General features: G+C 45.6%; 8 protein-coding genes across 13 annotated transcripts; 4 read left to right on the top strand and 4 right to left on the bottom strand.

Moving 5' to 3' along the window:
* Positions 1–26,070: 26,070 nt before the first annotated feature.
* Positions 26,071–42,986, bottom strand: REST (RE1 silencing transcription factor). Of its 5 annotated transcripts, none has more exons than XM_082281837.1 (6): positions 42,871–42,986; positions 40,906–41,816; positions 34,896–34,979; positions 30,272–31,891; positions 29,507–29,608; positions 26,071–27,316 (listed from the first exon to the last, which is right to left on the bottom strand). In XM_082281837.1, exons 2-5 carry the CDS (start codon positions 41,804–41,806, stop codon positions 29,517–29,519), a joined length of 2,697 nt encoding a protein of 898 aa, XP_082137963.1. In that variant the 5' UTR covers positions 41,807–41,816; positions 42,871–42,986; the 3' UTR covers positions 26,071–27,316; positions 29,507–29,516. The 5 variants fall into 5 exon arrangements, with proteins under 5 accessions (XP_082137963.1, XP_082137964.1, XP_082137961.1 ...); XM_082281838.1 differs by having other exon boundaries at positions 26,071–27,309; XM_082281835.1 differs by having other exon boundaries at positions 26,071–29,608.
* Positions 42,987–54,100: 11,114 nt separating this feature from the next.
* Positions 54,101–64,191, bottom strand: SARAF (store-operated calcium entry associated regulatory factor). The gene is made up of 6 exons (XM_082281456.1): positions 64,076–64,191; positions 63,245–63,420; positions 61,623–62,016; positions 58,518–58,626; positions 56,883–57,001; positions 54,101–56,397 (listed from the first exon to the last, which is right to left on the bottom strand). Exons 1-6 carry the CDS (start codon positions 64,173–64,175, stop codon positions 56,372–56,374), a joined length of 924 nt encoding a protein of 307 aa, XP_082137582.1. The 5' UTR covers positions 64,176–64,191; the 3' UTR covers positions 54,101–56,371.
* Positions 64,192–64,366: 175 nt separating this feature from the next.
* On the top strand, positions 64,367–68,666 carry LEPROTL1 (leptin receptor overlapping transcript like 1). The gene is made up of 4 exons (XM_082281506.1): positions 64,367–64,494; positions 64,733–64,808; positions 66,186–66,372; positions 67,395–68,666. Exons 1-4 carry the CDS (start codon positions 64,479–64,481, stop codon positions 67,509–67,511), a joined length of 396 nt encoding a protein of 131 aa, XP_082137632.1. The 5' UTR covers positions 64,367–64,478; the 3' UTR covers positions 67,512–68,666.
* Positions 68,667–71,008: 2,342 nt separating this feature from the next.
* On the top strand, positions 71,009–84,916 carry SRP72 (signal recognition particle 72). Its single transcript, XM_082281704.1, has 19 exons — positions 71,009–71,140; positions 72,171–72,291; positions 74,066–74,189; positions 74,993–75,136; positions 75,909–76,020; positions 77,108–77,139; positions 77,713–77,837; positions 77,932–77,989; positions 78,157–78,288; positions 78,656–78,784; positions 79,267–79,339; positions 79,928–79,992; positions 80,986–81,081; positions 81,541–81,644; positions 82,241–82,318; positions 82,934–83,071; positions 83,340–83,377; positions 83,692–83,851; positions 84,673–84,916. The coding sequence occupies exons 1-19, from the start codon at positions 71,032–71,034 to the stop codon at positions 84,845–84,847; spliced, it is 2,013 nt and encodes a 670-aa protein (XP_082137830.1). The 5' UTR covers positions 71,009–71,031; the 3' UTR covers positions 84,848–84,916.
* A 2,126-nt stretch (positions 84,917–87,042) lies between these two features.
* ARL9 (ARF like GTPase 9) lies at positions 87,043–92,919 on the top strand. The gene is made up of 4 exons (XM_082281639.1): positions 87,043–87,213; positions 87,616–87,784; positions 90,512–90,687; positions 91,767–92,919. Exons 1-4 carry the CDS (start codon positions 87,064–87,066, stop codon positions 91,944–91,946), a joined length of 675 nt encoding a protein of 224 aa, XP_082137765.1. The 5' UTR covers positions 87,043–87,063; the 3' UTR covers positions 91,947–92,919.
* A 228-nt stretch (positions 92,920–93,147) lies between these two features.
* SPMAP2L (sperm microtubule associated protein 2 like) lies at positions 93,148–101,942 on the top strand (the record flags this gene model as incomplete). Its single annotated transcript, XM_082281977.1, has 9 exons — positions 93,148–93,172; positions 93,856–93,904; positions 96,033–96,083; positions 97,093–97,215; positions 98,795–98,908; positions 99,205–99,325; positions 100,401–100,532; positions 101,049–101,221; positions 101,803–101,942. The coding sequence occupies 9 exons, from the start codon at positions 93,148–93,150 to the stop codon at positions 101,915–101,917; spliced, it is 903 nt and encodes a 300-aa protein (XP_082138103.1). The 3' UTR covers positions 101,918–101,942.
* A 1,778-nt stretch (positions 101,943–103,720) lies between these two features.
* HOPX (HOP homeobox) lies at positions 103,721–111,210 on the bottom strand. Of its 2 annotated transcripts, none has more exons than XM_082281327.1 (3): positions 111,042–111,210; positions 106,463–106,638; positions 103,721–104,148 (listed from the first exon to the last, which is right to left on the bottom strand). In XM_082281327.1, exons 2-3 carry the CDS (start codon positions 106,604–106,606, stop codon positions 104,071–104,073), a joined length of 222 nt encoding a protein of 73 aa, XP_082137453.1. In that variant the 5' UTR covers positions 106,607–106,638; positions 111,042–111,210; the 3' UTR covers positions 103,721–104,070. The 2 variants fall into 2 exon arrangements, with proteins under 2 accessions (XP_082137453.1, XP_082137452.1); XM_082281326.1 differs by lacking the exon at positions 111,042–111,210 and adding an exon at positions 106,903–106,959.
* An 11,232-nt stretch (positions 111,211–122,442) lies between these two features.
* On the bottom strand, positions 122,443–127,518 carry SPINK2 (serine peptidase inhibitor Kazal type 2; the record flags this gene model as incomplete). Its single annotated transcript, XM_082281971.1, has 4 exons — positions 122,443–122,534; positions 126,349–126,458; positions 126,971–127,011; positions 127,467–127,518. 4 exons carry the CDS (start codon positions 127,516–127,518, stop codon positions 122,489–122,491), a joined length of 249 nt encoding a protein of 82 aa, XP_082138097.1. The 3' UTR covers positions 122,443–122,488.
* Positions 127,519–140,400: the final 12,882 nt, after the last annotated feature.

The following is a 140,400-nucleotide window of genomic DNA, read 5'->3' as shown; positions in this document are numbered from 1 at the left end:
TGGCATCACACCCTGCACCCAAGGCATCTCCTCTGTCCTGTCTGGGCAGCAGGTGCCCAAATCATGCAGTTCCTCTCTCTCTACATGCACAAATGCATAGATGGAGAAGTTCAGGGAACAGTTCTAAAAATGGCACAGTGTCTAAAAGCAGAAGTTGTTGGGCACCTGTCTGGCATTAACACCTGGTTACCTCTGGGAGTCAGTTTTGAATGTTCCCTAGCAGATCATTCCCTTTTTATGTCCTCTGTTTGCTGAAAGCCACTGAGATTATTATTGGGAAATTTACCATTTGAGTCATCTCTCTACCTAACAAAATTGGCTTTATAGTTTCGCAAACAGGAAGATTTATTTTTCCTCAAAATAAATATTGATAAACTTACTTCAGTCAATATTTACTATTTGGTTATGGGAAGAAGCAAAAAGTCTAGCCCAAAGTTTAATAGAGTTTGATGTCTGTTTTTTATCTACACTACAAACATAATATCATACTGCTATCTTGGCAGAAGAAGGAAAATTAGGTTTTATTCATATTACTGAAACGCTGTGGGGCACTTTGTAGTAGGAGAATGATAGGAGCCTGGGGCTCGTGCACCAGTCACATTTTTTACAGCCAGCAGCTTTGTGTTGGTTTCAGTTATTTGGGGGGAATACTGAGCTGTGAGTTAAATGTGACCTGTCACTTCTGTTCTAAAAGGCTGCATCTCCATAACATCTCCATAACACAGAGGCTCTACTTTTATTCTGGAACTAGATGTTTCACAAGCATCCTGAACACCACAGTACTCACTTATGGAGCTCTTCACTGTGCTGTGTGAAAACGTGTGCACTAATTTGACCTGGCATAAATTCATAATTCTTGACACCTAGAAAATGAACATATTACCTTATTAAATGCTGCTCACTCACAAATGCACAGACCAGCTGTTTCCTCCCTCCATTATTGAACTGTAGCAAGCACTTTCTAGAGGAAAATTAAAAGTAATGATTGCAATCAATTAAAAAAATTCAATTTAAATTCTGCTACATGGGGAATGACAACATATTTTTAAATGTTGCCTTGTATTTTTTTTAAAGTTCCTACATGTTACATTGGACCCCCAATAGATAAAACATCCTCCTTCAAAAACACAGGTTTATTTACTTTGGAGAATGTGCATACATCTAAACAGAAATAGAAAAACTGACTGGAGAAATATGGGGGGCTTTGTGAGTGAAACAAAAAATACTCTGGTCTTTGGTGTGGGTGTGTCACACACATGCACACACCCTCCCTTTCCTGTCCCCCAGGGGCAATGTCATCTGTCCTCAGATAAGAACACCAGGTGTGTATTAATTATGTTCACATAATTAATGCTTCCAGAGATGGGGGGAGTCGAGATGTTTGTGACTGACTTGGGTGCACATTGGCCTGCAAAAGTGTATAAAAACCTGATGGGCCAATGGGATAAAGTGGTCTCTCCAGGCTGTGAGTAAAAGCACTAAGAGCTGGTCAAATACAGACATAAAAACCTAAAATAGCTCCATAGGTGCTTTGCTGCTTTTTAACTGTGATTTCTGCAAGGCCAAAGACTGTAAACCTGTAATAGATTAGTTGTTATTTAGATACTGTATTGTCAATATTTAGATACTATGTTAGCAGTACATCTTCTCCTAATCATCCACGTAATCACTGTGTCCTACTGGTCCCACCTGGCTGAGGCCCTTCTCTTGACTACTCTGCTACACATTTCTCTTCCTTAAAATAATCAGAAACTGTGGTGAATTATAAAAACAACCATTTACTCAGACAGTGGATGATGACGAAACTCTCCACAAGATGGCTGAAATTCAGCCATCCCATACACCTATCTGAGGGCTCTGATCAAGTCATAAGAGAATTTGGAATACTCAAACCGTTTCAACCAATATCGAGAAATTACACTCCTTTGCCAGTTCTGGTAATTTTTCACTGTTCAATATGGAGTACTTCCTGCACATGAAATACTGTACCTATGGCTTGCACTGAATTGCACCCAAAGAACATTTTCAATGAAGTCAGGGGATAAAAATTGCTGCTTTGCAGGGTTATTGATGCAGGCAGGCAGCAGGTGTCATTCCTGCCCACACATCCCCTGCTTTTTCTTCTTGTTTTGTAAAGTATGGATTTTTAATGGATACTTTTCCTTTGTATTTTAGCAACTTTGACCGTAGAAAGCAAAAACCATGTCCTGATAAATATGCATTCTGCAAGAGCTCTTTACCTGGCAGAACAAATCACTAGCGTTGGAGCCAGCATGCAAATCTTGATTTACAACCACCATCAATGCTTGCCAAGTGACAGCTCTGATGAAGGCAGCCAGAACTACCTCTGTTTGTTGTTCTCATTTCAACACATCCTTCCTTCTCCTTGCAACTTCCCTTCTGCACGCGCGCGTTTATCAGTGTGCTTTCACTAAGATTTGTGTTCCAGTTACTTACTCGGTTTCTATCACACACTGATTGCTGCTGGTCCAAAAGTGACATCTTTTGCTGGGTACTGTTCTCCCACTCGCTTGATGTTAGGTGACCTTGGCTTCATTGGTATTCAGTCAGTGTCAGAGATGGGCTTGCTTCAGCTGCCTGGGCCGCGGTGAGCAGGTGGAGAAATGACCGGTTGAAAATGAGTTGTTAAGACCACTACAGCAAAAAGATTGATGCAATTAATTTTTCATTACGTACAGTGTCTGTGGATTGTAATCAGCTTGGATTGTTCTTCCTCTGAGGCACAAATAAAATGCAAATGGTTTTTGAGTGAAAGGAAATGTTCTTTACGAGGTACCGTGCAATTCAGAGCTGCAAAATGGCTTGAAATAAATGGGGATTATGAGGAATGTTTTATGAATCCACCTAGGAGAACTTAATATTAGGTTTCGTGTGGAAAAACCACAGGTGAGTTTCCCATCAGATGAACATATTCCTGCTCAAGCAACTGGAAACAAGAAAAAGCCTTATTTAATAATACTAATACCTAGCTCTTTCCAGGAGGAGATGTCAATGCACTTCACAGCGAAAGTACTTGTCTTACAGATGGCTTAAGATTAAGTATCTTTCCCAAGCCCCCCTCTCATCCCTACAGCAAGGAGTAGAAGGCATGTCTGCTGTGCCCTGTCAAGTGCTTTACCCCTTGGTGACACTTTGGATCACGGCAGTAATCAGTGCAGCTCTGAACCAGCCCGTTCTCACTGCAAAGCATTCAGGTGAACAGAACTCTTGTATCATGAAATTCTTTCAGAAGCTTGGCCACAGAATCGTAACAGGAACATGCTTTAGAGAATAGGACGGTAGATCTGGAAACTAAATAAAAATCAGTTCTGCATTTCCCCCAGAACAGAGTGAGAGGGACATCTTGGTAGGAGAAATGGGTCATAGCCTCAAAAGCACATGCAGGATGAAGAGCAAGGAAGTGGGAGGGAATACAATGAGATTTTATTGACTGTGAAACATGAATGGCTTTGCTGTCAAAGGAATTGACACCAATGCCAAGGAAAGGGTTTTGCTAGATTTCCACTGTATTTTATATTTCCGCTATATTTGTCATTCCTTCTGGGTATTGCTATAACATACGCATATTTTAAGACTTTTAAGGCCTCATAAACTACTGGATAAAGGGCTGAAGGGACCACCCACCTATGACAGTCAGTAGAGCTTAGCATTTCTGATTCTCTGGTACAGGAAGCCCTAACAGTGCCACTCTATCTTCAGAAGTATGAAGTGATGGGCTCCCACAAATTCTACACCAGCAAGTGTGTTTAAAATTATCAATCAAATCCTGGTGATACCAGTGAGCCATACAACTTCATTCACAGCTTGGGGACTGTTTTCTTCTGCTGTTACTTTCTAAGAATTAAGCTAGACCGTCAGGCTAAGAGATGAAGACTCTGACAGGTACATGCACCAACTCCTGCTGGAGGAGCCCAAGCTGTGTGTGCCATTGCTCAGGTCGGATGTAAGTGGCAGCACATGCTTGTGTGTGCAGCAGGGGTTGTCACCGTTGGGTGCTAATGGAGAGGTCTGCTCCACTGAAGTCAGTGTTGATTCTGTTCACATGATTCACAGAAGGGCTACACCAAAGATGACTGACTTGGGAAAATCCCAGCGCAATTTTTCCCTTACTATCATTTTAAGGCACTGCTGTTTGGTTTCACAGTGCCTAGCAGTTTAAACCTGATTAATTATGGCAGAGGCTAACCATGTATCTGAAACCTGACGTTTGTGTTTCAGAACAAAAGAAACATTTAAATCCATGAATATGATCCAATACTTTCTTTGTTTGCATTCTCAAGCTGCAACAAAAATGGGTGGATATCAGCTGATACCAGTAGGCACAATTCCACGAGACCTTAATGCTACCCTTGAAAGATCTCTCTCACCAGATGTATCTAGGCTCAGTGTCAGATTTACACAGCTCTTGGTTAAAGTTTAAACACCATCCAGGAGCCGAATTATATCAAGGACATTTTAGCCCAATGAAGCCTTCTTCTGGCTTGGAACCTTTGCAAGTCAACACAGCAAAACACAGACTAAAGCACCTTAACAAAATTTGTGAATGTCTAAGCACCATATTTTCAAATTTCATTTGGCTTACATAGTACACATTTTCTAGCACTCTGAGGAACAACATATTCAACAGCTAAAAACTATTTAATGTCCTGCAAAAAATGTGCATGCCAACGTCAGTTCACTGCTAAAAAAGATGCACCTATTGTGCAGATTAGAAATGGAGATGGACAATCAGAATCTGGATTTCTTGGTGTTTTAAAACAAAATTGCACACAGACTTTTTTATTATGCCACTGCAGGATGTATAGCATTTTTCTAAATAGGAAGAAATGAACACTCAGGAGAGAATAAAGGCAGTATGAACCAAATTAAAACCTTAGTGGTTGGGAAATTTGAAAGAAAGACTGTCAGTCAGCCTAGGTCACGTCAGGGCTGTGAAGTGTAACATAGTCTCACCTCTGCCCCACAAAACCATCAGTCTATCAGCAAGGCCATTGGCCTTTTCTTCATGGTATGATTTTAATGCATTGTTTCTTTTTTTTTCAAAAAATCTCTCACCTCATCTGAAGTCTTTCTCTTCACTCTCTTCATTTTCTTTTATGCTCTCACTTTGCCCTTCAAAATCTCATTTAATTAGTTTCCAGCCTTAGCTGGAGACTCTTGGAATAGTTTTTTTCTTGATCAACATTTTCATAATAGGCTTCTTAAAAATAAGACTCTTTTGTCACAGTCTCTCTTTGCTCGATATCAACCTAGAGCAAACATTCCAACATACATAAGAGTCACAGATCTGAAGAGCTAAAGAGTTGTAGGCTAGAATCCTTTTAGGACAGGGAGAATATTTTGAGTGGAATTTCCTGCAGATGAGAAAATCCTTGTGTCACTGCAATATTTTTTGGATTCACAAGATGTAAAGCAAATATTTCACATTGGTATGTGTTTGATTTTAAAGGAAACAGTATGTTATGTTGAAAGAAATAAATCATCCTGGGCGTGCCACTCAGTAATTTTTGCAGTTTAGATGGAAACTGCCTGACTGACTGTATGTAAAATGATGCTAAATGATGGCATGAGTGTTTGTTTAGTTTTAAGGATCTAACTGCAAAACAAGCATCTGTGAAATTTCTTCCTCTCCATAATGCAAAAAACTCTACTTGTTTTGGGGTTTTTTTGGAGAGTGGCCAGTAGCAGATGTACAAGGATAAGACCAAAGCAAGATCAAAGTAGTATTTCCCAGGTACACTAAAGCTTACAGCAATCCAAGACATAAGGCCCCTTGAATGCAATGTGGTGATGCAATTAGCACTCTACAGTGATTTTTCTATTTTTCTTTAATTTATTCAGTCACTTTTTGAACCTCATAAGCTCTCAGCACCCACACCGTCCAACGGCGACAAGTTCTACAGATTAAGTGCATGTTGTGTTAGAAATCATTTCCTTATATTTGCTTCAAACCTGCTTATCCATTACATTGCTCCTCTTACAAAACCTGTTCTGTTCCACTGATCAGACTGTAGACCTTTTCCTGCCTGCCAGATTTCAGAGGCTGGTATACCATGACCAAAAACCCACAAGCTTCAAGTCAATGCTGAGCTCCTGCTACATGCCTGGGCACTTGATATAAGCTCGTATTAGTGGCATTTCTGAGAGGGGTTGGCAAATTTGTTCTCAGATGACAATTTGCCAACAGATGTTCCTGAAACATACAGAATACATTTAAGTGGCTTACCCTGATCTGAGAGTGTCTGCAGCATAAAGCACAAAGAGAAATGATGCTGTGTGACAGCCAATTGCTGGCAGCTTTAATGGCGAACATCTACATTAATATTTCTCCTTTACTGCTTTGTGTGTATTTGTGGCCCTCCAAAGCAATAAAAGGAAAATTAAGCCCTCAATGTCACAACCCATAAACTAATTTTGCTAACAAAGAACAGAAAAGGAAGGGTTCAAAAGGAGCAGAATTTCTCTTTCCATTCCTAGGAAGCAGCCAAGCAGTCACGTGGTATTGCCCTGACCTTTCTTTAGCCATTTGTTCCTCTCTGCTTCTCCCTGGGATGTGTTTCTGTGTCACTTAGCAGTTGCATAAATAATGTCAAGAGGCTTCATGTGATGGAAAGTTGCAGTGAGCCATGAGACATTCCAGCTTTAATTAGGTACACAAACTAAACCTAGCAATAATATGTCTGGGGTACCATGAATGTCACAAGGTCCTTTCTTGGTGAGGGCAAAACATTGTTAGAAGGCATAACAAAAGCTACTATTTATTATAGAAGCAACTTTTGCTTTCATGTGTTCTGTTTCAATTGGCAGATATCCATTCCGTTGAGCAAAGACCTCAGGGTATTCCTCTCTTCATCCTGCCTTTGCTCACCTGCCAGTTTTTAGGGCTGGGTTTTTCTGGGAGGATATGCTGAGTAATGGTCACAACCACCCAAGGTACTATCTTGAGGCAATCATAACTATCTGGGCGGCTCAGGCAGCATTCCTGAAGCAGGGAATACTTTGGAAGAGTTTCTGGCTTCCTGAATAATTAAGAGCTGGTCCAAGGTTCTTGGAAGCTTGAGGATATTTCAGGCTACACTGTAAGGTGCTTGGCTGGGCCCCACTCTGCTCTCAATGACACAGTGAGCTCGATTCATCCTGTGTTCAGCTATTGCAGATGACAGCTGGTTTTGAAAGCCTGGCTCTACTGCATAGCTTCTAAAGAAGCACATCTTTAAAAGAGCAGGGATTAGGGGTACAAAAATGGATTTTGACTGTCACGTGCCTGGCAGGCCACAGGCCAAGCAGCTCTGAAAACAATCTATCAGAAGGCAATGATGCAAGTGAAGACAATCCAAATGCATTCACAAAATACCCAGTTCTTGAAAGTGTGCCTGTAGAAAAAAATATTTCATAGGTATGGGTAGTACTAGAACAAATCTAACAGTACCCAGTAGAAGCAGTTGAAAAACAATTTCCCTAAGCATTTTCATTATCATTGGTATTTCATAGAAAATTTCTAAGCTACAATATTTTTGGGCTAGTTAAACACATAACATTTGTAGCTTCTATGAAAGTTACAGGCTTATTTTTTTAAAACTTGAAAAACACTGGCTATTTCAGTGTTTATTACAGCTGTTTAAATATCCTGACAGGTTTAGGTGAATTGAATTGAAACCTCATGAGTCACCTTAAATAAATTAATGTTTCTTATCTGCCGGGTTTAATTTAAACTTTTCTTTTGTGGTTTGACCAGTCATTCATTCCTGCAGTTGAGACAGACGGGTAAAGTTACAATTTTTTCCCCTTCATTTTCCTGGTCAATTTGTCTCAGCTGTGTGCACCAAGTTTTCTGTACAGAGAATGTCTGTCCAGGTCTGCCCCTCTGGAACTTGTCAGAGTATTTAGTGCTGCATAAAAAGGAAGCAGGAGAGCCGGGTGCATGAGGTAGGGAAGGAGAATCTACAAATTTCACTGTGGTGTGAATCAGGCCACAGGAGGCTAGGTTATAAAATATGTTTTTCAGAGGGGAAGTTTAGAAATAATCTAAACAGTAGAGCTGCACATATCAGAGGGTTTGAGTGAAACAGGCAGCTAAAGATACACCTGTTTAAACAGTTTGGAGAAGGGAAGGCAAAGGGTTTTTGACAGATGACAAAAGCACTACATGAATTGATTATTCAGTATTTGGAAAGAAATCATCTCTTTAGTAAAGTATCAGAATGTAAACACTTCTTGTTTTCTTCCTTTGCAGAAAGTTCAAAAGTTTAATCTAATTTTGGAATTTTCTCTGAGCTCATTGAACAGATACACAGTATAATAACTTAGCTGTGCCTTCTGTGTTGAAGTATCAACATAATTTATTGTACAGTGTAATCTCAAAAGCTGACCATGTCTCACCCAATTCTGGCAAATTTCCTGCCTCTTCCATGTTTTATATTGAACGATATTCTGATGTAGCAAGTCAATTCAAACATGTGCAACTAAGCATATGCCAAACATTAAGTATTTATCTAGGTCCAATACAATCAGTGCTGTACTTGGGTTTCAGAGTATAATCAAAATCTCTGATTTGACTAGAAAAAATAATAATAAAAAAGTCTTTTCTTTTACAGGGCTTCTTATACTTTAGTATTAGATCTGCTCGAAAATGAATATGGATTTATACACAACGAAGTAACAGGGCCTGCCTGCATCCTAATCTCAGTGAGACAACGGTGTTCGGGATAAAGGCATGCCGAGAGAATTTGCGTGCAGCGCCCGTGGTCTGAGCCGCTTTTCTCAGCTTTGGCTGTGGCAAAGCTGCACTCTAGTGGAACTGAGGCAGAAACACGCCCTGGGCTGACTCCACACCTCAGTCCCTTTGCTTCACTGCAGCTCTGCTGAGGGGTTTCGTGTGTCTGGAGGTCACTTAGGAAGTACTCCAGGCTGAGATGATCCCGAATGGCACAGCTGATGGGTGATTCCGAGGGAAGTTTGCGCTCCATCTGTACCGTGTGGCTGCTCACCTCAGTGCGGTACAGAACAAAGGCATTCACCAGCTACTCTGTGCAGCCCCTGCATCTCCATGGGCAGCACCATCACTAAACCACCAGAACATCTGGGGTTGTCGAGATTATGGACAGGTTATTTTCCCAAAACATCTCATCTCTGCAGACCCCACTGTTTTTAGTGACTACCAGTGTCATATTATTTAAAGTGTTCAGAGAATTTAAGTGCCTTAATAGGACATGAGTTCTTTATAGTATGTCCCAAGAGCACCTGACCTTCAGGCTGCTTAAATCAATGTTGATACACAAAAGTCAAGTAGTAGAGACAAAGCTGGAGTTATTGACAGTGAGTGAGTTAAAGTGAGGCTAAGATCAGTCCCTGTTATTGGAACAATACAAGATGTGCCTTGGAAAATGTCCAAACCTCACCTGACAGGAAAACAGATTTAAACTAAAGGGCTTTTGGTTGCTACATAGCAGTCAATAGCAACCAAAAAGAGCCCTTTGTGTCGTGTTAACTTCACTTGTGTGAACTCTATGTTCTGAACTAAAGCCATAGGTGAAAACAAAAGCATAAGAAAAACCAATTCAACCATATAAATAACACAGGAATTAGTGCTGAGTTATTAAAAAATACAAGAGGGAACACATTTGGTGGCTGAATGTTATATACATTGAAATCAATTTGGCTTCTCAAGTAGAGATACCACTGTAAGTTTTGCTGCCATCTTCTGTTGCAGCATGGACATATCCAGTAGGTCTGGACTCTGGGTTGCTGTGCCTCTGGGAAGAGGTGAGTATGCCAAAAAATCTGCTGTTCATAGATTAAAGAGGAGTTTGTGAACACTTCTTCTCGGTGGAAATTAACTTTGTTTCTTCTTCCAAAACAAATGCAAAATTTCAGTAGAATTTGCCAAATATTCTTGGCATGAGAAGTAGAATTGGGGAAACATTTCTTTTTGGCGTTCTAAAAATGAAGTACTTAAAGACTTTCTGAGGTAAATTTTGGGCTACCCACGATCAATTCTGAAGATTGAAAAAAAAAGTCAGGACAAAATATGTAAATCAGAAATGGACTGTTTGAGCACTTGCTCTACAGAAGTCCTCATTCTAAAGGTTCTGGGGTTTGTGGTGTGTGCTGTGTCTTTGTTGCTGGTAGGCCCTCACCTCTTAGATGAAAGGTGCATCAGGCAGGTCATGATTACATCTCAGATATGCCCTTGCTGTGTGCACAGCAGAGGGCTTTTGAAGCTTTCCTGTTACCTGTGTGTGCAGCACTGTGAATCTGGTTTGATGATCTAGAATTCACACTAGTATTGCCAATAACAAAGAAACATCCTCTCTCTGAGTATCAAGTCCACATTTTGTGCTGAACATTTTAGCCTGAACACCGAATTGCAGGTTTTGTGATAGAGGCAGCTCTTCAAGATGCTAGCTTCAAAAATACAAAGGTAGTTTAAAAGCTGTTCACAGCTGATTAAGGAAAAAAAAGAGACACACAAGGGACTTTATTTCCATGATAGCTGTGCCTTCATCTCGACTGTCAGCAAAGTGATTCTGTCACAGGCTTTCTTTGCAAAACATCAAAATACCTCCCTTTTCAGGGGTAATGTTAGCTATCTCTTTTTGAAATGGCATCAAGGGAATGTGCTTTTCTAACTTCAGTTTCCAAAAAGAGAAGCTAAGGTTTGAGCTCTTCTTCTTGCACTGAAGAACCCAAGAGACTTAATATCTTCTGTTTCAGAGAACACCCTCCTTTTGTGCCTAATATACCATGGTCTCCATCATTACAATATTTCAAAAATAAATTTTAAAAAACCAAACAAACAAACAAACAAGAAAACCACAAAACACACAACAAATTTCTTTTTTTTTTTCCAGTCATCATAAAGCTGTAGCCCATACATCATCAGTCAGGTGCATGAATAAAACATTATGAAGCAATTCTTCTTCTGCCTTGTCCTGTTTAAGCCACTTTTCAAGTTGCTGGCTTCAGGCAATAATTTGTTAATGCAGGTGTGCCATGTTTTCTTGTGACTGCAGAAGCTGAAAAAGTGACTTTGAATAAAGGAGGGTGGAAATTCTAAGGCTGTAACAGAACTGGGCCTAAAGATAGGGCTGTGGACTGACAGGGACCTTCATCTTACAGCCGTACCCATAGAAGGAGATTTCTGCCTTCAGAGAATGGAGGAGAGCTATTTCAGTAACTGATTGAAACACGCTCATGTATTCAGTAAATGCAGTTAAGGTTAAGGGTTAAAGATGTATCTCATGTCTGTCTTATGCTCTTCTAAACATGGGCAATTCCCCTACCCTCTCACACCCCCTTCCCATGGTTAAGTAGTGAGGCAGAGCAAGGATTGGACCTGGCACTATGAAAGCAACACTCTATTCAAATCAATTTGTCTTAACAAGGCCAAAAAATCACAGTCTAAAATGGAAAGCTGTCCATCTTCCCTGAGGTTTCTGGAAGACTGAAACCTCAAGAAGGATATCGGTGGTTCTCCAGGTGCTGACACTCTCCTAAATCTCCCCACTGCTCATTTGCTCCAAAATCTGGCATCAGCACACTTTGAGTCAGGCTCTAAAATTCTACTTTAATGCTTTTGTTGTTAGCTTTGAGCTGGAGATGTTGCAGGAAGGAAAACTGTTGAAATAAAAGAGAAGGAGAAATAGAGGGGGAATATAAAAAGATATTCAGATTTAAATAAAGCCTATTTTGCAGATGCTAGGGTTAAGGTGCTCAACAATCAATACAGCTGACGTTTTACTCTAATTGTCATCCTTGTTGCTCTTTTCTATCAGGCCCACATGCTATGAGAAGCAGTGAAGAGACAATTTCATATCTACTAATTATTATCATGATGTTATTAATTTAGAGTAAGGATAATAATAAGATAGGGTGTGTGTAGAAAGAATTCATTATGAAATTAATTGCACTGATTAGGGTCAACACATAAGATAAGGTTTATAAAGCATTTTAGAAACAATTAGTTTTGATGGCTATTTGGCATCCTAAGACATGTAAATCTAGAGTATGCATTTTACATTTCTCCCCCCTCCCCATTCATATGCTAAGTCCTCTGAAAAACGCAGCTTGTTCAAAAGAAAATTGAAATCAGTGGATTGAAGCAAAGCTGGATAATGAGGTATTATTGATATATTCTGTAAATGCTTCAATTATTTCTGCCTTTGGGTTTGAAATTATTTCAAAGAAACAAAGAAATATATTAAAAATGGCTTTTTACAAAGTCAATTTTAACGTCTCCATTGCATTTGTGGTTGTTGTCTTTTCCCCTTAATAGACATAGAAAGGGCTTGATTATAGTTATCTTTCTGAATATACTGTAGCTTTTTGCAATTCCTTTCTCTTGAGTCTCAAGGGCTCTCTCACAGAATGGTGGCCCTCAGTTATGTGAAGCACCTGTTCCCAATTCATCTCTGTAAATGAAACTTAACATGGCTTTGTCTCCTTGCATCCTAAATGCCCTTTCTTCTTTTCTTTCTTTCCCCTGAATTCTTATAGAAAACAACTGACAGAAGGAGCTAGCAGAAACATCCTTTAAACCAAAGAATGATTGTGCATTCAGGGTGTTCTTTACCATAATGGTCTGCAGTAGTCTACATTCCTCCCTAATGAAGTTGATTTTTGGCACTTGATTTCAACATGACCATACTTGGTCAGTCCTGACAGCTTTCAAAGACCTCCTCCTAAATACAGGCTGTTCACACCAAAAAGACAGTTTAGCTAAACTTAGCTGCTTCTGACCCAACAGAGAGGTCTGATCCCTGTCTGCCACAACACGTGGGCTCTCATGAGGTTCATCAGTGTAGCTGCCCTGAAAGTGGACACATCCATTTAGATCTTGCTCATCTCCCTTTCTCCCTGTCCAGTCACTCAGACTAACGATGGAAGCAGCCAGCTCCTCTATACAACAGAGAAGTCCTCGGGCTTTTTTCTTTTTCTAAGAAGCAACAATCATTATCTATATCTTTGCAGATGGGGAAACTGAGGCCCTGAGGTGCATGACTAATGTACCCAGAAGACCAAAGAGCTGCTGGCATACAGCCCATTTCTCCAGAGCCCTGGCACAGAAAGGACATTAGGGAGCTGTGGGTACATAAGCACAGCATATACAGCTTCCTGGATTCAAATCCCTGAGAAACACAGGAGGGTGCAATTAGGAATGGAACCAGAGCTTACTGAAGTGAGTGGAAATCCTTCCAATTATTTCAACAGGTATCTGGCACTGGCCCCTGATGAATCCTCTGGGGCTGCCTGTTGCCTGCTCTGCGTGGCTCATTAACAACAAAACTCATTGTGAGCATGTAACTCCTCAGCTGGCAGGTTTGCAGGTATCTGTGCTTATCTTTCCACTGCAAGCAGCAGCTAACAGAGACAGGATGGGGAAAAGAATGTAAGAGGGGAGAGATCAGCCACAGCAAGTCACAAGAGGAAGCAGCTTACAGCAGTGGCAGGACCTCTTGTTCACTTTTGCCCGTCCTCCAGGAGCTTGGCAGAAAGCTGACAACTTTGTGGCAGTCAGTAGAGCAAGCACCATTTCTCAGCTTATTTTCTATTGCAAAAGTAGCTTGATACTGTGAGTGATCGATGCTCCTGGAGAGTCAATACCCAGATCACATGCAGTAAATCCCAGGAGCAGTGCCAAAACTGCAGTGAGTGACTATGTCTCAGCACACTGCCAAATTCTCCTTCCCCTCCCACACCAGAAACCCACCAAGCCAATGGAGCTGATGTGAGTGACATCAGCCCACCAGAAGCTAGAATTTGGCTCATTTCAGTCTCAGAGACATCATCATCGGACATATAGCTCCAGGGGAAAGGTCTAGAAAAAGCAGCACGTTCTTTAAAAGTGAAAATAACACAGATAGGAATTTTGGACAGCTGCAGTAATGCAGTACAATACCCCAGGTGATATGCCACTCAAACAATGCCCTGCATCAGGGCAAGCTAGTCTATTTCATTAGTCCAGTAGAAGAAAAAGAAAAAGAAAAAAAAAAAAGAAGAAAAAGAAAAAGAAAAAGAGAAAAAGGAAAAGAAAAAACCAGATTATACAACAGCAGGCAGCCCTGCTGCTCAATACCAAGTAATAAAAATCAATTGTATGATCAATAGGCTTTTCTGTCCACGGGGCTTTGAAGATTCTGCTGTCATGCTCTCTGCTATAATTAGCACTTGATGAACTTAAAATGTTTGATGACTGTGAAATTGCATTCCTATAGAGACAATGCACATCTGGAATAACAGCGTTCAATTCAGGGATCTATGGAGTCTCACACCATTAAACACAGAACTTTAAATAGAGTTTTCACTGTGAAAACGGGGCGGCCTCTTTGACATGCTAACATCAGCTCTGGTCCACTTGGTCCTCAAATCACTGGTGTAGCAGACAATCTTCAAAAAGCTCAGGATACACTTTTACGCAACTATGACATTTGCTTGTTTAGGAATGAATGTATTCTCCCAGGAGAAGATGAAGAGAGGCAGACCACCCTTACTTCAATTTCACCTTCACAGTCAGAATGAGGGCAGAATGGGATATATCACTCTATATACCAGTAAATATAGGGAGAGAGAAAGACTCATTAACAAATTAACCCATTCTAGCTTCAGTACAAAATAAGCTGCTTTGTGATAAGAGATTAGAAAATAGAATCTTTTGTTGGACGAAAAAATTAGAAAATGCATTGCAAACACGATTTACTCCAACTCACAGTTTTGCAAGGCTGAGAATGCAATGGAGATGTACAGGAGAGTTTATGTTTCCTTCTCCAGAACCAGTATTTTTCACCGTAAGCATTTCTGCCTTGCACACTAAACGAAAACAGCCTTCTTTTGCCTGAGCTGGGAACACACACCTGAAAAGGAAAGCTGAACTGGGGCAAGGGCAAGACAAAGGGCAAGGAGAGGCTGATGTTTTCACTCCCAAGAGCAGCAGAACCTTGGCCACAGCCTCAGTTTAGAACTGATTCCTTCATAGTGTCAGGATAACCTGCACTAATGTTTCTAGCTGTGCTACTCATTACTCCTCCTGGAAATAAAAGCCCCGAAAGAAAAGGCCCATTTTATCAGACAGCTATTTCCAAAGGGTGGACACACAAGACAGATCAGGTGGTGTCACCAACCCTGCTTTATGGGTTAATGCCAGTGTGAATGTGACTTTCAGAAGACATTGCTGGTAAGAAGCCGGCCCTCTCAGAATGAGGGCCCACAATATGGGAGCACTGTGTGGCAGCTCAGACTGGCCTAAGCTGCCTTTCACTCTACACTAAAGCCTAAACCCAGAAAAACTTAAAATGAAGGCCTGCAAATGGATCTTGTCCTTCTGGGGGTGTTCAGGGCCAGTGTTCAGAACCAGGACACTGGCTTCTACTATCATGCTGGGCAGATATCTAAAGCAGCTGAGTCCCTATCAGAATTCTCTCTTTTAGTGCTGCCTCCTCAACCATTGTAAAAAATTCTCTTCTGTCTCTTTACATGTCCCACCATTGCCCCCAGAGCCCAAGGAAACAAATGTAAGCCTAAATATTCATAAATATTTTCATGGTTTCACTCTGACTACATGTGTTTCTGCACAGAAATTCAATGTGGATTGCTGCTTTAGATCTCGTGCTTGACCTCTTCAGTTTTTGAAGAGCTATGGAAGGCTTGTCATGAATCAGAATCATGGAATATTTTGAGTTGCAAGGGACCCACAAGGATCATTGAGTCCAACTCCTGGCCTTGCACAGGAACCCCAAGAATCACACCACGTTCCTGAGAGCGTTGTCCAAACACTTTTGGAACTCTGTCAGGCTTGGTGCTGTGGCTCTTCCCTGGGGAGCCTGAATTTATTGTGAAGTAAGAAAGGTAAAACCATCAGCACTCTTCTAACATTCATTATGTGACAAGGTTAGTGCATGGTAAGGTTTGAGGGCTGGATATGAATCTGTAGGGCTGATTTCAGACTTCAAGCTGAACTTTTTAGAGGTTTGTCTATGCTAACACTGCTAGAATTATCCAAGTTGTTCCCATTTTTGATCTGTAAGGTCTGAAAGCCAACAGTTCTCTGCACATAAAAATACAATGAAGATCAGACATTGCTGAAACAGAGCAGCATCTCATATTTAGAGACACCTGCAAAAAATGTGTGAATATGGATCAAAAACCAAGAAAAAATTCCCTTCATATATCACATGAGAAGTACCAGTGTGTACTTTCTGTCTGCTTTTGTAAGGTGCCTATAGAACATTTTAAAGTTAGGGGTTAAACATTCAACCTCTATTTTGAGCTTTCCTGCCCCTGAAGTGTTTCCATAGATACTTAAAATATAAGACAACCTGACCTTTGAAGGATGCTCTATTGAGTTTTCAGGTATTATCTGATTGTAACACTTTACCCCTAACCTATTCTTGGCTTCTGCTTTGTATTACCATGAATCTCTAGTTTGTACCTGTAGGTGCAAGGTCTTAGGGTTTTTTCTTCAAACTTCAGTAGCACGGCACTGGGACCGCTTTTGCTTCACCAATTCTTTGATCACAACAGAACTGCAGCAAAACCATAAAGAGCAGAAAAGCTTTGTTAATTCAAGTCCCTACTGCTCTTAAACTCTTCCCCATACTCCTCTTTATTTCTTTTTCCAGAAGGTGGAGGTGTAATTAGCTGATATTTGCCACTTCAGCCACAACAGGCAGCAGGACAATCTGAAGACGTGGCACATCTTTGCTTGGCTGTTTCACAACCTGTTACACGGGTAGCAAAGGCTGTGCCAAATTCCTGTGTTGTCCTAAGGGCACATCCCAGCAGGCAGCCTGGAACATCAGTTACTGATCTAATGCACCTGCCTTGTCACACTCATCTAAACTGACTGGATCACAGTTTATATTTAGGGAAATATCCCAAGTTATGAGAGCTGGAGGAGCTGGGCCATTGACCTCAATGAAGACATGATAATTTACATCAGCCAGAGTAGCAGCTTTGTGGAAATTTGCTCATTTAAATCAGTGAAGGATTTCCCCCATCGTCCCTGGAAAGGTTCCACCAAAATACAATGTTGCCTCTAGTCTCTGTTGCCATTGTCTTAAGCAACTACTGCTCCATATTCCCCAGAAAAATGTGCAGCAGTATGTATTTTAGTCTCAAGGTGACTTACTGCCTGTTTTTCTGTAACAAGAGATGGGTGCTTTACTTCAATAGCTTTTATTAGTGGTGAAAAAAGAAAAGGCAGTGATCAGATTTTGTAATTGAATAGAGAAGGTAATTTGCACTCCAGTCTTCTTGGAAATGAGGCTTTTTATTAGAAAAAGGAAAAGGTCTGAAAGGAATAACTGTCTTTCATGCATTGTGGCACATAAGAAAAAGGCTGGAGAATAGTAGGGGCTGTCCCTTTCTTCCAATGTGTAGTTTTTTCCTGGAGACAAAACCAGAGCTAAATCTTAGCCAGATCTCTGTGGCACTGACCAGTTAGTTGGCTCTCAGGGATCCTGAACGTGGGCAGCCCTTGTAAGCACAGGCCTTGTCTTGCACCGACAACACAAGAAACAGCACAGAGAAAAAGAGGGATTGGGTTCTGAAGAGTGTGTGAAGACAGTGTGAAAACCTGTATCATATTCCAGGCTGTACCTAAGGAGAATTTCCCTGCTGCCACAAGGCCACAGGAGCCAGTGCTGTGGAAACAATAGAAATAGACAGCAAATGGATCCTTCACTGCTGACATATTTGAGGTAGGGGTACTGCTCCTGCAAAATCAGGTGTCGTGAAAAATCAGCACTGTGTACTTCGAAGAAGTAGAAAGCCTCAATTGTAAATAAAAGGCTTGCAATTAAAAATGGTGTCAATAATTTCATGAATGAGACTGAAATCAGTGGCTCAGAGAGTTATGATTCCACTTAAGTAATCTGGAACATGGTTGGAAGCCCAAAGACTTTTGTTTTACATAATACAAAGTAACATTTTTGACGATCTTTGGTAAAGTTTTCAGGTAAAGCAAAAAAGCCTGCTTACAAGTTGAATTTACATTTCCATTTCATTACAAAATAGCAATTTCTTTTCATTTGCTTATTAAAATCCAGCATGAAACACAAACAGAAGGTGAAAATGCCAGCTTTACTTTGGATTTCTTCAAGAAAAAGAAATTAATAGTCAAACTGCAGAAGCAGTTGATGATAAAGACTCCACTGTCAGAAAAAAAAAAAAAAAAAAAAACCACCCTGGTCATTTCCTGATTAAGGAACAAAAGTAAGAACAGTGATATTTTTCAAAGACTTAAAAAAAAACCCTAAACCAACTGAAATACTGTTTCCTGACTGCATTTTATACAATGGAATGGATTTTCTCACTGTTTTCATCTCAGACTTTTCTCTGTCTGCAGGCTATTCCCCATGCCTGCAAAAACCAGATAATGATGCTGATACATAAGTAAAGAGGAACTCACTGGAGCAGGGAGGTGTGAATGGTTGAGCCAGCCTTGACAGGAGCTCAGAAGATTATTTGTTGCTCAGAGAGGCACTAGATGGTTTTGTAAGATGGGGATGGCAAGATCAGCTGCGATTAGAGTCTGTCCTGAGACTGGAACAATCAGCTGTATGACAGCAGCAGAAGGAAAAAAAAAACATAAACAAAAACTTTCCTTTTAGAAATATTGACTAACATCCTCTGCCAAGACAATCAGCTTCTCAAGATGAACAGAGCCAAGGACTGGGCCATCTTCACTTTGAGTTTATGTTTTCAGAGCATGGGAAATGCAGCAACAACCACCACCATCAACAGGTGCAGCTGAAGAAGAACATTTTAAGTACCATATATGAAGTTTTACACTTCCGAATTACTGGGGGCATCTTCAAGATGGGACACAAATATGAACTGTAGATTTTAATTAACTGGTGTGGTTTTGGTTGCTGCCTCTATTTGCTTGCTGAGTATATGGTATGAATAAATGAAGAGAGAGAACCCAGGGGGGAAAAAACCCCACATTGCAAACACAGTTCAGCCAAGCTTTACTTTTCAACTGGTTAAAGAAGAAGCTTCTTAAACTTAATATGACCTAGAAACTGCACATTCCCCAGCAGCCCTAATTAGTTGAAGAAACTAAGCGTTTTACCACATAACCTTCAAATAATCTCTTTGAATTCACTGGTTTCCCAAGTGCTTCTTCCTTGTCCCATTTCATACAGTTAATGAAACATCTCAATCAAGGAGCAGGTTTTTATATGTGAGCAGTTTCTGTCTGCATTCTAAAGGGCTGAGATTTGAAACAAATCACCACTCTTTGCTTTGTTCCTTAGGGTAAAAATGAGTGTCAGCACCATATCCTCTTTCTGACCCAGAAATGATTTCTCAGGTACCTCACCTCCATTTTTAGTCTCAGAAGAATACTTTCACATCTCAGGAGGAAAAGAGTATGGGCATAGGAATCCAAAAATGCTTTGCTTCTCATGTACAGCTGCTAATTGGAAGGTCCAGCCCCTCTCCAGCTTTACATTTGAGGTGGGGTATTTGGTCTGTGCCCTGGGAAAGTTCTTGTGAACAGAACACGGTTCATACTTGTCAAGGCACTGATGTTGCCACATCTGGCACATATGTATGTAAATAAAATTTAATCAATCCAGGGCAGAGGGTGACAGGGACATCCTGTTCATGGAAGGCCTGTCTTCCTTTTTTTTTTATCCAGCAGCTGTCCAGAAATTGCTTGTCAGCGACCTTTAGTCCAGTCTTCCAGGAACAGATCTCTAACATAAGATACCTAAGCTAAACTGACCAAAGCAGGGTCATCCCATTCCAAAGTCTGGGAAATTCACCCACACAGAGAAAGTCTGGAATTTGTGCAGCATTTCTAGAGCTTCTTCTGCCTTTCTCCTTGTGTTCCTCCACTCACTTATTTCCACTATGACTAAGTAGGACAAATACAGTTGAAATTCCTATTGGAATTATTGCTATTGGCAAATCCTCTACTAAGGGAAAAATCTGTTGAAGTTTAATCTATATGGAGTCACATAATTCAGATGGTTAAAGTGTTCATGTAATATAGGTACTTGATGACCTTCAAAACTTGGGGTCTGGTTGGCTCAGTGAGCTACCCCAGAATCCTTAACATGGTCACTGTTTGCCTCTTTCTCACTTTGAACTGCACTTAGCTAAAAACTTAGTGAAAAGGTTTATAAGCTCATCAGTTTTGAGGACAGCTGGTAAGCAAAAGAAGATGAAGTTAACTAATCTGTAAAATAATTGTTAACACTCTTTTACTCTATTTTTTTTCTAAAAATGCTCAACTAAATGATCATTTAAAATATGAAAAATTATTGCTGGATTTCCACTAAAAATCCCAATTCTGCTCCTGCTAAAGTTGTAGGGGTTTTAGAATAACTGAAGAACATTGTGTGTGTGAAAGTGTTCCAGTGAAAACATTTGGCCAGCCCCAACAGACTCCTAGAAAACTTCTTCTTTTGTCTTACTGTTACAAATGTAGGTATAAGTACATAATGGGGTAAAGAAATTACTGATTGACCAAGGCTTTTATCTATTTGCTTTCTGAAATAAGCACACATTGCAGTTTTGAAGGCTATAAAAACTACAATGCAAATGCAAGCTCACGATCTGCAGCATTATAACCCGTTAATGACTAGGCACAAGGAAGAGAACAAAGACCAGAAGGGAAGAGGTGAAAGAAAGCATGGCATACAAATCTAACCTTAAGAACCAGCTGGAAATTATCCATCAGAGGGTTCCCTAATTGAAAACAACTTCAACAAAACTGCAAATTGCATTTTTTGCAGTAATTATTTCAACTCCACAGTGGGAGAAATTGCAATGAAGTTATTTCAACAGTTTTCAACATTTTCAAATCCTACTTCGGGTCATAGACAAATGCTCAAAGGTTGAAATATCCCTTAGGAGGGGAAAAAAAAAGTTGTCCAGACTTGCTGCTTCACTTTGATCTTCCTGAGTAAGATACTCTTTTGACAAACAAATTCTCATCAGGTGGAAGCAAACCCAATGGTTCAGAACCCACTGAGTTGTCATTTGGCCCACAGCTCTTGACAGCCTCTTTTTTCCTGGATGCTCTTGGAAGAATGCTGTTCAGAGAACGTGTTTGCTTCTGGTGCCAGGTGCATTTCCTTTTCAGAGTATCTGGGGCACACAGAAACCAGCTCCATCAATGTTCAGCACCATGTTCTGACTTCTCACAATGGGGTAACAGAGAAGGTTAGTATCGGTTCAGTATCACATAAACCTGTGATACACCTGTTCTGCTGCAACTGTTACACCTTTCCTAAGAACGGCTCGTTCTTTTCCTGTGTAAAATTTTACAGCTGCTTGAAAACGTGCTCGTGTTTCTGGCACTATTTTTGCCTAGAAGAGATTCGCTAACTTAGAACTTTGTGAAAAATGCGGTTGATTCTTTTTTTCAGCTTCGGAAAAATAAACCGGGCTTGTCGTCCTCAGCCGAGTGTCCAGCCCACAGCAGGGACATAGCAGCTGGAAGCTGGTGTTCCTTCCGCCTGGAAGAGCAGTGCTGGAGCTGGCGGGCTGCTGGCACCATCTAGTGATGCCTGCGGGCTTGCACAGCTCCCTCCTGCCTGAAGCACGAGGGAATGTTGGCTCAGGGTGCCAGAGATCCCTGGAAGGAAAAACAACTCTTAAACCACAAACACTGTTACAAGGACTAGAGTTCTATCCTTGGCATCACCATTTTTAACTGGCTTTTCCCGTGACAGACCATGTAACACTAAGTACGTTTGCATCACATTTGAATGGATATCAAATGAACTGCAGAGGGTTTACAGGGCACAACAAAGTGGTACTTACTGGAGAAAGCAAGATGCAATGGGAAGGGTCAAACACATTTCCAAATGCATTTTTCTGTAAATCCAAAGTTTTCAGTCAAAAAAAAAAAAAATCTAGACCAACCCCCAGGTTTTCTCTCCTCCCTGCTGAAGCTGACAGCTCTCTCAGGCTCTGCTCATATGGCAACAAGGAGAACTTCCACTGGTCCTCTTTTGGAAACTTTTGAAAGGCCTTCACCTCAAGGCACTGAGGACACTGGCCTTTCTCTCGGTCTCCTCATCAGGTGTGAGACTGGACTTGGGTTCCTGTTGCAGAAACCAAGGTGGAAGCTGCTGCCACCTGTCACCTACCATGAAGGTGGGCTGCAGCGGAGAGGAGACCTGTGTTGATCTCCCACCTTAGTAACAAGAAGTCCATGCTCCATTGTGAATTTGACTGTAAGTTCCTCCTCTCATCCCAGTCAGGTCCCTTAGTGGTCCCTTGCCTTTCCTGCCTGCTCTTCTGCACAAACCAGAAGGGAAACAGTGCAGTGCTCAGCTCTCTGAGGACTGACATCACCTGTAAAGCTGGACACATCTTTTCTTTCCTGCTTCCCGTCTTCAGGAGGAGATGGTTTTGGTCAACCAAAGGCTTTTGTGACTCTGTCCCCCTTTTTTGGTCTGTTGTTGCATTTTTTTCCCTTAGAGGAAAATTAATCAAGGTATCTAAGGCCATTTTAGGCTCTATGGAATCAAAATTAGGCAAAAAAAAAAAATTCTAGGGGAGTTGGAAGCCATTTTTAGTTTAAAAATCTTTTTTTGTAAGACATTCCAGAACTGCCACTGAATGACAGGGTCAGAGTCAAACACAAGGGTTGAGGCTGACCAGAAATTTTTTCCCCATTGTTTTCATCCACTGGCGGATATAGGAGGTCAAAACCAGATTACTTTGAAAGGAAAATGTTTCCTTTCCTCTGTCCTCCTTCTTCTTAACCAGTGATCTGAGTTTTGGTGATATATTTAGTGCCACATCGCTGCAATAATAGCAGTGAGAGACACACTAAAGACCACAGGAAAGGCAGAAGATCACAGAGAGATCATCAGGTTGGAGAGAGCCAAGGACAAAGCAGGGGTCTTTGCCTGAACAGAGCTGGCTGGAGAGAGAGGCATCCATTTCCAAATGAGGTCAGCTCGTGCCCTCAGCTCCCAGGCAGGACTTGAGTCACACCCATGGAGTGCAGAGCAAAGTGACCCCTAGAAAGAGGTTTGTTTAGCTCCAGCTGGCTGACGAGCATTTCACTGGATTTCAGCCCTTGCCAGGGCTGCAAGTTCATGCTGAGGCAAGAGACCTTGCCTGGGGCTAAGGGTTATGTCAGGGGACCAACAGGAGACCCCCATCCCCTGGAGTGGTGCTTGGAGGACCAGCCCAGGAATTCATACTCTTTGTAAGGACCAGCACTATTTAGAAAAGATAGGGTTTGGTGGATGTTTTTTTAATTAGAAGTGGGAAACAAGGAGTTACAAGTCTCAGGATCTGTGCTGTAAGTTACGAAGCTCTCAGTTTATTGCCTGTCTCCAGAGACCCTTGTGTAAAAGTAGGGGCAGTTCTTGTCTGAATTGTCAGAGCATTTCCAGGGTTTGCTGGCTAATGCTTGAAAAAAGGCATAGAAACCTTTGAATGAAAATTCTGTGACACAGAATTCAGGAGACTAGAATTAAAACAGAGCAAGAGAAAGAGCAGATTTGTGTAAAAAACACCCCACAAACATGTCTCTAGTTCTGCCATGGGGAGCTATTCACCTAAAAATGAACTTAAAGGCTATTGGTGACTTCATGGGGATTGTAATTCTTTCTTTTGAGTTTGAGGGCAGAGAATATGGGAAGGGATGAGAGCAGAAATTAGGTGCTCTCCATTTTTCCTGCCACTGTGCTAAAACTGAGGTTGGCATTGTGTTCCCAGAGACTGAGTACCTACTCACAGTCCAATCTTCTACTAAAATTATCCAAAGAGGTCTCACCTGAAGAGTTAAGTTGCTGAGTGCTGTCTATATATGAGCTGACAGATGCACTCTGCAACCACTCAGGGCACTGTCAACATCCCTGTTCCTGGCATCCCCTCTGAGGGACCCGTCACTATCTTTCCACTCAACTTTTTGCCATAACTCTCCTTTGGCTGGTTTTGATGGAAACAATCCCATCAATAAACCTCATCTGTCCCTCACATGCAGCACAGCCTCTGCTGCAGATGACAGCAGCTTGAGCACTCTGACCTTTACAGGGCTAAAGGAGACCAAGAAGGCTCCTTTGACCAGGCCATGGGCAAGGGACAGGTTCAGCTGTCTGGCTTGAGCCAGGGTGCATTGCTGCAGGTCTGGTGCTTCCAGCCAAGGGCGAGATGCAGAGAACCCAATTTACCAAGGTTAAAAATACAACCTGGGCAAGGGAAGGATCTATCCTTTTAGATTTACCTTTTCCTACATTTAGCCCATGTTATACATATATACACTTACATTACATACAAGAACAGTGGTAAAGCCACTTATGACAGCATGGCTAAGCTTTAAAAACAAACAAAAGACAACCACCAAACCGAAATCAGGAACCTAGCGTTTCAGCTCCTTCAGAGCGTTAGCAAAGCCTGAATAAGGCAGCTGAATTAAGAGCTTGCTCTGTCCCTATACATGCCATCAGGAAGCTAAGCCATCCCCCACACAAGCCAATGCACCTTTCAGGCAGCTCAGTTTGTGGGCAGGATCTCCCACTGGCCTGCAAGGTACTGCAGAGCCGTGCGCTTGTGCTTGGCTACCTGGTTCTCTTAAAAAACAATTTAGCACAAAGCAGATTCTTAGCATCTTTTCAGCCTAGTAGGTTTTACCCTGGTTTTCTACCAGGAAAAAACCAGCAGGTTTTCTGCCAGGGTGTGAGGAACTAGTCAAAGATAAGGATGACCTGACTACAGGTTTAAGGGAAAATGATTTCTCAGGTTGCCAGCCTACTTGGGCTCTCTAGATCAACCACCTTGTCCTGAAAATGCCTTCCTGGGGGTGGGGGTCAGCACTAGCTGGTGGTACAAAAGGCAGGGCCTCCTGTATTGATGCAGTTTGAAATCATTAACTCACACAGCACAGGCAGAGGCGCTCACGTACCCAGCCCCCACCATCTCTATGCCATGCTCTTAGATCTCCCTTGCAGCCCGTGGGCAGGCCCAGGCACCACTCCTGTTCCCTGTCTGTGCCATAAACTGCTCACATGCTGCCTACGAAACTTCAGGAGCAGCAACCCAAGCCTGCCCCTTGGCACTGACAGCCCCTGCCACACTGCAGCCCCCCAGGCTATGTCCTGTGGTAGCACTGCACCCTGCTCTTTGCTGCTTGAGTAACAACTGCACAGCTCAGAAACCCCCATTTCCATGACAGACTAAGATGACAGAGGGCAGGGGGGCACTGCTTATTAGAAAACATTTAATCAGAGACGACAAAAGCTCTAGGACTGTTCAAAGCTGCACATACAGCTATCCCCTTATCAAACGGTTTGCCTTTATCCCTTGGCAAGTACGAGTTGTTCTGTGCTAGTAGGAGGCAAGAATGACCAAGCCCCAGAAGGTAAGTCAGCATCATGGGCTAATCAGCCCAGGTTTTCTAAAGTGGCCAGGCTGGCAGAGGTGAAATGTCACCTTTGCAGGCTATCCCAGGCTCCACAGCTCTAAAGACATTTTCAATAGCTCTACAAGACAGAACTATAGCCATAGGGATGATGGATGACACAAATTTTTATACATCTATTGCTAATTCCCTGAGTGAGACTGCACCAGAGATCCTTCTGGAATGCAGAATGAATTGTCACCTGCATTACCTCTGAAACTCAAATTTAAATCCCACAGCTTCCATCAAGCTGCCTTTCTTCTCCTGTGGCAGAAAATGTTGCCTTTCGTGCCCATTGGGCCCATCCTTCCAAATCACAAACAGGTTCAGCATTGTGTTTGAACCTCATCCATGTGCATGCAGCCCCCACCTTGCACCCTGTCCTTACTGAAGTGGACAGGGAAATGAAAACAAAACATTGAAAAGGAAAAAGAACGTTTTTCTGGAGCCACTGCCCCTGTCTGCAGTCATGTCTGACATCTCTGTACTGACTCCCCCAGTCCCACCGGCCTGGCTTGAGGTCTTCAGGAGCTCTGTCTGACACTGGCACTGCTCCTGCCTCTCATTACAAATGGCTTCCATAGCCATTAATAAGAGGAAGATAGAAGCTGCAGGTTCCTTAATAAAGTTTATTTAATCATAACTATGCTTAGGAAAATACACTTGTAAAGGTTAATATAATGAAATTTAGTTTAACTTTATACTACATTTTGAACAAAAGACTTCTTATACATGATTTAGGTAAAAACAGGAAGTATGATCTGGCTCGTTTTACATCTATTACAAACGTAGAAAAGACTGTCATGCACTACAGTAGAGAGCATGAAAAAAATTACCTTTGGTTTAATTCAGAGAATACAAGTATTGCACTGTAAAAGCATCAAACATGGTGCAACTAAACATCATAAACATGTTTCCATGCCAGCTTACAAAAGTTTGTTAGCTAGTGTAATTTTAGAGGGGGGGAAAATATATGTACACATAAAACAATTTAATTAGCTATTTGGATTCTGTTAATATCATATGCACGCCACATATCTACACAACTGACATTCAAGAAAACTCTTGAATTTGATTTAATACCTTTCAGCTACATTAAATGTGTTGAAATCAATGACATTACTGTATCTTAACTGGCCTGTCAGCTGTTAAACATTCTTCTTTAAATGACTAAAGTTCCAGCCTAGATCATCAAAATCCAGAAGCAGCAATTGCAATACCATGGATTTTAAGTGCCTAGCTACCCATTTCTTGACCATTTCTCCAGGCAGTTAGTTTGAGTGTATAGATTCATACAGAAAAGGCCCAAAACACATGACTCAACTGAGGGCTGGCAGTGTAGGGGTGCATAAGCGTGCTAATCCTTCCAACCACATACTGGAGGTTGAACACAAATACAGGTATTATTGCCAAAAAACACAAACATGCTAGCATTGGCAAAACCAACACAAAATAATTTAACAATATTGAAAGAGACCAAAAAAAAAAAAGGCATTGTTTATAGGGAGATACAGCAATGTAAGACCACCATATATGGTAGGCTATGTGACCCGCACTCCCCCTCAAATACTCATATTAGCAGTGCCTAACATTTGAGATAAACATAATGCATGAACACAATACATCCTTGCCTTTTTACTGTAACATAAGCCCAAACCTTGCAGTCAATTTCAACACAGTTCTGCACCAATATTAGCTATTTCAGGACATTGTCAACGGGTCTTAGATAGAAAAAAAATCAACTTTTCTTCTTTTTAATATGTTAATAATTTATTTTCAGTTTCTCATCTTGTGGTAGAAAACTCCGCCAAAGAGGAGCCGACTGTTGTCTTCGATGAGTTCTTGTCAGATCAAGCATTGAAACCTTGACCACTTCGCAGAAATGTGCAGCACAGTATTTCAGAGAATCACCTTTGCTTTTATCTCACAGAGAGAAATTTAAAGTCAGTCAACAGCATCATTTTCATTTAAAAACAAACAGGAAAAAATTATCAGGCCAGTCCATGAGTTTACTTGAACATAGCTAAAGTCCTTGAAGTCTCTCTTAAAATAGCAAGGATAGGAAGGGAGTTTTAAACCTCTACACAGTACTGGAATTCCCAGCATCTGCTCATATCACTCACAAATGGTGGCAACATTTATATATAAAAGAAACACTATTAAGAGGAAAAAAAAATACATCTAAAACTATTACAACTGGTACTTTAGGAAAGCAATTCAACTAGGTTTGTTTTCTTAATGTTTAACATAAATATAGTTGCAACTTGATCTTGAGTTGACAATGATTGTCACAGCCAAGGTAAGGATTGAACACCATCTATGCAAACAAAAACTCACTATACATTATACAACTTATTTCTGCCATGAGGGATGCCTTCCCTCTCAAATCTTTGGCCTCCTATTACTAATCTCTCCCAAAAGCAGAAGCAATGTAGCATTGTTGCTCTCTATTCATTCACAGCAGTGGGTTTGTTTGGAGGGGAAGATGCTGTGGGGACAGTGAAGAATGGGGTTTATTCCAGAGCTTACACAGAGAGTTACTTGCAATAAAGTGCTCTGACAAATGCTGTCTGAGCTCTTCAACTCCACTCTCCAAATAACACCTGCCTCCAAATTTGTTTCTTTGGAGCTGTCCCCAACTGCTCCCACTGGAAAGGCAGCTAATGACAGTTGGAAGAGTGCACAGATGGGACCTGGAAGGTTTTCCTTCTTCCCTGCTGGTTTGGATTTTGTTTACATTTTGCCACTGGTTGGCAGCCAGCATTTAGGTATGCCATCTCTCTTGCATTTGTGTGTGCTAGAAATGAAATCTGTTTAGAATTAAAAACTCCTAGTATGACATGTAGACCTGAGATGACAATCTGATCACTTATGTTTCTCTCTGCATGGAAGCTGGATGGTTTTATTAAATGCAACTTGAATTAATACGGAGCAGAAATTTCTGCAGATTTTTAATGCCAGGTTTGTTGCTTACCAGTTGATTTATCCTTATTTGTTTGTTGTGGTTTCTTGTGTATGAGATGTTAGATTATATCACTGCTGCTATTTTATTGTTTTAAAGCTCTTGAAGTTTGACTGCTGTCCACCACAAAAATGAAAACGGAAGGGGAAAAAAAATAATCATCCAGACTTGCAGAATCTGCAGACTGTTTCCACTGAAAGCAATTTTTTCCTGCCTGGTGATCCCAAATTATAAATCAGAATTTATCACTCTGCATGTGTATTCAAAGAATCGGAAGTGGCATTTCCATGACAGAATAAATCTTGTAAAAGAGCGTTTTGGAGCTGCATGTGTATCTTTTTGCTCAAGGACTGTACAATTCTAAAGCCACTTAAAAATGCATAGCCAAGCAGTTCATAATTTCAGCAACTTCATGCACAGCTAATCACATCCCAGGAAAACAAGAAAAATCTGCAGTAAGGAGCATCACAGAAAGCTGCCACAGAAAACTGTCCCATGGTAAGCAACAAGTCTGAATGTTTTCAAATAAAAAAAACTTACATATACAAAACCAAACATGCATATATAAAGTGTACATATACTGCACAAGCGCTATTCCTAGAAGATTAAACTGCATAGGTAAAAATCAAAAACAAGTGCAACATTTTAAGCCCTTAAAGCACAATCAAAAAACAAAAAGCAGAAATTAAAAATAAACTTGCTCCCCCACAACAAAGCCAATTACATATCAGTGATTAAGATATTAATCAAGACAAAGACTTTCCAATCAAAAGTTGGAAGTGATGCCTTAGGGTTTAACTTTTATATTTTTCAAATCCTGTACTGCCTAGTGTGTAACTCTGAAGTTTCGTGTGGCCTGTTAGCTGCTGCTCTCTCATGCTGGTCAGACATAACAAACCTCTCTAGGTTTGCTCTCCAAGGACACCCAGATTGTCCTAGGTCCAAAATGTGTAAACTAAAATCTTAAGAAGGGGGGTAAACCTGGGGAAATTACATCATTAACTGAAGTTTTAATTGGAGAATTAACCCTGATATGCAAATGAACCAAACTTATAAAAGTGTGAAGAAGAACCCATGACCTGCATCCATCTTGGGTGTAGCCTTTTGACTGCCCAAGGTGTACCCTGAAAGCCCTTCAAATAAATACCTACCTTTATTCCCTTATTCTTGTCTAGCCTCTGTTTTTAGGTGGCCACCCCAGGCATCAGAAGGACTACTCTCAAATTTTGGCTCATCATTCACACTTAGGGGATCTGAAATGTATGTTCATAATTGTAATTAGCTTAAACATTTATGTTCATCACTAGCCAACTTTGATTTCTTTTACAAAGTGCTCTTTATGTAATAGAAGCTATCTTCCTGGTAGAAAAACCATCAAGTAGTTTAACACTGAACATCAAGATACATTGAAAAGAAAAAAAAAAAGTGGGAAAGGGAAAAAGGGAAAGAAAGAGTTGGCTGCTAGAACAAAAAGCAACTTATGCCAGTGGCTCTATAAACATCCAACTTGTATATTGTTAGCTCCAGTCTTGTTCCTAAAACTCAGTTTATAAAACAGCTGCATAAGCTAATAGACTAGAAGCTTACAGTGACTTTATAGGACAAAACCTTATACACCCTACCTGCTTTCTCTAATTAAGAGATCCAATAGTTAATGAGTTCACCATGACACATAAAGTTGTCAAAAATATTTTCAACTTAAAAAAAAAAAAAACCTAAACTAAAAAAGAAACCAATGCAGACACTAAAGCAAACCATGCTTAAAAAAAAAATCTACAGTATTTTTACATAAGCTGTGTAAGATCTTACAAAAGAAGATTCCCCAAACCACAGCTACTTCTACTCCTGCCCTTTTGCTGCCTTCTCAAGATAATACACATTAACTAAGTGCCTGTTGAGGTGCTTGCTGTATTCACCTTCCTTTTTAAATGAGCGGTCACAAAAAATGCACACATAGTTCTCCCTGGCCACCGTGGTGTCCGGAGCTCCTTGTGACATCTTTGGACTTGTTTCCTCTTGTACAGAGCGAGCACCATTTAACCCCGAGTCATCGCTTCCTTCTGATATGTTGTCGCTGATGTCGCTGCCTTCATGGCTGTGGATGCCCTCATCCTCATCCATTTCCTGAGATTCATTCACGGCTGTGTTATCCCGAGATAAGGACAGAGCCACTTTAGGGCTTTGTGTACACCCTTCTCCAGGCACAGGTGCTGGCGCAGCATCTCCTGTCGGCTCTGTCGCTGGCAGGCATGTCTTGCTCAGGTCCATCAGGTCTGAGTTACTCTCAGTTTCTGCCACAGTTTCCTCTGGCTCCTTCTCAGGTGCCAGATCTGGTACCACATCCATGAGCACATCCAAGCTTTTCTCAGAAGACACTGCATGGGAAGGTTTCTCAGAGCAAGTGTCTTCCCCTCTGTCCACCTGTTTCTCCTCCTCCTTTGCACCACCAGTGTCTTCACCCTCACCTGCTGCCGCAGGCATTTCTTGGTCCTTTACCTCAGCTTCTGTGTTTGCATCCTGAGCTGGCAGATAAAGCTGCCCTGGGCCTTGGATGCAGTTTCCTTTGGGATCAGTGCTCTCCCCACTGAGAGCATGACCACCAATGTTGTTTAATGCCACTGTGTTAGTGGGATCTTGCTCCTTCTGGTCACTGCCCTCAGTGTCCAGCTTCACACACCCATCTTCTTCTGTGATAGGATACTCATCTGGCATCTCCTCTTCCTCAATCTTCTCCTGATTGAGTTTACTGCTTTTTTTACTATGCTTAATTTTCAGAGCTTTCTTTTTTCTGTTTTTCTTGAGGCAGTAATTTTGCTTTTTAGGCTCTTCCTCTGATGCAACATCACTTTTTTGAGCTTCCGGGCAGTCTCTGGGTTTAGCTTCCACTTTCTTTTTCTTTTTTGTTACTACTGAGGTATCATTTGCAGGCTCTTGCTTTGAGGAAGTTGCCTCAGTTTCTGCCTTTCTTTTGACCTTCTTTGTTTTACATGTTTTCTCAGTACTTTTCTCAGTTTTAATATCCACCTCCTTGTTTTCTGAAGCCGATTTCCGACTTCTGGTTGTCACCTGGCCCGCAGAAACATTGTTTGTTGACTTCTTTTCCTTTGCCGAATTATCTTTTTTCTCTACCTTCACAATTTTCTCCGTTTTCTTTGCAGCTGAATCCCCTTTCGTTGGTTCCTTCTCCACTTTGTCATTACTGCTCTCAGAAAAGTCAGCTTCGCTCTTTTTAGTCCGTAGCTTCACCTTTGAGACATCCATGGTGATGTCAGAACAATCAGGATGCCTGGACTTGATGTGATACTGCAGGTTACATTTTTTAGACGCTGCATAATCACAGACAGGGCAGAGAAACTGGCGCGGGTTGACGTGGAGCTCAACGTGCTTTTTGAAATTGCTGCGGTCAGCGGTTTTGTAGTTACAGTGCGGGCAGATCAGAGGCTTGGGCCCATTGTGCACTTGCCTCGCATGACGAGTCACCTCGTGCTGGTTTGAGGCCACGTAGCTGCACTGGTCACATTTGAATGGCTTCTCACCTAAGGAAAGGAGGACGGAACAGAATGATGGTGATTATTAAGCATGGTGGTTTCGGAGCAATCACGTCCCACTAACACAGATACAGAAATATGAAACTTGAAAAGGATAAAAAAAAAATTACCCATGCGCCTTTAAAATCAAGCAAAGTCAACATAAGAAATCCACAAGTCACAAACACATTCACGAGACACTAAGAAAAAAATACAAAAAAAAAAAAAGAGAGAAGGGGTGAGGGTTGGGAGGAAGGGGATCCAAAATCAAACAAGCAGTAACAACGTCACAGGTTCTGGCTAGGCATACATACCGGCAGAGATCTCTCTACAGTAATATTAGCAAATGGAATCCATACCCAACTGGTCCATTGAATGCATTGTAGAAAAACGGAAATGTAACATTTGATGAATAGCAGTTTCACACAAACGTTTCAAAAAAAGTCCAACTTTACACAGATTTAGCATACTTCATGTTTGCATTGAAAAGGAAATGAGGGAAAAGAAGCTGGCAAAAACCTAAGAAAATGAAAAGGGTGCCCAGATGATCTCTACCTCTGAAAAAATTCAGTTCACTGTTTTGGTGCCTCCAACACGTGGTACATTGCCTGCAGGCTACTCTTTGCAAGTTAAACAAACATACTCCAAAGCCATCATGTTACTATTAAAATCTGCATTTATGTTAGTGCAATGACTCTTGCAGAAGTGGTCCTGAAATGTTCTGTTTAGCGCATGCCACTGAAGCAGAAGTAGCTTTCCCTTACACATCAAAGCAAATAGGAAAAACACTTCTAGTGCAACAACTCAAGTCCAGAAATACTTCGGGAGCATCTGTGCATGCACCAATTTAGCTGAGGAATTTGGGATGCTCCTGAGCTCTGAACCAGCATCTCAAAACTGATCTGCAGAACTAATGCATGCTACTTCTTCAGTATGTTGAAAATCCATTCTAGTCCCTTCTGCTCCCATACAACAGGGCTTCTCCCTTCCCTGCAACCCACTGCCCATACTCAAGCATGCTCTGTAGCATGACTCAGGAGACCAGCCAGCCTGCAGTGAAGATGTGGTGCCTGTGTGTGTTAACCACGTATCTGCAACACCCTCACAAACTCTAGAAAAGCTGTGCTGCCTCCCTGGCAGGAAGGAGCAGAACACTTGTTTAAGAGTCCAGACCATTTCATGTCTGTCTGCAGCATCTAATTTTTAATTAAAGAAGAGCTACTTTGATTCCCTCCCTCTCCACTTTACTTCCTTCTTTTTTTCTCCCACTTCCTGGTGACATTTTCCACAAGTTTAAGCTTGATGTGTTTATTGCTCATCCTTCCTCCAAGTATAGAGCCTTTATCACCTAAATTTCAAAAAATAGTTCTGTATTACACTGGGGGAGGACAAGAACAGCCTCTCTTATATACACATGAACAAGCTGTTCTAAGCGCACAGAGTGCTCAGAGGCAGCTGCAACAGCGTAACTCAAAGACAGCATGTGAAGAGTTTGTGTCCATCGTCTCTACTAAATCCAGGGGTTTTACTGCGCAACTGAAAAGGATATGTACCAATATGGCTTAAAAAACAGCTCTGAATTAGGCTCTAAACCACTGTTATTTGCCATCTGGCATGGGAAGAAAGCTACAGCACCTGCGAGCCTGTGAACTGCAGGACTCCAGAAATTGCCATAGAAAAGGTGCAGATGTCTGGGCAATGCAATAAAACATACAGTAGAATTTAGGAGAGCTAGTAATACAGCACCCCTGACAGCAAAATCATGCCTTCCCTCAGAGACCTTTGAGGCAAGGGCCACAGGCAGATCACACTCCTTACCTCCCTCAGATTTGAGACTTCCTTGAACAGAACAAGGGCGGAGTAACATGCTAGTGACATGGTTTCCAGGCTCGATATTGATGAAACCATTTGCAAATTTGGTGGTTCATTTGCAAACCAGAGGTTCAACCAACTATTATTTTTGTTTCTGAAAGCAGAATACTACATTCACAAAATTCTCACACCAAAATACTGACATGACATTTTAAAGCTGGCTATTTTTAATGGGTCCAAGCCTCACTCCACTACAGTTAAAACTGACTGACTCCTGGTTTCAATTAAAAGCCTCATCAATTGAAATTGAGACAATTACTGCTCAGGAGACTTCAACTCCTGTTTGCCAGCATTAGGAATTCACCTAGGGCTGATCAATTCAGATTTTACAAAAACAAATCAAAAGCACAGGCTCAGGTCTACCTGAACTCCCCTACAAGAGTCATAAAGGACAACTATGCTTGTGTCTATGGTGTTACAGCTCCCAAAAATGCTGTTAATTCATTCAAAAAGAGATTCACGAGCGCAAGAGCAGATATTTGTAACACCGCACAGCTCATGACCAGTAACTGGAAATAAAGGCTAGTGAAAATTGTTAATTTGGCTTTTAGTGCAACGAGACTGAGTTACTTGTGAACATCCTCTTGAGTTTGCTTTTTCTCCTCTGTCTCCCTGCCACAAGCAGACACTAATTTACATCACTGTGTCATACTAAACAAAAGCTCAGAACCCCTAGATGAGATCCAATCCCAGACATCACAGAGGAGACTCTCAGCTACTCAAAATTTTCCCAGCTTCACTGATTTGAACTCAGCTGACAGCAGACAGAGTACAAAGATTTGTTCCTATATCATCACAATGTTGCATTTATTCCTAGATTACTAGGACTACTGGAGCAGTCCTATGAATATCAGAATAGATCTTGAAAAGTAAAAGGATATATTCCCATTATCAGTTATATTCATGGCACTTAGCATTCCTTAGCAAGACAACCTTCCCCATTATAAAAGGAGCTAAAAGCTCAGGCCATACTTGCTAAGATGGCATCTCACACAGAACTGGGCAGGCTGCTTTAGGTGGCCCTTCTGGACCCAGGATCTGGCCCAGATGACCTCCAGAGGTCCCTTCCAACTGCAACCATGCTGTGATACTGTGACCCACCCCCTTTTCCTCAGTCACGCTGCCGCCACTCCATACCAACCTGAGTGGGTGCGCATGTGCCTGGTTAAATGGGTCTTCTGAGAGCTGGAATAAGGACACATCGCACATTGATACGGTCGCTCCCCTGCAAAAACAAACAGCAAAGTAGTTACTGAAACACAGCAGATTCCCAAACTTGGTTACAAAGCCACACAGGGAAGGCTGTCACAGATCCTCACACTGTAGAGCACGTTATCTCGCAGCAAGGGACAGTGAGAAGTATATGCCCAAGCTGGACCACTGCAACATGTCATGCCTTATGAATGAGGGCAGTGAAAGGGCAGGATATGACAGAGGCACATTCTAACGTCCACCTGGGGTCAAGAGTAACCTCAGCAAAAAGGTGATGAGGACAGACAACTTTAAAAAGCCTTAAGCCACCAGACCTGACTTCCCTACAGCATTTTCTCCCAACACTCAGAAGATGCACAAAAGATCCTGTAAGAAACTAGCTATGTTTTTGCTTTGCATAACATCTTACCCGAAACCTCCATGTTTAATTTGGATTAAGATGTGGTACAACCACCAGAACACAACTGCAGATAGACCAAGTCTTTACTTCCAAAGTTTTACTGGCAGAGTGAAAATAGCTTGCAGCATGGAAAAGCATGATGCCCTGCTCAGTGAAATTATGCTGCTAGCAAAAGCTTAAATGTAGCATAAACATTTCTTTTGAAGACTCAAAACCCCATGCCTGAAGAGTTCTTGGTTCTGGAGAACTAATGGAAACTAAGCTGTCATAAATTATATCTCCACTGAGGACAGCCAGCTTGTAATTGTAGCTAAAAATTGTATCAGTACAATGATACTTGAAAATCTTTTTCAGGTGAAGACAAGCTCCAAACAAAAGCAGTTAGTTTTATAATTAACATGTTAGGCAGGTCCAGATAAGCACCAGGAGTTTTTGCCCCAAACTGCTAGCACACTGTCTCCACTACAAAGACTTTTTAGTCTTGGGTGGACACCCACAAGAGAAGAGAGGAGGGAAGCTGAAAAGGGAAAAAGAAGTTACTCAGTCATAGTATTTATTCAAATCATACCCAGAATGACACTACAGCATTTTGATAAATTTGCTACGTATGAAGCATACAACCAAGGTGCTCTTCAAATCACAGAGGCCTGGCCATCAGCAAAAGCCCTGCACACGGGCTATGTGTTCACTCTCAGAAGCACACCTGTATCTGCAGGAGCAAAGACCTGCATCTGCCAGTATGTGATGTGAGGCTCCGCTGCTGGCCTGTGCCAAAACAGCAGTAGAAGCAGCCTTTGTAATGCAGATTAATTCCACATTTCTTCCTTCCATCCAACATTTAGACTATCGTTCTTGATTAGATCAGCAGTTTAAAGGTAAATTCACCCTAACAACCACAACTCCCCTCCCTTTCCAATTAAAACAAGGTAGGAGATTGGTGCAATACACAGTAAGATTAAGTCATGTCCAAGGGAGGGGTACTCCTCTTGTTACAAAGAAATGGTTTTGGTTTTAAATGACTCCTTACAATTAAAAAATATGTGGCCGAAGGTCCTGGAATATTCAGTCATATCTTCTTCCCATTACCTGAAATTTCATATCTGTAAAGTTACCTACAACGTTAGGAATGTGAAACAGGCTTTCTTTCATGCCCTTTTTTACATAGGGCACAGCCACAAAACATACTGGATTTAAGCATAATGAACACAACTAATTTAAAATGTGTTGTTGCCACTTGAGAATTAAATGCATTGTACAGGCTGTTCTGTCAAATACAATCCCCCAAAGGATATGTATTGTAATTTTATAAGCTCGTTCATTATATGCAAACGAGCCATCAAAAAAACCTCTCCAGAAGACACTTACAGAATAAGCTGCAATCTAGCAAAAGCTTAAGCAGGCACTTAACTCTATGCAAATGAACAGGCAGACTGATATCGGCATACAAATTTAAGATCATCTTGTTAAGGAAAGTTCCCACCATCCAAGAGACTCTGGCAGCCACACTCCCAAGGCCAGACTGCTGGGTCTGAAGCCCCTTCACGGCAGGAGCTCCAGTGACCCAACACGTGCCCCACTTGACTCCCTGCACACCCCACTCACACAGTGTCAGACCAGGTTTCCTCACTAGTTTGACCCCAGGTTTCACAGAGCAGAGTCTCAGATGTCTCGTTCCATAAAGCCACTTACTCATGGCACAGTAACACAGAAACACCCGGAGCTGGTGCCTCCAAAGAGGAGGAACAATGGAACCCCTGGGCTCTTATACCCTCACAATCTACCTGCACGCAAGTCTCGCTCTTCCTCCCCAGCCTTTGCTCCTGCTGCTGAGCCTCTCCATGTCCATCTACCTCGCTGGCATCACCAGTCTTCATCTGCTTTGTTATCCAAAAGGCTGGCAGTCCATGGCTCCTGCTGTGCCTCTCAAGTGTCCATTCACCTGGCTGGCACCACCCGTACAGGGTTGGCAATTCATGGCCTCTCTGCGCTCTCACCCTGAGCAAAACCTGCATCTCGAACTGCAGCTTGCACACTGAGCTACCTGCACCAAAGGTATTCCTCAACAATGTCTTGATAAAGCTTTTTTTAATAATGCCAAAACTAGACACAGAACACTGTAACTGCCTGAAGCAGATGTCTTAGTTATACAGTCCTTCAGATTATTTTCAACAAAGTTTTCTAGAAATTTCTTCTAACAAGCAAAATACAGAAAAAAGAAAGAGAACAATGCTGCACTGTCTTGCACATAGTACAGCTTCAGGATCAGCAGGTAAATCAAGTCAAAACTTGGTCTAAAAAGTCTAACGAGCACTAACAAGCTCAGGTAGATCTGTCCCTGACACAAAGAGTCCTTTCTGCTCCAGCAGCAGAGGAAGGGATTGCCCTGAACATCTCCAGCAACCCACTGGGCAGCAGACAGGCTCTTCCAGATGCAGCTTTCCCAGGTGGCAAGTCTATGACCATCTGTAGGGTCCTTGAAACACCCATCTGCCCAAGGTCCCCCACATTTGTCAGCAGCCTGTCACACAAGCACTGTCACAAGATGCAAGGTATCTTCAGTACAGGGTGGGCTCTGGGACACCTGCTTTTCAACATGGATGCAAGCAACAGGCAGGCAGACAACCTGAGCCTGCCTTCCTGTGGTCCCCAAACATGCAGAGGATAGGTATGTTTCCCAATCATGCATGCAGCCCCCTTCCCTGCTCCTGGCCACGTGCTCTGGTGTTTGCATGAGCCCTTAGTAAGGCAACTAAGTTCACTAACCAGCAGAGAACCAACCTGGGCAAGAGGAACTCCTTTACTCCATTTTAGCGAGCTGTATCAGCTAGTCCCAGGATACAGGTAGAAAACTGAGACTGCCTTTCTCCAGCAGCAGCAGCACATTCACAGTGGAGTGAAACCCCACTCTGTACAGTCAGTGTTTCAGAAAACTGTACGGCTCTAACACAGCAGAATCAAATTAACTGCAAAGAGGCATTTTCCCCCACAAAAAAATTTTTTTTAAAAAAGTCTGGTGAAGAACAAAAAACAGGAGAGAAAGATAAGTATCTATCCAAAATTATTTCACCTATTAGCAATCAGGAAACCAAAGAAACAAACAATTCCAACTTTCTTCTTTAATATTCTGAACCCAGAAAACAGGAAGAAAATGATGGATGGATGTATCCCATTCATTTTTCCCAACAAATATGTTTCTTTAGTTTCAAATGAAAACTACAATCCAAAGCTATTTTGGTATCATTTAGACAGTTTTTACTAAATTCAATACTGTTATGTAAACAGTCTGCAAATACTTTTGACTATAAAATATCTGCGGGTGTTTTTTCAGGATTTTTTGGGGTGGGGGTTGTTTGGGAAGTTTTTTTGTGCATTCTGGTTTTGTGTTTTTTAAGGCAACTTATTACACACTAACATTGACAGAGACTTTTAGCCTGGTATATAAAATATACCTGCCAGAAGCTTATTCATTCTTCTAATACTCTAGTTTTAACAGTCTCCTCCACAAAATCAATGTTACTGGAAACAAGGCACATTCCTAAATCATTCTACTAACATATTTGGAAGTTTTTTATCAAGCAAGAACTGCCTGAAACACTTTAACTATGTAGTTATGAAGTAGCAAAGAAACACCTACAAGGGTAGACTAAAATATGCCGAAATCATAATCGCTCATTCCAGCTTAATTACAGTAATGAAAAGAACCAGAAACCTTGACTGCACCACTGTCTTCAAAGGAGCAAAAGAGGATCTGGATATGCTTGATTTTTTTAAAGTTTAACACAGTTCATTGGTAAACTGGTCAAATGCAGTGATAAGAGCGCTTCTTCAGCAAACATGCTTTCATGGTTAGTTTCTGTAAAACTCAACAAGTGCTTTCAGAAATCAGAAAGGGGGACCTAATGTCATCCACAAACACAGAGATTAATTTAAAGTTGAGACAAATGTAAACTAGACAGGAACTACAGCACTGGCTCACATTTCACCATGAGTTCCCCACATGATTCGTTTAGGTTTTTTCTTACTATTTTGACATTTTTACCTGGTCTCTTTGCTGTTATCTCCTACAAAACACACAAAGAAAATGATCTGGAGGATAAACCACACCATTTTCCTAATACCTCTCACAGTAAACTTTTATTTACTTGTTTAGAAAAAAAATACTGAGACAGGACTGATTTTGAAACTGATGGTATCCTCTGAACAACAGCACACAGCTATTCTTAGGAGAATAGTATGTCTTAAAGTACTGAAATTCCCAGCAGACCCTCCCAGCCTCAACAAAGCAGATACTGAAACGAGCCGACGAACACAAACTCCTGCACACTTAAGCTCAAGCCCAGCCCCGAGGCCTCCGGAGTGCCCAACCCTTCCAGACAGCTGCAGCCAACTGAACTGAAACCTCCAAACCATTCATGCCTCTGCTGTGACAAAACACGACTTTAAAGGAGAAATTCCCCAGTGTTTTGCTCAGCCAGCACAGTCTAAAATAAAGGGGAACCAAGTCAGGTGAGCACACTAGGAGATGGTTAACAAGCCAACCCTCTCCACAGAAAAGCCCTGACACGGTGGAAATAAAAGCTTCTAAGAAGCAGCAAGGAAGTTCTGAATTGCCCTCTCACTTCCACAAAAGGGATTAGGAGGCATAGTAAGTGTACCCCATGGCCCAGAGAGGTGACATGGATATGATAACCCCTCGTTGAAAGGAGTTTTGGTTCGTCAGAACTCCCTATGCGAGAGGCTGGTGAGGCTCTCTGATGAAAAGCAAGGTATTTCCTAAGTCACCTGTGGTCCCAGCTCACAGGATGGCAGCAACACTGCAGGTCCTCTGATTCCACTTGGTATACACCAGGGAAAAAGGGGCCTCACACTGTCCCTTCCAATTACAAACCGAGGCTAGGAGAAGTCAGGAAGTCAGGCCAGACTCCCTCGAAGGCTTCCTATATGGCAACAAAAGTATGTGTCTACTTCTGGCTGCTGCAGTGATGCAGGCCCTAGAAAAAACGAAGCCTCTGAGCATTAAAAGGAATTAATTCACTGTACAACTCTTATTCTGACTTTGTGGAGGCTGGAGGACTCATTTGCACGTATATATCAGCTCTTTCTTCTCTGTAATTACATCTTAGTCAAGTTTCAGCTCAGTCTGAAGGTACCATTTTCAAAACTACCTATGGGATTCAGGCACCTTTTGTCAACCTGTTTGTTTTGGTTTTAGAGTACATCAGGTTTTGGCGTTGTAGACCCTGACAATTATCACTGGCACACTTTGTCCTGCCCTCTTCAAAAAACTGGCTTAAAATAACTAAACAGGATGCCCTTCATCTTCTCTTGGGCATCTGAAATTTCCTCAGTCCTCTAGGACTGTAGACTGGAGCTCAGACCAAATTCCATGAGGCTATAACCTGGTAGAACCAAGAGAAAAGAGCACAAAGCTTTATCAGGGTAGAACAAACTTTGCAAAAAGAGGACTCTGCTTGCTTCATTCATCACAGATTCTCAGAAGTCTTACTGCACTTCAGTCAAAAAAAGATGAAAAACTTACCTGTGTGAGTTCGAATATGTTGAATATAATTGTTCTTCCTGTCCGAAAAATAGGAGCACTCTGAGCAGGTATACACTTTCCTGGGAAAATGATTTCTTAGGTGTTTTTTCCAGTGATATTCACTGACAGTAGTGTAAGTGCATATGGTACACTTGTAGACTCTCTCGTTTTCCCCTGCTTTGTTGTGGTGCTTCAAGTGAGCCAGATAGTGATCATATCTGTTAGTGTTATAGCCACAGCGATCACAACGGATTGGGCCCTTAGAGAAATCCACCTCTTCTGCACTGCAGGAATCAGACTCCTTCACCTGTGCTTGCTTTTCTGCATTTTCTTCCACGAAGAATTTCTTAGCACTGTGAACCCTGATATGATGCACAAACTCCTCTTCAGACTCTGCCTCGTACTGGCAAGGCTTACAACGAAATGGTTTGCTCTTCAAGCTCTTACACTTGTCCTCTGTGCTTTCTGGAGTACCCAGTGCTTCCAATGAGACATCTTTGTCCACACTGGGAGTCTTAGGAGGGGAACAAGCAGCTGGACCTTGAGTTTCCACACTAGGAACCTCAAGGGAGCTTAATTCCATATTTTCAGGTGCTTCACGGTCACTCTCCGCAGCCTGGGTATCTTCCATACCCTCTCCATCACTATCTGAGAAGTTGCTGTCCCCCACCGTTGTCAGTTCTGCCATTTGTCTCTCTTCTCCAACCAGGTAATCACAGCAGTTGCCACTAACTTCTCCCGTCAAGGCCACATTTGCCAACATAATAAGCTGAGGAGCTGCCAGCTCAGCTTTAGAAAGGTCCTGTAAGTCATACATGTCATTGGACAATGCCATGCCAATATTAGAACTGCCAGGAAAGAGGCTGTTCCCACCAGACTGTCCCAGCACTTGAGTTGCCATGGCAGTAATTCTGTTGGAAGAGAAATGGAACACCTGTAAGCACCCAAGTGTGGAAAACCCTCCTCTGCTGTGTACTGTCGAAGCAGCCCTCCAGGGAACACCAGCGAACTAAAGCTCTTTGCTGACGTGCTGGGGCAGCGGGAAGCAGAACCCGGAGCTGGGGGACCTCGGTCCTCGCCCGAAGGGGCTGTTGAGCTCTTGCCTACGTGTGGTGCAGGATCCCACCGTGTGGAGGACGGGTGGGAGGCGCTGACAACGGGGTCCCAGGGCCCAGACGGGGCTCCGGGCAGGCGAGCGACCCCGGGCCGGGCCCCGCGGCTCCCGCCACGCCAGACACCGGGGGCCCGCCGGTGGGTGCTGCGGCCAGGCTCCACCCAGTGCCCCTGTCCGGCCGCCGCCCGCCCCAAGGGCCCCGCCGGGCCCAAGGCCGCCAACAAAGGGGGGCGGCCCGGCCCTGCGGCGACCTCCCCGAGGCCCGGCGCACATCCGCCGGGGGAGACGGGCCGGGCCGGGCCGTGCCCCCGCCACCCTCCCTCCTTCCCTCCCTCCCTCCCTGCCTGACAGGCATGCGGCCATTTTCTGCCTGCCCACACAAAGCGCCCTCCCCGCGCCGCCCCCGGCCCGCCCGCTGCCGCCGGCCGGTCGGGACGTCCGGCTTCCTCCTCCCCCCGCGGCGGCCAGGGCAGGGCAGCGGCGCCGGTGCGGGGGCGCGGGGCGAAGGAAGCGCCTCGGTACCGGCAAGGTCACGGCAGCCGCACCCACCCGATGCCCGGCTGCGGGAGGGAGAGCGAGCGGCGCCCCGGGCCTGCGCCCGGGCCCAGGGCCTGCGGCTGCGCCCGGCCCGGCCCGGCCAGCGACGGCTTCGCCTTCCGGCGGCGGCGCGGCCCGGCGAGCGCCCCCGCGGCCAGCGCGGCTCCTTAGCCGTGGTGCTGATCGCCCCGCGGCCCGGCCCGCCCGGCCGCCCCCGCCCGCCCGCCGGCCGCAGATCAGCCCTGGACAGCGCCTCTCGCCCGGCTCCCGGCCCCCCCTCCCCGGCCCCGCCGGGCCCCGCCGCACTCACTCACCCACCGGCGGCGCGGGGCCGCGCGGCTGCTGCGGGGCGGGGCGGGGCGGGCGGGAGGCGCTGCTGGCGGCGGCGGCGGGCGGAGGCGCCCCCGCATTCCAGCACACAGCGCGCAGCGGCGGCACCGCCCCGCCCGCCCCCGGCAGGAGGGGCCGGGCCCAGCGGGGTCACCCGGCAGCGGCGGGGGCACCGGGCGGGCGGCGTGCGAGGGGGAAGGGGCACCCGCCCGAGGGGAGGGTTCGTGCCCAGGGGTTGAGTTGGCGGCCGCGGGGATTGTCCGAGCCTGGCCCCGCTGCTGTGAGCTCCTTTGTGCCGTTCAGGGATGATAACGCTGATCTGCCCAGCTTCGAGGCGGTGCCCACGGCATCGCCTTCACGAGGCGAGTCCAGAGAAGGGCAGCGAAGCTGGTGAAGGGTTTGGAGCGTAAGTCTAATGAGGAGCATCTGAGAGAACTGGGTGTGTTTAGCCTGGTGAAAAGAAGGCTCGGGGTGACCTTATCGCTCTACAAGCACCTGAAAGGAGGTTGTAGCCAGGTGGGGGTCGGTCTTTTCCCCCAGGTAACTAGTGACAGGAGGACAGTCTTCAGCTGCACCAGGGGAGGTTTAGGCTAGATATTAGCCACGGAAGGGATGGTTAGACATTGGAATGGGCTTCCCGGGGAGGTGGTCATCGTTTCTGGAGGTGTTTAAGGAAAGACTGGCTGAGGCCCTTCTTTCCACGGTCTAGGCTGACATGGTAGTGCCCGGTCAAAGGTTGGATTCAGTAGCCCCAGAGGTCTTTTCCAACCTAACTGATTCTGTGATTCACCCTGCTCCACCATCGCATGGTCCAGGCCACTAAACTACTCAAATTGCCCTTGAAACATAAAATGCCTTAAGCAATCATGGGACTCAAAACCTCCATAGTTTGTCCTCATTGTTCCAAAACTAGGGAAAACCCAAAAAAGTTGCTCTTTCAGAGCCCAGCCATGCACTCACTGGCTGCAACAGAGAGGTCAAGAGCAGCATCCAGTCCTGCTTAGGCAACAATCCCAATCCTAAATGAGGAACCCAAATTTCTTAGTGGTTCTTTCTTCTCTTGGGCACTCACGTGACTCTTCACCATGAATATCTGAAAAATTTCCTTGGCCCTGACATTCCTCAGGCTGAGCTGATTTATGAACCTCAAAACTTTCAGCAGGACCCGAGTACCTATTGAGCTGACACCACTGGGAGACTGCAAAAACCCCTCTCTCTGTGTCATCTGGCCAACTTCAAAGTGAGCTGTGCTGCACCGCTTGGCAGTGGGTGCAGGCAGGGCCAGCCACCCCAGCTAGCAAAGCAGAAATGTCTCTGAAACTGGAGAAAGTAAATGGGGTTTTTCCTAGCTACAAAAACAACTGGAGAATGCAAACTACATCAGGAGTTGTTGAAGGAGCAAAAAGATACTTTGTTAGATATTTAAACTGAGCATGTAAAAGTATCCCTGATCTACTCCTGTGAGTAACAGCCTTCCTAGCCTGAACAGCAAAGATGTTTTGTGTGTGCTGGCCAGTCTTGCCAACTGGCCCTACTTCTACTTAGCTATTTCTGTTTCCCAAGGGCAAGCTCCTTTCTCCAACCTCCATATATGCCTGCCTGTCATTTTCATCATCCAGAAGAGAAACTCTGTAATACGTGTATGTTGTATTACAAATTTATACATATTTTTATGTATTATGTTATGGATTTATTTGGGAGAGGTTGCCCTAAAACCTTAACCTGAGGTCCCTTGCCTAAGCACCACATCCTTGCAAACTCCATGTGTCGTTCTTCCTTCTTCACTGCTCTCAGGATACTCATAGTTTGGAGCAGGGTGCTTAGACCACAGCTGTGCTCTGGTACTAATAAAGGTTACAGCTCTGAGCAGCTACTCTGGCAAAGAAACTTGAACACACGGGGGGACAGACTCACATCAAAGCTTTGCCCTTACAAAATACATGGATGCTACCGGCTCAGACTACTCGGCTCCAAAAAATCTAACCCAACTTCAGTCCAGCTTCTGTAAGCAGTTTTGACATTGCAATTGCCTACCCCCTTCCTGCAGAACTTACCTTATTTGCAGACAGCTCCTTCTTTGCTCAATGCTCTCCTTATGCCAGGCAAACACAAAAGATGTGTTCCCCGGTGAAAAAAAAAACTCCTTTGAGCTCTATGTCAAGTCTGAGCCATTCACAAACCCCCTTAACTCTAGGGCTGCCCCATCAGATTTATAGGTTAAAACCCAAGTTACACCACTCCTAAGCTATGCCAGCAGTCAAGTGCAGTTAGTTCTCCAGTGCTTTCCAAAAAAATCCCACATGTGCACCCCAAGAAATCTTAGCAGCACGCGGAAGTGGCTACACCAATTATTCCGTGGTCAGGATGCTCTCGAGCAGCTTGAATGTAGACAGTCCTGCAGTGAATATGTATCGTGAAAGAAATGTTCCACATCAAAGCCTGTAATGTCTGCAAAAAATGCAATCATAAATAAAAACTTCTGCCAAAACAAGAAACCTGACATTAACACTCGGATGGATTGTTTCCATCCTGCATCAGCTGGAGAGCAGGGATCTGCAACTGCGTTTCTAATAGAAAGCATATTTCAATATTAACATCCATCTGTTATAAAAATAAAGGCACTGCATTTAGAATTGTTAAAGCATTTTAGATGACTTGAGATTCCTGAGGGAACTTTGGTTCTTTCCTTTGTGTATAATTTCACAACTGAATTTCACATAAGCACCCTTTTAGGTTCATTGCCTGGAAGAAGGTTTTTTGCACCGTCTGGTTTTCCTCATTTTTTTTTCTAGTGACCAAATTGCTTAGGCTTCTCTGAAAGCACCACTATTAATGTTATCTTAATAGTATTTTAATGTTTATCACTTCAACAGAGATCTCTTTCACCTTTCAGAAACCAGTCTGACCAGATTTCTCAACTTTTGTACTCTGCAAGTACACCAATGTGCTGTAACTGTCTGTGTTAATGTGGTAAAAATGTGTTTATGGTTCCAGTGTTCTAAAAAAATTAAATATTAATTGCTTCACTGCCAGGAATAGAGCCTACAAGCACTTGCTTTAACAATGCAAACACTATTCAGAGCCTCACACCATATATACACTTTGTAGTATTGTGCTCTGGGAGGAATCTCTTTTAATGCTAGTGGAGAAAAAGCATTGCTGTCTGGGTTAAAAAAGGTCTCCATCTGTTTTGTTTTGCCTCCTTTGCTACTTACAAGACATGTCATGTTTGAAAGACAGATTGGGCCAAAATTTCAAGCTCTATGCAGCATCACTTACATCTCCAAAATCCTGGCCTTAATCCTTTTGAACAAGCTCGTTCTACAGCTTTCAGTAGACACAGATCTCATGATGAGAGCAATCTAATAAATTATTTTTTTAAAGAGTCAGTAAAATTCTCTGACTCATAGCCATTCCACTGTGGCACCTCCTCCCTCCTTCCAGCATGAAGGTTTCCACACCTGTGTGGTGAACAGGATCAGTAGAACAACACATATTAAAACTACCTCTCCAAAAAGCTCCTCATCTGTGAGTAGCACTGGTTTTTCCTACCTTACAAGATCAGTGGAAACGCCATGTTCTCACTTCTGCCTAGAAGTGGGTGTAACAGGGGTCAGTTTGAGGGAATATGAGTTTCCAGAAGGTTATCCACACTTAGCTACTTGCTCTTTGCTCTTTCAGAAAAGCACACAGAACAGATTGCATTTGTTATGGTTTCGCTGCCTTCTTGGATAGCAGTTGATACTGTGAAGGGACAAACTTTGGCAAAGGCATCATTTCATACACTACAAAATATCATGCACAAATAAGACTAAGACTCTTCAAAAAGGTACTTACTGAAAGTTACCTTTTTTATTCAGATGATATTTCTCTACAAGCAATCAGGCTTAATATTTGTACCTATTTTAACATAGCCTTTTCAAAACATCTTTCAGCTTCTAACATAAGACTGTTTCCAACTGCTGTTGCTGTGATTTTACCAAGCAGTAAACCCAGTGTTCAGGTTGCCACTGCCAGACCTAATCCACCACAGCAATCTGACTCAAAGCACAAACCTGGCACAAAACACATCCTGTCAAGTCCTGTTTGTTTCAAGATGCTCTGAATGGTTAATTTTATGCCATCAGACTTTACACAGTTCCCATTTATGTGGTTGGTTCCACATGATTTCAGTCCATGGAAAGGAGAGGCAGTAGGTACCAAGAGATGTGGAAAATGTGCTCTCAAGTTTGCAGCTGAAAGCTGTGCAGCTGGATGTCAGGGCTAGGCACACAGCACCTAACCCTCTGCAGCAATTCCTGGCTTCTAAAACTAAAGTTGCCTGAGTAACTATTTGGAAGGGGAGGGTAATGTTGTGCCTGGAATTACAGTGCCACAGCCTAAACAGACATGCAGCTGCAACAACTCGTAAAACTGTTTTTAAAGGCCTTTCTCGTATGGGAGTACTGGTGTACTTGGATTTGGAGCTGTACATCTTTTGTCTTGGACGAGAGTAGGGTTGGGAATGGTGTGCCTGGTGTTTGACAACAGTTCCCTGGATGAGCAACTGTTGCTTAAGCAACAGCCCTCTGCTCTTTGCCACTGGCTAATTGAAAACAACAGGGATTATGTGGGGAGGAGAGAAGATGTAATGTACAATTGCTGGGTGAGAGGAAGAGCAAGGGAGGAGGAAGGCCCCCTTTAGATGGAACACGTGGTTATGTGGTGGGGCTCAGCTGTTCTGACCACAGTCCTGTCCCTTGGTTTCCCCTTTGTTCCCAGCAAGTCAAACTCCATGCTGCATGTCTGCTCTCAGTAAATCCTGCTGGCAAGAGTCTGTCTTACTTCAGGTTCAGAAATTCCACCTAACTTTGCTAAACACCTCTGCATTTAAGTCACAACCCTCTTGCTCCTGCTTCTCACCAGGCTTCCTATGCCCACTGGCTTGGAAGTGTCACTCAGTCAAACCCATGTGGGATGTCCACCCTTTAATGAAGCCCTTCCTTCCTCTGTTTCCTCCTTCACTGAGTCTTTGCCCTATCTTTCCCAGAACAGCAACCACTGCCTGTTCTCCTACCTGCTGCAAGCACCAGCTTGCCCTCTGACAACCAGGCAATATTTAACCCAAGTCTGACTCTCTGGAAGAGCTGTACCTTTGCAGTACCAGGGACTGGAGGAGGGGTTAAAGATTGTACAGTAGCAAGGGAAGGGTACTTTAAATCATGTGATAAGACTAAAAAGAGACAAAAAATCTTCCAGCGTTCACTCCAGCCCAGCTCTCCAACCTTTGCTGTTTTCAGCAGCGCAACTGTTCTGAGGGGAAAAGTTGAAAACATTGTCTAAATAAACATATAAACTTTTCCACTTTGCCTCTAGTAATTGTTCAGTCAACAGAAACATCGTTTCACTAGCCTGAAATAATCCCTAAGAATCAGTGAAGTGTATGAGCATTTTCCTGAGCATGCTCTCTGTTCACTCCCCTGGAATTGTACGGGCTTTTTCAAATGCTCAACACTGGGCCATGCTGTGGCTTTCCACGCTAGGAAAGCTGCACCACACAGGACACCCACTTACTGTCTGAATGTCAGGAAAATCCACAAACGCCAGAGGTTTACGTCCAAAGAGGAGACAGAGCAGTCCTGTAACTTTATTCGAATGAAGGAATAAAGTCCACTGGGGCACACGCCCACAGGGTTTCCTCTCTTGAGGTTTTGGAGGGCGCAGCCTCCTTTTATCCCAAACTCCCGGCCGCACGTTTTCCTCTTCCTTCCCCCACTGGCTGAAGTAGCAGGAAGGTACAGCCTTCCTGAACTGCCTCCCACATATCCCCCCTTGAACCTACTATTTTACCCCAAAGTTCAGAAACTCGGGCTTATGCAGACCCACTTGTCTGTTTCAGGAGCCAAACTGTCTGGGCTCTGCAACAAACCTGGTGCCCAAAGTTAGTAGAGACATGAAGACCCATTTCAAAGATGTTAACACCCATACCTTCACCCATCAAATTGTTTGTAAAGACATTAGCACACATCTTTCCCATCATGAACAAAGCACCCAGGGGTGTTTCTTGCCCTTCTGTTCTCGGGATAAGTGGTGGGGCTGTAGCACGGTTTCAAGAAAGGTTTCACTGGTGCAGTCACATCACTCAGTACAACACTGGCTAAAGCCCAGGTTTAAGCAAGGCCTAACATTTCCTTTACATATGGAAAATGCAGTACTCTATGCAGAGAAAATTACTTTTCTATTGTCCTCATTTTTTTTCTTAATGGGAAGCCAGAAAAAAACAAACAAAACAAAAGCTGTCATTAACAGCTGCCATTCACCTTTGACACACAGGTAAGTCTCAAACCCCCATTATTAATGTGTCCCTTTTCACTCTTTTCCCAAGTATCTCTGCAGCTCATCTTGAGCCAATAAACCACTGCCCACAAGGTAAGAAAGGAACTAGAAAACCCACCTCCCCTTCATCTTTGCAGGGTGATCCTTGCCCCCAGTCTTTTGTCTGGGGGACCTGAAGGAAGGGGATTGTGTCTTACTGGGGGTAAAACACTGCCCAGTATGACCCATCCTTTTCTTTTTCCAGTCTGTGCAAAGCGTTTTTCAGTCGTCATTACCCTTCTGTGCTTGGAGGCTGTGCCTAGGATAAGTAGATCCTTATCCTCATAGACAATGGTGTAAGAGCTATCATACTGCCTTGGAGGAAAGCTCTGCCTACTCCAGTACCCCGACTCTGATGGAGGTCATTAACACCTTCTGTTTCTGGAGTTCAAGTTCTAGGGCTTTTTCAGCCAGAAGTCGTGTAATGGCTCAGTCACTGATGTATTGCTTTTAAGCAAAATCACCCAATCCTTTCCTTTTCATCTTTAGTTTAGGCCTTTAGAATATGTTGTGGTACAAAGTTTGATAAACCAGATTGCCTGTGTTTCACGGTGCACGTGATTTCTGAGCTGGCAAGATTGTGAAAATGTACGGTTAGGCCGAGCGTTTGGGAGGAGAGCAAGAGAACGGCCAGCACTGACCCGGCAACTGAACCAATACAGAGTCTTCATAAGCCACATGCAGACCATGGGATGCAGCTCCTCCAGCTTGCTGCAGCCACAGTGTACGAGAACACCCTCCAGTGTGCCGGCTGGCTCCACCAGAGCATTCTACATCTCTTCTTAAAGGTCTCTGCTGCTGACTGTTCCATACCGTTGATTTATTTGTCATTCCAGGGCATGAAACATTCCTGTAGCTCAGCTGTCTTCCTGGGCCTCTCCTGACATACTGTCCAAAGGTCATTAAATACAATATTCCCTCACCCACAGCCTCTTGGCTTGGAGGTCTGCCAAGCTGAGGCTAAGTGGTAGCACTCGTGGCTCCATGAGGCCTCTCAGGTGCTTAAGCACACAAAGACTGGAGAGGAACAGATGCCTCGGTAGCAGGTTCAGGCTAGAAACACTCACTGGTTTCTGTGTGGGACTTCCTGTTCTCCCCTCCTCTTCTCAGGCTGAATGCCCTTGGAGGATGGTTCATGCTGTGCTTCTCTCTCAGCTGCTGCAGAAAGTTCTGTTTCTCAGTTATGTCCAAAGCAGTTTCACAATTTAAAAGTCAGTATCTGCCCAAACCCTATCTCCTCTTTAGCAGCTGCATCAGCTAGGCTAAAGGGAATGTATTAGTATCTTATGTAAAACTGGATTACCTGAGTCAAGTATGGTCTTCCTCTCCTCACTTATGTTTGCACTGTTTCAGCTCTTTACACACTCACTTAGTTACAGCCTAATCCCCAGCTCCTTGTTAAAAAGGAAATAAATTGTTCCATCCGTTAATGTAGAATTAACCACCTAAGCCTGCCAATTCAGAATCACACTGGACTATGACCCAGGAGGCCTGGCTGATTTTCTGACAGTCTGGATGAGGACACAGGGTCTGCCTACCTAAGGCAAAGAGAACTTCAGTGCTGACAGTAGTTGTCAGCAGCAGATGACAATTTGTGCCGAACAGGATCTCCTTAGCTCAAAGCAAAGACAGGAACAACTTTGAGCTGTTTCAGCCTGATTGGAGCTTGTTTTCACCTCGGTTTCAGAAACAGCACAGATCAGTTTATTTGTGTCTATGCTGCAACCATGTGAATTTCTGCACTGATCTAACCTCACTTTTTACTGGTACCAATTCTTTGCAAGCTGTGTATCAAACTACAAAGAGCCCCAAACAGGTCTGACTTTGTTGAACACCAAACCTGGTACAGTTCTAAGTCTTCCACTCTCGCAGTGCAGAAGACACTGATGGCATTATTTAAATCCACATCAATAAAGTACTCATCCAACTCCTGGAGAAGAATGTTGATAAAGTAATCCCAGCATGAAGGTTAGCTCTGCAAAATTGTTCCAACTCAACATTTTATCTACATTCATTGTACTTTTTTTCCCTTTCCCCCAGCTGCAATTGCTGTCTGTCCGTTAAAGCAGATGTGATATGCTTACAGCTGCTAAAGGACATGAAAATGACTACAGGAGCTGACTGGGAGATGAATAACTCCCATTAGGCAGCAGCGGCAAAAGGTGTTTTGGATTGCTGGTAATTCCAGTGCTGCCTCAATAAAGACATCCCCCCCACATGCTGATTACAAGGACACAGGAGGCATACAGAAGGCGGCTTACAGGAACAATGATGTCAGGGCTGTGATCTCAAAGCCAAGTCTCATAGGATTCTGCACAATGACATCTAAATAAAGTTGCACAGCAAAGACTGCATAAGTCTTGGTGCCAGGGAAGTCAAGGCAAATGCAGTAAATGAGGAAAAGCTCCCTTTGCAGTACTTCAGAGAATCTGGTCTTTAAGCAGGCAATGATTCGTCTCCTCCAAATTTCACAGAGGGTAGTTTGAAGTCTGCATTATGGTATGGCTTAGATGACCCTCAGAGCAAAAGGTGTCAATCCATATTACTGCTAATTGTCTGTAGGACTGAACTTCAGGGATGCAAGATAAACTTTTAAATCCAGTAAAATAATCCTGATACAACTGCTGTTGTGTGAGAAGAGGGAGCAGGCAGGACTTACTGGGACACAGACTGCACCTGCAAGCCTGGCTTTGGCCTACTGTAGATGTAAACTTGCTACCCTTTGTCATAGTTGCTTGCTGTTCTTTCCATGTTTGGCCTTCTCTGTTCACTCCAAGTCACACTGCAGCAGGAAAGAAACACAGATGCACGGCCAAGTCACTTTTCTTTTGCTTGGCATTTTCAGAAACACCTGGTATCTTTGAACATACATCTGCTTACAGGATTTGCAACGGCATGATTGCGGAGTGGCTGAGCTAGCACATCCTAGGCCAGCTTCCTGGTGATACAAGTCTTAGTCATTCCTAAATTAGGATGGAAAGGATGTTTTCAGGTCTCCTTGCTGCCAGTTCACCAGCCCTTAATCTGCTTCAATCCCCAGCTGCCACACTGTACCTTTGACAAAAATGCTTCTCTGACAGAAAGCTAAAAAAGTCTTTCCACAGACATACTGCCCACAAAGGTCAATTCACAGCCTGACAATTGGCTCCCGTGACTTCATCGCTATCTACTCCATCCATTCCCAGCTGAATGCACTTTTTACAACTGCTCGTCCTTTCCTTGCTAAAGAAACATTGACCCCCAGCAGGAACAGAGGGAACTATAACATGGAACACAGTGGGAGATAAGATATACAGGCCACATAAAGGGAGTCTGCCGATTATTTCCATTAGCATTGGCAAATCACAGCTGCAATAGAAAAAGGGGTGTCAGAAAGTGAAGACTACTGCAGCTACACACAATAATATCTGGAAAGCAAAAGAACTGGCTGCAAAGGAAGGTTTCAGCAAAATATGCCAAGTGATAAGGAGCCTCTCCCACACAGCACTCAACCCTGAGCTACCCCAACAGGTACAGAAGGAAAACAAGGGACCTGATGTTATGTTTCATTAGACACAACATGAGACAACAGCACTGATTGCTGGTTCACACTGCATTGCTGTGAGATTTTAATACTTTTGTGGGTTTGCTCATATACCTTAGTTCACAGGCAGCTGGGCTATTTCTGAAAATATTAATACTACTTTGCTTTAGTAAGGAAGAAAAAATACAGCACTTGTAATTGGTGCTATGTGCAAGTGCTGCATTTTCAGCTTTTAGACAGCTGTGCAGGCAGGTAGGTATTGCTTGTTACTTCAGTAATTTCTCTCTGCAACAGCTTCTAGTGCTGGAAACTGTGCCACCTGGCTTAATTCCCCTTTTGGAACTCAGTGATGTAAAGTGATGACCACGGAAGAATTTTATTTTTAAAACCAACCACCTACCATCTTGCCTTGGTGCTAAGTCAAACACACACATGGCATCAAGGGAAAAGAGCAAGGTGCACAGCATGAGAGTCCGCAGAACCAGCCAAGATCTGACCTGGCAGCTGAGTCACAAGACACAGCAGCACTGAGAAAGCTTATCTCTATCTTTTTTTTTTCCTTTTGTCACATGCTTCATGGCAAGTCAGCTGTAAAACCAGGAGTTTCGTTTCTGTAATGAGTTTTAGCTTTGTGTGCGGGATGTAAGCCTTGTCACAGTACCAGCAGTTCTGGTCCCAAGTGCCAACTAGAATTGCAACTATCTACAACAGCATTTAACAGTTTAAGCATTTACATATGCCTTGCAGCAATGAAGTTGCTGTGAAAATGCTTCCAAAACCACACCCAGGAGCAGAAGGGAGACTAGGAGCTTCCAGATCTGATGTTCAGGAAGGAAGTTCAAGGTCTCTCACAAATATCAGCTCTAAGCTGCCTTCCCCAAGTTCTTTTCACTCAGGAGCATCAGCAACATTTGACAAAGGAAACACTGACAGCAGGATTTGCAGGCCTTTGTTTAACACCAGTTTACAACTACCAAGATGTTTAACTCTGTGTGTAGACCACGTCTCTGTTCAGCAGTGACACATCCTCTGTGTAAGAAGCCAGTACATCAGCTTGGGCTATCCCTGTGCTGAATTCTGCTCTGTCCACAACCAGGAACAGCAGCAGTGATTATAAATTCTTTTGAAGGGTTCAGCTCACCACCTTGTAAGAGCAGGAACTTGCTCACATAACAGAGTTTTTCTGCAGACTCAGATCCCAAACCTTGATTTACAAGACAGCCTTCAATTCCTTATAGGGTTCAGTGTTTTGTTATTGAAAACTTAATCAATGCAATAACTCTATTCCCAGTATTGTTTTATTTTATTTAAACAACATACAGCTTACCCACTCTGCATCTGAGGGTAAAGGATGGTATTACACAACCCAGGAAGTGGATGATGAGACAGACTCTAAGAAAACACACAATTCCATCCCTGCAGGCCTCAAGACACTGATTTAAAAACAAAAATACTCCTTATTCACTTATTTCATTCCTTTATCAAAGGGAAGGGCAAAAATATCCTACAGATTCAGAATCTATGTAATTAATCAGATTTAGGTATCAAATCACATTTCATGCAGAAACTATAAATACATAAATAAAAACGTAAACATTGTCTAAAACATTTCATAACATATTGTAATTTGAGAGCAAACTTTGGCTTCAAGCTACCCAGTTAGAAAAAATCCAGTTTCATTGTTATGTGATTAGTTGGCATAATTATTGACTGTGACCGGCTTAACCTGAATACGCTTAAAAATAAGTAAAGACTCCATATTTAAAATACATTTTTTTGCTACACTATGTCATAAAGGTAAGATTTACCATGGACTTCTTCTCATAAAAGGTAGAACTTTCCCTTTTTAGGTTCATAGTGCAGGCTATTAATGCAGTTATTTTCCCCCAACCCTCAGGGAGCTCTGAGAAGCAAACCACCACTTTACCCTCAAATTATCAATTTCATTTGATACTTTCAAAATAACACTAAGTACAAGCACTTTTTCATGAACCACTTTTTCTGTCTGTCTGCTTCATAAAGATGTCTGGGTTTTGCTGGTTTGGCTTGCTTGTGTATTTTTTTTTTGTTTTCTTTTCTTGTTTTCTCTCTTTTGGTTGCTTAAGCCACACAACGAACTTGGGTGTTACCATATGAGCTTCTGTACTCACCAATGGACATGGCTGCTCTCTGGTGAGTTATGCTGGAGTTAGTTTCTTAGACTAACCAGACCTACTGAATCTCCTTGTGCAGATGCACCTTGTATCAGCTCAGCAGTGCTTTGCTTTTGCTGTAATAGCAGGTATCAGCTCCCAGACACAGTATTTTCACAAGGCTGGAAGATAGCGCTTCTCTGGCTGCTGCCAGCATACACGAGCTGTGCACACACAAACACTTCTACACTCTGTTAGCATGGCTCGGGAGAAGAGCTGGTAATCAAGCAGCCCGTTTTTCACTCTTCCTCTCTCCCCACAACCCTGAGAAATTCCTCTGCTTTTTATCCAGCAATGCCTCTCCCAGGAGAGAGTAAATCACCCAAGAACTACTGTATGACACTTCACAGAGGCCCCAAAATACCATCACAGAACAAAGCAAGGCCTCTCTGCTTCCCACTCTCTGACAGCACTTTGTTTTAATAACCACAGTTGGGGAAGTTTACATCCTGTTAGATATTCAAGTTCCTTTCTTTGCTTAGTATCAAGGCCTGCTGTGTCCCAGAGATTCCACCATCTTTGCATTAAGAGCATTCCCTTCCCTTTCTCAATGCTTTACTGTGCCCTGGACAGGTCATCTAGCAGGACAGACCATTCACATCACAAGTTTTCACAGCACTGCAAACATCCACCATTAAAAGGAAAGTCTGTGGCCTCGATGGAGGCAAAATGTCTGTAATCACCTGAATTTAAATTACCTCAGTCTTCCAGAAACAGGTCCAAATTTCCAGGCTACTTATTTATTTAACCCCATAACTTAGAGACAAAATCCCATAGATTCGCACAGTCACCTTGGATAAGCTCTAAAACGTTGAGAATCCATGAATCTGCACAATTTGGCTCCAACAGTCACACAGCACAGATACAAATATTAATGTTAGTCTCTTCATATACAGTTTTGCTCTTGTCCACTGAGGAAGAACTCCAACACTTATCTGAGTAGCTGACTGCACTTACAGTAAAGTTCACATGAATTCTGCAAAGGCGAACAAAAGTAGCTTCAAAGAACAGCCCTTCTTACGTATCAGGTAGATGCTGGACTACCAGGAAAGAGGAAAAGAATATCAGAAATCCTGGATCAAATGAAATTAAACCCAGAACATGAGTAGTAAGATACATGCTTTGAAAATCTGGTAAGGCTGTCATTGCCATAATCCCTCAAGTACAGTCACTGTAACATCATTCTTCTTAACTTGGATGAGCTTTTTCTGCATGACATGCTGCTGATTTGAAACAGTGGATGTTCCAGCACCTGTGATACCCTAAACAGCAGTCAGAGTACACAGAGAAAGTGAGGAATTCTTTGCCTAGTCCTTCATACCTCATATGCACTTCTGAAGTATACTACTACTAAAAGAAGTACAAGTACACAACAAGATTTAGTTCAATCACTCTGATGTAATAATGTCAAGGATTTCATCTTCGTTTTGTGCCCCCAAAGCCTGCAAAGAAAAAAAAAAAGTCAGCTCCCCCATGGCCTTTCCACTGAACTTTCTAGTTCTAAAAAGGCTAAAGGTGGCAAGGGAGACAAGGTAAACATATTCACGTGAAATGGAACAGCAAGCAACTGTGGGCTGACTGGCCTGGAAACTATTCTGCTCTTGCAGATTAGACAACCTGCATTCTACAGAGAACATGTCTGTGCATGTTTGCTAGAGAAGGGAAAGCCTTAAATTAATGCACCTTGCCAGTGAAGACAAGCCAAATGCTGGTGGTGCCATGCCCACCGCAGGCCTGTGGGGAATTTCATGCCTCACAATGGTGCCCTACTTCCATAGGGAATGGAAGGAAGGGACATCATTACATGCCACCTACACCAACTGGTAAAATAAAACAAGAGGCTTGTTGAACCTCAACTAACATCTGCATGTTTTTGATAGGTCAAAGTCTCTTGAGCTTCAGGAAATTAAAAGGTGTTTTGCCTTACCAGAAGCAGTTCTTGTTCCTGAACTGCTGCCTTCTGTGGAATTCCTTGAGTACCCGTTCATAGGAGGTGCAGCTGTGGGATCTGTCCACATACTGTGATACGGGGAACGCGGCTGTGCTCTGGCACGAAACAAAGCAGAAGAAAGGCTTCATTAGTGGCCTTAGGAAAAATTAAGAAGATACCATTTCAAACAAGAGAACTAACTGCACCTCCAAGGGAAAACTGTAAGCAGTTATTTCAAAGCTGGAAATGTTCCTATTTAATGTATTTAACACGTTGAGAGCAAGGATACCCAGTGCTGTGGTATCATGATCTGTAGACTTTCAAAAGGAAATTAGCTTTGTTCTTCAGAATAAGCAATTCTAACAATTGCAAATGAGGAAATTTTTATCTCTGAAATTTTCACCTTAGATTCTGTCAGACAAGAAAGAAGTTTGAAATCTGAAGTTTAAATGCATTTTGGTATCACCTACATCCCAGCCATGTTTGGCAAGAGAAAACATCCTTCTGTTAACTATTTTGAAAAGGTCATATCAGTAACACTAACATATCATGGTCTTTGACTCATTGACTTAAAATTACTTGCTTCCATGGATATGGCATTTCCTGCTGTTGAAATTTACAAACAGCTCTCTCACACTTCCTGGCACCAGCATTTTGAGACACAATTTCAAAAGCCTAAAATACCAAATTAAACAACAGTGGACCAAACACTGTTTTAAACAAAAAGAAGCCCAAGTTAGGAAGCTTGTTCGTGTATTTGAACTTACTCAGTTACATCTCTAATCTTGAACAACAATTTGTGGCTCCTGAAATGGAGGTTTGTGTAGAAATCAGGGAACTAACCTGTATGTAGATACTACATAAATATAGTGCCTCAACACAAGAGTCATGTATTTAAGACTTAAGAAATAACAGGCCAATAAAAACTTTAACACATTATACCTTAGAAAACTTCTTAGCAGAATGAATATAAGGCTTCTGTTATTAAAAATAGCCCACAACTTTACAATGAAGATGCTTAGCACACTCCTGTCCATAAATTTTACTCTCTAATCTGTTACATTACTACAGGAATAGACTTGATACATATGCAAGTTATTTGATAAATAGAGAAAACTGCTTAGGCTTTGAAGATTTCCTGCAGGAATCTCATATTTTCTCCAGTGAAACCTAGAATGGCAGCAATTGCTCTCTTTAAACTGTTAATCTAAAAATGATGCATTCTACATGTCTAAAAGTCTATAGCAAATATGGCCATCCAGACTTATTTTAGGAAATATGACACTGATACAGGAGACCCATCTACAGACGATTATATGCTTAATATGACTATGTGTGTTTTAAGGCATTCTGCAGATAAATCATTTAAATGCTCAATTTAAATTTGCAGGACATCATGCCAGGTCAGAGGAAGCAGAATTAAGTACCTCAGTCTTTCCAATTCTTCCTCAGAAACATGTTTGAAATGTCTCTGGTCCTGGAGCTACAAAGAGCTGCTCAAAATTCTTCTAGCAGTAGGATTTTATAGCTTGAATGACACAGGCCTGAAAGCTTAGAAACAATGTCAACATAGTATATGGCATATCCCCTGAAAGCTTAAATGCTTAAAATCTTACAGTATACATATTTTACCTGTAACTGCCTGCCAAGTAGCCTAGCAAGCCTCCTGTTCCTAATCCAGTCCAAAATCCTGGTCCTGAACTGGTTCCATGATGGGAATGTGTTCCGAAGCTGCTGTCATCTTAAACAAAATGAAGATAGGAAGCATCAGTTAGTAATAGCCTAATCCTCAGGCCAGCTGTTGCAACAAGGTTCTCTCCTGTTAGAGATAACGGAAAATTAGACAACAAACTGTCCTGATTTCAGCAGATTCTTGATCAATCTTAACTTGAAAGGCCTCATATTTCAGAAAGCAGGAAAACCCACATAAACGAACACTACTGTAAAGAGTTTTATGTTAAAAATCTGCTTCCACTTCATCTCACAGCCCTGATGTTTGCAAAACATAGAAAGAGTCCCTGCCTTCTGATCTATAAACAGACAAGCTAGATTAAAAATAGAAAAGGAAATGAAGAAAGAATAATCTGCTGAAGGTCACAGAGCAGGCCAGAAGCAGATGCAGGAACACAAATCAAGTAGGTAACGCTGTGCGGCGAGCAAACCACAAAGACACAGGGCTCCCAATCTCACTGAGCACAGCTGCACAATCTGAGTCACAGTGGCTCAGTGTAACGCTAACATTACTGGTATTGTTCCTGGTAATCCGAGTCTGGCACTTGTTATCAAAAAGCCAAGCTAACTGCAATCACATTGCAAAGTTTTTTATTATGCATGAGTCACCAAGCTTGACAAATACCTTGATGCAACTGCAGGTTGTGGGGGAAGGAGTCGCAAATTTTTTTACATGCGACCTGCGTAACATGAGGTTCTGATTCAGAATAAATGTCTTCCATTAAAAATGGAGAGAGAAAATACAAACCCAAACTAAAACAATTTTCTCATCTAGCAAAAATCATGAATGCAAGAATAAGCTCAGCCCCAGGCTTAATACATAAGGAAGTATATAAAAAGGACTGAAGATAATATTAGGGTCTCCCTGAACCATGCCCACCTGAACAAGTGGGCCAAAGACGACATAGGTAAAAATTACACAGGGCCTGGTTTGTCTTCAAACTGGTATGGGTTGTCTGAAGTCATAGAAGACAAAACAATAATAAAATAATCGGTTTCAGTCTACACTGGATTTGATGTTGAATTTAATTTTGAAATGTGTGGGGAGAAAGATAAACTCTCATTGGGATGATATACCATTAAATTATGCTGATTTGGAGCAACAACCAAAAAAATGACTTAATTTGCTGCAAAAACAATGCTAATCAGAGATGAACCAACTCATTTGTTTAAAAGCACCATGACCAAACACTGACTCAAAAACCAGTAATTTTTTGTTGAAATATCTAGAGTAAACACTGAGAATCATGTTAAACCACTAACAGAGAGAAAGCAGAATTTAATTAAGATAGTCTAGCTAAACAAGTTTCACAGGACACATTCTGCATGTTAAGGGGATTTAAAATGAGGCAAATTAAATATTAACAGCAATATGTAAACAACATTGCTTTTCATTACTGTTCAGGCTCCAAAAGACTGATACATTCCTGGAACACATGGACATACACACTCAGAGACATGCTTTTGCTCTGCTCCTGCAATGTAAGGCAGACACTAAATGCACGAAGTAGCCTAACACTTAGTATTTTTAATCTGGCTCTACATTTCAGAGTTTTCCTCCTTACTTTGTCTGAAATCTAAAGAGACATCACTGACATCACATTTTACTAAAAACATCACAAATTAAACATTATATGGCTCCCAATGTGTATTTTAAGTGTCTCAGTTTTCACCAGTCAAGAAAACATTCTTTCAAGGCCCTGCCCTTGCCCAACTTGACACTCCTGCAAAGAAAAAAATGCATTGGGGGCAATTAATTGACAAGGAACTGAACAGAAAAAAATGAAAATAACTCTTCACTGTTTCACCTGAGCCCAGTGTGACAGAGCTGCGTGTCATGACCAGGGCTCTTACTGACCACCACATACAGCCAGTGCCATGCCTACACACGGCCACTGATGCACACACAGACAGACAGACTGACATAACTACATGCAAACATGCAAAAAAAACCCCCCAAAATTTGCAATGCCAACAGAAGCAGATTCCCTTTAATCTTCTGCTGCAGGTACAGCTGAAAGTTTCTGCTGAGCACGCCCTGCACTAGGGCATCCAAAAGAATTACACTGCACCCTCTGTTGGCCAAGCTGCTTAAGTAAAACTTGGAAAAAGCATTAATAACCATTATTAAAATATAAACTTTTGACTAAGTAAACTTAATCCTTGCTATGTATTTTCTTGCCAAAACCCCTTCTCTATTTTACAAAAAAAAAAAAAAAAAAAAAAAGTAAGTTGTGACAATGTAATTTAAGTTCCAGCGCTGTGAGTAGCTGGCATATTTACAGCCAGTTAAATGAGTTAGTCAGACACCAGATGAGCAATGTTTATTTCCCTGAGACACTATGACTGCCTAAGGAAGACCATTTGTTATGTGACAGAACTCACCAGTTTTCTGGGAAAAGAAAAACTGCCTCTTTTCCCAGCAGCAGCCTTGTCACTGCTTTTGTAATTTTCAACTTCAGATGAAAGGCCCCACATGAGATTCAGATGCTGTACCCTCTAATGACTGTCCACAGACACTGTTCTTTGCTCTGGGAACCAAATCTTTCAGCTGCTGGGACTACACTGAAGCACTGCTAAACAGAGGACTGGCACATGATACTCAACTCCATCAACCCTTCTGTAAAGTTTCAAAGTGCTCCTTTGGCATGGTTTTGTTTCCGGCTGTGTAAGACCATTCTCTTTTCCAGATTACCTATGACAATCATTCCCCCTGTCACAATCCTGCTATTTCACAGGTGATGAAAAGAATGCTTGCAGAGCATGGGGAGATGGCTTTTCAAAGGTTCAAAGGGCAGCCAGCCCTGAAAGCCTGTGGAAAACCAAGCCCTTATTTCCTCTTTTGAACAAAGAGCAGAATGCAAAGCTGGCCGTAGCCTCTACAGCCAATTCGGCAGTCACCTGCAAATGCTGTGGTTTTAACTCTATCCCACCTTCCCTTACCACAGATAAAACAGGACAATCCTGCTTGCTCTTTTGAATACTGTAAATGGTTCAGAGCCCTACCTGTGAAGGTGGACTTAAAACCAGGAGGAGGAGGTGCCTGCTGACTCTGCCAGAAGGGCCGAGAGAACCCATCACTGTCCCCAGAACTCTGCTGAGACTGCTGGTTGTTGCTGAGGAAGAACTTGTATACTCCAAAAGCAAGAATGAGAAGAACAATTACAACAATTGCTCCAGAACCAGAATCAGAATAATCTTTCCTTGACTGGTAATAGCTAGAGCCAAAGCTTCCGGAGTTCTTCACTTTCCTTTCACCTTCCTCAGTCAGCTCCAGCCTGAACAGCAAACTACAGGAGCCTCTTAGGATGTAAGGATCATCCGGGTAATCGTAGCCTTCACAGCTCACTTCTAGTTGTCCAAAACGGTATGCATTTTCCAAGTCTGCTTTGCACTGCCACTGAAAAATAAACACAATACAAAGTAAAACATACTGCTCCAAAGATGAAAACACCTGTCTGCTTCTCCAAACACGCCCTGAAATAACAAATCATCTAAGAGGCATAGAGTAAGACATTTCTGTGCACTCCTATTTTGAAAAGGAGTAGGAATTTGATGTTCAAATGAATTTTAAATCCTAAAACTTAAATTTAAAAAAAAAAAATCTTATCTTTCAGAACACTGCAGAGTTACAACTCTAGAAGATTTCAGTTCTTCACTGAACAGGTTTTTCAAATATCCTTTCTTTAGATACAGCAATACTTCTAAAAACATGCCGTACCCTGTGCAACAGCTACTTAATAAATGCCTGTCCTGTGCAAACTCGATGGCAGCTCCAAAAATGTAATGTGTGAGCCTGAAATCCAGTGCACCCTATTCCATTTCTGTGTGTGCAGAAATCAAGAGAAACTGGGACAGACATCATTAGGCATCCATGTGCAACACTTAACAATTATACTGGGGATTCTCTGGTTGAATATAGGCGGATCCTCAACCTCACGTTTCCTTGAGGTACCAAACACAGGGATCTCTAATGGCACATGGCATGTATTTTGGAGAGGAAATAAAAAAGTAGTCATTTCTAACTTAATAATTCAGGACAGCAGCACCAACTGTCAATTCAGATTTGACTGTTCTTTCACAATACTGTATCAGTTTTAACAATTACTTTCAGCCTTGATTCCTGGTTATCCATTGACAGGATCCTCGGTAGCAGCTAACAAAACAGAGGGTCATGACAATTTACTGACTAGCACTCACATCCTAAGGAGCAAGAAAAAGTCAGGCAAGTCTGAAATTTAGTTTTTAAAAGGTAGAGCAAATATTCAGAAGCCCTTTCCATGCTAATAAAAAATGGAAATTCACAAAGCAATAACAATTCAAGAGCATCCTCTGGGGTTTGCAAGAGTTTGATTTTATAAACTCAAGCATCATTTTATTTAAAACCAACAAAGGTTTTCTATACCATGCTTTTACATTAGCTCCTTCAAAGATATTTCAAACGTGCACCTATAGCAGTTATGGAAAATCCAAATCTAAAAGTATTTAGGTTAAGTTTTAGCTGCAAGAGTTCATGTAACAAAAAGCACCTGAACTGACAACCTAGCTCATTACTCTTTTTTCCTTCAGAACTTACCAGCTTGGGGAAGGTGATTTCATAAACAGTTTAACAAGTTTTAAACAGTTACCTGTACATCATAGCCATCCCATCCTTTGTTGTAACACTGAACAACCTCAGGGACACGGGAACACCCCGCAGAGCCTCCTGTGCACTGGAGCTGAGGGAGCGCGGCTGTCCGCCTGGATGTCGTGTATTGCCCTCTGTGGAAAGTGAGCACCTGAACATCCCGCAGCAGAACCTTCCCTGAAACAGGCAGCACAAAGAATCACAGAAGCCATTAGGCTGGAAAAGACCTCTGCAATCATCGAGTTTAACCTCAAAAAACAAGCCCTACCTCGTCAACCGGACCATGGCACTGAGTACCACGTCCAGCCTTTCCCTAAACACTCCAGAGACTCTACCACCATCCTGGGCAGCCCATTCCAGTATTTAATCACCCTTCCTGTGAATAAATTCTTCCTAGTGCTTGTCAGCGCTTGTGCGGGTGCACTCTTGCCTACAAGGGCCCCCTCTGAGGAAAAGGCTGCAGAGACAGAGACCGAAGCAGTAAGCCTGCATCTTTACGAGAGGAAGCTCTAGGAAGCATCAGACATCAGAGGGAAACATGGCAGAGTTCTCCATTTCCTTCCGAGGCGGCTCTGGGCTACTCCTCGCATACAGCCAGCCACCACTGACCGCACTGCGGGATTACTGCTGCGACACAAGCCGATACAGAGGGAGCCCAAACCCAAACGCCTTCCTAGCGCGGACTGCGGCACAAGCCCTTCTTCCCCCGTACCGCCCGCCGCTAAACCGGCAGCACTGCGCAGTGCCGGGCCGCGAGGAGCCGCCGACGCTCCGGGAGAGGCGGCAGGGGCGGCTGAGGCCGCATGAGGCCCCCTCATCCCGCGGGTCTCACCCGGTCGGTCCCAGCCCAGCACGGGTCCCGCGGCGGCGCAGAGCAGCAGCAGCAGCAGGGGGAGCGGCGCAGGGCCCGCCATGGCAGCACCGATGCCCATCAGCCTCCACCCAGGGGGCGGCCGCCCCCGCCGGAACGGGCGGGGCCCGGGGAGAAGCCCCGCCCCCAATGCGCCGCGGGGCCAATGAGCGGCCAGGGCGCGGCGCTTCCCGCGCTCCGCGCAGGGGGCGGGGCCGCCGCCAGCAGCCCTGCGCGCGCCACGTGTGAGCGTCACGGGGCAGGACCGGGAGGGGCGGGGCACGGCCCTCCCCGCCGGCGGAAGCGGCTTCCGCTTCCGCGCGGCACTTCCGCTTCCCGGCGCGCGCCTCTGGGGTGCCGCGCGGTTGGCGGGACGGGCGGCGCCATGGCCGGAATCAAAGGTGCGCGCGGCGGGGCGCGGCGGCCGCCCGGTAACGGCGGGAGCACGCGGCCCGCGCGGGGAGGGGCCGGGCGGGCCCCCGGGCGGGAGGGGCCGGGAGCCGCCGCGGGAGCCCGAGTGTCCCCGCTCCGCCGGGCGGGCGGGGCTGCGCTGAGCCCCGCGTTTGTTTGCGGGCTGCGGTCGGTGTGTGACACGGTGCGATGTACCCTTCATGTTGGTTCGATCTGTTCTCGTTGTAGCTCTGATCAGCCTGTCCTTTGGGGGAGCGGTCGGACTGATGTTCTTGATGCTCGGATGTGCCCTTCCCCAATACAAGTACCGTGCACTCTCTTTCTGTTCTGCATTTCCTTTTTGAGTGTTTGTAGCTTCACAGTAATCCGGCTTCCATAATGGTGGATTGATAAATCCTCTCTCTGTAGGAGACGCCTTAAGTTTTTTGGGTGGGGTTTTGGGGGACTTTGTTTTGGTTGGTTGGGCTTTTTTTGCTTTTACTTCAGAAGACTGGGGTGGGAAAAAAAAGCACCATTCAGGATTTAATTAACCCTAAAAAGTAATGGCAGCAAAAGTTAAACTACCAGGCCTGGCTGCAAACTGTGAAAGGATGTGCTGCCCTGAGTGTCTCAACTGGTGTCCCGCTGTGGCTGACAGGCAGACAGCAGCATCTCCTGAGGTGGGCGGCAAGTGTGTGTTATCCAGGGAAGCACGTGTCTTTTCTGTGGCTGCCTAGTGATAGCTGGGCTGTCAGTGACCATCAGGTGGATCCTTGGCTGTGTCCCACACTGGTAATGTAGCATCTCGAGTAATTGCAGCTGCCATCTGTACTTTCCCTACATTGATTCCTATCTCTTAGCTTTCCGGAGATACCCAGTAGCAGACCAGGTGTTAAGATAGTAAGACCTATGGCTTTGACTCTTTGCAAGCGAATGCTGATTTTACAGAAAATATTTTAAATTTACTTACTCAGTGTTGAATAAATACCAGATATCCTGTTATTGGTTGTGAATTGCAGTTCTCTACATATATGACTAGAATTCTTATGCCAGCTTTCTCTTGTTACAAAACCATTGCTAGTGGCACAAACGCTTAGGAAGGAGACCCTTATGCGGTTTCCCTTCAAACAATGCAGTAAAGTTTTACTGAAACAATGTGCACTTGTGTTTGTGTGCCTGAGAAATCTAGTCTGGGGCACTGCAAGCAACAAAGCAAAGTGTTGCCAAATATGGTGGTGTACTTCTTGTAGGTTTCTGCCGGTTGCACTCAGATTTAAAAAAAAAATAAAAGTCTTGGTTCCCTGCAGTGACTGAGTATGGGCTGAGAACAATACTCTGCTCCATCTGTGCACTGAAAGCTTATTGACAAAATGATGTAAGGGCCCTGTGATGGTATCTCTGCAATTCTTAAGTACAGCTGATAGGATAAATTTGGAGTTAAGCTCACCTTGTGAGGTGGCATTAGATTTAGGCTTGCTTTATGAATATCCTGTTAGTGAGCTCTGCTGCTGTTGAGGTCAGCTGAAGCCACTCACAAACAGTCTGTTGGATAAATGTCAGCTCATTTCAAGGCAAAGGATTTGCCTTCTCTGGGTTTGTCTTTCTTAAATGGGGATGCTGGATGGGGAAAAGTGCATTGATTTTAGGAGGAGCAGGAAGTAAATCCAGTTAACTAAAACTTTTCTTCTCCTTTCTTTTTCAGCCAGTACTGGCCACTGTTTGTTCTGTTTTTTTACATCCTTTCCCCTATCCCATACTGCATAGCAAGAAGATTGGTAGATGACACAGATGCTACAAGTAACGCCTGCAAGGAGTTAGCAATATTCCTTACAACAGGCATTGTGGTCTCAGCGTTTGGGCTGCCCATAGTGTTTGCAAGAGCAGAACTGGTTAGTAATATTTCATGCTGTGATTGCTTTTTCTTTTTTTTTTTCTAGAAAACTTCGTTCTTCGTGTTTGTTTGTTTGTTTTAATTGAAGGTAAAGCTTTCATGCACTAAATATTTCTTATAATTCTGTACTTTTGGAACCAGAATAAGAGTTCTTTCGGCAAGAAAAATCAATACAGAAACAGGAGCATGGCAGACCATTGTGATTGCCAATTGCTTCACGTGGTCATGGAATAAAGCCTAACAAAGCAATGCAGAGAAAATGAGACAGAAAATACTGTGAAAACTTAACAGGGAAGTAACCAAATATAGAAGTGTAAAGAGTACTTTGAAGACAGTTTGCGGAATAGTTGGGCTAAAGCAGCATGAATAAACAAACAAACAAAAAAAATGAATTTTTGTACTGACTGTAAATGATATTGGTGTAATTTTTAAAAACTTCCAGGTTCTCATTATGTACTTCCTGGTATACAGCTTTTCACTAAAATACTTTAAAAGTTCACTTTTAAAGTGGATGTCAGAAGGCACTACCAAGTCAAAAAACATGGGGTGCACTTTCATAAATGTCTTTAGGCAAGAAGAGTTCAAATGGACAGTTTGAATGCCTCACATCCTTTGCATAATCCACTTACTCTCCTGTGAAAACATCCACCTCCTTTTTTGTTGCTGGGGTTTTGAAGACCTTAAATATCTGTTTTAAACAGTCTTACAGCACAGCTGGGCTGCAGATGTGTTTGATGCTGTTGTCTAGCCTTACTCTACATACCAAACCAGTTGAGCCTGCTAGCCTGTGCTTTGAGTACAGCTGGGAGAAACTTGCAGTGCTGCTTGGCTGGCTGTGAATTTGTCAAGTAATTTTGAGTAAACCCAGCCTGCTCGGTGTAAGCACAAGTGATGAGACATTGCCTCTTGCATCTTGGACATGTTACTGAACTTTGTTGAGAATGGGACAATAAGATGTTACCTTTTGTCTTGTTAGGGTTCAACTCCAAACATGTCTAACTGAATTCCCCCTGTTCACAGATTTACTGGGGCGCGTGTGCACTCGTTCTTACCGGGAATACAGTCATCTTTGCCACGATCCTAGGATTTTTCTTGGTCTTTGGCAGCAATGACGACTTCAGCTGGCAGCAGTGGTGAAAGGAAGATAAGAGAACTATCCACAGGCATCTTGTCATGCAGTGGCCATCCATACAAATGAGAGAATGGGCAATAAAGAGAAGTAGCGTAGCAAGCCTCTTGAGTATTCTAGATGCTCGTTTTGACATTGTTCGTTCTGAGTGTACTACTGTTGCTGACAGGGTTTCTACGTTTTTATGAAGTGGAGAGATGATTGATTTCATTTTTACCTATGGTATGTTTTTAGGTGCTCTCTTGGTTTAAAATTGTTATCCTTCTGTCCAATGTTTTATGTGAAGCTTTAAACCAGGAACAACATTTAAACATAGTTTCAAAGATTTAAAGTTGGGGGGTTTTGGTGGGTTTTTTTTGGTTTCCTTTTTGTTTTTTAAGTTAAGCATTAATACTATGTTTCAATTTTTTTTTTTTTTTTAATACCAGGATTAAATTATATACAAGCTGAATGGAGGTAAAAGATTGTCCACCACCATTGCCAATTACCAGATCAATAGATTGTTGTTATATTTTAGCAGAGGCAAGGTGGGTTGGAGAATACCGGTTGCAGATTTTCTTCTGCCCATACCTCAGACTGGGTGATGAATGTTGATAGCCTTCATTTCAAGAGAAGGCTGAGGAGCAGGTAGAGTTATCTGGGAGAAGAGTCCTAAATTTTAACACCACTAGCTCTTTTACCTGCTTTGTTACCAATTCTGTGGATGTGACATTCAAATACTCTGTAAATGTATTGATGCTGACATATAAAACAAGTGTATTGTAGGGGAAGAGAAAATGATGTTTAAATTCCATTTTTTAAAAAAAGTATCTTTTGAACTCTTTCTATTTATAAGTATTGTATGGTTTTGAAGTTTTATGTCAACTTTTTACCACAAAGATGGTAAAATGTTCATTTATGGAACTACTGGTCTGTGTTAATTTGAAGCATATACAAAGCTATTTCCTCCTCCCCCTTTTTAATTTATTTTATACATAGCATATATATATATAAATATATAATAAAACAGCTTTTAAAATGTAGATTAAAACTTTGTGTTAAACTTGCCTGAGTTTTTCCCCCCCTTTTTTTTTGTTTTTTCCCCCCCCCCCTCAATGCAGCTGAGGCATGACTTTTTCGGAAGTCACTGGCTGAACTGATGTCACTGACTGTTTTTAAGTTCTTATGCACTATTGGTTACTAAGATTTACTGTTATGTCTGTAACTGTAGCTTGTGTTCTGTAAGATTGCACATGTAGCTTCAAGTATTTAAGACAAGTTTTCTGCATACCTCTCAATTGTCCGGATTTTTTGTTTGAAGAAATCTGCCATTAGACATTCCATCACAACACAGTTAATGAGTACCACTTAACCAGGTTTTCCTGTACCATGTGCAGTGATGACCTTGACCAAACTTACTTCTAAACTTTTTTCAGTTCTTTAAAAATAAAGTCTATGAAACTTAACCATGTAGAATTAAAAGCTGACAGTTGCTTAGGTTTTGCTTAACAGTATGAAAAGGCACAGAACTGCAGGTCTTAGCTGTAGTAGTTGTGTATGGATGCAAACAAAGTATAAAGCTTGCATATATATATATATATGTATATATATATGTTCATAAATGTATATGGATATATACAAAGTCTGGTAGTAATGGGGTGTGCTCCAGGAACCGGTACTGGCAGGTGGGACCAGCAGGGGTGTTGTTACCTACACACACTGCTTTGTTAATGTCCTGTGTGTGAAACAGAGGAACAAGCAGGTACTAAGGCTCCAGTGCAGAAGCCAGTCCAAAGGAGACAGTATTTCAAGCATAGACAAGTGCTTCACCAGGCTGCCTGTGCTGGTGGTGTTTGGAGCTGCACGAGGGCTGTAGGATCATGTGTTTCTTCCCCTTTTTCAGCAAGATTTCTGCACCCAGGCCCCCAGTACAATGGAGGCTTCAGAAAATCTTCCAAACCAGTGGCTAAAGTTGCAGTCCTCTACAGTCCTTACAAAGGAAGAATGCCTAGGACTTGTACAAATATGAATGTTACCTATTTCTTTTTCATGGTCAGGAACTGTTTTCTCCTTCATTCCTGAAGTCACGTGATGCTATTTTCCAGATCACTGGTCATGCAGCTGACTGTGTATGTATCAGTGGTGCATTTTTTGTTAATTGCATTACAGCACTCCCTCCTTGCTTGCACACCAAGTACATGCAGTATCGCTCTGATTTATGAGCAAGACACTTGAGAGGTATGATCCTTCCATATAATATGCACTGAGATTGTGTTACCATCCTTCTAGAGGGAAAAACTTCGAGCGATACAAATTTTAAACAGCAATCTTGAGTTCTGTATGTTTAATCAAAAATACTCTAATAAAAAGAGTATTTTGTTTAAAGTATTAATTGTTCTTTCTCCAATGTGGTTGTCATTCCTGTGGAAGAGATGACACTGGATTGCTCACTAGTCCTTCAGAGTGAGTATTTGTGTTATTTACCTGGGACTGCTCTATAAAGAGGGGCTCCAGTGTCCCAAGTTGCACTGAGCTGACTTTTTTGGTCATATCTCACATGCCAGTTTTTTCTGCAGTTTCTGCTTGAAAGCCAAATCCTGATATATTGGTGGTGTTATACAAAGTGATGGCCACCTTTACCCTGAATCACACCACGTGCCTGAGAGCATTGTCACAAAGCTTCTTGAATTGTCAGGCTTGGTGCTGTGCCCACTTCCCTGGGGAGCCTGTTCCAGTGCCCAGCCACCCTCTGAGTGAAGAACTTTTTCCTCATATGTAGCCTAGACCTTCCCTGACTGAGCTTCTTTCTGTTTCCTTGAGTCCTGTCACTGGGCACCAGAGTGAAGAGGTCGTACTTGCCCTTCCTTTTCCACTCATGAAGATGTTGAAGACCACAAGGAGGTCTCCCCTCTCTCCAGGCTGAACAGACCAAGTGACCTCAGCTGCTCCTCACACAGCTTCCCCTCAGGGCCCTTCACCATTCTTACGGCCCTCCTCTGGACACTCTCTAACAACTTAATGTATTTTTATACTGTGGCACCCAGACCTGCCCCCAGCACTCGAGGGGAGGCTGCCCCAGAGCAGAGGAGAGCAGAGTGGGACAATCCCCTCCCCTGCCCGGCTGGCGATGCTGTGCCTGATGCCCCCCAGGGCACGCTTGGCCCTCCTGGCTGCCAGGGCACTGCTGGCTCATGTTCAGCTTGCCATGGACCAGGACCCCCAGGGCCCTTTCTGCAGCGCTGCTCTCCAGCCTCTCGTTCTCCCGTCTGTGCACACAACCAGGACTGCCCAGGTGCAGAACCCGCACTTGCCCTTGTTACACTTCATACTCGCAGCGTTGCCCGCAGGAGTAAGACCTTGTAGCGCACTGACACAATCACACATCACCGGCTCGGGCCCGGCGCGGCTCGGGGCAGGGCGAGAGGAGGCGCCGGGAGGGGCGGGGCTGCCGGAAGGGCACCGGCGCCGGTGGGGGGCGGGGCCCCGCTCGGCACTTCCGCTTCCGGCGCAGCACCGCCCCCGCGACGTGTGTCTGGTCCCGGTGCCAAGATGGCGGCAGCCGCGGGGGCGGCGGCGGCAGCGGCGGGGCTGTGGAGCGAGGTGAACCGCTGCGGCCAGAACGGCGACTTCGCTCGCGCACTCAAGTCCGTCAATAAGAGTGAGTGCGGCGGCAGCGCCGGCCCCCGCCCCGCGGGGCTGTGGTCTCTGCCCGGGCGCGTTGGCCTTGTGGAGGAGCGCTGCCGTGTGGCGGGGGGTGGGTGGTGTCCGTCCGTAGGCTTCGTGCCGGGAGCAGGGCTGCGGGCAAAGGCTCTGGGGGTCTTCCTGTGTTGGGGTAGAGGGAAGCGGGGCAACCGGGGCCCAGGCTCCGCTGCTGTATCACAGCCATCGGGTGCTTGTGTTGCATCGCGCATCCCTTGCTGTGGGTCAAGCCTTCAAGGAAAACTCTTGGGTTTTCCTTCCGTTTTGATCATGGGAGGAAGGAGGGCTTTTCCCCCGGGAACTGGAGGAGTGGTGTTGTGCATATGGACCAACTGACTTGGGAGCAATAACTTGCTCGGAACGGTGAGTCCGCGTTGAGGTGTGTTGTTTTTGTAGCTTGGCATCCAGAAGGGGATTGCAGTATAAGGCACGTTGTGGTTAAAAGTTCTGTCTTTGCTGCTAGGCAGTAGGGATTCATCTCCTCTCCTAGAAAAGCTGGCATCCGTGAAAAAAAATCAAATAGCAGAACCCGTGGCTCTCTTCTAGTTCTCCCTCACTGTCATCCACTGGCAGAAAGTTTTAGCATGTAAAGTGATTCCCCGATGAGAGCCACACTGTTCTTGTGTACCTGCTGTTTTCCTTCCTGGGTATCCTTTATGTGGCACTGGGGCCTTGGCACTGTGTTCTCTCCCTGGAAGTGAAATGAAAGGTTTGCCCAGGTGTGTACGGCCCCTTTGGTGCATCCCTCTTCCAGACATGTTAGCACAGCGGATGCTTCAGGTAAGTTCAGGATTTCTGCTGGATTCTTTTATCCTGATGGGGTTTGTTTCATGATCTGAGCCAAAGCAAGCCATGCCAGGATGCTTTAAGTTGACATGACCGCTGTCTAGGATGGGTTTTTGCAGCTGTAACAATATGAGGCTCTTAAAAACCTCGAGTGTGTTTGATAGTGAGTTGGATTGTTGTGTTGAAACTGGTTTCTTCTTCAGTACTGCAGATCAACAAAGACGATGTGACTGCACTTCAGTGTAAAGTAGTGTGTCTTATCCAGAATGGGAACTTCAAGGAAGCCCTTGGTGTAATCAATACCCACACTAAAGTGTTAACCAGGTGAGTTGTGGTTTGCTGTGCTCTACAAAATATGAAACTCCTAAGTCCTTGAGAAGCTGCTGCAGCTTCAGTGGAGGGGACTAATAAAGCAGCAAAATAAAGAGCAGGATATGCTCAGAGGCATTGGGGTTGGTCTTCTCAGTGACACACTGATATTTGGGAGGAGGTGATATGGGGTCTGGCTGAGTTTGAGGCAGTCTTAAACATCTTGCTGTTACTGTTGAAGGGATTGTCCCTAACCTAGTTTTCAGCCACTTTCACGTGCTGATTCTGCTTGTAGGTATGGCTGGGTAGCACAGCTGGTGCAAGGGAAGGGGACAGATCTCTCAGGGAGAGAAGTGAGAAGGGAGAAGCCTTGTTGGTGGCAGTGAGCTGTTGGCTCTGCTTGCCTGTCTCCCCATACAGCTCTTTGGGGTCCTTTTCTCTGCCAGCCTGAAGAAACTGCCTCAGCTTCTGGGGTGGTGCAAGCCCTTTGTGCATCCTCTCAAAATCAGGACCTCAGAGACAAACTGTGTTTAAGAACAAGTCAAGCTTCTCATTTGTGTCATTAAGATTCTAATTTTATTCCTCATAAGGATGCTCTTTGTGCAGTGACAAGGATGAAAAGTGCTACCCAAGAACTGGCTGGCAGCAAAATTTTTGTATTTCAGTTACTGTTCTTATTAAGGAACTTTCCAGAAAGGTGTGTTGAAGTTATCAGTGTGATGAAATATACCCTTGTTTTTGTTCACATCTGAGTAACACGTAATTACTCTGTTCACCAATTCCTTCTTACCTGGGACAAAAGGGTTTAATTCAAGTTTTTTAGCTTATTATTTTATTATTTGGTAAGGAGGAGGAATATTTTGTTTTATATTCAACTGGTTTCAGAGTTCTTCCTATAACTTCTTTAGGTTCACTCTACTGTGTGTCTGTTTCTATGTCCTGCAGAGCAAGGAAAGTGGCGGTTCTTGGTCTGTCTTGGAAGTTTTCCTGTCCTGCACTGAGGCTGCTTTGCTTTAATTCTAAATGCCATTAATTTTCAAACTTCCTCAATACTCAGTTGAATCGAGAGAATTTTAAATAGGCAAAGAAAAGCTGATTATAAGTGGCCGTGGGCATGAACTAAAGGAATTGCTGATTAATTTTCCTTTGGCTTAACTGGTAACTCAGGGAGTAGGTGGAACATAGCATTCAAGGCTCTGCTTCTTTGGGAATGCTTCCCTGCTGGTGTGAGCTTCCTTTGAAGCCAGTTTTATGTTGGCAAAAGCAAACCTTTTTGCTGCAGTTCTGCTGTGATGATATTTCAAAATAGGTTAATGTTACTTTTGTCTTGGTATCGGCCTGTAAGTGGGACTGTGTTCTAGACCTTTTCCTTTCTTTCTGTGAGTCAATTATCTTTAAAAGTGTTCTGTGACAATAGTTCATTGCAATGTGATGCCTTCTCCTTAAGAAAATGTCACAGAATGAAGTTTGCTATTGTTTTACCTTTTAAGCATTTGATTAGCGTAATCAATAGGCAGCCTGGAGCAGAGAGGATTTGGAAATTAAAAAGGAACCATTAAAAAGGAACCCTTTTTTTTGGATGAAGTTTTGATACGCTTTCTCTGTTGAACACAAAGTAGACAGAAGATACTTTCAGTGCACAACAGATACATAATTCAGTAATCTGGGATCGTGTCTTTGGATTTCTGGTTATGTAGCAGTCTGTGACTAATTAGGGCTGCTTATATGTGGGTGAATGCTATTGAATGGAAACTGGTGCATGCTGTCAGCCTTTGTCTTGTCCTTGCAGTGATGTTATTGCCTTTGAGAAGGCCTACTGTGAATACAGGTTGAACCGTATTGAAAGTGCTCTCAAGACCATTCAGAGTGCCAGTCAGCAGACAGACAAACTGAAGGAGCTTTATGGACAAGTGGTAATTACAAGCTTTTCTTCCTGGTGGGAGTTTCATATGCTGGATGCCTTGTCCCTCCTTTAGTGGGGGGCAAGTATGGGGACAGAATTTCCTTCTCTGGCTTGAAGGTAAGGACAGGTACGGTTCCAACTGCTCAAACTTCTGTGGAGCTTCAGTTGCCTGTTTCTGGAGATAGAGTCATCATCTTATTCCCACTGAACCAAAACAATACATCTGTGACTTCCACTCCCTTCCTGGGTCTGGCTTGGTATTAACCATCTGGTTGAGGAAGAAAGAGATCTGGTGGGATTTGTTAGTGTTTCAGCCATCTGTTTGCATTAGATATGTCTTCAGGAATGGTTTATGGGACCTGACATCTCAGGCATTAAAAGTGATGCAGAAAAGAAGTTTTGCTTTTTCCTCTCATTTTTTCCTGGTTGACCAGAACAGTTTTGTGAAGAATTGGCTATCTTCTCTCAGCTGCATGAAAGACCATTCGTTTAATTTCTTTCTTAGAGAGGCGATCTAATTTGGAAGAAGGCTATTTGAGGACAAAACTGAGTAAACTGCTGCTTTTAAAGAAGCTGTTTTAGGAGTAAGAGCTGTGTCATTTTTGTGCAGGTATCTGGTGTCACTGCTTGAGTCTTTGCAAGTACAGTCTGTATAGTTTGCCCCTAAAAGGTAGATGCAAATCTTAGTAGTGTTCAGCTTAAAACATATGATGCTCTGCTGCCCTCAGTCCATGGGGAGGGGGGAGGGAGGCTGTAGTTACCAGCATGCCCACAAAAATACTGTTCTGAAGGCTAACCCCTTTCCTTTCTCAGTTGTACAGACTGGAGCGTTATGATGATTGTCTGGCTGCATACAGGGATCTCATCCGCAACTCCCAGGATGAGTATGAGGAGGAGAGAAAAACCAACCTCTCTGCTGTTGTGGCAGCACAAAGCACATGGGAGAAGGTGGTGCCAGTAAGTGAGTATGTGTGTCTATGGGTGTAAGAGTGAGAGCCAAGGAATAAGGGATACAGATTGTATTGAACTGTAGATATTGAACAGGACAGAAATGTGTTCCTGTCTCAAAGATTTCTGAGTGTGTTGAAGATCACCTAGTGGTTTTCCCTGTATGGAGGAATAAATGTTATTGTTCATAATTACACTTCACCTTTGATCTCTAGAAAGCTTGTACTATTAGATGTTACAGCAGAACAGGAAGTAGATTTTCCTGAACCTGCATTAGCAGAACACCTGTGGTGACTAGTACTTTCCTCTCTCATTACCCTCTTGCCCAGGGTTAAAGCTAATTGCTCTGATCACCCAGCCGTGCTTGGGAACATTTTTGTTAAGAACAGTGCAGATTGTAATGTTTTGCTTAGAAATCCTTGTCCTTGGATGTGTGCACAGCGTGCTCAGCTTTCTGCTCAGTGCTGTGGATCCACTTTCTAGTTCTCTAGAGCAGCAGTTCTTACCTGCCCTCTTGCACCAGCCTAAGTAGTCCTCATGTTCAGGCTGGAGTTCCTTGCTGCCTTGTCAGTTGCCTCCAACTTCGTGCAGTGTGAGGGAAGAAGATCCTTTGTGCTGCAGCTTACTTGCCAGGTGTGTGCCCTGTTCAAATTGCCTCTTAAATTTATTTTGCAAGGATTAGTTTGAATATACAGGAAATCTCTAGTTTGTGTCCATTGCCTGTCAAATCTGTACAGATCAGTTGGTGTTTATGCAGTGTTATATTTGTTTTTCATGCTAGGAGGATTTAGGCCTTCGAGAAGCTACCTACGAGCTGTGTTATAACAGTGCATGTGCATTGATTGGGCAAGGAAAGCTGAATGAAGCAATGAAAAAACTACAAAAAGCAGAAGGTAAAAGCCTGGTGAGGTGAGAGGGAAGCTTTGTGTGATAGAAGTAGTTATTTGCTCTCTGTAGACACAAATCAGAGGAAAAGAGGTTTTGAGAATTTAAAAACTGACCAGCAGCAGGATTTGTTGCAAAGCTGGTGTTTTTGTAGAAGTGTTCCTCTGCAGCTCTTTTCCAGAGCCATGCAGCATGTACCATCTCCTGGCTCTCCTATAGCCCCCTGATTTGTGTTCAATAACTTTGAGCAATTTTTTGAAGCAGGATGTAGAGGTGGGTGTAATCTCTTCTCATAAGCATGAGATGTCTCATCTGTTCTAACTCCTGATTTTGTTAGTATGAGTATGTATTTAAATACATGCTATAAAAGTTCAAAATACTTCATGGTATGAAATTGGTATAAGCCAGTAAATGAGCTTTTAGCAAAGAAGATTTTTTTTTCCTCTGGGATGAAAGGGGGATTCTGTCTGTTTAAAAAGCAGGTTGAGAAGAGAACTAGGAAGGACTAGTTCTGTTTGATCTAATTGGTCTTGCAGATAAATAGGTCAGTTCTTTGTCAGTTTTGATGAAGAATAACAGCTGTCCCATACAACTGATAAGCGTGTGTAATTTGAGCCTATGTCCTTTGATAGTAATCCTTTGGAGAGCAAACAAGTGATATTCTGGTGAAGTATGAGAAAGTTAAGAACTGACTAGTATGGATATTGAAAACTAACAGAATTGATGCCACATAAAGGGTGATGTAAACTGAATATTGCAGGTTTGCAGCACCTAACTCACAAGACAGTTGGAGCTGAGTGATCCCTATGGGAAAAATCGGGAACTATATCTAAGGAAATTTGCTTAGGAGAGAAATTGAGTATCTGGGAGGGACAGTATCTTCTGTGCCCTTGATATTTCTTCCACATCATTTAGTTTGCTCCCTCATACTCAGTCCCATCCATCATCAGACTTGTAGTCTCTTGTGCCCTTGTAGTGCTGCAGAAGTTTCAGGGATACATGAAAAAGTTCTATGTTCCCCCACGCTTCTTTCCTGTTTTTTTCTCCCTAAAGCCTTCTAAATTGTGTGTTTTTTCAATTTCTTTTTCCTTGCAGAGCTGTGCCGCCAGTCACTGTCAGAAGACTCCGTAAGTTCTTGATGTTCTTGAGAGTGTTTGCTTTGCAGCAGCGGGAGTGAGGGTGCAGTCACAAAGTGCAGAGAGCCAGAGGAGAGCCAGTGCTGCTCTGCTGGTACCAGCCTGTGAGGCTGGGGCAGCCGTCATGGCTGTTGCAGGAGGGCAGCTGACGCTGCAAGCTGTTTGCTGCTGTGCTCCTTGCATAGTTGCCTGTTCTGGGGCAGGTAGAAGGGTACAGGTTGTGTGAAACCTCCCTGTGACTTACCCCTGCTAGGGATGAACACTTTGAGTGGGTGGTGACAAACAGGGAATTTGTAACCGATCGTTGCAGAGGGGCAGATTCAATGTACAAGTTAAGGTAATCTTCAGATTCTCACTGGAGTAGGTGAAGCTTTCTTTTCTCCCAATTTAGCTCAGATATGCTTCTGTTTGTGCTGTGGCTACAACCTTCACCTGTGGCAGCTGGGGTACTTTGCCGCTAATACTGCCCAGGAATGCTCACAGACGTTTGCCAGCAGAATGCTGAAGCCAGGGGCAGAGAGGTGAGATAGCAGCTTTTTACTTTTTGCTTTGATTTTCCGTCAGGATGTGACAGAGGAAGACATTGAGGCTGAACTGGCTATTATTCATGGTCAGATGGCTTATATCATGCAACTACAGGGGCGTACAGAGGATGCTCTACAGCTCTACAATCAAATAATCAAGTTGAAGTAAGGAGGTTTTTTTTTCAACAAATGCTCAGCCTTCCATCTGTGAGAGACCTCTGTTCAGTAACAGTATGCTTTCTGCTTTTCTTATTTTCAGGCCAACAGATGTAGGACTCCTTGCTGTCATTGCAAATAATATCATCACAATTAACAAGGTAAAGAATTTCATTGCAGTTACTCAACTTGCTTCTCTGCTTCTGTAGAGGGAAGGGAGATAATCAGTAAAGACATTTTCTTAAACAGTAGTTAAATTGCAAACCCAGGGACCTTTTCTTCTTCGAGGAATGTAGTGAAATCTTCTCATGATGTGCAATTTCCCCAGGACCAGAATGTCTTTGATTCAAAGAAAAAGGTGAAGCTGACCAATGCAGAAGGTGTTGAGCATAAACTCTCCAAGAAGCAGCTCCAGGCGATTGAATTCAACAAAGCTTTGCTTGCAATGTACACTAACCAGGTAGGGGAGACTGATCTGCAGTTAGTAGCTACAGATTAAATCCACGGGACTTTGGGCAAAAATGGAGATGCAGCTGTTCTGTGTCAGAAGATAAGGCCATTTGGTTTAGGCACATAACTGAGCAGAAAAACAAAATCACCCCTGCAAACACAACTCTGTTTAGTGACTTGGGTATTGCTGTAGGGAGGGGCTATGGGGGTTCTTAGATGTGTCTGAAGTGCCACTAAGAGGACTTCATCTTGGTTCTGTCTAGTCATTTCAGGGGAGTCATCACTAGTATCTCTTCTTAGATACTGTTGGTTTCTTAGCCCTGTGTAAGGTGCTCACTGAGTTTGAGAAAAGTGTATTCTCTCTTCCCACTCCTCAGGCAGATCAGTGCCGCAAGCTGTCAGCAAGCCTGCAGTCCCAGAGCCCTGAGCACCTGCTCCCTGTGCTTATCCAGGCAGCCCAGCTGTGTCGTGAGAAGCAGCATGCAAAGGCCGTAGGGCTTCTGCAGGTAGGTTAAGAGAAAGTTGGCCAAGCTCCATTTAAACTTGTGCTTTGTGTTCTCCTGTGCTGTTTTCCCTTAGTATGTTTTGTTTGGTGTCAATTTCCAGGGGTATCTGACTCCTTATTTTGGTTTGGTCTAATGCTACTGGAAAGCCTTCGCACCAATTGAACAATTCTGCTTTTAAAGGGAAATAGTTCCCTTACACCTCTGATTTTTATGCTTAGGAAGCTGTAGTAGACTTCTAGGGTAAGCAGTAGGCTTTGTTGCTCTGCTTACACCCTTTTTTTGGAGGGAATGAGTGGCCTGGGACAGAAATCTGAAAGGGCAGACTTAGGGGTCCTCCTCTGCTGTGTGCTGAAGCCTGCCTGTGCTGGAAAGCTTCTTTTGGCTCTTGCCAGCTTGCTGTGGCTGAGCATGACATATGATTCACCAAAGCAGCAGCCTGCTGCCCACGCACAAGTTGAATTGTTGTTTCTTCTGACTCTCAGGACTTTGCAGACCAGCACCCTGCCAATGCAGTTGAGATCAAGCTGACGATGGCCCAGCTAAAAATTGCGCAAGGTATCTAGTGTCCTCTTTTGTTGGGAAGTGTCTGCGCATGATAATGGTGGAAGGGGTAAGAAAATCAGACTTCAGGGCAATCTTTGCTGCAGTCACTGTTGTGACAGGGGTGCAGAGCAGAGGTACTTTCAGATATTTAGCTATGGCAGGATGCTTATAGCTTAATGCTGATGCTGTATAGCTTAATGCTTATAGGTTGATGTCTGGATACACAGGCTCCACAGATTGCTGGCAGAAATGCCCTCAGTCTCTGTGAATGATATGGCTGAATCTGTTCTGGGGCAGGATAATTTTGGGAGCAGTGTGGGGCTCCACAATGGTACCATTCCTGTATGCAGTCGGGCAGCACAGACTTGAGCCTGAAGAGAACTCCCTGGTAGCCAAATCTTGCTCCTGAACCCTTGCAGGATGTGGCAAGGGCAGAAAGGTCCATTGTGTGGAGGCTTATCCTTAATTCCTGGAACGGGGGAGATGTTGTGAGAAGGGGAATTGTTCTGTCCCCGTTGTTTACCTTTGGCTCGAAGTTCACTGGTGGGATCAGGTGTTGTGATGCCATTCAGGGTGTGTTCTTCCTTGTCTCTTTTCTAGGTAGTGTTACCAAAGCCTGCATGATCCTGAGGAGCATAGAAGAACTGCAGCACAAGCCTGGTATGGTAAGCAAAACTCAGTCTGAACTATGTTTTCACAAGTCTCCCTTGTAGGAGAGCTTTGCACTGCCTGCTCCTTTTTGCCTCTTCCCCGTGGTTTCCGCTTGACTTGAAGTGTCTACAGGGATTCTGAGCCCATCTTCCTTGTCTTGGACAAAGGTGGTATTGTAACTTGCTTCAGGTAGCCTGAACGTAGCCACAGAAGTACTCTGTCTGTCAGAGAAATGCTCTCTGCCAATGTTCCCGCTCCCTGCTAATCTCTTAGTCCTGCATGTTGCCTGGATTTACTTGCATAACATGACTGGAGCAAACTGCTGGTTGCTAGTATGTACTAGCATTTTAGAAGCATCTTTAGGACAAGAGGCCTTAGGGGGAAAGTACTGTGTTCCATCCCTGCAGCATCACCCTGGTCTGCATGCTTGTCCACACCTCGTATTCAGAAAACCTTCATGACCATGTAAATGCTCACATGTTCAGCATAAGCATCTTGAACAGGGGCTGATAGTTGTGGATCTGTTCCAATTTTAAGTGTGATGATCAAAGTAATTTATAGGGGCAGTTAACAGTAACAGCTCCTTTTCCTGGATCACCTTTACTTGTGACTGGGAGGTTGGCAAATGGATGGTATCCTTATCATCTCTTCAGTGTTGATTTCTTTTTTCATAGCTCTTACAACAGAGAATGGGGGATGAAAAAGATTTTCTAATGAAACTGAGTCCTGTGATAAGCAAATAAAGTGCCAAGACAAGAATCCTTCTGTGAATGCAATCTTAGGCTTGTACCACAGGAGAAAGATGGTGGGGATGTTCCTTTGGGAGGGACTCGGGTAGGAAGATCTGGCCTGGGTATCCTGCCCCTTACCACAGCTGTTTTTTAGGAGCAGAGCAGAAAGCTCACACTGACTTTACTTTTGGGAAATCCCATCATTTAACTGCTGAAACTCTGGCTACAGACAATTTGCATGAAGATCTGCTATATACTGCTCTTGAATGTTTGCAGGTGTCTGCGCTGGTGACAATGTACAGTCACGAAGAGGATATTGACAGTGCAATTGAGGTCTTCACACAGGCTATCCAGTGGTATCAGCAATACCAGGCAAGTCAGACCAGAGGAGCTAATGTGCAAGAATCTGTCTTGGTATTACCTAGCTAGGCCAATTCAGCTTTTCCTGTTGATGTGTAGCCTCAGCAGTTATCCGGTTGGGGGTTTGGAGACGGGTGAGCTCCTGTTTTGTGAGCATTTATCAATAATACATTATTTTAGATGTGTTGCAAATAGGGAGAAGCAGCTGCTGTCAGATTAGGAGAGTGGCAACAATGGATACCCAAATGTAGCAATCAGGACTTCTCCCTGATGGGAAAACATGGTGGAGCAGCAAGCTGCCTTGTCGCATGCAGTTCTGCCTCACTTCCCAGACTGCAAAGTTGGTCTGCTTTCTGCATGACAGGATGTTCACTCAGTTCTCCTTGGCCAGGCCTCAGGGGCTAAAGCCAGCTAGAGCTGGGCTCCATACTGTGATGATAAGGATCTAATCATGGCTGCTGTGTCTTTCAGCCAAAGTCTCCTGTCCATTTGTCACTGATAAGGGAAGCTGCCAACTTCAAACTAAAGCATGGCAGGAAGAAGGAAGCAATCAGCGACTTGGAGGAGCTCTGGAAGTGAGTTGGGTGATTGCTGAGCAGCAGGTCTCCACCCAGAGTCCTCTGCAAGCTGTCTGATGGCAGGCAGCGTCTGACAATTGTAGCCGTCCTTTAGAGTTGCTTTTGCACAGGGGCTTCAATGCAAGGCCATATTTTGGAAGAAGGGGAGATAATTAACTTGATCTGTAGTTGATGTTCACTTGAAAACGTGGTAGACTTGTCCCAGGGGCCTCTTGTGTGCAGTGAACATTGCTTTGGGGACTGGAATGCAGTTTTTTCTAGTGCTACATCAACACGGATGTCTAGGTTTTAGTTTCTTTTGTGCACTTAATGGGATCTTTTATTGGAGGGGAGTGTTAGCTTGCCTTTGCTACTGAGTTTTTCATCTTTCATTGCTTGCTTCATGATATTGTGAAGTTGTCTACACCTCCCTTTGTCCACACCAGCGATGTTTGCTGCACTGGAGGAGACCACATACTAATAAGCCTGTCCCCACAGATAGCAACTGTGCTGCAGCAGCAAGCAGTGCCTGGTGTTACCAGTCTTTGGGATGAGCAACATTGGTAACTTGGTCCTTTTCTGTTTTGTTTTGGTTTTTTCTTTTCTCTACAAAGGCAAAACCCGAAAGATGTGCATACCCTGGCACAGCTCATCTCTGCCTATTCCCTGGTTGACCCTGAAAAAGCTAAAGTGTATCCTTTTAATGGCGGTGAAAGAGGTGTTTGGGCATTGCTTCCTTGGACTTCCAGCTGTGTGGGGACTTCAGACCCATTCTTACCCAAAGAACAGCAAGGAACCTCTCCAGAACAGCTACGTATCCAGGTCAACTTGTCTGGAGCTACATTATTTCTCCAATTGGCTTCATTACTGTGATATCTCAGGACCCTTTTATCTTTGGCCTCCTTCTCTTTGAGAATTAATAAGACAAGGTAGAACCAAAAATAAGAGCACCTCCATCTTTTCTGTCGGAATCTTAAATCTATGGTAGTAAGGCAGGACTGATAAAATGTGGCTAAGCTCTTGCTCACCCAAAATATGGTTGACATTTTGCTTTTGTCAGCTGAGCCACTTTCACAGGAAGTTGCTCCCTCTGTCCCCACATTAAAGAGGGAAAAATGAGGCAGATGGTGATTAAGCAGCTCATCCCAACTTGTGTAAGAAGCTAGTGAGAGAGATGGAAATAGGCCTGTCTGGTGTCTGCATTGCTAACAGACAGAATTTATTCAAGCTGAAGTTGTTTCTTGCTGTCTGGAAGAACATGGGTGTTTATCCTTGCTGGTTTGCATCCCTGAACTCTTCCCTTGCAGTCTTAGCAAACACTTGCCTTCCTCAGACACCATGTCACTGAAAGTAGATGTTGATGCGCTGGAGAACTCCCATGGAGCAACCTATGTTCGGAAGAAAGCTGGGAAGCTCACTGGAGACAACCAGCAGAAGGAGCAAGGGTAAAGCAGGCTGCTATATTGTTTATTTTGTTTTCTTGCTATAGCTCTGGTGCATCCTTCTTTGGGGTGGTTCAAGAACCACACCTGGTGTGGTAATTGCTGCAGAAGGCAGGCTGGTGGAAAGGGAGCCTGTTATTTAACTGCAAGGAGCTTTATGTAGCAGCATACCAAGTTCTTAGAGAGATGTTCTAGCTTCTGCCAGAGCTGGTTTTTAGTTGACTTGTCTGCTCTGTCTCTGCTGTGTCACAGTGTCTTGTTTCCCTTTCAGACAAGGCGAAGTGAAGAAAAAGAAGAAAAAAAAGAAGGGTAAGTTGTATTTCCTAGCTGTTGACATGGCACAGCTCCAGAGAGCTTGCCATGTTGTTTCTTCAAATAGCCAGCCTCCAGGTCCCTAGGAGCTAGGGCCCTTTGCTAGGACTGGGTCTCTGGGAACCTGGATCTTCATGATAGCTTGTTTGGTTGGGGCATTTTACTGCAGAAGTGAGAGGAACACCCTGATAGGATGATGTAGTTGCTGGTCTCTTTGCACTGCCTGTTTATTGACATCCCATGCATGTCCCTTGGTGATGCCTCTAGTGTGTTGACCCCAATCTCATTTCCTGGCACTGGATGTTCTTCAGGAAAGCTGCCGAAGAACTATGACCCCAAGGTGACTCCTGACCCTGAGCGGTGGCTTCCAATGCGAGAGCGGTCCTACTATCGTGGACGGAAGAAGGGCAAGAAGAAGGATCAGGTTGGCAAGGGGACTCAGGGTTCAACCACAACTGGCTCCTCTGAACTGTAAGTACCCATTTTGCAAGGATTGATATGGAGATTCACTCCTGGGCAGCTGGGAGGGCTGTGTTTGTGTTGCTCTGCTGCAGCTGTGTCACCACACCACCTGCAGGTAGCACAAGTGACATTGTACTTTGCTGCTTGAACCTGCTACCCTCTGCTCTCCCTGGAGATCCCTATAGGTTCCTGAAAACCAGTGTGATAAGATAGCCATACTTGAAGTTGCCAAGGTGCAAGTAAAATTCCCAGTCTTTTAATGTGCTTTTCCTAGCTTTGGTAATGAGATGATTTTGCATGCTTTCTCTTGAGCAATTTGCTTTCAAGTCTTTTGGCAGCTGCAGAACATTAGCCATGATTTGAGAAAACACTATACTTCCTTCTAAGCTGACACTGACTATTTGAGCTGGAATCAAGAATTACCATTAGTAAGAAGCCTGACAGCAAGATGGTGTCTTATTAGCATCTGAGAGGAAGGATGCTGGGTTTGCACTGCCTAAGAGTGGGACCTGAAAGGCTTCTTGTGTGTTGCATGAGCTGTCACATGTCTATTCAAGAAGAAAGTTAGCCTTGCTTTCACTGTCAGGGACTTAAACTGTCTAGTGAACATCAGTTGGGAGGAGATTGCTGCCCTTTGAGACATGTTCCTATCCTCCATCAGCTCCTTCTGTATGTTGGAGCTATTTAAGATCTTGCATGAGTGCCCTCCCATACATAATGCTACCTAATGGGGCAGCTGCTGTTTTTCACTGCCAGCTCCCTGCATTAGTACCACATCTTGCAGGTGGTTGTGAACCTACACGGTGTCTTTTTCTCTTGCCTTCCTGCAGGGATGCCAGTAGAACTGCCAGCAGTCCACCTACCTCCCCTCGGCCCGGCAGCGGGGCAGCTGTATCGGCTACAAGTAATGTCATCCCTCCCAGGCACCAAAAACCCGCGGGTGCTCCAGCCACCAAGAAGAAACAGCAGCAGAAAAAGAAGAAAGGGGCTAAAGGAGGGTGGTAAAAAGCAGGATGTGTAACCTCCCTCCTTCAACAGGTGATGCTGGTTGCAGAATAAAGGTCAAAAGCAAGTGCTGCCGAAAGACTCTTGGCATCTGGATCTCTGTCCTGCCTGTCAGTGGTCTGGGGGGAGATGGGCTGGTATAGGTGTCATGTGTCTGCTTTCCAAGTTCCCTTCCTCACATTTGCCCCCACTGTGACTTGGGTTGTTTGCCATCAAAGTCAAATGTAGCCCCTAAGAAGGAATCTCCTTCTGTGTTGTCAGACATTTAAGAGATATGGGATAAACAAGAATTTCTTGAAATACAGTTTCATGCTCCTCCTGCATATGCCAGTTTAGGCCTTTAGCAGATTTATCTATGCATGATGCAAGAACTGGTCTTTATGTCAGTCATTGACCACCAAAGAGCCAAGGCACAAAGCATCTTAGAAAACAACATCAGGGCTTTATTATAACAGGATAAGATAATCTGAAGGGGGATAACAAAGTAAAATGGAGAAAGGAGAAAGCATGGTGAAATATATAGCAGCGGATTCAGTGTCCCATTTTCTGCAAGCCAGCTGCCATATTCTAAAGGGCTTGGCAAAACAAAGGTGAGTGGAATGTGTGTGGTTGTCTCAAGTGCCCTTCCTCCTCCTTTGGCCTTGACCCTGTGTTTCTTAAGTCGTAGGTGTTGGGCTTATAAAAATAAGAGTGGTACAGCAGGAGGTCAGCTTAAGCTCGGTGACTCTGGAGAGGGACTCATAACAAAAGAAATCCCCAAGAAATGATACCTTTGAGACTGTAAGTGCCCACCCTACATGTGCCTTGCACGTGCCTCTTGGCCCATTGGTTATTTTGGTCTGGATCTTTAACACCTTATTGAGGTGTTTTGCTGTGTCTGTGCAGGAAGGCTGTTAATGGTTCTTGGGAAGTTGCAGCTTTGCTGACGGTTGCTTCTTTGTCTTCTGGTGCACCTGCTCACTGGCAGAGCATGGGAAACGAAAAGAGCCCGCGTTAGGATAAACATACTTATCAATAATGAAAATAGCAGTATGTTATCAATATTCTTCCTGTACTAAAGACAAAACACAGCAATGCACTAACTATTAGGAAAATCACGAAGCAAACTAATTTCAGATACGGAGGTGTAAGTTCATGGTTTGCAGCCTTAGGCTTCAGCAAATCCAGGTATTCATCCTGAGCAAGTAAAGCTAAGCAAACAGCATACTAAATCATACAGAATTGTAACTCATTCTGCTGAAAACTTACTCATGCTAAACAACTACTATTTCTCAACACATCTTGAAACTTCTGGTTTGATCTGAATGTAGCCAAAACATTTTTCCAGACATGGACTGTCAGTGGGTAGAAATGGCACCTTGAAAAGAGGGTTGTCAGGTGTCAGCCCTAAATGCAAAGGCTTCTCTCTCTGAAAGAATTTAAAGCAAAGGCCTGAAAAGGCAGGGAGCAAGGGACATGTCACTGTGGCTTAAGGAAAAAACAACTCCTGAGTCACCAGGGAGTAAAAATCTAAGCAGAATCCTTTTTTTTTTTTTACCTTGACTACAGCGGAAGTATCTGGGAAGGGGGCTGAAAGTGTGTTGTCTGAGAGAGAGAGAAAGGAACAGAGCATAGAGAAAGAAAACAGTTGTATGAATGGCTGGCAGGCACTTGCTGCCGAGTGCTGAACAAAATGTTTTAAGTTACTTTCCTGGGTGCTGTGCCTCCGTTTAGGCAGCAGCTGGTGATTATAGGAGAGAGAGCGCTGCCCTGCAGCAGTCCAGTGTTAGGACGAGAGATGCTGGAGGAGAACGCAGCTCTGTTCTTCAGGCGTCTTTTCTGGTCAAACCTATCATAATCTCTGGCCTGATGGAAACGCTGACTTGTGGCACTGCTGGAGCCCTGTGCCGGGTACCTGGACAGTGTCCTGACTGCTGCGCCGGAGCTGGGCGCGCAGGCAGAGGCGAGCTGGGAACAAATCCCGCGGGGCTGGGAGCAGGGGAGGGCAGTAGCTGGTGTGCGGAAACCGTGGCCTGCCTCCCTGCACCAGCGAAAAGCCGCCCGTGGCACGGCTTGCTCTCTGTTTCACTGCCACTCGCGTGTGCCCAGCCCGGCCCTGGGAGCCCGGCTGGCGGCGGGAGCCGCGTTCGGGGCTGCGGGGGGCGCTCTCCGTGCGCGGTGCGGGTGCGCGGTGTCCGGTGCCCGCGGCCGGAGCGCTGCCCGCGGCCGGAGCGGCGATGGGCTCCCGCCTGCGGGCCGCCGCGCTCTGGGGCGCGGCGCTGGTCCTGGCGGGCGGCACGGTCGTGGCGCTCCGGGCCTGGGCCCGCCTGCGGAGCCGCGTCGCGCTGCCCGCCCGCTCTGCAGCCGCCGCTGCCGCCGCCGATCAGGTACCGGGGCTTGGTCGGGGCGGCGGGCGAGGCCGCGGGGTCGGGGAACGCCCGCGGCGCCGCCCGGGGCCTCTCGGGCCGCCGTGACCTCGGCCCTGGCGCTCGCCGGCAGCCTCGGCGGTGCCCTGGGCCGCGGCGGGGCGGGTGGCCGGGCCGGGGCCGCTCTCCCCGCTTTCCTGCCCCGCACTGCCCGGGGCCGGCTGATGTCCCGGGGATCTCCCATCGCTGCGGCCGTGCGCTTGTGCCGCGGGAGCCCAGCGGGCATCTTCGGCCTCTTCACCGCCAAGTGGCTTTTGCCGTGCCCTCCAGGCCTCTTGTTCAGCCTCCTTCTTTCCCCCAGCCCTGCTAAGCTTTGCTCTTGCCCCGGCTGCCTGGGTAAGTATGCTGCCCCTCGCTTTGCAGCGTAAAGGACACGGAAAGCAGATCCTGGTGCTGGGCCTGGATGGGGCTGGGAAGACTAGCATTCTCCACTCCCTGGCAACTAACCACGTCAAGCGCAGCGTGGCTCCCACCGAGGGCTTCAATGCCATCTGCATCAACACCGAAGAGTCCCAGATGGAGTTTCTGGAGAGTGAGTGAACCTATTTTAGTATTGAACATAAAATAAGTTCTTTTCTTGTGCCCTGGGGATCAGGCACATATTTTAAAAGCTCGGTATCCCCACATGCCAGCTCAATAACATGAAGTTGGGATTATTTTCCCCCTGGGGATTCTGCTTTCCTACCCAGCCTCTTTGAAGGAGAAGACACAATGATGTTCGAGATCGGTTTTCATTCAGCCCTGACATCCTGGGAATTCTGCTCCCAGAGAGAGAAGGGTAATAAACCTGATTGGGTGAAACCAGCAGACGTTTCCCCAATAAGGCCTGTGTTGTGGTTCATAGCTTTTGTGCTGCTTCTCCTTGGTGCTCATGCCTGGCAAAGGGCAAGAGCTACAGAGGAATAAATAATAAGTGAAAGAAGAGAGGGGGAAGAGAAAACCCTTTCTATTTAAAAGCCTCCTAAGTGGTGTTTTCTAGTCTTAAACAGGTTTTGAATGTCCATAGCATTTTGTTAAAACTTTTGTACTGTCCTTAGCTCTTATTTTTGGGTATCGTCCGTGCCTGCAGATGGCATCTCCTGTGATGCCTTTGGGCCATCACAGCTGTTTGAGGTGCAGCTAGCTGATGGGAAAGGTGGAGGCCCTGGGGTCAGGTCAGTCCCTGGTACAGAGAGGCTGACCTGCCTTCTGTGGAGGCAGGAGCTGCCCATTGCTTCCTGCTGTTTCTGCTGTCTGGTGTACCAGTGCTTGACTGGCTCAGTTGGCAGCTAGCTAGTAGATGTCTCTGTACCTTTAGCAGGCCTAGAGGAGTTGTGCTGTTCCCAGGTAAGTTTTTGGGGTGTGAGGATGAGGTCGTTTAGGCAGAGTTTCATTCCCAGTCTTATTATCACAGGAGTCTCTGCAGTGGCTTGGGGAAATCATCTTTAGAGAGATGCTTGTAGTCTGTGCCCCTCGTCTGGTAGATAAGAGGGTATTTCCTACTGGGATGTGCTTTGCCTGTCTGAGCCCAGAGAAACCCACAGTGTCTCTGCTCCTGCCTGGGGACAGTCTGGGCCCAGCACCGCACACACCACAGCAGAACCTGTTGTTTCTGAGTCGTCCTTCCCTCTCTGGTCCAGGTTGGTAGTGACTGAGATGTGATGGCTGCGATCTGACTCATGGGAAATGCAATGTCTCAGGCCAGTTTCAGCCAGGTAAATCCGTGCATGGCTCTAATCTGGTTACTTATCCAGTCTGTACCATCGCCTAGTCCAGGGGTTAGCAGCCTGTGCTGTGATCACATGCCACAAGGTGATCAGCGAACAGCAGGGGTTTTGTTTTGCTGGCTTAGACATGTGGAAAACTGTTCTTTTCTTTGTACCAGCATACAGATAACTGGGTGGTATCTCGCCCTCTGCAAAGAGTAGGAGCTCCTGGCTTCTGCTGAGTTCCTACAGGCTGGGAAAAAAGTGTTCTCTGTGAGGTTGCTGACCCCTGGATTATGCTATGCATGAATACACTTAACAAAGGGAGCAGTACTGAGCCCCTGTGGTGTTGCAGTACAGAATCGGGTTTCTGTCCCAAAAATTACATGTCAGTCACAGCCCTTTGGCTCCTTTCCACAGTGGCAGACTTGCAGTTCTGCCTCCAGGTACACTGGGCCACTTGAAGAGGCAGGCATGCTCTAGTGGGAAATGTTACTTCCCTTTCTGTGTTCTTGAAACTACTGAATCCTTTTGACTTAAGTGAAAGCAAAATTGCTTTGAAACAGAACAGTCAAAGAGGGCAATAAAAGATGGCTGTCTAGTAAGACAATTTTGAAAAGAGCTCCTCTGTAAGGCAAGGGAGTTACAGGGAACCCCAGATATATTGCTTTGAGAACATGCTACTTTTGAGAGACTCGCACATGCCTTTTGAGCACCTCAGTACTCTTTGAGCGAGTGTTCCTGCAATGTACCTGGAGAAGACCTAGAGACCTGAAAACACATCTGAACTACTTAGTATACTGATAGTTATTCCTTCTGTTATTGAACTCAACAAACTACTGAATTCTTTGTCCCCAGATGGGAACAACAATCTCAAACAACTCGCTGTCTGTGGTTTCACCAGAGAATTGTTGTAAGACCTAGTTTTGAAGGTGGACAGCTTTCCTCTGTATGCAGCAGAGAAGAGCTCATGTAGAAATGTATGCTGTGAAAAGATGACTCCTAAGCATTGCCTGAAGAGTCTGCTGGGACTTGGTTTTTCTCTCTTCCTTAAGCACCTCTGGTTATTGACAAAACTCTGTGAGTTTTGAGCTAGTTCTTAGTGTCATACAAATATGATGAGAGCCCTCCACACCTCAGAGCTAAATTTCTCCCCTGGAAATTGTAGACCTGCTTTGTCTTACAATGAGATGGGCACGTGGAGATAGGTTATAAGGGGACGTTTGGTGTTTATGGACACTGAACCATTTTCTACTCTCTTTACTTGCTTGGGAGCAAGAACCAACAAGGCAGAAAGCAACCGTAAAGATACTGAACCCAAAATCCTCTCAAAATAAGAGCTTAAAATGGACAGATTCTTTGTTTCCCCCCAGAGCATACAGATATGCCTTCATGGGCCTTGACTGGGGAAAATAAAGCTGTTTTCAATCTCATGTGCAGTAGCTCAAATACTCTTGAGTCTCTGGTAACCCAAATACCTTGGGTTTTCAGTTCAGGGAAATGCTGTCTGCACCTCTGGGAGCAGTGCTGCTTGAACTACTTGGTGAATCCTGTGCTGCTGTCTTCTCTTCCAGTCGGGGGCAGTGAATCTCTGCGTTCATACTGGAAGATGTACTTGCCCAAAGTGCTGTTGCTGGTCTACGTCGTGGACTCGGCTGATCATGCCCGACTGCCTATGGCGAAACAGCTGCTTCATCAGCTAATCCAGAACAACTCCACCCTGCCTGTGGTGGTTCTGGCCAACAAGCAGGTAAGAGTTCCCTGCTGCTAGCACAGCTAGGTTTGGCAGCAGCTTTGGAGACAGCAACAAAGCCTTTCAAAAGAGGCTTCATGCCTTTAAGGAAGGCACATGGCTGGGAGTCTTTCTGACACACCTGTTGACCACAAAACAAAATAATCTGAGGTTGTTTTGGATCTGCAAGATGCAGGTCCTGTGCCTGGTGAAGATGCAATCAGAGCTGTGGGTGAAAACTGCTGTACAGTTGCAAGGTTTGGGAGCTTCAAGGGAGACCACAGTTAGATATGAAGTTAGGTTTCTGTTCTGAGTATCTGCCTAGAAGTACCACTTTACCTAGCAGCGGCTAAAGAGTGAAGCACTGTTGTTTGCCTTCAGACTGTCCAGTTGGTTGCTCCAAAGGCTGCTGCTGAAACCTGAGAGAAAGAGCAGTTTTCCTCACAAGGCAGTGCTTCCTCCTAAGATCTTTGTGAAAGTCTCAATGATTGGTGCTGTATCTGAAATAGAATTGGGCCTCTGGTACAATCAGATGACAGAAGAGCCCAAGGGTTTTAATAACAGATTCTCTTTTATCAAGGTCGTGTGCTCAGTTTGCTCTAAGTTGTTACCTCCTAAATTTCTAGTAACTGAGGCCTGTTACTAGTAGTCATTTATGTAACTCTTGAACTCAAGTGCAGGCTTGGGCTTCATCAGACTCAAATGCATCAGAAACACTGGTGGCTAAGAAGGTAGGCAGGGCATGACTGTTGTATATTTGCCCTATTTTTATAACCCTTTGCTGAGCGCGTAGGGTCGTGGTCCAGCAGTGCTTTTGTCTGCCTTGTACAGGTGGTCTTCCATAGTTATCAGAAACACTGGAAGTGGTGTAGAAATAGGAACAGAACTGTACTCATATTTCTTTGGGAAGAAATCAGGTTAGATTTTTCCCCAATGAATTTTAGGACATGGGAAGTTGACCTCATAGAAGGTACATAAGAATGGCACCCCAGAGCTTTTGAGACTCTTTCCCTCCCTGGACAAAAGCCGTGGCTCAAAGTAGGAATGGTGCCACCACCTCTTGCAACTAACAGGGTTGTTTTATTTTTGTGTAACAGGACCTTGAAGGTGCATATTGCATCACTGATATTCACGATGCTCTGGCTCTGTCTGATATTGGGGATGAGAGGAAGATGTTCTTGATTGGTACCCATGTGACAGAAGATGGCTCTGAGATCTCCTCCAGCATGAAGGATGCCAAGGAGCTGATAGGGACTCTGGTTTTGGAAACACAGTGACAGCTCTTTTCTTACAACATGGTGTTTGCAGCTGAGGGAGACCAGGTGTTAGTATATGGTCAGTTTACTGTGTGGCAGCTGAAATGTACAGATATGCTTTCCTGGTGGGCTTGGAATTCCTCTGAAAGTGGTATCTAGTTGGTAAGAAAACCTAATTTATAGTGATTTGAGAAGTAGTGTATTTTAGCATATTTGTAGGAGGAAAATAGTCTGTCTCTCAAGCAGCAGATTTAAGGGGAAATATAGCTCAGATGGGCAAGATAGCTTCATGTCAGGTGGGAATCAAGCACCGATTTCCGTGGAAGAAAGTTGCATCCAGTGAATTCAACATGGCTTGATGTCTCAGGTTAAAGAGAAATATGTTTACTTCACAGATTTTACAGAACCCTTTTAACAGTGGTGTTCTGTTAAAAATGAGACCTCACTTTTTGACAGTGTCAGAAATTTAAAGTGCTGCAACTAGTATTTTTGACAGTGACAATTCTTGTTGCTGTGTTGGACCCAGTTGTTAAGGGAGTGGCAAACTAGTAATCTCTGGAAATTGGGTTGGTTACTGTTTCTTTAGTGGGTAAGGACATGAAAATGAAAGCAGTAATATATTAAGTGTTTCTTTGCCTACAGGCAAAAAGCCAAAATGGTGTAATTTGAGGTAGCAACTGGATGCATTTAAGTTAAATTGGCAGCAAAGGTGGGAGACTCGTCCATCGGGTTGAGCAGCTTATTTAAGCTTAGTCCGAGATGTCCTCGAGCAATCAGTCTTCCTTGTGAAAACCCTGTTGTTTCTTGCCAGTGGTTTCTGTTAGCACAGCAGGTGAGGAAGGTGACAACCTGCTGAGGAGTGTCACTCTCCCAGTGTCCTCCTAATCATACTCGAAGGACATGACCCCGGAGCAGTCCTGTAAAGGACCTGTTTTGCACCCGCATCTATTGTACGAGGCTTTTATAGTTTTGTCCTTTGTAACAGATGCATAAAGCAGAAAATTCCACCCTAACCACTGGTCCGGGCTGCTCTCTTCCAGTTGGGGAACAAGATGCTGGGATGCGGGAGGCTCCCGAGGCCTCTCTGGGACAGCCACCATGACGGGGGCCGCGTCACCCGTGGGCTGGGGCCGGGGCCCGGCTCGGGCTGCCGCCGGCAGCGCCGTGTGTGTGCCGGGCCCGGCGGGGCGGGCGGAGCCGTTGGGCGGGGCCGGGCCGGGCCATGGCGGCGGCCGGGGACATTTACGGTGCGTGGGGCCGGGGCGGCCGGGGCCCAGCGGCGCCGGGGCCCGCGGGCGGGAGTGGCTCCTCCGCCGAGCCCCGGCCCCGCACCCGGCCGCGGTGGGCTCCGGCAGGGAGGGCTCCCGGGCACGGTGCGCTGGCTGGCGCCGGCAGGCCTCGGGCACCGCGGCGGGGAGTGCGGGATGCCGGCCCCGTTTTCGTGGCCATCGCTGCCATGGCACCTGGCTGCACGTGTCGCTGGTTTTCCTGTCATCCCGTGTCTCCCACCCCCGCCTTAAAAAACGGCAGGTTGTTTTGTGCTGGCGCCGAGTCCCAGTTTAACACGGTTGCTATTCCCCGAGGCTCTGAAAACCTCCCCTGGAAGCTACTGAAGGCGGTCGTAAGGGGTGGCTACACTGAGTCGGGTGGGAGCCCGCAGGCTGGTGACCACTGGTGCTTGTGCCAGGAGGAGGATGTGGTGCTGGGGCTGCTCTATCCTGCAGCCTTGGGGGCTGCCAGCATCCCCCCGTGAGGAGCAACCACTGGAGAGGAAGGTAGCAGGGAAAAAGAATGCAAACATCTGCTGAGCAACTATCCTAAGGAGATGCACAAACTTCATCTGCCATATGATTATTGCACGCTAAAGAGCAGGCAGCCCAGGCTCTGAGTGCTACCAAGCTTTTAAATTCACCTGTTCTTGTTTTTGCAGTTTCATCTTATACATCTTCTTACACATGTGTACACCGCCCACGCAGCAGGTAAGAAGCCCTCTCAGCCTCCTGGCTGGGTGTTCAGGCCATGCCCCATGTCTCTTGAGAGGGCTCAGTCAGGGATTTACACCAAGCAGTGAGTCCGTACATTGGATGACACTGTGATAAATACTTGAGAGGAAATGATGCCCAGTTTTGCCCTTACCTCAGCTTCTAACAAACATCCTGCCTCTTCAAAACGGAAGCTGTGACTGCTTTACAAGGAACTGATCTCAAAAGGAGTTGATCCCCCTTAAGCAATGAGTCTGTGAATGCTCAGACAGTGGAGGGGAGGTGTTTCTGTGTCTGGCTGAAGCAAGGCCTCATTTTCCTTGCTGGGAAGCATGAGCAGGTCCAAACAACAAAGGCTCCACCAGGGCTGTCTTGTCAGTGAGGTGGTTTAACTCCTTCAAGTTGCAGAGCTGCTGTGGGTGCATCCTGTGTGAGGATATCTGTCTATCTATCATCTATCTATCTATCTATCTATCTATCTATCTATCTATCTTTTTGGTGTGATAAAACTAATTTTTTGTAATTGGCAAAAAAACCCAAAGATTGTCAAGTGAGTTGAGAGACGTGATCTGAGTGTATGTGGGACTCTTTCCTTGGCCGGATCATGGTGCAAGCTTTGCACAGCAGTGTGGGGCACTAGGGCCATGTGCACGTTGTGCTAGATTTGGCTGTGGCTGTGCACTGGGCCTGTGCCAGCGGTTGAGGAAAAGCAGTGGGCCTGCTTGCAGAGATAGAGCCAGCTCTGCAATACAGCTAGGCTGGGGGGGACCTCTGTGTGCTAATCCTTCACCCCCTTGCACCTTTGCAAGGAAAACCCTCTGGGGAGCCGCTTGGGAATAAGGAACTGAAACTGGGTTTTGGCTCCTGAAATGGCATCTGCCTTCCTGACCGTGTCCTGTCTTGAACTAGTGGCAGGGGGCCAAAGTCCTACAGGCAGTTGCCTCTCTGGGATCTCAGCAGGAGCCGTGTTTGCAGCACTGTGGCCCAAGTGAGGTGTGACAGGCATCTCACAGGGAGCGTGCAGTGAAGGTGCTGTAACAGCAGCCTGCCATTTCAGGGATCTCTGTGGTGCTGGGTACTCTGACAAGCATTTACCAGGGCTTGGCATCTTACTAGCAATATTAGCCCCATCAGAGAAACCACAGGTGTGTCCCCAAAGTACAGATTGTTTTCTGTTGGCAAGTATCTCTCTCTGCTGGTGTCCTTGCTCTTCTCTAGGGCTATGCTAGGCATCTTTGCCAGGTGATACAGAGCAGGGAAGCAATGCCCCAGGCTTCCACCTTCTCTGCTTTTTCCATGGTGGGGCACTTCCATAGGTGCCTGCACAGTGTGGTTGTTCACCAGCTGGCTGTGGGTAGGCACCTGTTGCCGCAGTGGGTGGGTATGGGCTTGGTCTGTGACATTGAGGAGTTGTGTAATACACTTGTGGCACTGGATCATCTTGTTCTTCTTTCTGTACCGAGGCTCTTAAATTTCAAGCACTTCCCAGTCACTAGGATTTCAGGCCTCAGCAGTGATAGCTGATCTTCCTGAAAGGTTTTGGTCTGTTGTATATTCAGGAAAAACATTTCCAGAGCTGCTCCTAGGGCACAGACCGTGTATGTTCCTGTGTCTCTGTAGCATCTAGGACCTCTGTGCTAAATGGAGTGAAATAAAATGTGCTCCTAAAGCCATGTGGGAACACAGTGCTGTCTCCATGGTGCCTTTTAGTAAACCACAAAGGTGGTGCTAACAGGTGTTTCTTCATCTGGGCTCCCATAGGCTGGGAGAGCATCCATCTCGTACCTGCAGAGGTTTCATGGTATGTTATTGACCAGAAAAGTTCCTTCCCGCTCCCCTAGCCATTTCCCAGAGGGACCTTTCAGTGGAGGCAGAATTGCAAATTTGTGTCTCTGCAGTCCAAGAGAAAACACAAAAAATCATGGGCTGGTGAGTTTGCCAGATGAAATGGATGGAAAGTACTTGAAGAGAGAGGTCCTTAAACACACTCTCTCAAGGGAATGGAGGCAAAAGCACAGGGGCTTGAGAGTGTTTATATGGCTTTGAGTACAGCAGTAGCTTCTTCACGCTTTGTTGGTTTAAGTTATGATGATGGCATGTTTGTCCTTTTCTGCAATTTTGACAGGATACATGTACTTGCAGAACCCAAGCAACGATTTTGTGACAGCAGTCCCAGGTAAGTAGGTGCTCAAACAGTGCTTGCTCGAGGGCTGGGGACTGACAGGGCTCAACCAGAGCAGACCCTTGGCCGTTGTCTTGCTACTGCTTTCCCCGCTGTCTCCAGAAAAGCAGACTGAGATGTTCCATGCTTTAAGGGCTCCCTCCAATTTTCTCTTTCAAGTTTGCAATCAAAAAACTGGGCTTGACTCAAGCCTTGCCTTTGTTGCCCCATCTGATCTGAGCTGCCCAACTGAGATATTGTGGGGTAGGATGGTGTGTGTGGTGCAAGGTGACCAGACTCATGGGAGCCACAGGCTGCTCTGTCCTGGAGGATACAGTCCAGCTTTAGGAACAGAGCTGCTGTCTGCATGATGTGATCAAACTACAGCTTGACAAGCCAGGGCAACAGTATCTTGATAACATCTCTTCTCCGTTACCTGTATGGGTCTCGAAAAAGGCTCCACAAACCCATTGCCCTGCTGTTCCCTGTCCTGACTACTCTGGTACCCTCTCCCACCATGGCCTCTCACTGAGGGATGAGCAACTCCAAATTTGCCCTGGGCACAGGAGAGTAACCACTAACCTGCTGTAAAACCTCACCCACTTTCCACGGCACACCCTGACTGTAACATTATTACTATTTTTACTGTCATACCTGTGGTATAGTTAGGTGGTAATAGTGAGGCAAAAGAAATGCAATGATGAAACTCCCCCAGGGGTTTCAGAGAAGTAATGAAATGACCCTTTCTGCACATCCACTGGTAACTAAAACCAGACCTATCACTTTAAAACTCTTTTGTTTTTTAGTTGACAACAACCAGCAGGAGAGTGTTGGGAAATTCAGTGCCACAGAAGGTGAATGTGCAGGGGGTGGTAGTGGCATTTTGCAGGTGTGGGGAGCCATAGGGCGTGTGTATGTGTGTGTGTTCCATCCTAGGCAGGGAAGGATAGCCCCAGCAAACACATTTCATGTTTCATAACTTGTGCATGTTACTAAAATTTCACAATCTTGCTGTTCTTGCTAGGCTTGTGTGGGGAACCCAACAGATGATATGGACCCCCTCATGGGGTGCTATGACAGCTCGACCATCTGCAAGAATATTGTCACTGTCCAAGCCCAAGAAAGATTATAGCGAGTACCAGTGCAGGTCAGTGACGTGGTAGCACATCCTGGGGAAGGAGGCAGCTCAGAGCATGTTCTCTAGGGGGTCATACTGGCTCCCAGGGAAAGGGGAGATGCGATGTCCTCTCCTGAAAAGGCTGTCCCACAGGTAGCTCCATGGCACTGAAACTCACCAGGCTGTTTTGTGCTTGGAACAGGGGCTGGCTGAAGCAGGGAAGAAAGTGCTATGGAAGCATAGTCACCCTGAGTACTTGACTTCCAAAATGGGGAGGAACTGGCGAGTGCTAAATTTTGGTGCCATTTTATTTCCTCATACCCACTTCCCAGCTGTGAGAAGGACTTCTGCAACACATAGTTGCTGGTCTGATTAGAGCTCTAGGTTCCCATCAGCAGCCATAGGAGCTTGTCTTGATCTCAGTCTCCAAGCACAAGGGAGCATGTTCCTCTGCTGTAACAAAAATACCCATCCAACAGCTCTGCTTTGGTTTGAAGTAGACGTCATGTGCATGCATGCATTCCTTGATGGAATGTGTGTGTTGCACCTGCGAGTAGAGAGGAGCTGTCCCTAGAATGTTCCCTGTCCTATTGGGGCTGATGCAGCCCAGACAGGCATCTGGACACAGTTAATGATCCCTGCATCCTCTTGGAGTCTGACCTAAATCTTTAAGATAAGGTTAAGAACAGAGAAATCTTGCAGTGTTCTGCTGCTGGAAGGAATCCAGGTCTCTTGCCTTGAGTTAAACCTCTGCTGTCACTGCATGGTATAAAACTAGACCGTGTTTTGGAATTGGAATGAAAAATTATGTAAAAAGTATAAATGACAGTGGTACTAGATGATGCTGCATTACTTGAAGCAAGTCATCTGTAGCTCTGTTGGAGGAGATGAAGCTGTTTTGGAGTCAAGATGGTGGTTGCTCGTCTGTAAGAAATCCTAGCAATGAGGATGGAGATGGAACTGTGTTGCACTCCTGGCTTTCCTCTGCCTGGAAGGATGTCAAGACATGCATGTCTGTAGTTTTATCCCCTCTGCCAATGTCATCAGTTATGGGCTCTCATCCCTCTGAAAGCTTCTTCCTCTTGCTAAAGGTGTCTATATGACAGCCCTTCCTGGCTTTCTGCTTACCTCTGCTTGCTTCTTTCCTGGTGATGACAGGCATAGTCCAGCAGTTAAGCTTGATTGAAAGCTGGATGAACAAGGCACTAAGGGAGATACTATGATGGAAGGAGCTACAAGGGCACAAGGTGCTTTCAAGCCATTATAACAAAGAGGTTTCTGAATTGGCAGAGCTGACCAACATAAATGCTGCTGGCTGTTGTGGGGCAGCTTCTTTAAATGGTCCAGGAAAAGCCTAGATTTTAAATGCACTGAGGGTGCTTAAAAGAGGACTCTTCAGATGCAAACAGCATTTAAAGGGAGGAAATCTCAGGTATAAATGCCTATTTGTTCATGGCTTTTCCATGTGCACCAGGGCCAGCTTTTGTACATGCAGCAGGCATAGATGTTTAACCAGACTTAGGTTACCATCTGCTAGGATCATGTTCTCTGTCAGTTGCCTTTTGCTGACTCTTCCGTTCTGTTCCTCAAAATTCTTCCTTCTGTACAGATGCAGACCAGTGATCGGTGGGCGTCCCCCGCTAGCGAAGTTTGGCTACCCTTCTGAACGGCTGCTGAGGTTGGCTGAACCTAAAAAATACCTCCCTGCTTACCTGGAACAAAGGTGAGAGGCTAGAAAGCTTATAGGGTGCTATAGGTAGGGCCTCGGGCCTTGTAGCATCAGTGCGTCTTCAAAGTAATAAATGCAGGAACAGAGGATGGGTAAACAGAGGGCAAAATGCAGAGCAGAGTCTCTGCTGGGATTAGAACTTCTGGATTCTCTCATGGGATGAGTTCTGCACTGAAATGGCCACAAGACAAAGCTGCCTTCTACTGCAGCGAATGTGAGGCTTAGACACGCCAGCTGCAGGCAGAGTGGGGAATATCTGTGAGTGGCATGCCGTGACTCTCTGCTTCCAGAGCCCGTGAGTCCCCCGAGTGGCCCGTGTCCCCGGCTGCACGGAACTATAATGCCTCCCAGCGGATCCTGGAGCTTGCCCGGCCAAAGCCGCTGCATCCAGACTTCCTGCCGGCCAGAGAGGTGAGGAGGAGGTTGAGTGATATTTGGAGGGTGCAGGGATGGAGCAAACTGTCCTGAGATTTTAGATGCAGTATGCCACCCCTGGATATGCCACCTCTGGATGTGCCCAGTGTGTGCTCTGGAGGGGAGAAGCTGTCTGGTTCTGCTGGGGTTTATGACACTGAGAGAAAGTGCGTTTTCAGAGAAGAATGTTGTCTTTGCAAATCTCCTGCTGGGAGACAAAAAACAGGCAGGTTGGAGCAGCCTAGTATAGCAGGAGAGCCAAGGGAGGCATCTGGGCTGCATCCTCTGATAAAGCAGCCTGGGAAAGTGGAGAGACCTGTTGGAAATGGCGTGTTTAGCTCTTAGGGAGTAGTCATGTTTGTAGTTGGGCAGCTGTGCTCCTATCTGAGTACACAGGGGGCATGAGATTGCAATCCCTGTGTATATTTTAACTACAATTTACTAGAAGCCTAATTTAGAGACATATTTCTGAGCTTGTTCCTTTTAGGTGGGTCATTGCTTTGGCAGGGGTGAAAGGGATTGGAGCAATCTCAGATTACACTCATTTCCATGGCAAAGGCTAGGTTTTCTGCACGCAACCTCTGGGGCTGGGAAATGGGAGGCTGGGCTGGAGCAGGACTGGGCAACAGTAACCCTGTGAAAAATAGGGGAAGAAGTCCCCTGCTGGAGAAGTAATCATTTTTTTCTGTAGGAATGCAGTTAACTGTACCAGCAAATTTACCCTGAAATCTGAGTGTCTCTCCTTAGCAGGGAAGTCACTTGATTCAGACAGGAAGATGAATATTAAAAACATGGAAGAAATTCCTCTGCACTTTTACCTGGCTACACAGGGTCTCATTACAGGCACTCCCCTCCTGGCTCTGAGTGGGCAACAGCTGGGGAATCCCTGTAGCACCAAAATTACCGAATAGTTCAGGTGAAAGAAAAATAATAGCTTCTGAAAAAGTAAGTGACCATGTCTGCAGAGGAAGGGTGCTGGGCTGCTCATCCTTGTGGAGAGGGAGCATGTCCCTGTGGGCTGCTGTACAAGCTCTGTGTCTGCACATCCCTCCCCCATTCTGGACCCATGCAGGTGCCAACAGAGGTTTCCAAGTTTGCGACCTCGGCCAGTGCATCGGCGCGGATCCAGCAACTGGCAGAGCCCTTGATCAGGGAGATGACGTGCTGCTCTAGGCACACCCATCCTGGTCCTGCCATCTCTGCGGTAAGGCAGCATCACCCAGGACCCTACACGGATGGGATTCTTGGCAGAGGAGAGGGCACGGGAGCTCAGTCACTCGTGGCTCTCTTCATCCAGCCCTCATGCTTCTCTCCATGAGGCTGGCACAGCTACTTCCTGAGCTGGAAAGCAGGACTTGTGCTCCATTCAGTGCATGAACTGACTCCCAGCACAAATCCCCAGAGAATGGTGGAGCTGTGCCTAGCCTGCATTTGTGGGGATGGGGAGAGGTGGACAAGTGCCTAACTGGGATCTCCGGTGCTGAGCGTGGGTTGGGCAAAGGGCTGTGAGTAATAGGAGGCTGGAGGGCAGGTTGTGGGACTGGCCAGGCAGTGATTTCTCCTACGGTTTGTCTGGTGCCAAACACAGCTGAGGACAGGATCGTGTCCCATCTGCATGTGGTCAGTGGCTGTGAACCTGGTTACACTGAGTTAGTTGCAGGCTGAGCACCCCTAAATGCCAGGAGCACCTCTAAGGACCTTCTTCTCCATTCTTTCACAGGTTTCCAGGTCTCAGAAGGTAATTGTGGGCCCTCGGACCATTGAGCTGTCGAGGCCAAAACAACTCCACGCAGACTATGCACACCCGCGGGATCCTGAGTGGCCCGTGACAGAGGCTGCCAAGCGCGCAGTGGCTACACCAAGGGTTCTGGAGCTGGCCCAGCCTAGCGCAAGGTAGGTACTGCTTCCCTGTCATGGGGAAATGATCAGCTGCCAGCCCATTTTGTGTGGCTCATGGCACCTAGTTCATTTGTGTTTGGCCAGAGAGATTAGGCCAAGATTAGGAAGCGCTCTGCCAACATGCATGGATTTTACATGTCTGGATGTGTTAATGCTACATGGATTGCAGTTTAAAAAGCCCTTTTGAGGTGGAAGGAGAGTCAAAAGAGAAGAAGCAGGAACTTTCTAATTCCAGCAGGAATTACTGTTTGGGACTTCTTATTAATTGCAGTTATAAAAATCAACCAACTGACAAAGGGCAGAGTATACGACATTCATGTTGCCCAGCACGTTGCAGCTGACCTCAGCCCCGTCTGCAGGATGTGCTGGGGAGGATTCACAGAGGGTGAGGGAATGCCTGGCTGTAGCGGCTGTGAGAGATGTCCCTCTTCTGACAACAGCAGTGGAGGTGTGATGCCTTTTGTCCTCCCTTGACAGGGAAGGGCAGGCATAGGTGGAGGTGTGGGAGCTGGCAGGCAGCTGACAGCTGGCCTTGCTCCAGTCAGGATTGACCATCCCTACCCTCTCTCCTCCAGACCTCGTGTGGGCTTGACTGCATACAACCCAGATGCATTCAGAGTGAAGGAGGCTGCTTTGAAGGCAGCTTGTTCTCAGCGGCTCCAAGAACTAGCTCAACCAATTCTGCGCTAAGCTCCCTCAGAAATGCTCCTGCCAGCTGCCCACATCACCCCTTGAACATCACTCTCTCTGTGCAATGGCTGGAAAATCTACTTGAACAGAGCACAGAGGCAGCACTCAGCAGTAACACTTTCTGGGAATTCAAATAAAATCATCATTCCTTAAGATTAGTCTTCAGGGAAAATTAACAGAATTTGACCAAATGTGGGAAGATTCTCTTCCTAGGATGGGTTATGTCTGAAGTTTCTCTCTTGATTGTTTTGCTGTAATAGTTTAAGATGTAACGAAACAACTGCTGGGGGAAGGAACTGTCCTTTCATGCAGGGAAGTGTGGCAAACCAAACCCAAGAGCATGCTGTAAGCTGATGCAACACAAGTCCTGAATTTGGGTTCCAAAATTTTTGCTGAAGTTTAAACATCTCCTGACACCCAGAAGTTTTGTGCTTGTGACAGAAGTAGATATACAAAAGGCTACAATGTATGTTGAATTGGCTTGGATTTGGGGCCTGTTTTCTCAAATGCCTGGAGAACAGGCAGACCCAGTTATATAGCTGGGTTAAATCTGTGTGGTTCAGATACTCAGTTGTGTGACCCCAGACAAAATAAGAGAGTTCTGCATTGGGATTTTTGGAGCCTAACTCAAAAAAGCAGATTTCCCCTCAGAGTAAGAGAGAAGGCACATTGCAAGGGCTAAGCAGAAAACAGGTATTGATGCCAGAGTCTGCAGAACAAATTCTGAGCTCCAGCTGGGTCTGTGGGTGAGTCACTTTGGCAGCTGGATTGCAGGGGAACAACACAGCCTGTGTGGGGCATGGCATAAGGGAGAATGCTTTTATCTGTTTCCTACAAGGTCGGTGTGTTTTGCACTGGCTGCCCAACCACTGGCGACAGGCTGGAGATACTGAGGCAAGAGGGATGCTCACCAGGAAGAGACAAAAGCCACAAATGAAAGCATATGGCAGTTTCAGAGCCAATGTATTTTAATCTTCCCTGTGTTAAGATGGTTCTCCTTCCAAAGGAGTAGAGGGCAGGTGACCACAAACCAGAAGGGGATTAATCAGAGGATCCATTAATTGATTCAATAATCCACTAAGCAGAGGACTTTTGAAGGCTTTTGAACAAGGTAAGGTCACTGGGCAATGGTGCTGGTTATTTTTAGAGCAGGCATTGCCCTATGCCAGGATGGATGAGAGTTTGGACTTCGTGCAAGAGGCCCAGTGCAACTGCATTCCTCAGGCTTGAGAATGGCCAGGAGGAGACTGGGGTCTTCCCCTAAAGCCCCTACCCTGTGGGGGAACCCCAGCACCACCAGCCTCTGCCACCCTGGCAGTTAGGGTATGTGTGGGGCTGTGTGGGCTGCCATGCATGGACCCACAGGTGCCTTAGGAGATGAGGCTGCCCATGGCTGTCCCTGTGGCAAGAGGGGAAACCCACAGTGCCCACTGAGGCTGCCTGGGAGAAATGCTGCCCTTCCAGAGGAAGGAGTTCGCCTCCTGTCATGGGGGCAGGGAGCACGAGCAGGGACAACACAGCTCCTCTCATCAAAAAACTTATTATTGCACTGGGAAAAATCCCAAAACAAGCCACGAGTTCTTTCTCTTTAGTGACCTTTAACAGAAGGGTAAAAAAAGGCATTCAAGGGGTGCTTGGCTTGGACTGATTATGGTCTAGGTACTTGGTTTGCCAGTGTCCAGAGCTGATTCAGGCATGTTGAGCCAAACCAGGTCACCTGAACAACATACCTGGTTTTCCAGATGTCCTACTCTCTGGATGATCTGTACCTTAAAGCTAGCACACATACTTTGCTTCTGAGGATTGTAAGGAAAAGGAATCTTTATTTCTTCCTCCTATATTTGAACATATATCATGGCAAATTTCCTGCAAGCCTGGGACAAGGGCATGAAATTGCATTTTCCTGTGCAGCTGCTGTTAATGGGTTGGAATCACTAGACAGGTTATCAGCCATCAAAAGTTGTATACACATATGTATATACATATATATAAAATGGGATTTTTTCTGGTTATGTACATGTTAAATAAAACTTATGTTAAATAGCAGAGTATTTGTATCGCAAAACCTATTGCAACAGAAGAACCCCAAGGAAACCCACTCTGAAGAGCTTCACCATCATTTATAAGAGGCAAGGGGATTGGAGCAGCATCCTCTAGTCCCTGACAGACCCACTTTCTGAGGGCAGCCCTTCAGACTTCCTCCACTCTGCCAGGCGCTGCTTGAACCATTTCTGGAGAGAAAGAACAAAACAGAGGTTGAGTGCACTGGGCTGAGTGAAGCCTCCGAATAACTTTGCTCAAGGTGCAGATGTGGTCAGCACGTGGGACCACGTGAGGGGAACTCGGTGCTGCTGCCTTGTAGCAAGGTGCTGTTCCCAGGCAGTACAGGCAGCAGGACAGCCACTCCTGACCAAATGGTCTTTTAACCTACGTCTGCACCTCTTTCCAATTCATTTCTCTTGCTCACTTCAGACCTTGACAAGCATGGGTAAGTCCTTATTGCTGTGAGTCCAGGTTTTTCTTGCAAACAGAGTAACAGACTGGCTAAGGAGCTGGATGGTGTCTGTTTAAATGACTGGAGCAGTGAAACAATCACTTGCAGGTCCAAAACTGACAGGAATCAAAAGCTCACCTGTTTCAGAAAGCATGAGAGGTACAGCACAGTGGCTCTCAACAAATTTAAGAACAAATATATTTTTTAAATTGTTTAAAAATTGTCTTGGTCTTCAGGCAATATGCATGTCTATGTTAGGAGTAACTTAGCACTATGTCCGTAGTAACTTAGCATCTGCAAGCCCATTCCAAGAGCTGCTGATTCCACTTCAACACAGACAAAATTAAAAATAGATAAAATGTATCTGGTTAAAGCTACACTACCTAAGAAGAAAAGTAAGAAAAGAGATGTAAGTCACGTGCCGGAAGCACAGCTTAGCCTTTTGTTTGGCAATGTGCCTGTGATTCCTTTTGTTGCAGCTCATTTTGTTGCTATATTTGTTCATGGCTATTTTTGAAGCTATTATGGTCCGTAATGATACAACCTCGGTGCTCTCTACAAGTGTCTCTCGCACTCACACTGCCTTTGACCACATCCAGTCAGAAGACTGACAGCCTAGCCTCCTCCCAAAAATTTCACTTTCTGTCCTAAACCACCATCTCCTCTTTGCATCTCATTGTTACTTAATTTTTTATTAAAATGGCTACTATTTCTAGACGATAAAGCTCTCCAGATGTCAGGAGCAATGACTCCCTGTGTTCTATGCAATGCAGGCACTTTGCAGCTCACCACCCCAGTCTTGATCCTGTCCCTAACATGACCTTCATCTTCAGATCTCTTGGAGCACTCTAGACTAGTGGAAAAAGATGGCTATCAGGGAAGATTTTAAGACATCTAAAGAGGTCCCTTGGGTGTATATGGCCTGTGTTTACAACTTGCTGTAGGAAAAAAAAAAGGAACAGTGCCATTTCTATGGAGAAGAAGGTATTTTAGGGGTACTGCCTCCTTGCTGCCTCAAACAAGCAGTGATTGATACCTGCCTGTCACTAAAGCACAATCCATGCCAGCCGAGGACTATCAGAGCAATGGATGCTGTCCCAGCATCTTTCCCTGGGACAGGCTAAATGCTGACATTGCCTGCTCGGCTTTTATATCCCTTTGGCTTTGCTGAGGGAGAGCCAGGCTTGGCAGCTCTCTGCAAACTGCTGTTAACTTTTCCAGTGGGTTGGATTTATTTTCTATACCCATAAATGCTATGGGTCTAGTAGACACCTGCATCACAGTGAGCTGCACTGCCACCTGAAGGAACTGGGAAGAAGCCGTTTGCTTCTGAAGTCCATGGTAGCCTGCAGGTAGCCAGGTGGAGCACAGGGCTTGGTGGAATTCCCAGACAGGGGCAGCCTGTCCCTGTGGAGGGGTATTTGGAGGCTTCTATGTCTCCTGGAGAGGCTGACAGACTTGCCTGACATCTGGGCTTAGGGACGCTGAGGCAGAGGGTGCAGAGCCTGAGCATGTCCCACATCACATCCTGCAGGAGTTGCATCTATCCTCTGTCTGTTTTAAAATGACAGTAGTTTCTTCAGACCTTAAAGCCAGCAGTAGTTTGTGCATCCAGGACTATCAGAAATGGTTTGGAAGAGCAGCATGCACGGGCTGTACATTCAGGAGCAGAAACACGTGGGTTGCAGGAAGGATGTGGGGTACAGGGAGGTGCTGTGTTGCATTAGAGCTCTATGGGTGCAGTGTGGAGTTAGGGGTGTGCTGGGGTTTGCAGAGGTGCAGAAGAGACTTGTAGGCACAGTGAGGAGTACGCAGGATGCACAGTGATCCAGGGAGTGCAGGCAGGGAGCACATGGGGCACAGAGGAGTGCAGGCAGTGTGGGGGCATCATGAGAGGGGCAGGGACTGCTGTAGGAAGCCTGTGCAGGGGACAGAGGGGTGCAGGTGTATGATAGAGAGACCAGGACAGGAGAGGCAGGAGATGTGGGGCACAGAGGCATGCAGGGGGAGTGGGGCTGGTGCCAGGGGAGGGATGAGGGACATACACTCACCAGAGTCTGCTCCTCAGAGAGCCCGGTCTCCGCCGCGATGAGGCACAGCGTGGTGGGGTCAGGATGCTTGTTCACCTTGCAGAAGTGGTACTCCAGGATCTCCAGCTGCTCCTCAGTGGGAATCACTGGCTTTTCCATGGCCATCTCCTCCTGGGGCAGGGCTATGGGGCCAGGCACTGCAGAGAGGGGCCGGTGTCATTGCTCAAGCTGGGAGTGGCCACCAGTGGGGCCACAGTTGCTGAGCCCCAGATTTGCAATCCGTGTCCCCACCAGCCTCCCTCCCCCCCTGCCGTGGCCTCTGGCTGCAGCAGGGCTCAACTCCCTTCCCAAAGACATGCCAGGGAACTCAGCTGGGAGCGCCAGCCCCCCAGCAACTCCTGTCTCAGTTTCCTCAGTGCAGAGACTGCACGCCAGCAGTGCCCAGCGCTGAGCTGCCTCACCATCCTCAGCTGGCAGGAAGCTGCAGGCTGCTCAGCGCTCCCCTGTTGCTGTATTTATAGCCAGTGTGACTCCCATGGGAACGATTCCTGTTTACAGCCGTATTTAGGCCTGGGCGTCACTTAGGAGTGATGTCACAGAAATGGGCATGTTCAGGGGGTTAATTTAAAGTTATTAGTTAAAAAAATTATTTGTCCTCTCGGTGAAGGGGCAATATCTGGCATCTAGCCTAGTGGGTTGTTGGTTTTTTTGTCCCTATTTCCCAGTGATCAGGCAAGTTTGTGCAAAGGAATCACAAAACAGAGGATACAAGATCTTCTGGGAGCATGGTCTTTGACCCAGCAACCACCCTATTTCCCCTCCTGGTCAGTGTCCTGGTCCTTCTCTTAGCAGTGTGGCTGGCCATGAGACGGTAAGCTGCATTGTTTTAAGTAATATTTAATGTTACCACACATGGGCATAAACAGTTAGTCCTGTTGTTCCTGAGCATCACTGGTTGGTTGGGTTTTGGTGTATAAGTGAGGGGTCAGTCCTCGACGACTGTACCCAGTGTATGTTAGTTGCTCAGGCACTTGCTGCCTCTGCCTGTGGTCAGTGCTAGGTGCTCCCAGCAATGGCAGCAGCAAGAAGCCCATGTTTTGCTCCAGAGTAACATTTGTCCCACTTGTGCTTTGCACAGTCTCTGGAAGATTTGGCCCAAAAACACAAGCAAAACAGGTGCATCTTGGGTATGTCCCATACCTCTCCTCTGCTGGGCTCCAAGTTTGTTTCCACGTGGCAGAGGGTCAAGCTTGCCAATTCAGTCAACTAAAACACGAGGCACTGTCCCCACACAGCATGCACACGTCCCTTGATGCTGAATCACTGTGGTGTTTCCAAAACCAGGCTGTGGGGTATTGGCAGGGGAGGAGCTGGTTGCAAAAATGTGGCCTTTCTTGATCTGCTCTCCTGCTGTCCCAGTTGCCCGGCCCGTCTCTGTCAGGTTGGTTGGTTGGTGTTGCTGGCTCTCCAGTGCTGCCAGGAGCCCTTTGCCCACCTTGGGACTTCTGTGGGCCATTTGCTGCAGACCTGGCCTGCCTCCACATTGCAGTCCAGCTTCTCCTTCCCTTTGGCTCTGGGATATAACCCCGGAACATCCATCATGCTGCACTCCTACTGCATAGGTTTAAACCCAACTGCTTTCTTGGTTGACTGATAACCCACCTTAAGGTACGCTGGGGTATTGAGTGCCCCAGGGCTTTCACTTGCTGACAGAATTGCCAGGATGGAGGTAAGCTTCAAAACTGTCTTGCAGCTTGCAAAGAGCCAGGCTCAGTGAGAGGCTGGAGAGATCCTCCTCTTTGAACTTTACCTCATAAAGCAAAGATCCCCCTGAGTTTCCTCTGCAGAAAGTGCTTTGACTAATAAGAGTCCTCTGGCATTTGAGTAGGGGCTTATAAATAGACCAGGGCTGGTTGTGAAACAGCCCACTCTGCTTGAGTCACTTGGTAAATACTCATTGTAACTCAGTGGTTGTGTAACACTGGAGCACCTCTGAGCGTGATGGTAGACACTATCACCCACCAACCCGGGATGGACTGGGGAAAGACCATCTTTAACCCCAGGTACTGCAAGCCAAGCTGGCCTTGTCTGCAGAGCGTTGCAGCTGCCTGGTTTTCCTGGGGTCAGCTCAGTTCAGAAGCATCCATATAGGAACGGGGCAGACATAATTCAGTTCCTCGTGCACGTGAGGTAGTAGAAGTCTGCTGAATGCTGCTCACCTACCTTAGGTGTTTGGAGACCTCTGGAAAAGATGCAGGGGTACAAGGACGACCCCTGCAATTGTGCTGCTCTCCAGCACTGTGGCTGCCAGGCTCTCCACGAGGTCACAATGCAAATGAGGCCAAGCTCAGGCCACAAGTCATGCCTCTCCTCCTCTATCAGCACACCACTGAGCCACCTGCCCTTCTCATAGAAAGCCCAGCCAAAAAAGGGCTCCTCATCACCTCCAGATCATGCATCTAGCCCAGGCCACCAGCAGGAACATGACTTGGCAGTTCATAAATCATTGTTTGCAGCCTGCCGCATTAATGTACCTTGATGTGTGTGCATGGATTTGCATAGGGAACACAGGCTTCAGCTTTCATGTTTCACCTGCACAGCTATTTCTGCTTCTGATTATCTCTAGGTTCCTGAGGCGTTTCCCCGCAGGACACAGTATCTTCTACCTGCTGGCAGCTCAGGGTTCCCCAGCATGTGGGATGTGATGCCCGATGGCTTTTCTTTGTGTCCCCTCTACCCCTGCTCTGGAAGGAGAACAGTTTTTACCTCTCAAGGTTGTGAGATGGGTTTCAGGAAAAGGCAAAAACCCTGGGGCGCCTGGAGGGCTTTGCAGGTCTCCCCACATCACTCCACTAGGTCCTAGAGGCTTTCAGGAGCCATGTGGCCCCTGTGCAGCATATGGCCTCTAGCACTTGGCACATCCTAGGTGCTGAAAATTGGGGGAATATGACATGACTTGAGGGCACCAGGAGTGCCTAAATGCCCTGACTGGCCCTACAGAGACCACTAGTCACCCGCCCACTACTTAAATGGAGCGTCATTTCAGCCTAGGCCTGCAGCCTGGCCTTCAGACTGTCCAGGATCTCTCCCCTGTACAGGAAAGGTGACTGTCTCACATTTCTTTAAGCCTGGTAGAGATATGGAGACTCACAGCTGTTTGGCTTAGCTGCTGAAAATCACCACTTCTCACTGCTTTTTTCCTCTTAAATTTTTGACAGCATTGAAAAAAAATTGCTTTTGCCATGCAAGGAATGCTAGCCATTCAGAAAGGCTGTGGGGCTGCAGTTGTCATTCAGCTGGGGTTTACTCAGCCAGGCAGAAATGACAATGCCAGATGCACTGTCACAGTGAAACCACCACACCTGCTCTGTCTTATGTGTCAAGCTAAAGACCCCTGGGGAACTCACGCTTGGCTCTGACTATCTTGGTTTTAGGTGGAGCAATGTGAGAGCAGAAGCTTGCAAGTGGTTCAGCGGTTGCCTGGGCTGTGGGCAGCTCCAACCAGCATTGCTGTCTACATGACAGCACCTGGTGCTCTTAGTGTGCCTGATAGGGCATTAAAATGCACCTCAGGGCCATTTTGGAGTGAGCAGAGAAAAGGTAATGGCTGATGGACACAAGTTGCAGCAAGAGAAAGTCTTATTATAAGTATATAGTACTGTGCCCATGTCCTGTGGTTGCACTCAGCTCCCCAGAGACATCCTGGGGGTTACTAGCAGGACACCTAGCTCTGGCCTGAAACGGGAGAGGACATCACTCTGTCTCCCAGCATGCTTGCCCAGCACTGCTAGTGCAGTCAGCATTTACTATCCTGGCAGAAGTCTGCCACTTTTCCAGAAAAGACATGATCTCTGTTTGCTCAGCTCTGCTTTTCTGAACAGTAGTCACAATAGCTGGCTGGCTGCGCAGCTTTCTAACGATTTACTGCACCCGAAGCCCCTAGAAATCTCTCTGAGCGGTAGCTCCTGCCAAGCTGATGGGGCCCCATAGTCTCTGCTGGGCTTCTTGACCCCTTTCCCAGTGCTCCCACTGTCAGGGCTGGGATGTGACTGGAGGCATCTGCATCTGGTTTTAGCTTGCAGCTATTTCCTGCCACTGCAGGGATCAAAATAGCAGTTCTCAATGCAAACGAGCCCTCTTACCCTCCCTTGCTCTGCTGCAGAGCCATGTCCTGTCCTGAGCTTTGCTCGGCCGCCTGCTGTGTGGTGGCTGTGGATAACATCAGCCAGCATGGTGCACAGGATAAGGTGGGACAGAGGCTTTAAAAATAAACCGGGCCCTGCCATAAATAAGGAAAAAACACCTGTCACGCATCCTGTAAACTACCCGTCCAGTCTTTTAGAAGATAATATCGGATGGGAACAAAGCAAACAGGAGCGCAGCAGCTGCTGTAGCAGAGGCAGGACCCCGTGGTGGCCCCTGCCTGGGGTCTCTCCTGCCTGCGTGCCCTTCTGCCTGCCCCGGGCATGAGCCTTCCTGCCCTGCTGGGTGCAGCTCCGACCTTCTCAGCATCAGCACTCACAGGGCAGCTCCTCCCTCCATCCCCTCATGCCCAACTGCAAACCCACCCCAGCACCCCCAGCTCAAAGCCTGTCCTTACCTGGAGCTGGCAGGGCCCAGAAGTGTGTAAAACAAGAACCCCGCAGGTCCTTGGGTGACTGCTTAAGTATCTGCGTGTGTGTGTGACAGGCGGGGACCTGAAAAACCTGCCGCAAATCACAGGAGCTGCCGGGATCCACAGCCACTCTCGGGGCTGGTAATTCAGGTTTGGCACCCGCTCCCCTTGGCAGGGCTCCGCGCGTGGCTGTGCGCGGCGGGCTCCCGGTGGCCCGGCAGCCGTCGGGGCGCGCCCCGCCGCGCTCGGGGCCCGGGGCCGCTTCCTGCGGGGCTACGGAAGGGTGCAGCGGGGTGCGGCGGAAAGCGCGCTTCTGCCAGCGGAGCTCCAGCCGAGCCCGCCTGTCCCTCCCGGCCGCGCTGCATCCCGCGCCCCCGCCCTAAGGAGCCCCGCTGCCGCCTTCGCTGGTGGAGCCCGGCAGCGCTCGCTGCTGCGCACGGCTGGCTTCTCATCGCGCTGTAGTATCCTGCAAATGATGTGTCCAGGTTTAACATTCCTGAGTCTGCTGTCACTTTAGTCAGCCATGTGGTCCCGCCAGGCCGCGTGTAAGGGCAGGACTAGGTCCTGGATCTGTCCTGCTGCTGCAGTCTAAGTGCCGTCAGAGGCACAGCCTGGCTGGGGATGGGGAGGCAGGAAGGGCATCCTTTCTGCCAAAGACCTCTCCTCGATTAAAGTGCCCAGGAGCCTGCAGTTCCCAGTGGGGTGCTCTGGAAGCATTAGGTAGCACTTAAAAAGAGGCATCTTGTGGGGTGGGGTGCAGTGGGAGGGGCTGATTTTTCTCTCAGTTCATAGACAGCTGGAAGGGGATGCTGGAAAATCAGAGAGGCTGAAGAAAGGGCTCATGAAAAATTGACTACAGCTTGCAGTGGCTGAGATTATCTGCCAGAGCAAAACTCAGATTGGCACAGAATGCAAAAAGCTGTGGAGCTGACTGGAGCCAGAGGCAGGGAGCCCTGACCCTGGAGAGAAGTGGCTGCACAAACCCAGGCAGGGAACCTGCCATATGTTTAGCAGTGAGCCAAAAAATGCCCTGAAGAGGTTTTGTAATGTTGCGGGAAACATGGGCCAAGGCAACGGGATTGCAAAGAGATCTGTGCCGAAGGACAGGCAGACCTGTGTCAGTCTTCCTGGCAGGATGACATTGATCAAGCAAGATCCGGGAATGGCTTTACTGCCTGATAAACCAAATGGTGCTGTTCAGTGGCTGCCAGAGGAGGTTTTTGGGGGAAGACTTGATCCTGCATGCCTTGGGCAGGCACCTGGCCAAAGGAATATGCCCTGTTTATCACTGGTGCTAAGCAACAGGAGCATGGGTGGCAATGGGTGCAGACCCGCAGATTGGACAATGTGTCCAGTGGGATGGCTCCAGTAGCTGTGGCTGGGGGCATCAGGGTGTATTCAAGGAGGCTGGAGCAGACCCCTACAGCAGGACTCAGCCGTGGATTTCAACCCCATTTTGGGAAAGTCCAGGCAGAGGTCCTGAACTGCATACTGACATTTTCTTAGGGGAGCTCTCAGGGGTATTGCTGCTTATCTGCCCCTTGCTCTATGCTCTGCTCTGGCATCTGCTCTTGGCCAGCCTTGGTGACAGGACAGATGGGAAAATATTCTGGCCCAGAAAGATTTTCCTATGTTTGTATGCTGTCTTTTTTTTTTTTTCTTCCATGAATGTGCCCCAAGCATTGCAAAATGTGAGTAACCTGGCCCTCAGGAACAGGATGGGCTCCTCTCTTCCCTTGTTTGTTACCGTCAACAGAGAGAAAGCCTTTAATGTGGAAAAACCCTTTTCTCTTAGACTGTGAACCCAGCCCAGACTTGCACTGGGAGCACTGGCAGTGACGTGTTTCAGGCTGAGACACCCCACTGAAATGGTTTCAGAGGTGCTAGGAGTCCTGCAGTGACAGTGTGAAAGTCATGTCACAAATCTGTTCACATCTGGCTGGCATGTGTTAATGCTTTTCTGACCTTTTTAAAAATCTTTTAGGCCCCATTTCTCCTCCTGGGAGAGGGTCGAAGTACTGCTGGAATTTATGCCTCACCTGATATGATGAGATCCTGTTCCCAGAGGATGTCCTTTGTCAGCAGAATTAGATTAAATAGAAACAAAATGCAGGGTGCATCCAGGCCCATCACAGAGACTTTTTTCCTGTTGAGAAGAAGTACAGATGTTGTGATGTGCATTTGACAATTTTGCGTAATACTGAAGCATTGCAGGGAGGAGTTGGCAGCTGCAGCCTGCATTCAGCACCCCACTCCTCTGGACCCCTCCTGCAGAGGCTTGAATATCATCCATATTGCTCCATGGCAAGATATTGGCTGAAGTCACTCTTGGGGGGGAGGTGGGGTGGGCATTGGACACACAGCTCATGCTCATCCTGGCCCAAATGTTGTCCCTTTAACACTGCATGGAGACAGCATGGAAGAAAAACATGGAAAGGAGAGGGGGGAAGCAACTTGTCAAGCCATCAGGATAGAATGGGATATAATTTAACTTTTCTGACTTTTTCATATTTCCTCCTTTTCATGTATGTGTCTCTTAAATTTTGCCATGTTTTCTTTCCTGAAAATAAGGCTTAGCACCAGCACCCCTTGTCTGGGGATTAAGCAGAGATTTTTTTTTTTTCCCTGAGTATGTGAATTAAAAAATATGTGCTTTCCAGACTCCACCCCAACCCAAGTGTCAGAGAGAGAGCAAAAGCTTCCTTTCTCCCTCTGAACACCCCAATGCAAAGGAAAACCTCAAAAGCCATCTTCTGTTTAGTTTTTCAGTTTGTTGGGTTATTTTTCCTAGTGTGCTGGGGTTTTCTGGCTGCTAATGCAAAAAAAGTGTGGCTGGAAAGAAGGCTTTACAGAATATTTTGGCTCCCATTCAGTTAGAGAAGAGTTTTCTAACCAGCCAGTACTGACTCACAGGACAACTCTTGCAGCTAACCAGATGAGATTCTACCTCCATATCCCACTTGCCCCATAACAGCATAAGAGATTGGTTGATCTTCAGGGTACAGCTAACAATTGCCTTTGTTGGACATCCCAACACACAGGAACTTGACTGAGTCATTGTTCTTTTGATCAGTTTTTTCCCTAGGAGAGCAGCAACACTGGTTGCAGCTCAAGAGCCAGCAGCACACAGTGCTTACCCAGACCATGCCCTGGGAAGGGGCAAGAGGAGGTGGCACAGGTGGGTCCTTGCTGCTGGAGCAGGGCTGTGCGCCTGGGCTCAGCAGTTGCCTTTTCTCCACTCTGCTTCATGCATTTTCCTCTGTTTTAAGTGGACAGGGTTCAGCCTGTCTCTCCTCAGCAGTAGAACAGATCCAGGCCAGACAGATACTAATCAGATGTGACTTCCAATAAGATCCCTGCCTTTAGTTTGTCCGTGGGATACAGTTCTGTGGATGGAAACTGCAGTGTTTTATTATTCCTCCAGTTGTTCCAATACTTCTCAGAGAGCAGTGTCATCTCATTGGTATTTCCATGTGCAATCTCTGCCTGGGGTACAGTCTTCCTCCCTACTCTCACTCTTACTAACCGGATTGTTTTGAAGTGACTAAACTGGGAGTTGATACGTGCAGTTCTTTGCCGGGAGGATTTCCAGCAGCGCTGCCGTAGCTTGTAGGCAGAACGTGCAGCAGCATGCAGAGACAGCCGGCAGGGCACACACGTGGGATGGGAGCTGCTGCCGTGCCCAGCCCAGGAAAACACGGGCTCCGGCACTGGTGAGAGGCAGGCAGGGAGGAGGACAGAGTAGACTTGCAGATCCATCTCTGCCCTGGCAGTGCCAGGGCTATGTGCAGGGGAGCGAGTGCCCTTCCACAGACTCGGATGGCTGGGCATTTTCTAGGGAGGCGGGAGGCGGAAGGCTGGAGAATGTCTGCTGAAATCTGTTCTGAATCTCTAGCCTGAAGCTGCCTGGTTTTGTAGGTTCTGACTGAGACACTTCAGTGATCAAATACTTCAAGTCAAATACTTCAAGCTCAGTGAAGGGATCTTATCCATCCCCAGAGCAGGGATGAGCTCTGTCCAAACACTTGCCTGCCACCAACATGGCCCTCTCAGTTGCAGCAGGAATGCTATCCTGAAGACCTACTTGGAGGGTCTCAGCAGGGTGAGCACAGGTGCTGACCATCCTGTGACTTTACGCAGCCTTCACCACGAAGGACAAGGACCACATTTTCCCCTGTGCTGTCCCATGCCGGGGAGCCCACGGGTGCCTGGCCCTTGTGCCCACCTCATGACAGTGATGTCATGCAGCCAGCAGCCTGTGGTTTCTGTCAGACCAGTTTGGGTGGGCACCTGCAGAGAGGTGATTCTGGTGCTGCCAGCTGCTGGGGCATTGCCACAGGCGATGGGCAGGATGGGTCATCTCTGTGTGACACACACCACGGTCCCTGTGGCACCTGTGGTATCCTGTGGCACTGGCAGACAACTAGAAATACTTGCAGAGTGACAATGAACAGGGAAAGAATGTGATGGAGACTGGCCCTCTGCTCCACCTGCTGGGTGTCAGGGAGTGGCTTCAAGCACCCTAAGCAATTAATTTTAAAAATGTTGTTCCCTTTAGCAACCTGGTTGATAAAGAGGGCTTCTGGAAAGCTGGCAGTGACAAAGGATGCTAGCTGCCCACAGCCGTCTCTATGAGGACAGTTGAGTGAGCATAACAGAGGCACTCACAGATGCCTTCCTCATTGCTCTGACAGCCTCATCACCCCAGGGAGCGAGTCACCCTCAGTGGGACACCCCCTGCTCCTGGGAGCAACCCCCTGCTCCAACTCTGGGGGCTCAGGCAGTCCACTGTCAGAGGGTTGGCTGTGTCTAGTGTGTCTGGCAGAGAGGCTCCAGGATGGAGGAGGGTGCTCCTTGCCATCTGTCTCAGGGTATGGTGACTGGGTTGGTGGATAGGGGTGCTTTCCAGGGAGGAGTATGGGAGCAGGGAGCAGTGCTGCAGGCAAGCAGCTGGAGAGTGCTCAACACACAGAAGAGCCCAGCAGGCTCAAACAAGCACAAACAGCCTAAGAAACTTGAGCTAACGAAGCCATACCTGCACCACTGCTTAGGGAAGTCACACTCTTGTCACAGCACGTCTTTTAGCACCTTGTCCTGCTGAAAGGAAGTGGTTTGGGGGACACCCAAGGCTGGGGGACCAGTTCCCATCAGCGGTGAGGGAAGGCTCTGGAGGCTCACTGCCAATCTGAGGCTGTTTGAAGCAGAAGGAAGGCTTCTGGCACTGGTGTGGGATTGCTCTCATGTTGCCCCAAGTGTCTCTTGGCTGGCTGGTGCTACATACAGCCAGTCTGTCTGGCTTCTCTGGGTGGGTTTTTCTCCCTTCTTCAAAGGCTGTTTCCCATCCTAGGCCTAGTCCTGGCTAGTAAGATCTTCTCCAGGGTCCATGTATGTAGGGCCATGCCTCCTGTTTCTTGGGTCTCTGGTCCGGCCGCAGAAAGCCCTGCTCAGTGGGGTGAGCACAGCAGGGCTGAGCCGAGGGAGTCCACTGCAGAGCTGTGACCCTGTGCTACTCCTGCTGTCCAGCACAGGCCTATCTGCATGGCAAGGGAGCACTGGAACAGACTGTCAGAGGTTTCCAGAGCCTGCTTCCCTTGAAATACACTTCACTTAGCAGATACTATTTTAGCAAGATACTGATTCTAGCCTCTGCTGCCCATTCACCTGTTCTGTGCATAGAAATGGGTTTGCTGACTTGTGGGGCTGAGCTGGCTTTAAAGTATCTGACTGTAAAGGTAGCCCTTGTGACTTGATTGTTCCCAACTTGATTTCTCTTCCCCCTCACCCTCCATTGTTGGGTTGTGCCAGTGGGAAACTTCTGCCAGCAGCAAAGAAGGAACAAACTTGCACCATCCAGGGTGAAAGGATTTCTCCAGGGCATATTCATTCTGTGCTGCAGCATCTTCTCTGTGCTAGATCTCTGCACAGCTTCAAAAGAAACAGTTCATGGCAGTGCTGTAGAGCACTTTCATCTGCTCTGGACCTTCTCTGGCCTAGGAGAAAGCATGGCCAAAGGAGTTCTCTCTGGCTAAAAATGCCACTTTGCTGACCCTCAGTTAGCAGGGTGGGAGGACCATGAAGTCTGGAAGAGAAGAAGCAGGTGGCAAGAAGAGGCTAACATGTCCCCATATCAGCCATCCTGGATTGCTTTCTGCTTGTCCTTAACTTGAAATTCATTCTCCCTCCCTTGGTTCCAGCAAAGGTCACTGCAGTTCGTACATCTCACCCTGGTGCAGAGCTCTGGAGCTTGGCCACATTCATCCTGTTGTTCACAGCAACATCCTTCTCAACCCTCTTCAGACTCAGAGATTAATTGCACAGCTACAGAGCAAGCCTGTGTGCTGCAGGAAGAGCTGTGACACATCATTATTCCCTGTGATGACCAGGGTCCTCCCAAGGGAACTTCTTCAGTTGAGTACTGCTGATCTTTTTCTGTGCCATGGTTTAACCCCAGTCTGCAACCAAGTACCATCAGCTGCTTGCTCACTCCCTCCACTCCTGATGGGATGGGGAGGAGAATTGGGAAAAAGTACAACGCTTGTGGATTGAGATAAGAACAGACAACTTTGGATGAAGAAGCACAGTCCCAGAGTGACTCCACTTGTACAGACACAACTACTTTATAGGGACTGGGAGTTACAATAATTCAGTAAGTTAAAGAAACAGGATGGGTACAAGGAGGTCGTGTGTGTCTGCTCATTACTGAGCTGAGAGTGTTATCCTTTCTCTGTGTGATGTGTAATTGCTCAGTTACATCACTGGCTCTGCAGTGGGGTGTCAGCTTGCGTGGGTGACCTACTCTTTGCAGCCTCTTTTGTATGAACATGCTGCTTTCAGCCTGGCCACCCAACCCCCTGACCATGTCCTGCTTTCCTGACTGCCAGAATGGATCAGGGTTCCCAGTACATCTAAAGGCTGTCATGGGCTCAGTGGCATTCCCACAGCTCAGCTGGGTCAGTAGAAATGCCAGTGTGCCCAATCATGGCAAACATGAGCCATGGGAAAAATAAAATACACAAGGGGCCAGCTCTGCTCTCTGTGCCCAGCCTGCTGTTGCATTGGAAATGCTGGTGACCTGGGAGTAGGGACACACGGGAGAGACCTGGTCTGTAACTGCTCACAGCCTGCTGGTCTCTGCCAGATGTTTTTCAGTACTGTCATTTCTGAAGACCTGGAGGCTTTCTTGAGTCTCTGAGAGTGTTTTATCTGTTCTGAATAAAGTAATCTTATCACTCCCTAATGGCAGGCTGTTGACCCTAGACACTCATTTCATGATGTTTTCACCCAAGGAGATTGAATGCAAGAGATGGGGAGTTAAGCAGAAGGGTCAGAGGCATTTTTCTGCTGTGCACCTACACACAGAACTCCAGATGACTGAGGTGCTTTCTCATAAGTAGTCAGACCTGTCAGGGTGGTTCTGGTGGTTCTGGTAACACCCGACTTTGGACAGCAGAGGTGCTGGTTGCAAATGCACTGGCAGCCTGTTGCTATTGCAAACTACAGAATAAGTGAGGTGGAAATGACCTCTCCAGGTCTCTAGTCCAACCTCCTGCTCCAAGCAGGGCCCTCTAGATCAGGTAGCTTAGGATTGTGAGCAGCAGAATTGTGAACATCTTGAAGAATGTTGTTCCTAAAGCCTCCATGTGCTCCTGTTCTAGTATTACTCATGGGAAATAAATTTTTGCTGGTATTTAATAAAATTTTTGCAGGTATACAAGATCCCTATCCTAGCCCATTATTACTTATATGTGTTTTTTTGCCTTACTGGTGCATGACAGAGTCTAAAGGCACTTTTTGTCAAGGCATAACAAATGGTTTTTTCCCTCCTCATGAGCCCAAACAGTTTTCTTTTCAGAGTTAAAAATCTCCTTTTCCTCTTCTGACGACTTTTTAAAAGGTTCTTCTTTCTCTGTGGGAGTGGAAGAAATCCTTAAAATATGCAGGTTTTTCCTCTTTTTGGACTCAGTTACATAGCAACAGGTGGTACTAGGAGTTTACAGACCCTTATGCCCAGAGTTTAGAAAATCTTTACTTTGGCTGATCCATGGAGATGACTTGCATATTGCTTTGTCCTATTTGGTTCTGACATGAATACTATCTATCCCTCAACTGACAACAATACATAAGCTCAAGTTTTAAACTTTGATTATGGTTGCAGATCCCTAAACTCTCCTGGAGAATTTGGCTGGTCATGGCATGGATAGGTGCACTGTTTGCCATGTAAAAAACTGGCTGTGTGGCAGGACCCGGGGAGTGTTGGTGAATGGCATTATATCCAGTATGTGGACGGTCACCAGTGGGATTCCCCAGGGCTCGGTGTTGGGGCCAGCCCTGTTTAATGTCTTTATCAATGATCTGGCCAAGGGAACTGAATGCATCCTCTGGGCAGAGGGCAAGCTGATAGGTGGAGACAGCACCAGGGATAAAATTTGCATTTTGCTTGATTGTCAGGATTTACATTTAGTAACACAGCTTAGTGGAAATGGCCATGTTAGGTTTACGGTTGATGACCTTAAAGGTCTTTTCCAACCTAAATGATTCTATGAATCTTAGTAGACGAACTTAATCATTGATGCGACCTCCCATTCACAACCATTTCACTACAGCTTTGTGCATCCAGCTGTATTTATGTCTCCTACCACAGGCCTAGGGAAGGCAGAAACATTGTGGGGCAAGCTATGAATCCCATGCAAATGCAAAGCTGATTTGTAGAAATTCAGAGAGAAGCAAGCTACTTGGAGTTTTCCAAAGCTTACCAGAAGGTAAGAGTGTGCCTGCTGATAGCTACTGTATAACAGCCCCAAAGCCTCCTACAGAAACCACTCCTCTCTTTGACAGATGCTCTTCAAATGAAGAGAGAGGGTTCACTTCAAGTGCCCGTTTACAGACATCTGCATATTGATGGATAGCCAAAATATTTGAAGGGGACTGGCAAGTAAGAAAGGACTTCCAGGAAACCCAGGCCCTTTCAGGGCAGCAGTTTGGGGCTTGCTGCAATATCCCACAGAACCTTCAGTGACACCAGATATTACTAGACAAGTTAAAGACCCCAGTCCCAGCCCTATTCGCCGCTCCAGAGTGCTTCACAGTCAGATTTTTCACTGGGGAAGCTGGAGCAGACTAGCTTAGGTAGGAACAGTTTTAGGTCAAATCTAAACACTTTTGTATCTAATATCAGGAAGGAGTATTCAGAACTGCTTAAAATATAAAACAAAACACATGTACCATAGTCTTGCACAATTTCTTACCAGTTGACAGAAAAAGCACTTAAAAGGGTTAATTTTTCCTCAATGTAAAGAAGAGACTCTGTCACAGAGAAAAGTTGGGGTTTTTTTCTGAGGTTATCTAGCTAAGAATTCCCAGCCCAGAAACCTACGCTTCTTCTATAGATGTTTAGAGTTTAGAAAATGAAGCAGTTGCTATGTGACCACCTCGAGAATCACAAAGCTAAGATAGAAGCCAGTGCAATCCTACACATGGCAATGAATGCCACAGCTTCATCTGTGAGTCATCTGCCCACAGAATAACATTTCTACCAAATTGTGTGCCATGGAGTCTCCTTCATCAAATATACCTAGATTCAATGATCAGGAAAAAGCAAGTGAACTTTGCCAAGTAAATGAGATTGACCGTGTATCAATGGCACTAATAATGCAGTTGAAAACAAACAGCTCCTAACAGAACGTTTATGCATTCAAACTATAAGGATGAATAAAAAGCCTTTCCTAAACGCCCTTCTGAGAACACAAAATGAGAGTTAAAAGAAAAGAAATGCTGCCGCCTAGAGAGCAAGGTGGAAATCCACAAATCCAAACTCTTCGTACTGACTCTCTCCCACAGCAATCAGGCATGGCTTTCCCTTCTTCTCTTGCTCATGGTCCTGTGTCACCCAGGAGAGACTTCTCTCTTCCTCTAGATACCAGTGTTAGCCAGTATTAACCAGTTACACCTCTGGCTGAGACCCTTCAAAGGGTGCCTGAAGCAAGGGGCTGAGCACTTCCAAACTACCCACAGCTAAGCTGGGAGCTGGAGCCCAGTTGTCCCAGAAAGCACACACGCTGCCTGCTGAGTAACAGTATGTGGAGTTCAGGGAACTTTTTAAAACATGTTTCCTGGGCAAATTTAAAAAAAATTAAAATTCCACAGGAGGGAGAATTTAATTCTGGAATTTAATCAGCTAAATAAAGCTCTTCTTGTAACTCAGCCAGGGAAAAAAGCCATTCATCTCCACATTTCATTAGCAAAAGCCAGTAAGACATCTTCTGACCTTCCTTTCATCTATGGGGATGGCTGCACATTCTCTGCCCAGTGACATCAGGAAGTGCAAGGCAAAACCATTGTTTTTCAAACCCGAAGTCACTGACCTGAGAACGTTCCTGAGGCATGAAGTATGCTGTACATACCTGCCTGCACTGCTGCTGCCCAGCAAAGCCTGACAAAGCCATTGTCTGGGACCAGGGGGAGAGCAGGTGCTGCTTGGCTTAGATCAAAGCCACCTGTGTATTACCAAGCACTGTAGGGCAACCCAAACACAGTTACTTTCAAGCAACGTGCAAAAAACAGGTGTTCAGTGGAACAGAAAGGAACAAACCTAAGATATGTGCCCATATCCATGCCAAGTACAAGGAGAGGACCAAACCCCGATGCTTGCACACCCTCCCTGTGGCAAGGCCCCCCAGAGCTACTCTGGAGTTCACCCCTTCACAGGAGTCTTGAGCTTTCCAATTCTGCTGGGTGTTTGCCACAGGAAGTGGCTCTTGGGTGCCAGCCAGGCCAGTGACATCATTGCCCCAGGGAGCAGAGCCCAGAGGGATGGGGACCTGGAAGGCAGTGCATACCCCTTGCCCATGCCTCCAGCATTCCACACCAGTCCTTACTTCCTCAGCAAGAGCAGATGGTGCCCAGGTCACTGCCCTCCACCAGCAGGACCTGCAGGTTGGGAGCCAGGGGCAGAGGCTTGGCACGTGTCAGGTTGCCATCACCAGTTTGGTAGCCACCACAGGAAACCCCTCCAGTGGCTCTCCAGGGGTCGCTGGCACCTGTGGGCTCAGAATATCCCAGAAACAAAGAGCACGGCCTTTGACAGAGATGCTGGAGCCTCCTTGATCCCAGCCAGGGCTGTGGGAATGGCACTTGGTACCCATTCACTTCCTTCTTTGGTACACTCAATCCCTTCTCTGGACAACTGACCTACTGGTATAGAGTCAGGACATCTCTTTCTTATGATCCATATTTTGTAAGAAAATAAATCAGGGTTCAGGTTATAACTGTACTATGGATATGTTTATGAGCACTGGTTTTAATACAATAAACATACTTGAAATATGCAAGCTTGTTTATTAAGACAGGCTACTTAAAAGGTACATCTAAGGCATTGTTTCCATTTGGACTGGCTGTGACCCTCTTATTTTCCTGAAAAGTGGTCATCTGTCATATCAGCAAGTTCCCCGTCGAACGATTTTTACATGCTTTTGCTCTTCCCTACAAACAGAAGAGAAATATATTAGAAGAGGAGCACTACTTGAATTTTACAGATGTGTTTTATAAAGCGGACTCTCTCATGTCTTCCTGCGTGTTCAATTAAATGCAGTGATGCATTAATTGCATCACTTACTGTAAGCATTACCACAAAGTAACCATGATGCAAAAATTTATGAATCACATACACAGAGTAACTTACCGCAGGCTTTGTTACCTATAAAAACCTGATAAAACCAATGCAAATCTGAGAACTGTCAAACCACAGGACAAATCTCACCAGGAGGACTAACATGTCCATTACAAAGCACTAACACAAGTTAAACTTTGCAGTCTCTGAGGTGCAAACCAGTTCTAAGGCTTACAATATTTCCACCTTTCACATGGGAACTCAGTGGGAAGGGTGTGCATCCTGACGCACCTCTGCATCTGAGGCTTCACTAAATTTTGAATGTGTGGTTCTCTGAATGCTGGAATCTTATTTAAGGAAATTTTAGCCAAGTACCCCTTAGTTTGGGAACACTGGTTTGGTTTTTTTGCAAGTCCTATAAATAGTATTTTGGGGAGCTCCATTTACAAATCTCAATTTACCAGGCAAGTGCAGATAGAAAAAGAAAGTAATACAATGCAAATTGTCCTAGATGGTCAGTTTGTTTCCTTAACAGAATCAAGCTGGTTTACTCCTCATGAAATTCAAGAGACTTATGTTTACCCAAAAGCAGGGTTAATCTGTACTAATAGTTTTATCAGGGATCTTTTTAACCAGAAGGTAGTGGAACAGATTAGGAATATGAAAGGCAAAATCAAGGCCAGGGGATGTAAAACACCAGTATAAGATATAAGGAGAAGTTCTGGCTGAAGGACAGCCCTTACACTAAACCCTGCAAAGACAGCTGAAGCTGCTGCATCTATTTCCAAAGAGCACGTGTTGCTGTCGAACTAGGTTTAAACTAAGATCAGATGTTGTCATTGCTACTGGACACTGAGTGTGGAAGAGACCTGGGATTTGAGCACTAACTTGAGAATGGATTAAATCTAAGCCTTAAAAGAAAAAAAAAAAGTAGGGAGAAAAACCAACTTTGATCTTACAGTTAAGGGGCTTCACTGCAGAGCCAGGATGGGCAGGGTCTGTGCTTCACCTTTGCTCCAGGTGTCTCATGTTATCATGGATCAACCACAGCAACCTCTTCTGCAGCACTCCATTCACACAGGGCTCAGCAGGTGCCCACACAGTCCTGCATGGCTAAAACAGCTCATGGACAGTACTGTCTTGGCCATCAGGGAAGTACAACTCCCTTTAAAAAGTCCCTTCATGGGCTTAAATATGGGCTAGAACACATCTGCAAGTTGGCCACTGAGAATGACTCCAAGTTAATTGAGAAGTGCCTGTTTTGTAATTTAGTACTGGATGTGTCCATATATCTGTTTCTGTATCACCACATTACACTATTTCAGCAGCTGGTCATGCAGCTTGCTAAATAGGGCAGAAAAATCTCTGTTCTGTCCTCCTAAGAAGTGTGACAGACTGTACCTTAGATTACTTGGAGCAGAATGACCATTGCTTATGACTATGGACAGTTCTTCAAAGCTGAAATTCCTCCAATAAAGCAATGTGTTTTATCCGTGTTGTGTTCATGCCAAGTCAAACACTTTAGAACAACAACTCCAGACTGAACTAGAAGGCCCCCAAATATGCCAACTACTGAACTACGGAAGAAAAACCATCAGGAGAGTATCTGACCATCCTGTGTCCCTTCAGACCAAAATACATGTTTCTGAGCATGTAAGAAGACAGCAAAAAAAAGATAGTTACGACAAAATTCTATCTTGTATGTATAATTGGATTTAATTTCATGTATCACACAAAACGTGTCCTTTACATCTTATACTAAAAAGACATAAGCCCCATCACTAATTACACTTAAGGAATTACTTAAGGAGTTGAAATAAGCAACAGATTTGACTGGAGAACCCTTTGTTCTGTGTGTAATGCTGTATTCAGGAATCTGCCATGCATCCATCTGGAACTGAGGGATCATGCCTAAAAAAATAAAGCATCTAGAAAAGTAAGGATGGATCTCAAAGCCCATCCTTCTGCTCTGAAAGGATCAAAGATACTGTTTAGGTCATGAGATGCTCTCTGGTCTGTATCTCCACAATATGGATTTGCACTCTCTATGGGCGATACTCAGCACTTCTCTTTGTCTTTTACTGTACTGATTTCACTCAATTTCTCCAGATCCCTGAGCATTTTTATGATATCCTGCACAGATCATCATATCCATGCCATCTTGCAATTTTTATTACATAAAATATAATAACACTTTCCAATGTAAAATGCTGATCACTGCTTTTGAACCACAGCATGTCAAACTTCTGTGATTTCATCCTTTAACAATTTCAGCTGAATAACTGTTTTTCTGCTTCTGTGAATGTCAAGTGGAGATAATGTAAAATGCCTTATAAGTGTCATGCACCAATGCTTCTACTTCCTCCTACTCTGTTTGGCCAAGTTATTGTGCCAAAAAACTAAATCTCATGGATTTGATGGGATTATTTCTGACAAATCTGTATCTGCTTGCTTACTTTCCTCTTTACCTTTGGCTATGTACAAAGCCAATCACTTAATAACTTACTCCAACAGCACTCTAGGCAGGAAAGATGGGTAGGCTCCTAATACATAACATTCCAGAACCTCTTTTCTTCCCTTTTAAGAGATTCTACTGTGTGTGAATTTTGATTTCTTTTTTTCTATGCTATAGGTTTACCAATTTTCTTTGCAATCTGTCGTTTGCTTGTGTAGTTTGTGTTGTGTTCTGGTGAAAGTGTCAGCAAATTCTGCAGATCTGCATGACACACTTCAGCACTTTCTTTACAATATTACCTTGAGTGTCCTTTGACACCTTTGCCTCTTTCCTTACTCTGGCCTGTGTTTCCTCTGTCTTGGTCATTTGAATTTTGTAAATCATCTGGTCAGAATTAATCTTTCCTCTGCCCCAAAGTCAGAAACACATTTCAGCCTTCCATTTCTTGAGATCTATCTGTTCGTAGTTTTGTAAGTCCCCCTCACTGCTATTCTGCTACTCTCACTTCTACCCTCTGCTGGAAACAAATGATCTTTTATTTAATTTGTATAAATTGCCTTTTACCATCAAAATTCTATTCATAGCAGTTCCTCTCAGTTTGTACGGAGAGACTGCTCTATAAAGGTTTCCAGTCAATTGTAATGGGAAGTAATAATGCTCACTAGATACTGATTCTGTGTTTTCAATTTGTTTTTAAAAATTATTACCTTATTAAAGAATAAAATACTCTCTCTCAAATATCAGGCAGTCTTTTTCTTGTTTTTTAGACAACCTGAAGGCAAAATTCCCCTAACATTCAGCATTCTTACTCTTCTTTGTGAAAGAAGTACAGCTGATTGGATCTTGAACATAAATATTTTATATTTAAAGCTGCATTTTGGGTGGGATCTTTCATGTTTTCTGATGGAGAGTGTGGAAGGGTCTGGCATTATATTCATTGGTAGTATGGCATTGTATGGACATGACAGGCAACCTCCTCTAAGATGCTCCTTCTCAGGAATTACTAATACAAATACTCAGTACATCCAGCTGACTGAATCCAAATTAAGCCATTTACAGGTATCGCAATAAAATCTGTTGCAAGGGATTCATGGCTGAGAGGACACTGCTGAAACTGTAGTGCAACAGTGTGAATGATCCAAAGCCAGTAAATGATCTGTCAGTTACCTGGGATGTCAGGGTGAATGTTCTGCTTGCATATAGGGAAGGGAAGGACAGAATTAAGTGACTACCTGTTAGCAAGGCAGAGCACACACTCGTTTCCATAGGTCTCTCCATCCGTGCCACAAACTGGATGGTAGTCCCTTGGACATGTATGTGAACCATAGCTGTCACAGTCAGGCTAGGGAAGACAGGTACAAAAAAAGCTTAAGTTACACCATTTGAAACAGGTTTCTGCTCATGTTCTGAAGAATCCTGACATGCACAGAAAAAACGTGTCCAACAGGAGCTGGCATAGCATTTTAAAGTGCCACATTATTTTTTATGCTCTTATGGGAATTTATCACTTGAGGCTTGGCTCCTACTGCCGGGCACGGCTCAGCTGTGGTGTCACGACATATGTGTGCCCCACTGCGCAGCCCTTCTGACCTCTGAGCGTCAGCGGGACACACGGACAGCGAGTCCCCATGAAGGGCAATGCATCGAAGATGGTAAGAGATGGGAATCACCAGGGCTTGTGTGCTGCGGAGCCAGCAGCCTCCCGGGCCCCTCAGCTGTGGGGAGAGCCCCCTGCTCAGCGCCGGAGCTCCGGAGCCAGGGCAGGCACAGACCCCCAGCGTGAGGCCCGCGGCCCTGGGAAAGGGGCAGCCGGCAGCGGGAGGCAGGGAGGACGGCGGGGCGGGCGGCACTCACCGAGTAGCTAGCCATGGCGCCGGGACACGAGAGGAGGAGCCCTGTGGAGAGCAAGCGGCGTTAACGGCGCCTGGTCCCGCACGGCCCCCGACCTCCTCGGGACCAGCCCTGCCCGTTACCGACCGGGCGCTGCCCCGTCCCCGCAGCCCCTGGCTGTCCGCTCCCGGGACACCCTGACTGTCCGCCGTCCCATCCCGGCATCCCCGACCAGCCGCTGTCCCGTCCCGGTCCCGGCTCCCCCACGACCAGCCGGTGCCCCGGTACCGGCCCCGACCAGCTGTCGTCCGGCACCATGCTGTGCCGGTTCCCCGCCCTGCCTCCGGATGGCTGTGGTGCCCAACCCCGGCTTTAGATTCCGCCGCCGCGCCGCTGAACGAGCCGGGGCACGGTACCGGCTCAGGTTTGCCCTTCCCTGGGACGGGACTGCGCGGGGCACGCTACCAGCCCGTTTCCCACTACCCCGGCACCGCCTCTCCTCCTCTCCCCAGCGCGGTACCGGCGAGCAGGACGGGCAGCAGCAGCAGCAGGAGCGCCGGCAGCCGCGCCATGTCGCGAACTGAGCGGGCGGGGACGGCGGCACGGGCGGCTCGGGGCGCAACGGCCGCGCCGCGCGGGGGAGCAACGGGAGAGGGGCACGGGGCGGGGACACGCGCGGCGGGGATGCCAGGGCGGGCACGCGGGGTTGAGCACGGCAGGAACTTCCCCAGAACACCCTCACGGGATGGAAAACTTTCCCGTCGCAGCTGTGCAGGTGGGCAGCACAGTTAATGGCGGGGCGCCGGCTGTAATCTCAGCGTTCCCCGGGCTTCCCTGCTTGCCTTCAGCTCCTTAGGGTTGTGCTTTGATTGCAGTGTCTTGGGCAATGCAGCGAGGTTGGAAATACTCACGCAGTGCCATGCGGCTTTTAAGGTCATATCCCCCATCTCGTCATAAAGTGACATGAGATGGCTTCTGCTGACCTGTGAGTGCGTTCCTGCCAAGAGGAACGGAAAAACTAGTGCAGTCCCAGCAATAAAGCAACCTGCCTGCCTCCAAAGGCATGAGAATACAGGGGGCTGGAAAGCCTTGGCACACTGTCCTGCCAGCATGGCTGGGTGTCTCGGCAGCACTGCTTTCCAAAGAGTATCTTACCTGTCGGTCACTGATAAGAGTGGTTAGCTTTGAGGAGCCCAGATGTTGGCTTTGCACAGAGTCTGGCTCTGCAAATGTTTTTATGCTGTTTCTTAAGATCTAGGGTATGAACTTGTTGTGAAATGGCCTGTGCTTCTGTGTATGAGCTGGGGTTAGACCTGTCAAGTGTTTTGATATGCCCCACACAGGTACATACACAGGCATCACACACACCTTTCTTGTCTGTGTGTCCGCCTCTGAGTCCTTTCAAGTATGGCTTTTCTTTCTGACAGTGTGCCCTGCCTATGTGGCATCATAGGGAGGTTATTTTATTATCTGCTTAATATGTTCTTATTCCTCCAGGTAACCTCTGAAAATTGATAGCAGTTTCAGATTTGCATTCAGTGCCCACCTTTGTGATGATTACCCAGCACAACAAGTCTCTGGCTTGGCTATTTTAAGCAAGATGCCTGATCAGAACGTTTTGTGGCTGGTGAAGCATGTAGAGGGTTGTTTCTCTCTGCTTGATCTCCTTCCCTAGCTTTCCCAACTTTCTGCCTCAGCTTTGCCTACTAAGCCATTTGAGATGAGGGTGTCTTTCTGTTATCTTGTTATTAGTGGGATGGTTGCTGCATTTGCCATCCTTGGAGGAAGGATCGGAAGGGGGTTAAATACTGGAGAGTTATGCTGGTGTGGGTTTCCTTGTTTCTTGAAGGTGTGATTTTTCAAAGGGAAAGGTGCCAGCTGAAGGTGAAGAAAGCACAACCACAGGGTTGGTAGCAAAACCAAGGCTAGAAGTTCTCTCTTAGATTGTGAAGTTTGTAAGTTCCTCTGAACAGTTATATGCAAAGCTCTTGCAAAGAAAAAAAGCCTGAGCAACATGAACCAAGTAAGAACTCAGTGTTCCAGTTGTTGGTAGCCCAGACGAGCTTTGTCCTGAACAACTCCTGCACAACAGGCACTAAATGGGTGTGTACTGTCATAATGTCACCTAAGAGAATAGCTGCCCTCTAAAAAATGTTCTCACACTGATGTATTTTCCAGCATATTTAATGTTAATTCCATGGTCATCAATGTGTTGCACTTGATCCCAGATAAATGGCGTGAATGGAACCATTTGGTTAAACATCACTTCAGTGGCCTTTCTGTGACAGCAGTATGAACTCAGTCACAGCCGTGTGTTCTGCCCTGGATGTTTCCTCTTGATGTTGCAGAGAAAATAGGGAAAAGTAAAATGAAGGTGCTCTATTATAAATTCTTAATGTGACAATCATATTTGAAACTGGTTCCAGTCTTTTCAGTTCTGAAAGCATTTTGTTTCACTACTTGTATTTTTCTACTGGGAGTATTTAATTTTGCCTTATTTGAGTAAAATTTTAGAGACAAGTCTTTAGAGAAGGGAAAATTATAGAAATGAGATTTTAAACAGAAGAAAAGATAACTTACAAAATTTTTCTTCTGACAAGATTGAGTGTCTATTACAAGATACTAATTTTCTTTTGTAAATTATTAAGAACTGGAGGCAAGGAAGAGTATAATTATGCAGAGGGCTTCTTAATAGCTTTTGTATTCTGTTAACACATTTCTGATATGAATGCTGAGTCACTGGAAAGGAAAATTGCAGAATTATTTGCATATCTCCCAGAAGTTATCTTCTTGTTAACGTCAGGTAGCTGATTAATAAACATGGAAAATAATAATGATCCGAACATCTAGGCTGCAGGGAACAATGCATAATTAGAAGTTACATCCCTACAGAGAAGGTCTGTTTCTGCCTTATGCTTAGTGGAATAACCCTCTGTGCTTGGAAGCTAGAATTTATTTGAACTTCACTCAAACTCTTCTGGTGCTCCACAGCTTTGCTGCTACTCCAGTGAGTGATGGGCAGGTGTTTCTGAGATGTACCTCAGTCCAGGTACCAGGAGGATTGGGACTAAGGGACTGGATTGCCTGCTACCTTAAACTCTAGGATTTATCATTGTGGCATGAAATACCCTCTTTGCCACAGGCTGTGTGTTTTCTAAAGGTTTAGAATTGAAAAACAGAGTTGCAAGGTAAGAAACCAAGAGGTGGCCTTAAGAGCATGAAAATTCCCACTTGAACAGGTTCCTGCAGGCTGCTGCAGGCAGGAGGGTGACACATGGGAAGTCTGGGTATGCATTTGCTCCCGTTTTCTCTTGACTGTTGTTGCTGGCCTCTTGGAGAGCAGAGGCTGGTGAGAGGGATGCTACAGTGAGACATCCTTGCATTAACCTGCAGTTAATGTCCTCTTGCAGCTCCTGGTCACTTGGGGGAGAGTTAATCCACTGTAGCAGCAGGACGGTGCAGCTGGCAGTGGGCCTGTGCTGCTGCAGGTGGTCTGGAAGGGCACAGTGCTTGGGCACAGTGCTTGGGCATGTCCCAGCTGCACTTGTGCCATGTACATGTGAGTCTCTTGCCATAAGTACAGGAGTTGGTCTTTCCACCTGAGTAACTGCAGGGGTAAAACCAAGCAACGTAGCACAGGACAATCAAAAGTGCTTCTGAGCTGCTTTTTGGCACGCTGTCCTGGGGTGGCACTGCTGAAAGCCTCTTTCCTAAGGCACTGGGGGGCTCCTGCCTCTGATCAGACTGGAATGCCCTAGAAATGATTTGGCACTTGCTAACTGGCTGATTCTACCAACCTGAACCTGCACAGCAGCAGGGCAGAGATGGACAGAGGGGGAGGATTTTTCTAAGGTTTTAGTCTCCCTGACAAAGATTTCTGCAGGAAAGAAGTCAGCAGCACTGAGAAGAATGATAGGCTTTTGGTGTAAGCGTGGGTTTGTTGTGAGTGGGGAATCGGTTCCAGTTGACAAGCTGCCTCCCTGACCAGGTCCTGAGAGCTGAGCTGTGGCATCATCTCTAATTTTGGTAGACTCCTCCAGGCTGTTTCCGTAGAGGCTGGGTTCAAAGGTTCATAGAAAGATGTGGAGGAAGCTCCTCATCTCATACACTCCCTCACCATCCTGTCAGTGGCATTCCCACCTCCACACCACTAAGATATTGCTCTGGGGGTCCTATCTGTCACACACAGCCCGTGAATCATTCCCTTCAGTTGTGCTCCTACGTTTGCAATCCCACGTAGTCCCAAAGACAGGATCCAGGCCTCAGGGATTCAATTATGTACACTCCGCTTAGTCTTTCCATCCTTGATCCCTCTGTGCCCATTCATTTTGCTTCATCATGTGCTGTTCTCTGCTGTATCAGTCACAGATGGGCAATTCATCCTCTCCTGTTTCCCACATGAATCCCATCTATCACCTGCCTGTCTTTGAAATTAATTTACTGGCTGGCCAGCTGCCCACTTTGTGTCCCTGGTTCCTTCCCATCCGTACATAACACAGGGGGGGTGCTCCCTGAAAGGGGGTGGCCACAAGTGCTGCAGTGTTCTGTGCCCTAAGGAGCATTGCTGACCTGTAGGCAGTGCTCTGGGACAGGACTGCTGCATGTGCTGTGGGACAGGGGGAAAGGGCTGCCGGGAGGTACCCACACCCTCCTGGATCTGCTCATGCTGTCATTCACCGTCACAGCACAAAGCAGCAACCTTCTGCCTGGCAGAGAGATGTGTGCGTATTGCTGCGGTACTCAGGCTTGGATGAGGGCTTTAGTAGTCCCTGGAGCCTGCAGAAAGCTCCTGAAGGGTGTCCTGATGGGCAGAAATCAACAGAGTTTTCTTTTTTCTCAAGCCTCCAGAAGGCCTTTCCTGCTGTTGTTTTCAACTCAATTAAGCACATCTGTCAACTTTATCTGTCATGGACAGGTTTACAGGTGCTGGCTTTGACTTCTGCTGTCTGTGTGCTAGTTCAAATGACTCATGGCAGAGCTGGGCCACCATCCTGCTGGAGGGGACACACACTTTGTCTTAGTGATTCGCCCAGGATCATAACTCCTCTGGAGGGAGGTGGTTGGTCCCAGTGGCATTTCTTGCGTCAAAAGTTTTCTCAAAAAGCAGAGAGTTTCAGGATAGGCTTAAAAGCTTCTTCTAACTGCTTAAAGGAGACAAGGTTAAGGGAACATACCCAGAAGGCTGCTCACCTTTTCCTGGGTGCTAAGGCTGAACCCAAACCCCATAGCTGACCTGCAGCTATAGAGGAACAGCTTGGCTGGAGGGTCAGCAGAAACTTTATTCAGATGTGAAAGGGCAGAGGGTGTCCATGGGAGCAAAGCTGCTACTGCATCAGTGCAGTGCTTGAAAGTGAATTGATCCTGCAATACTTGTCTTACTTCCGTATGAGAAGACACTTTGAAAGGTCAAAGGCATCTTCTTTAACGCCCACCTGTTGCTCATAAAGTGAGTGGTTTCAGCCAGGGCAGTACCTATGCAGATCTGCTTTCAGAGACAGACTCACACCCTCTTCGCCCTCCAGGAAAAAGCTTTGTGAACGGTGTGATCATTTAAGAAATGTGGTCCCCACCTCTATTCCAGCAGAGCTCTTGTCCAACTTCTAGTACCCTTGGGCTGGGTTTGTAGGATGAGGACATTTTACTTGCTGGGGGAAAGGGATAGATAGCTATGAACAAGGAGGGCAGGTGGAGTGGAGGAGAGGGAGTATGTTCAGCATCTCCATTTTCCCAGTGCCCTGTTTATGCAGCACTGTGCCCTGAGCATATTTCATGACACTGTGTGCTCTCTCTGACCCTATAAAGAAAGGTATTCTTATCTTGAAGTGCCCCCTTAATGTACTTTATGCTCTCCAGGAGTGAGGATGAACTGCAGATAAAGATTTCACAGTTGGCTAGTTTATCTCAGTCAAGCTTTGACGCCTGTCCACCTGATGGATTGCCTGGTAAAATGGAGGATAAAAAGACCTTTATTCACCAGGGAAGACGATGATGGCTTGGAGATGGAGATGAGTTTGCTGCAAAGATGGCAGGCACCATGCCCATGAAGGCTCAGTGCTGCTGAACTGTCTCTTCTCTGTGAAGGCCAGTGACAGAGGCACCACTTTGCAATGTCTGGCTGTGTCTCACTGCCTGAACCACTGACAGCCACCACTTTGGGGTCTGGATTTTCATTAGGAACCTGCCATAGATCAAGGGAGGAGAACAGCAAATGGAGGAGGGGGTGGTAAAGCCTGGGCCTTGTTGGAGACACCATTTCTATGTGGTTCTGCTGGATGGAAGACCTTCAAAAGTCAGGAATCCCCAAAACACGGCCTGGGCTTGAGGGTGATGGAGGCAGGTAAATGTCAGCTTTGTTCCTCTGTCATCCTTCTATGGCCTGACCTGGTCTGTACTCTTCCAACACAAAGCTGTGATTTCTCTTGCCCTTCTTGTTTCTACTGTGTTTTGGTTCTGTTACTGGAGAGCAGAACCACAGAACCACAGTTACCTGAACTGCTCTGTAGCTCAACATGAGAGGCCAAGGCTGCCCAGCCATTACTGGAAGTATTGTGCTTTTGGATTTAGTTCCATGCCATAAGCAATGTGAATTTAGGAACTGCAAAAGCTTGGTAGATTTTTGTCTACCAGTGCTCTCAGGCTCTGCTGAGCCCAGACTTTTCTGATCAGTGGGGCACTTGTTAAACTGATTTACTCAATTCTAGTTTTCCATAGTGAGAGCAGCTAGATCTCATCTGTGTCTTAAGAATCTCTATTTTACTAGATTCAGGTGGTTTCTTTCAAGACATTTTAGTGAGTTGGAGTGGGTGGAAGGGTGCCAGAGAAACAGTTCCTGATCAAAGTAATTGATCCAGCTGAGACATCAGGATTTGGCCATAGCTTGTTAGTGAGCCAAGGGGTTGTTGGAGGTGTGAGGATAGTTTTCCCCTCTCCTGCTCTGGCTCAAGGAGTCTACAGGCTTGTCTTTGCACCATGTGGTGGCAGCCTTGCACACGGTAAGTGCTCTGTCTTTCCGGCTTGCGTGACTGGTTTTGTTTGCAGTATTTTTTTAGGGTGAAGAGCTCAATGGTCCATTTATGCTGTCAGCTGGATAATATTGTACTGTAATATAGTGGTCTCATCCTCACAGCATCAGCAGTGCACGACTGCTTCCTTTCCTTGCTGTGCTGGGGACACCTATAATTCCATGTAAAACTGCCTGTTCTGGTGGGCTCAGTGCTTCAACATCCATTGTCAGCGCTGCAGGAGTGACAGGGCTGTGCAGGAATGAGGGCATAAGGATGTCTGGGGCATGTGAGATCTCACCCAGCTGTTCAGATCCCTGCCTGGCAATCCTAGAGGCTTCCAGGAGCTGTGAGCAAGGACTGGTAGCAGGTAGCAAGGGCCATTCCTAGCTGACTCTCTTCCTTTTCCCCCTGCTAATTCACACAGTATTTTTCTTGTCTGTACTGTGTCTCACTCTGAGCCGCATTTGGGAGGGCTGGGATCTCTTCTGCTCACAAGTGTGCCTGTGCTGGTGCTCAAGGGGAGGAAGGGGACAGGTGGTATTTATCTTGATTGAGCTGCAGGGTTGTGTTTGGCATGGCTTTCCAGCAGCAATGGCTGAGCAGGTTGTGGGCATACTCAGGAGTGAGTCACCAAGTAATAATGACAGTAGGAAGTGGAGAAGAGAAATGCTTCAGGAGTTGTTCAGCTTTTCCTGCTGGGAGCCAAACACAGGGGCAAGGTTTACTTGGAGCGGCAGAAAGCATCTAAACTGAAAGGTCAGCTGAGGTAATCTGGGGACGTGGCTCAGCTGTGGTCTCTGTCTTGAATCCTCTTGTGTCCCTGTCACCAGATGATGTGGAGACTTCCTGGCAGATGCATATGATGTTTGCAGGAGAATTTCCTACCTGTCAGCTCCTCTAGCCACCAAGAATCTCATCAGACTGATGTGGCTGTCCTAAGGGACATTTGCTTCAGTGTAAGCTGGCTGTACTAGAAATGATCCAAACACATCATATTTAAACAGCACGTACTGCTGTAATAAAAGCACCTGCATGGAGATGACAGTTTCCTGAAACTGGGTTACACTTCACTGAGCTCCAGCAGACAGGAGGTGTGCGATTTGCAATACTGTTTTTTTCTCATTAATTTTGACTTTCACTGCTGTTTCTGATCAGAGATTAATGTATGGGATAGTAATTAGATAGGAAAAATTTTCTAGGCTGCGTTCTGAGGAATACAAGACTACTGCTGTGTTTTTCCCTCTGCAATATTTGCTGGCCAGGTTGCCTAAATGAGGGAGCTCTGCTCCCTCTACATTGTGGTTCTGATGTATGTGCCACATTGAGGCCCAGTACCCTGTGGGCACATTGGCATTGCTATGGGATCCTGCAAATTCCACCCTTTTGCTTGCAGGTGCTGACCCCATGATAATGACCACAGTAGAAAAACCTACTGGTGAGTTACCCTTTTTGTTTATCACACAGAGGGGACCCTTTGCAGCAGATCTGATTTTGCTCTGGGCTTCAAGTGGAGGTCTTGGAGCTATGAGATGAGTTTTTTGTAGGAAACAAGTGTAGTGCAGTAACTAATGACGGGATAATACCACTGGGGAGCTTGGGAATGAGCTACAATTGCTAAGGGCAGAGTTTTCTAGTGCGAAGGACAAGGAAGCTGTGGCCTCTTACTCATGTATTTGCTATAACTTTAGCATGGAGCTTTTCCTGCTGCTAAGTGGCAACTGTGCAAGCTGCTCGCCCTGTGGTGTTGGTCTATGATGGGATGCTTCCTGTTTTAACTGTGATTCCCATTAGTTCCTTGCACATTACCAGGTTTATCTACCAGACTCTGGAAGCAAACTGGTGATTAATGCTGAGGTTGCTGCTGAGGACTGTGGTTACATTGCCTGCAGGAGAGGCAGGGAGCGACCTGGCCTGTGGAGCAGCCTACCTGGGTGCATCCAGCATGTGGGAAGCCTTTTCTTCTGTGAGTAGGTGTGTGGAGAAGTTCAGAGCTGAAGCCAAGGCTAGATTACACCATTCCTTAGCTATAATGCTCTGACCTCTTAAAAAGCCATTTTACTTTGGGTCAGGCCTGCCGTGTTGGGATGCTCAGGGTTGCGGGCATTCTCCCAGAGCCCTGTGCTAGAGAGGTTTTGGGAATGGTGGTGTTAGTGGAACATGGTTTAGGGGTACATTTGAAAGTGGCTTTGGAAAAGGGCCATGGATATATCCTAACAACCCAACTCTGACTTTTGTTGGTTTGCTCCCAATTCTGAGTAGGTGGTGACCAGAGGCTGCAAAGCCACATGGAACAAGCTAAGAAGGGCTGGATAGAAGTCCTACATTCTGCTATACTTCCCGAATGGTTTGGGGAAGAAAGGCCTCTTGTCTGTGCCTCTCAGAGCAATCTGTGTGGGGGATTCCAGTCACTCCCATCAGGGCAGAGAAGACAGGCTGAGCTTGCAAACCCCCTGTGGGCATCCCTCAAAACCTATCACAACCAGGAGCCAAAGAAATTGCCTTGGAAACTGTGATGAAGCTGAATTTGCAGGGAGCTCCTGCCAGGTTAACTGGAATTGCAATGTAAATACCGGTTGCACTGCTGGCATCAGGCAGAACTCAACAATCCTGGGGATGCTCATCCCAAGCCGCATCCTGGCATAGCACAATCATAGGCAGCTTTTCAGTCGCAGGTCTGCACACCTTGGGGAACTTGATGAGAGGCAAAGTTCATATCAAAGTACTTTCTCCCCAGGCTAAGAGTGAGGTCAGTCAGCTGTGCCTGTTCCTTGGCTGTGTTATCCTCTGAGAAAGATGAATGAGCTGAGCAGGTACATTTGCACTTGCAGCAGTGAAGGAAAGGGGTTCTGTGTGGAGTGGGAAAGGAGATGGACTGGAAGACCAAGCAGCTGATAAATTGCCTAAGGGACAAAGAGAAGTTACTCAATTATTTTTTTTTTCACATTCGCCATGGGCTAATTAAGGAATCTATGTAATGCTGGAAACCTTTGAATGTTTAATGGAAAAGCAGCTAATTAATTAACATTACAAATCATAACCATTAAGGAATTAATCTTTCATGAACTTAATTAGGAATGGTGAGTGAATGGGTACATGGGAGGATGACTTTTGGAATATGAATTATGGTTGTTTCTTTCCTAATCACTGCTAGTTAATGAAGACACACAGCAATATTACTGAGCAAACAATGCAGAAGGGAACAAGGCTGTGTAATGATCCCAGCTAGGAGTGATAACTGCTTCATTTGTGGGGAATGCTCACAAATTGGAAGTGCTATTTGGCATGATCATTCTGTTGCTAGAGATGACCATTTGCTTATGGCAATAAACAGTTAAATTGTCATTGCATAATTTTGCCCAGAAGGCAAAACTCCTGACTGGCTGAGCCTTTGTGTCCAGTTCCCAGGGCCGGTTGTGGTCACTGCCCAGGGACCTTGGAAGTTCTCTCATCACAAGGTAATATGATGTAGATGAGAAATACAGTTTTTGAAAGAAGGAAAATGGCCACAGTGCTTTGTGAAGGCTGCACAGAAAGAGATTGGAAGGTCTGAGAGGGCTGCAGTGGTCTGGATCATGAGACTTCCCTCTGTGGCATTTTCCTAAGGGGTGTGTGCTGCTCCATGTGATGGTTCCTAGGGTGTTCAGGTCCACCTGGGAATTTCAAACTATTAAAAATGTGTCTCTCATTTTGTGCCTGTATTGGGGATCAGCTTCCCATTGTCTGACTCCCTTCTGCTAAACAGAGATCCTCCCTACACCAGGGTGGTGTGACTGTGTTGGGGATGGTCCCAGTGGTGCCAGGCAGAGCTCTGAGTGGGCAAAAAGACTCCAAATGATGTTTGGAGAGTTCTCCCTTAGTTAATCAGCCCTGTTTCCTGTTCAGTGCTCATTTGGGGATCGTTCTGCTAATAATTGTTCTTCAGCTTGGCAGTCAGACAGACAGAGTGAGGCTAAGGACTCATTTTGGATGGAGGAAGAGACAGATCTTACAGGGATTTACCTAGGGAGCACATGCCAGTGGAGTTACACTAACAGCAAAAGCAGGGAAGGAACATTGGCCCTCTATTTTTGTCTCTGGCAGGGGCGTCTGACATAAGGTTCCTTTGGGTACTAGAGAACAAAATATTGGAACAAAAGCTAATAAACACCCTCCTTCCTTAAACTACAACTTAAACACAGCTCTTCTGGCAGTGCTTGATAGATTTCTCTTTCATTAAAGAAACTCCTTAAGAACCTTGTTCTGCCCTCTTTTTTTTTTTTAATGTATTTAGGTTGGTTGTTCTGGACACAGAAAACAACCTATATCAGAGGTGGCTAACACAGTCAAAGAATAAAGGATGGTTATGAACACCACTCTTCACTGAACATTCCTTTCTGATGCTGTGCACTGGGAGCTGGCTTGCATGTCTGCACAGACATGTTTGCACTCTCCCCTTCCTGCAGAGTAGGAGGTGTGTTTTTCAGGTGGAAGTGGAAGGAGGCACAGGACGTTTTCCGGGTCTTGGTGTTCCAAGCTCCCTTTGAATGTCCACAGTCTTTGGAATTCAGGGATGTGGCGTGTAGTACTTGTGCAGCGCAGTAAGATATCTGGAAAGAGGTAGTGGAACAAAAGAAATTCTTTCCAGATATCTGGAAAGAGGTAGTGGAACCTTTGGGTGATGAGTGTTGAAGTGGAAAGAAGACAAGCTAGTCATGGACCCTGCTTAGCGGAATTCGCTCTGATTTGCTGCAGAAAGTCCAGCATAGACAAAAAAGAGTGGGCTCTTATATATTGGGAATTAGAGACCTTGCAGACTGACCATTTGGTTTGTTCTGATAGTGAGCCTATCTATAAAATTCAGCCATAGTTCTGGCATGAGTGCTGGGACTGTTTCCCCGCCGAACTCGCACTCGCTGCCAGAGCAGCCTGTGACCGTGGCGATCACGCGGTAGCCCTTGGTGTTACTTTGTGTGTGGTGGCCTGTAGGATGGCTGGGGACCAGCCAATGCCAACACAACTAACATACAAGCAGAGGTTCTCTGTGCAATGAGGCAGCACTAATTTCTTCATTCCAGGTTCGCTGGCCCTACAAGTGAGAGAAGGTTTTGCACTTCCACACTGCAATAGCCTTCGATGCATTCAGATATATAATGAAATAAATGAATGAGAGTGAGTTCTATTAACGTGGGGTTTAGCTCCTACAATTCTTTTGTTAATTTGGGCTTTAGATATTAGGCAGAATTGGATGTTCATATGACTTGAAGGGATAGACCAGCCCCAGATACTCTTTATGGATTATGCTAAAAGAAAAAAAGTGAGCAAGTATATGCTTGTCAAGCACATTATTAGGCTAATTTACTGCAGTTTCATGAAACTAATTAAAGAAGAACAAGACAAGGATGAAAATAAGCTCACAATTAAGACTGAATCGATAAATCACTGTATTCAGCAATTTAATGCAGCAAGTAATTTAACTGAATTATGAGTTTGGCATAAGAAAGAATAAATTTTTGTGTAAATCCTGTTCAGGGGTAGGTAAAGGAGACTCAGCTCTATTTGAACCAAAGCATGCAATTCATTTGCTCTCATGGATTAATGCACTGACTTTGCTTGGGACACCTTGAGAGCTTGATCCATTGTGGGCAGAAGCCTGTAGGAGCTGGGCACCAGATCTGCTCTTAGCCCCTCACCTGGGGGTGCTGCTCAGTGCAGGCTGCACTCTGCCCAAAAAAACTCCCATAAGGAAGGAACCAACATGACTGTCCAGAGCTGTTCCATCCATGACAGTTCCGTTCTACACACTATCCTTGAATATCTCTGTGCTTATATGGTTTTGTTTTGCTCCTTATTTCTCTCTTCTAAGTCTATGCAAATACAAAAGGTCACACCTTCCTACAAAGGCAATGACAAAATCAATTTGAGCAGCGGTTTTAAGCAGTGGTCTTTTTTGATCACCTATATTTCCTGACAAACTGGGAGATGCACATACTCAATATGAAGAAATTGGACCTGCCAGAGACCTTTTCTTTCAAAGGAAGGGTAAGGTATATTGAGTGATTCCTTGATGGCTTCAAGTGTTGTCACAGAGACCAAGAGATCATTTTGAGGTATGAAGTTTTTTTCTGGAAACTTAGGAAGTGTTGCTTGCTGCACAGTTAGAAGCAGGATTTTAAAAACTCTTGTGTATTCTGTGATGAAATTAAGTGTATTGAATGCATATAGATGTAATAGTCCTTTAAATACTCAACAGCATATTCCGAAATTGCCAAACTGACAGGAAAAAAAGGGCAGACTAATGCAAACAATTCCACCATAAATAAATTAACAACTGCTAAAAAACCCCAAGACTTTCTATGTTGAACATCCTTCTACTTCAAATTCCAGAAGTTTAGGAATGGAAAACACCCTAAAGTGAAATGAACATATCTTCCAGGGTTGATATATAATGTCTCAATATCTTCTTCACTGTCT

This window comes from Coloeus monedula (genome assembly GCF_965178545.1).
Source record: "Coloeus monedula genome assembly, chromosome: 5".
Classification (NCBI taxonomy): domain Eukaryota; kingdom Metazoa; phylum Chordata; class Aves; order Passeriformes; family Corvidae; genus Coloeus; species Coloeus monedula.
Note: the sequence above shows the minus strand (reverse complement) of the source record. Positions and strands in the feature narration are given on the sequence as shown.

Excerpts from the sequence above, each read along its gene's own strand:
- REST (XM_082281835.1), bottom strand. The coding sequence starts at position 41,806 with ATGGCAACTCAAGTGCTGGGACAGTCTGGTGGGAACAGCCTCTTTCCT. Across the intron at positions 31,892-34,895 it reads GCACATGCGCACCCACTCAG|GTGAGAAGCCATTCAAATGT; the intron begins GTTGGTATGGAG and ends TCCTTTCCTTAG. Across the intron at positions 29,609-30,271 it reads CCGCTCATTTAAAAAGGAAG|ATCCCCTAAGTGTGAATGAT; the intron begins GTGAATACAGCA and ends CATACATTTCAG.
- SARAF (XM_082281456.1), bottom strand. The coding sequence starts at position 64,175 with ATGGGCATCGGTGCTGCCATGGCGGGCCCTGCGCCGCTCCCCCTGCTG. Across the intron at positions 57,002-58,517 it reads TACTTGGCAGGCAGTTACAG|AGCACAGCCGCGTTCCCCGT; the intron begins GTAAAATATGTA and ends GTTTCGTGCCAG. Across the intron at positions 56,398-56,882 it reads AGGAACAAGAACTGCTTCTG|GCTTTGGGGGCACAAAACGA; the intron begins GTAAGGCAAAAC and ends TTTTCTTTGCAG.
- LEPROTL1 (XM_082281506.1), top strand. Across the intron at positions 64,809-66,185 it reads TGTGCCCTTCCCCAATACAA|CCAGTACTGGCCACTGTTTG; the intron begins GTACCGTGCACT and ends TTTCTTTTTCAG. Across the intron at positions 66,373-67,394 it reads TGTTTGCAAGAGCAGAACTG|ATTTACTGGGGCGCGTGTGC; the intron begins GTTAGTAATATT and ends CCCTGTTCACAG.
- SRP72 (XM_082281704.1), top strand. The coding sequence starts at position 71,032 with ATGGCGGCAGCCGCGGGGGCGGCGGCGGCAGCGGCGGGGCTGTGGAGC. Across the intron at positions 78,289-78,655 it reads TTGCAATGTACACTAACCAG|GCAGATCAGTGCCGCAAGCT; the intron begins GTAGGGGAGACT and ends CCCACTCCTCAG. Across the intron at positions 78,785-79,266 it reads AGGCCGTAGGGCTTCTGCAG|GACTTTGCAGACCAGCACCC; the intron begins GTAGGTTAAGAG and ends TCTGACTCTCAG.
- ARL9 (XM_082281639.1), top strand. The coding sequence starts at position 87,064 with ATGGGCTCCCGCCTGCGGGCCGCCGCGCTCTGGGGCGCGGCGCTGGTC. Across the intron at positions 87,785-90,511 it reads CCAGATGGAGTTTCTGGAGA|TCGGGGGCAGTGAATCTCTG; the intron begins GTGAGTGAACCT and ends CTTCTCTTCCAG. Across the intron at positions 90,688-91,766 it reads TGGTTCTGGCCAACAAGCAG|GACCTTGAAGGTGCATATTG; the intron begins GTAAGAGTTCCC and ends TTTGTGTAACAG.
- HOPX (XM_082281327.1), bottom strand. The coding sequence starts at position 106,606 with ATGGCCATGGAAAAGCCAGTGATTCCCACTGAGGAGCAGCTGGAGATC. Across the intron at positions 104,149-106,462 it reads TCTCTGAGGAGCAGACTCTG|AAATGGTTCAAGCAGCGCCT; the intron begins GTGAGTGTATGT and ends CTTTCTCTCCAG.